The 144,179-nt window shown below is 41.4% G+C and overlaps 4 protein-coding genes and 1 pseudogene across 5 annotated transcripts; 2 read left to right on the top strand and 3 right to left on the bottom strand.

Annotated features, from left to right (window-relative positions):
- Nucleotides 1–5,297: 5,297 nt before the first annotated feature.
- Nucleotides 5,298–27,975, top strand: tmod4 (tropomodulin 4 (muscle)). The gene is made up of 10 exons (XM_071535553.1): nucleotides 5,298–5,417; nucleotides 15,258–15,424; nucleotides 16,012–16,168; nucleotides 19,154–19,276; nucleotides 24,116–24,208; nucleotides 25,072–25,202; nucleotides 25,980–26,087; nucleotides 26,201–26,344; nucleotides 27,139–27,283; nucleotides 27,510–27,975. Exons 2-10 carry the CDS (start codon nucleotides 15,323–15,325, stop codon nucleotides 27,530–27,532), a joined length of 1,026 nt encoding a protein of 341 aa, XP_071391654.1. The 5' UTR covers nucleotides 5,298–5,417; nucleotides 15,258–15,322; the 3' UTR covers nucleotides 27,533–27,975.
- Nucleotides 27,976–31,375: 3,400 nt separating this feature from the next.
- On the bottom strand, nucleotides 31,376–35,105 carry scnm1 (sodium channel modifier 1). Of its 2 annotated transcripts, none has more exons than XM_071535555.1 (8): nucleotides 34,968–35,105; nucleotides 34,739–34,809; nucleotides 34,504–34,526; nucleotides 33,727–33,821; nucleotides 33,517–33,617; nucleotides 33,232–33,380; nucleotides 32,139–32,259; nucleotides 31,376–31,991 (listed from the first exon to the last, which is right to left on the bottom strand). In XM_071535555.1, exons 1-8 carry the CDS (start codon nucleotides 35,016–35,018, stop codon nucleotides 31,880–31,882), a joined length of 723 nt encoding a protein of 240 aa, XP_071391656.1. In that variant the 5' UTR covers nucleotides 35,019–35,105; the 3' UTR covers nucleotides 31,376–31,879. The 2 variants fall into 2 exon arrangements, with proteins under 2 accessions (XP_071391656.1, XP_071391655.1); XM_071535554.1 differs by having other exon boundaries at nucleotides 34,504–34,592.
- Nucleotides 35,106–35,530: 425 nt separating this feature from the next.
- lysmd1 (LysM, putative peptidoglycan-binding, domain containing 1) lies at nucleotides 35,531–38,008 on the top strand. The gene is made up of 3 exons (XM_071535556.1): nucleotides 35,531–35,968; nucleotides 36,121–36,407; nucleotides 37,119–38,008. The coding sequence occupies exons 1-3, from the start codon at nucleotides 35,789–35,791 to the stop codon at nucleotides 37,300–37,302; spliced, it is 651 nt and encodes a 216-aa protein (XP_071391657.1). The 5' UTR covers nucleotides 35,531–35,788; the 3' UTR covers nucleotides 37,303–38,008.
- Nucleotides 38,009–38,331: 323 nt separating this feature from the next.
- tnfaip8l2b (tumor necrosis factor, alpha-induced protein 8-like 2b) lies at nucleotides 38,332–46,803 on the bottom strand. Its single transcript, XM_071535552.1, has 3 exons — nucleotides 46,180–46,803; nucleotides 40,279–40,602; nucleotides 38,332–39,510 (listed from the first exon to the last, which is right to left on the bottom strand). The coding sequence occupies exons 2-3, from the start codon at nucleotides 40,594–40,596 to the stop codon at nucleotides 39,268–39,270; spliced, it is 561 nt and encodes a 186-aa protein (XP_071391653.1). The 5' UTR covers nucleotides 40,597–40,602; nucleotides 46,180–46,803; the 3' UTR covers nucleotides 38,332–39,267.
- A 1,935-nt stretch (nucleotides 46,804–48,738) lies between these two features.
- On the bottom strand, nucleotides 48,739–71,815 carry LOC139657652 (soluble guanylate cyclase 88E-like; annotated as a pseudogene).
- Between the last annotated feature and the right edge of the window lie 72,364 nt (nucleotides 71,816–144,179).

A 144,179-nucleotide genomic window follows, 5' to 3' on the forward strand; every position in this document is an offset into this window, starting at 1 on the left:
CTCATGATAAAATGAGCAGAATGCAGCCAGGCAGCATTAACTAAAATCCTCACTTCAGATGCATTATATGTCAGGTATGTGAACCCGCCTGCTGCGTCTCATAAGGATATAATGTCCCTTTGTTGTAGCCTAAGGTGTGTTAGGAGTTAGTCATGGAAGGAAACAGTCTGCAATGAAGAACACATACTGTACATATTTCAATTGTAAATCCACAATGTCTAAATATTGTATAAATGTTAATAAAAAAAACAGATCAAAATGGGCAGAAATAAAAGATGATAAATGTCTTGCCTGAAAATGTATACAGTAGCCTAGTTAAGATGTACAACAATGTTGGCATCTTTGTTAATGTCAGGCTGTTGATATCTCTTGTTATTATTAATTGTTATTGTGCAAATATATTTAACAAACTTGTGTATTTCATTTTACATGCAAATTTTGTTGTATATTTGTTTGTGTAACTGTACATGATCGAAATAAATCAACAAATCAAAATATAATTTGGTAAAACTAAGTGCATCCTTCAAGTTTGTTTGGAATCTGTTCAACGTTTGTTTGCAAAAAAAATAAATCACACTTCTGTTATGTGCAAAAGTAAAAAAATAAAAAAAAAGTGAAGTAACCATTAAAAAATAGAGGCTTTGTTAATTAATAACAAAAGAAGAGTCCTTGAAGAGACCATGGTTCCTTTTTCGAGTCTATGATTTTTTAAAGATGAGTCATGATGTGTCATGACAGGCCATACCTGACGTGTTTTGATACATGTTGAATATATAAGTGGAATTTTACCAATAACATTTTGGAAATAAAATCATTTTCCGAACAATTTAATTTTGAACATTTTTTCCCCCCCAGTTTGGAGCACATTATTGCTCATAATACGTGTTGTTTTCCTCATGCAGCCCTTTGGCTCATTCTTACCATGGGTGCCAAACTCTGCAGGGCAGAACAGCAGAACACAGAGTTGCCTGTTTCAGAGCAACGATTTCATAAGAAGATCAGAGAGCTGCAGCAGCTTCAGCCTCCATCTGAATCTGATGTGATCTGATGTCTCTCTGCTGCCATCCTGTGGCGGCTGCTGCTCGTTTAGTATAGACATCATACCTCCAACAGCTGGTACCTGTACTTCCACAATAATAATAATAATAATTTTATTCATATAGCACCTTTCTTGCCTTTACAAAGTGCTTCACAACCAGTAAAAAACAATAGACACATAAAATAAAGTACAAAAAAAGTAGGTTATATAGAACAAAGAGCAAAAGAAAAAGATACATAGCAGAATATTAAAAAGTAGGCCTACATAAAACAATGCAGGTTATAAAACAGAGGGCAACGCTTTATTCTCCGGGTCCACAATTTTCTAATAATTTTCTAGAAAAGAACTGTTCACTTCTCAGGAGGTTTTCTGGAAATAACCATGAAATGATGCAGCAGTTCTATAGAAAATGATAAGATGATAAGATGATAAGATACTGAACATTTCTAAAATCATCTCCTGGAAAGAACTGCAAAACTATAAACTATTTATTAGAAACATAATAGGCAGAGGTCAATTATCAGAGGTCATTATTCATATAATTATTTAATATAGTTATTTGCTGAATTCTCAGTTTTAGGTAATTTCTAATTTTCTATATAACTACTACATCATGTCATTGTTCTGTCTTGGAAACAACAGAAGAAATTGGAGGTACTTACCAACTACCAACTACCACTGAACTCTTCCTCTATTCTCAGAAATTAAAACATAAATTCATGGTTCTTTCCAGGAAAGTAGGTAGACCTCATAGCTCTATCAGCTGGTACCTGTACTTCAGTAGGATGCATGAATAAAAATATAGGCTTATAAAGTACGCTTTTTCTTTTCAATGTATGAATGTATATATCTATATACAGTATATGTGTGTGTTTTTGTACAATTTGTACTGTTTTACTAAGTTTTGCTTTTATGTGAAGCACATTGAGTTTCCCTGTGAGGGAAATGTTCTGTATAAATAAACTTTTACTTCCTTACTTACTAACTTACTAACAGCATTCAAACACTGGAGGTGTGGAAGAATAACAAGACAGCGTGGAATGTCCCCAAAATCCTATAAACTTATATTAGAAAACAATCGTCCTTTAAAACAGTCTAGTCAACGGGTTTATTTGGGGGGGGGGGAAACAGGGGAAATCACCGGGGAATCCCAGTGAAGTGTTTGTCCTCTGAGGTCAGGGAGTTATCAACCAGGGATTTATATGAATCATAAAACTATAAAACAAAAAAACAAAAAACAAAAAGGACAGCCCCTCCATGTGTTTTCCGAGAACAAAATAAAGGTTGACAGAATGAATTAGGGGATATTTCTAAAATGATAAGCCTGGGAATTATATATTATTGTAAATCTGACAACAGCTAAACTGAGTTATTTTTGTCATATTGCCACACACACAACTAGATACAAGATACAAGATACAGGGAATTGGACATGGAAATATTACAATAAAAATAATAAACTGTAATAGGTGAATGAGAAGATTGAATTGTGGGAATATCTTCATCACCTTCAGTCTGGAGAGAAGGGAGAGAAGAGAAGGGACATTTTGAAACCAAGGCTGCAGAGAGCAGATTTGGAAAGAAAAGCAGCAGATTGATGTCAAGAAACAGAAAGCAGCTGCAGGTGGAGGAAAAAAAAGAAAGAAAGAACTGATGGAGGAGGAGAAACTGGGAAAGCAAAGAGGAAGGGAGGATTAGAAAGGAGAATACAGCTGGGAATGAATGATGATGTTTTGAATGAGAAAAGACAGGAGCAAAAGAAAGATGAAACTCTTGAAAGGGAAGGAAGTGGTGAAAAGATAAACAGGGTGAAGCGGGGCAGGTGTAGAGAGGTAGAGGTTAGAGGAGGAGAGAGAGAGAGAGAGAGAGAGAGAGAGAGAGAGAGAGAGAGAGAAAGAAAGGAGGTTAAAGTGAAACAGGAAGAGAAGAAGAGTTGTTCTCACACTACATTTCATGCAGCAAACAAAGTGTACTGTGACACACTTTTTGCACTGAATTTAATCACAACAAAAACTCTTAAGAATGTCATTTCAAAAAGAGATACAATATAATAGAAACCACTCGGAAAAAGTGACACCTACAACTCTGATCAAATGACTGCTGGCATGAAAACGAAAACGAATTATGGAAACACATCTGAATACAAATAAGAATACGAAAACATTATTGTCCACAATGGAAATTTGGCTTCACAAGTCAAGTCAAGTCAAGTCATATTTTATTTGTAAAGCACATTTCATTCACAGTAAAACTCAATGTGCTTTACAGGCAAAAACGAATTGCAAAAACATTTTAAAATAGTAGAGATAACAAAAATAAATATATATATAAAATGTAATTAAAAAACACACATATATTTATATATACATGTATACTGTATACACATACATATGATTCTGTGTTTCCTTTAAGGGGGTAAAAATATCTTTCTATTTTACTTGATTTGATTCTTTTAATGCAGTGCATTTTGCTTGTTCTTTTATATGAATTTTATCTTTTTATCTGTCTTTTATCTGCCTTCTATTGATGTAAAGCACTTTGAGCTGCATGTTGTGTATGAAAGGTGCTATACAAATAAAGGTTATTATCATTATTATTATTATTATACATCCACATACAGAAATACAGCCATATATACATGTACACAGGGTTAGTCGAAAGCTTGGAAAAAAAGGAAAATTTTGAGTCCAATTTTAAAAGAGCTTAGAGTTTTGGCACATCTGAGGAAATCTGGCAGCTGTTCCAGTGTCTGGGGGTGTAGTGACTGAAAGCAGCTTCACCGGATTTTGATTTGACTCTAGGAACAGCTAAAAGGCCAGAGCCAGATGTATGGGCAGAAATATGTGTCACTAGAAACTGAAATTGAATTATTTATATTTGAATTTGAATTGCTCAACTTGAATAATTGCATTAAAAACTGAATTTGAATCACATAATTTGAATTTGTATTGTTTATCTTGAATAATTGCATTGGAAAACTGAATCTGAATAGCATAATTTGAAATTGAATTTATTAGTTTGAAACTGACTTCCAATAAACTTGAAACTGAATGTAATATTATGAAATTGAATTGCTCTGAAACTGTATTCAGTTCTCACAATTCAAATTCAGTTCTCGTAATTCAAATTCAGTTCTCGCAATTCAATTTCAGTTTACTGAGACACACATCCCGGTCGTTGAGGAAGAGCAATCGAGTGCAGATTCACAGAACTCCTTTTCACGTTTTTGGCCAGAAAATTCCACATCCCTTCAGTTCTCTGGACATGATACTCCGAGCTGAACACCATCAGTCCCAGCCTCATCCACGATCGAAAGAAACGTTCTTCAACGTGGATCAAGTCCATGGATCAATGGGAATGAAGGAAATGGTCAAAAAACATACAGTAGGTGCTGATTGGCCGAAAAGGAGTTCTGTGAATCTGCACTCGATTGCTCACACATATTTCTGCCCATACAGATGACCTTAGAGGCCTTAGAGTGGTTCATAGGTTTAAAGAAGGTCTAAAATGTATTTGGGAGCTGCCTCATAGACAAGCAGCAGGATCTTGAACAAGACAAGACAGTCAATACAGACCTTGTAAACAACATAAACAATAAAAACAGTAAAAACAGTTGCAGTTTTCTTTCTTGTATACAGCTCATACAGGTCGTACATTTAAGTTCATTGGCTATTAAAAGACCTTGAAGCATTTTTTGTGGGTGGAATCCTCTATCATTTACTGAAATATTGATTTATAAGTTTCAGGCAACTTTTTTTTTTTCGTCTCAAAAATAACTATGCGATGAGGTTTTGAATTAGCGTGAGAGGTGAGGGGAAAAAAACTGTAACTTTTGAAAGAGAAGGAAGGAAAATGGTGAAAAGAGTTTGAGGAATGAAGCAACTGAAGTGAACATTAATGAAGGTGCAAACTAAAACCACTAGATGTCACTCCTGCCCACATGTGACTTCACCCAGTTTTAATTGAGTGACTGACGAACATGAGTTCATGCCCCACTTCTCTCTCCGTCTCTCCCCCTCTCTCTCCCTACATCTCTCTACCCCTCTCTCTCTCTCTCTCTCTCTCTCTCTGCGACTCACTCCAGCAAATCCAAAATAATAAAACGCTGACTTCTCAAAGTGCCGCCAATATCCCTGTCTCAGCAGAGCCGGCCCTAAAGCCTGGCACACCAGGGAGAGAGAGAGGTAGAGAGAGGTAGGGAGAGAGAGAGGAGGGGAGGGGAGAGGAGGGGGACGAGAGAGAGAGAGAGAGAGAGAGAGAGAGAGAGAGAGACCAAACCGGTGAGAGGAGGGGGAAAGAAAAAAGAGAAACAACTTTCTCTGGTTCCAACTGCAGGCTCTGCCTTGCCGAGGGGCTCCAGCACTGCGCCTCTGTGAAGGTAGGTGGGAGGCCGCTTCCCTCTCTCCCTCTCTCCCTCTCTCTCTCTCTCTCAGTTTGGGGGGGATCCTGCCGACTTTGGGGGGTGACCTGCTCTTTAATCTCCCCCTCTGGGTTGCCTGTATGGGGGGCCACATTCCCTCAACTGTGCCTATTGTGAGTGTTTGTGTGTGTGAGGCGGGACAGAGTGAACGAGGACGCGGGTGAATCATTGTTCAGCAGAATAACTTGGCTGCTTTTTTGGTGCAAATTAATCCCAATCAGTGTCAGGCTGATGCTGGACTCATATCTGGTTTGTTTGCTGTCTCTGGCAGACCTGGTACTGAACTCTCAAACTGTTTTTTGTTTTTTGCGGGAGGCTTTTCCCCCCAGCAGCAGAGCCTGCTGAGTGACAGCCTAAACTGAAATGTTGTCACTCAAATGAAGCTATTCGGCTGGTATGTGGAGGGAGTTAAGTCATCTAATCGCTCGTCCATCGCTGTGCAGTTAATTCCTCGCAGGGGATTGTGAGATGTTGTCTCAGAGTTAGGCTGTAGAGTTAGGAAAGCCGGGAGGAGGGAGAGTCTCTTCACCTCCTTCCCTTACTGGTTAAGATACTGGATCGCCTGACATTTGTCTAGCTGTGTCGATGGATCAAGTCGTCTTTTTTGGGGGCCTGATGGCTGATTTGTGGTAAAGAGAAGGATACAGTGCTTGCTCTCGCTCTAAATGTGGATATACTTCAGATGTAGGGCACATTCAGCTGAATCACAGGACATTTGTGAGAATAAATATGCCACCTGTAAACAGTTTGTGTGCATTCGAAAACATTCCCACTTGTTGCTCGTTTTTAACAGTGATTAAAAGTGCCAAAAGAGTCTCAAGAAATTTGAATTAACATCATCACTCATGCACATTTTTTTGATAAACGTCCCTTCTGGCGGGCGACCTGATACTGCCACACAAGTTGTTCTCAGGCCTTGAAAATGGTGGCTGCAGGGTGAAGGCGCAACCCAAGCTGGGGAAGATTTACACGGCTGGAAGTAGCTGACTTGTGAAGCTAAAATTAAGCTGGGGGCTGGTTTGGAATTTTACACTTGGGCGGTAAGAGGTGGAGACGGCGACCTGTGGAGGGCGAGAAATCTTCTGACCTGTCGGTGAGAGGGGAGACTGGCTGCCTGGTCGCTTTGGGCTCCTTCTTTAAAAGCCTCTACACCTGATATTAAAACCCCAAACAACACCCTACAAAACCAAAGAGCTTTACCTGTGTGAGCAGAAATGACAGAAATGAAAGTCTTCTGCTCTGATCAAAAAAATAAATTGTTGGCACAGAAGGGTTAGGGTTAGGGTTAGGGTTCGGTTCTCTCATTTAAGAGCATTTATGAATGTATAACTTGTGTTAATATGAAATCTAAACCTCTGTCATGATCTTTGGCCAATAAAACACACAGTAAGATGTTGCTGTTTGCCTCTGTAGGTCAGAGCTTCTAGTTTTGGACTGGAGTGCAGCTACTGGAGCGGGACAGAGGCACATGGGATTTCTCCATCTATTCATTTTCCTATTGACATTTAATGGATGAGAACAAAGCTGTCATAAGAATAAGAAATTCTGCCACAAGTGCACATATCTTCTACTTTTTCCTTCTTTCGCAGCCCAACATCCATCTCTGCTGCGAAACCAAGTCAAATTACAGTCAGTTTATTCTTCAAATGCCTGACTGGTGCCATGAACAGACACTTAGTGAAACAAACCAAAGCTTGAGCTGAGCAGAGAGAGCAGAAATCTTTGAATACTTTAAGGATTTCCGCTCAACCCATACATGCTTCCTCGTTATCCAGTCCTGCATGCACCTGCTCATAGGAATTCAACAGGTGGTGTGAGATGTAAGGCATCAGGATCACTCACCATATATACAGGAGAGCAGTGAGAGCAGCAGCCTCAGTTCCTATTGGAGCTCCTGCTGACAGGTTCAGTTTGATTGACTGACTTCACTGATTGCAACGTCACATGTGATTTTCGTCGTGCTAATTCTAATTGAGGATGATGCTTGCCCAGTCACATCTGTGTTAATGAACTGAAGCCTTACTCAACTTGTTTGACGCACACTTCAGTTTTAAATTAAATTCAGGCGATTGCTAGAAGTGGATAGTTGTCCAGCATAAACTTGCTTAACGTAAACTTTGTTTGCACAGCCCTTTTCAAAACAATTAAGGCAATGTTCACACTACAAGGCTTCGTGCTCAATTTCAAATTGCTGGTCATATCAAATTTCTTGGATGACTGTTTATATTTTTTCTAGGATGCAACCCATATCCTACAGCAATGTGAACAGAAACAGACCGCGATGTCAAGACACACATGAGCAGAGTAACAATAACAGAAGACATCACATCTGTTTATGTGACTACGCCTCTCCCACTCCCTACTAGCTAGCGTGAAAGGGACTCCAACATTCAATATTTAGTTCACTTGAAATTGTTTTGAACACATTTTGGGTTATACTATGAGCCTGTGAGTTTTGACTGAACTGAGGCATCTCCCTTACCTTGCGAGGCAGCTGGATTCGCGAGATCATGATCACGCGAGAATCCATCTTGCCAGGCTTTAAGTTCTGCGTTTGTGGCCGAACCACAGTGGTGCGGACCAATCAGCGTCCTATGAGGGCAGCTGGGGGCGTGGCTTAGGTGTGAGAAGCTACTGTTCACAACAATGGCGGCTCCTAAAGAGGCTAGTGTAGATGCTGCTATAACATCAGTTACTTCTGAACTGGAGAGTATTTCTTCATTCAAAGAAGAGCAAAGAACGGCACTGAAGGCTTTTCTGGATGGAAAAGATGTTTTCGCTCTTCTCCCGACTGGCTTTGGCAAGAGTTTGTTTATATGGTTCATTGATCTGATTGGTTGAAGTTAGCCTGTGATAGACGGTGATAGACAGATGGTTCATCCAATCACCAAGTATTTTTTGAAAGTGCCTGCCCTTTTTCCAAACAGTTTCCAAGGACGACTTCCAAGATGGTTCTGTGTAACAAACCATCTGGCACGTCAGGTTAGCGTCTCCCTAAATACCAGTCAAGTTGCTGTTTGTCTTTCTTTCCATTGTTGTGTCTCATTTCCTCCCTACTCCAAAGTGATGACATTTGTCTCAGTTGAATGACGTACTGTCATGGCAACACTGACCAATTCCAATTTGACCATTCAAATACAAGAGTTACACGTAGGCTGCATGTCTCAGGGTCTGATTTTGCATCACATATCCATTTGATCCAGATCAGAATCAAAAGAATGCGACTCCATGCAGCTTTTTGTTGTTCACACTGATTAGAAAAAGATCCGAGTCACATGTGAGGGAATACATTTGAATTGGGACAGTTTCAGCTGCAGTGTGAACATATTGTCACAGACAATATATAGCAGCGATCATTAATAAAACCCAATAAAAGATCCAATAAAAGTCAGACATTGATTAAACCAGGCTTAACTAATGTCTGATTAGTGTCAGGTCAGTATTGTGTCAGGCTTGTATCGTGAAGTGTTGAAAAGACTATCTTTCCCCGGGGAATCCCCCCCACACAGAGAGCGGCCCCAGGTGCAGGAGATTGTATCGAAATTTCGGCTGGAAAAAGAGGCGTGCGGCGCCAGCTGGCGGTGGCAGGTGACGGCGTTGTTTTGGTCCATATAGAAACCCCAGTGGGACTTCATGGGGACAGATGCACATTCACATTACGCCCAGTCTGTTTCCAGTGCAGGCCGAAGTTTCCTGGAACATGGGACGCACTAAATGAAATGTCACAACAAATGAAAACACACCGTTTGGTCTTCTTCGTCTGCTTTTTACCTTTCTGCATGTAGTTTGATAGAAGTTCCTTTAGGAAGTTTAGCCTATATTTATTTGGAAATATCACTGTGAAATATTCCAGTATGTGAATTTGCTGCCTTGCCACAGTGCCATGTTTCTACTGATTCTCTATATTGTTTGCATTTATCTATTTTTTTTTTAATCTTTACTATGCTGTATCTTATTATGCTGCTGACAACAACTCAATATTCCCCGTGGGATTTTTAAAATATCTTTGTACAGTCTGGATTTGTGGTCAGGCCTCAATGCTCTGTCTCTCTATACAATAGCAGAATAGGCGATGTGCTGTCACCGGGTCTTGCCACAGCGCTGCCGTATCAACCTCAGCGTAATCCCTTTCTAAAATTGTATTTGTAAAAGTATTATGTTCACCGTGGCTGTTCATTTGCCTTTAATTGACAGGCCGTTGGTACTCAGTCGGCTTAAGCTTACACTCTTAGCCAAAGTGTCGTAAAGCAGCCGTGTATTTATACAAACAATAACCACGGCTCAAAGGCTTGGCTGCAGGCGGATCACAAGAGCCGTGTTTGGACGAAGCCCCGCGTGGCGTCCACATCTTACTCAAGTCTTTTCACAAGCCGCTCTGTGGCATCAGGTACAGGGTTTGCAGCTCTTTAAAGCAGGGCGACCCCCCCCCCCCCACACACTTCAATGGTAGGGAAATTCTGGGATCCATTACTGCCTTCAAATGAAGAAAAACAGGACCTCAGACTTTATTCTGTACTAGTTAAGCTTCTCTTAATCTTTGATTTATGGACTTTATGGGCTCATGTACCCATAAAGGTTATAACTGGTAGTGTGTGTGATAAGTGGTAAATTAAAAGTTTGGTAAACTATGAACCCAAGTTGGAGATCACTGCATGGAAAACAACTGTCAATAGGAACAGAACAATTTGATTTTCTGAGTAGCATCAATTTATCTTTTATTTTCTTGAAAATTAAAAATATTTTAACTTACATCAACCTGATACTGTAATGTGCAGCACATCATCTGTCTCAAGTTATGTGAAAACAGAAGCTTTACAAGGAAATAAAGAATAAATGACTACTATTAATGCATTAATTGATTACTATAAAAATATAACTTTCAGAGAAATTCTCTTTTCGCTCCACTCCACCGGGAGGTCAAAGGTTAGGCTCAGTTTTATCAGGATTATCACTGACACACTGCTTACACTATAAAAATATAAATTGACTTGAAGTATCCATATGCCAAGATTTGAACTCTTTCCTGGATAAATGCTGGTAAAGTGAGTTGAGGTGGGTTTTTTTTATCTCAGCTGCAGCCTCCTTCCCCTTCTCCTTTTAATCTGCTCCATCTTCCTCGACACTCAGCTGTGTGATCCAGTGTTTGTGTCACTGGCTTTACGCATTAGAGCGGCACGGCGTCGCCAGCGGAGCTCAGGCACACACACACCCACACACACACACACACACACCCAGGAGCATGATTTTAACCTGCATTTATCCAGGGAACTTGGTTTAAAACAGTCAGTCTGCTGCTTGAAGTGCAATGGAGCAACTGGGGTTTAAAGGGGCCTATTATAGGAGTTCAAATGATCCTCTGCTTATTTACATATGTGATCAAAGTTTAATGAAGACATTGTTAGAGTTTTTTTTTTTTTCTGGGTGGTTAAATTTAAAATTATCGCATTTTCAAGAATCCATCCTTTTTCCCAGGCATTTTCAATCTAACTACAGGAAACACATCACAGCTGGACTTGCTCCTGATTGACTCCTTCACTAAACAATTACTGGACTCCGTCCAATCAGGCCAGTTTGCGGCATTTGAACTGGAAAAGCCTCCACTCAGCAGGTTTACCTCATCTGAATTAGAGGTGCTGCTGCTGTCGGCCAATCAGGGTCCAGTATTGTGACGACTAAGTCTTCATTCAATAAATATCCTTTAAACTAAACTACATTCATTTGCAAAACACTCACAAAGAGCATTATTCTTATCCTGGGCCACAGTAGATTTGAAATCATGAAACATGCAGTAAGTGCCTTGCTCAAGGGAAACTTGACAGTAGTTTGTGAGGAAAGTGAAAGTGTTTCTCAGTCACTTTCCCCACCTGGATTTCCCCATTTAAATTCTCAGTCACAATGCCACTCATAACGTGCAAACATACTGCAGATTATTATTCACACATACAAACACTCATGTTGAAATGTTGCAGGACGACACATAAACCTGGGATAGAAACTCAGTACAAACCCTGTTTGGGCTTTTTATTTTTATTTTTTTAACACCATTTCTCCTCTATCCAGCATTTTTCTCAGACACGCTGTTTGATTGATTAGACAGTGATGATTCATGCACTATAAAGGCTAAACAAAACATTTCAGGATCAATATTTGGCAGTCTCAGTAGTCATTTTACATTATTGATAAAAATACAAAATTGGACACACACACACACACACACACACACACACACAAAAACAAACACACTTTATGTGCATTATCCGTTCCCTGAAAGACAATACTACTTCCATCAAAATGTATCTGTGATCACAGGGTCAGACATTGTATCAGCAATCATGTGGTGTGTGTGTGTCTGTGTGTGTGTGTGTGTGTGTGTGTGTGTGTGTGTGTCCTCTCTAATAAAGTTTTACAGTGTAACCTGATCGGTGATACGAAGCACACAGGTGTTACCGTGACAGGAACAAGGTTAGGGACACATTGTTTGTGTGTCACTGGAGCAAAGCAACATATGGCACGAAGAACAGAGTAGAATAGAATAGAATAAAATAGAATAGAATAGAATAGAATAGAATAGAATAGAATAGAATAGAATAGAATAGAATGACTTCAAGCCTGACACCATCAATTAATTAACAGGTACTTAGAAGGACCAGCAAGGCCAGAAAGGACTGCGGTCCCGGTGCCATTTCCACCGTAACCGATCTTCTGCACCGTTGTCAAGGAAACTGGATCGTTTGTTTGTGGTTTTCTGAACCTTATAATCTATAAGACCTTGACTTTATACAGGAACAGGAACTTGATCCGTTGACACCACAAACACACACACAACGCTACACAAACAAATGGATGTTGTGTTGATTTCAGTTCTACATTACAGGACATTAAAGGGGCAGTAAGTAAGATTTTTACTGCCCCATAGCAGAAAATAACCATAATGCATCTGTATGGGGGGGTTTAGGGTTGTTGATCAATACCAGTGACTCAGTTACTTCATCAGATGCTGAGATTTCTGGCTTTCAAAACTCACTTTCCAGCCTGTACTCTGTTTTGGAACAAAAACTCCTCATCCATTGTAATTTCTAGACAGGTTGTTTCAGCTAAGAAGGCTAAAAAGCCTCGTTCTCAAGCCAAAAAAACAAATGACAAAGCAGTATTATTATTCCAGTATTTAACATGGTGATATATCACTTCTTCACTAGACGTTTCTGCTGGATCTCTGCTCTAATCAACAGAGGTGGAGACTCGAGTCACATGACTTGGACTCGAGTCAGGCTCAAGTCACGGTTTTAATTGCTGGAGACTTGACTTGACGCATGAAGAGAAGACTTGAGATTTGACTTGACTTGTAAAGGTTTCTAAAGTCTTGACTTGAGATCTTGTGTTTGTGTAAATGACTTAGATTGAAAGTGATGAGATTTGTTCCAGCAGACGACTGAATTTAAATTCTGTTTTCTGAATTTGTATGGAATGATTGAATTTATTGAAGTTGAAACTGATTATAGAAATCAAACTCATGATGCTCTTACCAAGTTTTTATCCTATTAAAACCATATTGCATTGAAAAGTCCTAGATATTTAGTTTTCTTTAAGATATTAAATTGATACTGGACTCTTGATTTGTTTTGACTTGACTTGCTGTTCTACATTTAGACTTGAGACTTGACATTAATGACATGGACTTGACTTAGACTTGACTCAGTAATCTATATTTAGACTTGACACATTATTGTTTGTGTCAATTATAGGCCACCGTAGATAAAGGGGACTTTAAGTAGGAGGAGAACAGTTCTATCAATGTTGTTGTTATTCCTACTAGTCACCAATAAAGGTTGATATGGTCATTGATTACTTAATGCCCCTTTAATTAATTTCAATGCAAAGCTGTATTATACCACCAATGCAGAAAGTTACCTCCTATAAAATGCTTGAACTCTTGTCCCAGTTGCAGAATCATGTAAAAGGTTGCTGACATCATCGGTTGGTTAAATGAAAGTACGTTGCGTGACTTGAATTTTAATGGATTTTCTACACCGGCCAAGTTGGGATGGAATCTGGACTGAATATGAAAATATTTGACCTCAAACCTGATCGCTGCATTACTCATACAGTGAGTCAACAGTTTCGCCCTGAGGTATACATATGCTATCGTTGTGGTATTTCCTAGTTTGTGTGCCCAGGTTTTTGTATAGCAGAGCGCCCCGGGCTTCTGCTGCGTGGTTCAAACTCAGCGGTCTTTGGTGTATCAGAGGCTGTTTTTCTGTGTGTGTGTGTGTGTGTGTGTGTGTGTGTGTGTGTGTGTGTGTGTGTGCCTTCTCATCAGTGGGTGCAGTCAAGTTTCGGGTGGGTCCACGCACTGTTTGAATGTCCGTCAATGATAAATAAGGGATTGCACTTTCCACCCCTCTCCTCTCTTCTCCTCTCCTCTCCTCTCTCTGCTCTGCTATTCTTAGTCGCTGTGTGGTGAGCTAAGGGTTTAGAGTTACAAAGAGCTTGCACACTCTTTCTCTCTCTCTCTCTCTTTCACTTTCTTCACTCCTCTCCCTCGCTCCCCCTCTCCTCCCCGGTCGCCTTTGAACACTGCAGGGCATCAGTGGGCGGTGGTTCACCTGTCTTCTGCTTTAAGGTGAAAACAGAGCTTATATAACAGCAGAACATGTGATCTGGAGATTGATGCGGCGTATTTATACGGACCCCCGCTCTCCTGAGTATTGTGGATTTATTATTGGAAATGCATCTATTATTATCGTCACATTATTGCAGCGCGCTGGATAGGCGAGCCGATAAGCTCAATGAAGATCATCAAACCGGTTTGCAAGGACAGTGGTTCCCCCAGGGGGCCTTCAGATGGCTGCAGGGGGGGTCCCCAGGTAAAATAAGGACTGGTTAGATGTATATTATTTCATTTAGTCAAAGCTAGTCCAAAGAACGCAATGTAAAAATTATTAACAAATGAATATTCTGATCAGAGCTTTCGATCTCCCCAACTGCAATCTAAATTCTAAATTCTAAATCACACCTAACAACAGAAATCTCCTCAGATGGGGCTCCTGGGACACAGTCTTTCCAAACAGGGGTCTGTGGCTTTGTCTGCATATATTTAGGAGTTACTGACATAAAAAAGTATGGGAAGCCCTGTACTACAAGTTAAAATCATGCAGTAGGTCAATCATTGAAGTAGGTCAAAGATTATGTCAGGCAAAGTCGAGTCAAATGTATTTACAGTATTTGCAAATCGATATAAGCGATCAGGTTCATGCTCAAGTGTTTTATAGAGCAACAAAGGACATAAACAGAGACAAAAACAAGAGAGGACAAACGTCATAAATATTAAGCTGTGAAGGAAACTGTGATGATATCAAGGAGGAATCAGTAGATTCAGTTAAATCCAGCAATAGTGAATGTGTTTTGCATTTACTTAAAATGAACTTTCAGTGTTTGTAACTTAATTAGTAGAAGCTCGGTGAGGTTTTGATATTAGCTCATCTTGGGCTTTTTACCTCACCTGCACATGCACATTTCTTTCCCTTTCTTTCTTTGGTAATTCTCTTAATGTATTTTCTTTTCTTTTTTTTTGCTTGTTTGCTTTTTAATATGTGCAAATAAACGAAACTAAAGTAAACTAAAAAATGTCACTGGCTGATTTCACACTGTGGACACGAACAGCTGCCTGTCTGTCCCTCACAAGATGCCATAACAAACCTCACTGCAAGTCATACTGCCTGCCTGGGTCAAACCATTCCAACAAACCCCTCCTCTATCTCTCTCTCTCCCTCTCTCTCTCTCTCTCTCTCTCCCTCACAGTGCCCTCTAGCCCAGGAGTGTGTGTAGCGGTGTGTGTGAGTGAGTGTGTGTGCATGTGAGCAGCCATGTCGGACCCCAGGGACATCGACGAGGATGCCATCCTCAAGGGCCTCAGCGCCGAGGAGCTGGATCAGCTGGAGTATGAGCTGCAGGAGATGGACCCCGAGGTACAGAGGAGCGCTTGATTTGTCTTGCCTTGCAGGTGGTCGACTACTGATCACTTTCGCCAATGTGCTGTGGGTTCACTGTTTAGTGACCAAAAGTTTGTGATACATTTAGTCAGTTCTGGATTAATTATTTAATACAGCTCTACATTATAGACTATTACAAAATGCAAAAACACAAATACACAAAGGTACTTCATGTAAACCACTTTAACCCTTTTATCCCCACTGCAGAACCATGTAAATGCACAGTTTACATGGTTTTAGTTATACAAACATTTCTTGGGGAAGAGCAGCTCTAGAGGCAGAAGTAGTCTTATTGGTTAAACCACAATGGGCAGACTCCACCCGTTTGGTACTCCAAGCAGATTAAAATAAACGTCAATAACTGAAGAGTTAATTTCTAAAATGTTATACATCCATTTGGGAAACAAAGCTTTGCCTGTAGCTGATTATTCAGTCTAAAATATTGAGGATCCAGTCTGTAAAAGTCAATTTGTCCAGGCAGTAAAACAAGAATGATTCAAGTCTCCCTGTTCCCCAGTCTCCATACCCACATCCACATAACCTTTGACCTCCCGTTCTCCCAGAATGCCATGCTGCCAGCTGGCTTCCGGCAGCGTGACCAGACCAAGAAGAGTCCGACGGGGCCGTACGACCGCGACGCCCTGATGGACCACCTGGAGAAGCAGGCGCTGGAGCACGAGGACCGGGAGGACCTGGTGCCCTTCACTGGGGAGAAGAAAGGTGGGTGGGGGGAGGGGGGGGCAGAGCTATCATCACAAGAACATATTCAAGTAATTTCATTATGTATTCGGTCTTAAAGCTGCACTCACCCGTCTTATCAGCCTAAATCACAAAGTGGGGCTGCAACAGAGAAGAGCGTCCCAGTCCCTTTAAGCCTAAGCCAAGGCATTTCTGAAGACAACAGGACACCAAAAACTGAATATTTTACTTTGAACTTTTGCTCAGGCATTCTTGGACATCTAATAAGTCTTGTGCATGTACTGGAATTCAGAAACTCACATTTTCTATAGTGCACAGGGAACAGATTTTGTTTACATCCATGATGACAATAATCGATGAGATTGTCATTTTGAGAAGGCAGACCAAAGATGTGATTACACAAATCCACCACTATTATATACAAATTATGCTTGTCAGAATCTATTTTGACAGACAAAGTTGTTTTTGTTTTTTTTAAATGGTAACCTACAGACAATTTACCAGCCGTTAAAAGACACTTTACAGGATATTGAGACACTGTCGATTCAGCAGTGGTGGAAAGTAACTATAGTAAGTACATTTACTCAAGTACTGTACTTAAGTACAATTCTGAGATACTTGTACTTAACTTGAGTATTTCCATTTGATGCTACTTTATGCTTCCACTCCACTACATTTCAGAGGGAAATATTGTACTTTCTATTCCACTACATTTATTTGAGAGCTTTAGTTACTTTTCAGATGGAGATTTGACACAATGGATAATATAACAAGCTTTTAAAATACAACACATTGTTAAAGATGAAACCAGTGGTTTCCAACCTTTTTGGCTTTTGACGTCTTACAAAAAGCAGTGTGTAGTCGGGGTCACATTTCAGATGTCTATGAGTTGTTAACAGCTCCACCAAATAGTGATTTTTCCCTCTAAACCTCACATGGTTTCATTTCAATAAATGTTCAAATGATCCAATATTTCAGCAAAAATCAAAAATTAGAGAAAAAGTCCAAAAACTGAAAACATGTATCAGAACTTTGTTTTTTCTTTGTTTTTTCTTCTTTCCTCTCCCATTAATCATCTCACGACCCCTCAGATTTATCCGGTGACCCTTTGGAGGGGCCCGACCCCTTGGTTGGGAACCACTGGACTAAACTAGCTAACTGTATATAAAGTAGTTCAAACTAGCTCCACCTCCAGCAGCTACAACAGTAACATGCTGCTTACACACTGATGCTTCAGTATTAATAATATAATGATGTCATATACAGTATAATAAAATATCAGTCAGAGGGACCAAACCACTACTTTTACTTAAATACTTTAACTACATTTTGCTGCTAATACTTATGTACTTTTACTTAAGTAGGATTTTTCATGCAGGACGTTTACTTGTAATGGAGTATTTTTACATTGCTGTATTGGTACTTTTACTTAAGTAAAGGATCAGAGTACTTCTTCCACCACTGTCGATTCATCCTATTTGTCCAAATGAAACTCTGCTGTTGGGTATGGTCTCTTTCATCCAGTGCTCTTTAGGCGTGCTCTCTCAGCCTTGCAAAATGACTGGAAAGAGTCTGAGCTATGCCAGGCTATACAATAGTACTCTGCAATGCACCACTGCACAGCAGCACTTGCTTTTAGCTCCAGGTGTGTGTGGGGTTTCTGCACCTCACTGGGTTTCGGTGCCGTTTCCATTTCCATTACATTCCCAAGGGCAGACAGGTCCGGGCCTGCACCGGGAAATGACTTGGCTCAAGAGTGCGTGTGTGTGTGTGTGTGTGTGTGTGTGTGTGTGTGTGTGTGTGTGTGTGTGCGTGGTTTCCTGAGCAACAAATTTAATAAGTGCAAACCAATAATACAACAGGTATACCTACAATCTGTCTCAAAGATGTTTTTTTCTTTGGGGGGGGTTACAACTGAAACGCTGAAAATGAATGAGCAAAGCACAATAAAAAAAGATGAGAAAGCACAACGTAGGCTACAGTGGAAAATTGAGTTTATTAGAGTTGGTCCACAAATCCGCGATAAGCCCGGGCTTTCTAGTGTTTTGGGAAACATGATCCGAACGGAGCTTTTACCAAAACAGAGACAAATTTACTGTTTGAGATGCAGACTGCAAAAACACCCATTAAGATCCTCCTGTTCTCTGTCAAATGTTACTTTGGGAAAAACACTGAGAAATCTGGTTTGCAGAAAGGGTTTAAAAACATATATAACCAAATGTCACATCATATACTATACATACAAACATCAGCGATGGAGTCAGTAGCTTGATAGAGCACAACAAAGTCATTCATCACTGCAAAATGTTTTTTTATGTTTTATGTTATGTTGCAAAAGAAGCTGCATCATCTCCTGTATAAACTAAGCAGTGCAGTGAGATAAATGAGCTATCAGACGTTAGTAAGGTGATTTTTGATTCATCTCTCTGTTACACACAATCCGTCTTTATTTCTCTTCATCTCTCTCTCTTCCTCTCTCTTGCTAACCCATCCATCTCCTCCCTTTCTCGAAAATCCATTTCTCTCTGTCGCTCTTCTTTCTCTCTCACTCTCTTTGTCTGTCTCTCTCTCCCTGACTCTCCCTTTCTCAACCCTCCGTTTCTCTCTCTCTAGCTTTCTCTCTATGCATCACATTCTCTCCACCATCAATTTTCTCTCTCCATCGCGCTCCATTTCTCTCGCTTCTCTATCTGACTCTTCCTCACTCATCAATCCATTTGTTCTCTCTCTCTCTCTATCTCTCTCTCTCTTCCCCTTCTCCCTTTCTCAATCCATCCATTACTCTCTCACTCTCTCCTTTTCTCACACACCCCTCCATCTCATTCTCCGTTTCTCGGCCATCCGTTTGTGTCTGTCTGTCTCTCACGTTCTCTCTCACTCTTCCTCATCTCATTTTCCCCCCTTTTAACCATCCATCTTGATTCATATCCTTCTATCTATCCATCTTCTCCTTCTCTTTCTCTCTCTCTCTTGACCATCCTTTCCTCTCTGTCTGTCTATCTGTAGGAAAGGCCTTCGTGCCCAAGAACCCCACAGGTCAGATCCCGGCCCATGAGCAGATCACCCTGGAGCCGGAGCTGGAGGAGGCTCTGAAGAACGCCACCGACGCCGAGATGTGTGACATCGCAGGTCAGAGACACACCAAGACACTTTTCATCTGAAACACTAAACCTTTATTTATAATAGTGTCACATTATGAGCTGGACTTCAAGGAACTTATAAAAACATTAAGCATTGTGCACAAATGTGATGGTGTAACAGGACTTAGTAACTTTGTTAAGAGTAGTAGCCTAGTAGTAGCAGTAGTAGTAGTAGTAGTGGTAGCAGTAGTAGTAGTGGTAGCAGTAGTAGTAGTAGTGGTAGCAGCAGTAGTAGTAGTAGTAATAGCAGTAGCAGTAGTAGTAGCAGTAGTAGTAGTAGTAGTGGTAGCAGCAGTAGTAGCAGTAGTAGTAGTAGTAGTAGTAGCAGTAGCAGTAGCAGTAGTAGCAGCAGTAGTAGTAGTAATAGCAGTAGTAGTAGAGGAAACAGAAGCATTAGTATTCATATTAGTATTACTATTAACTTTAGGCTCCATTGTGAAGTTAACCTCTATTGTGACAGAGCCATTCTCCTCTGGTTTATCTACATGCATTCATTGTGATTAAGAGCAATGCACAAAAGAGTTACACAGGTCAAGTTTCAGGGCAACTCATGCAAAATGCCCAACAAGTTGCTACAACATTATTGCTGTAATTACAGTATCAGTACAGTATTAGTAGTTAGAGGTACGAGAACAGGACTTGGTGATTGGAAGTTTCAGTCTGAATCCCCAGGCTGGCTGGCAAATGTGCATTAGCAATTAGTGTCAAGATGCCCCTGAGCAAGGCAGTGAACCGTGACTGAACCCTGGCTGGTCCAGTAGAAGACTGCGGTTGTACTGGGCAGCTCCCAGTGTGAATGTGTGAAACTTTCTCTGGATTAATAAAGGTTACCAAAAAAAACCCCATTGGAATAGTTTGACAGGAAACGTTTGACTAGATTCCCATCCCTCTCTCACTTTGTTGCCCACTGCAGAGAGTGATGGACATCTAATTGGCCAGTACATCATCACACTAATGAGCATCAGCGATTAACACTGGCTGATGTTGTTGTTGTGATGCAGACCAGGTTTCATTGTAACGCATGACTATTCCTCCTATGATGTCAGCAGTGGATTGTCCTCATGCTGTTTCACAGCATATCAGCAGGTGCTTATTAACCCATTATGGCATACCGCAGCATAGTGCGGTCTGACTGTTTCAACACAGTGGCTCTGACCCACATATTTTATTATGCAGACCTAGTTTGTCTCACTGCTGTTAGCTCCATATTGTTTAGCCTGACAGTCCCAGGCGAACAGACATGGTGAGACATGCGATGTGGAGCATGGCAGCGTTGGGGTCCAATTCCCTACGCTCAGCAACACAAAAATAAGCTTGGTCACAGGCCACTAAAGGAAGGGTGGAGTGGACAGGGGGACAGGGGGATGGGGGTCAGGAGGGGGAGGGGGGGGCAGAAATTTGGCTGCTGGGCACAGATACTGTATCTATTTAAGCCAAACAAGAGGAAAGCTGCTGTGTTCGCAGATAGACAAGTCACAGTTTTTCATGCGTGCCCATGTTTCTTGAAGCTTGAAACTTGAGTCTAATCCAGAGCAATTTGCTCTGAGTGCAGTAGCATGAGAAGCTTATGTCCCTAGATCATCAACATTACAAGCAAACAATAGTAAGAAGTGTAAGGGTCAGACTCATAGTGTGCTGTTAACTGAAGTGACACAATATTCCTGGCATGATAGAGAAGTGCAGGGTGGAGAAATAACAGTTAAGGAGTAGTTATTACAACAAAATAATGCCCTTTTCTATCTATTTATTGGGGGTCATCATCTAAATGTTTATATATCTACAGTTACTTGACTTCAAAATGGTTTGAGAACCCCTGCTAAGCTTTTAGTTTGCTCATCTAACCCAGCAGACACCTGAAAACAAGTTGGTGCATCAGTTATGCAGAAAGCCTATTAAATATGGGTTAAATTAAAAAGTTACACTGCAAAAAACGTCCATCTAAACAAGTCATTTAGTCTCATATCCGGCCTTAAAATCGAATTTTTCTTACACCAAGAGAAAAATTCTACTAATGAGGAGAGATAACTCCACTTGTTTCCAATGCAGTTTCACTTCTTTCAGGAATCTTCCAGAAATGAGTGTCAATATCTTGAAATAAGTCAGAAAAAAGGCAGATCACTGCACTACTGTCAAGAAGATAAAACTTGCATTGGAGTGACATTGGCAGATTTTGTCACTTGTTTTAAAATTACAATTTTAGGACTCAATAATAGACTAAATCACTTGTTGAGGGGATGTTTTGCAGTGTAGACTGTAGATTGAAACACATTGTCGTTACTGAGTGTGATCCCAGCCTGAAAGCGCTGCCACACTCCTCCTCTAGCGGGGCGGCCAGGCATCCGGAAAGGCAGAGCGGGGGAGAACTGTTTGTCCGGCTGGATCAGCCTGTCAGAGAGACCACCGTTTTAACCCTGGAGACAGTCCAGATGAGGATTAAACCGCGGTTAGCCTCTGTCAGTCTTTTGTTTGGGCTTTTTGGCAAACGGACTAAGAGGGGATGAGTCCACAATAGCCTGGCTGGCCGGCTCCACAGGGCCAGAGGGAGAGACTGGGGTAGCGGGTCACCGTGGAGACTTAATTGGCACTTTTTATTCATGGTTTTAATACCTTTGCTATTTTGGTCATTTTAGTTATTGGGAGTGTAGTTTGCACTGTAAAGCTACCGTGGGTTATTCTCAGGGCTGAGCTGCATGACGTTAGGGTGTTTATGCCCAGTAACGCCTCCCCTGCCCCCCCCCCCGCCCCCCCCTACCCCCGCACCCCCGAGCCGGCAGCTGTCTCCCCGGCCTTCCTCTCCTCACAAGGCCCTTCCCATGGTTCCCTACACCGGGTCAGGGGGCTGTGTGGGGGCGGGGGGGGGGGGGTTGTTTGCTGTCACAGCAGTTGGCGTGTGACACAGTTTGCAGGGGAGAAAGGCTGGCGGGTTGCAACAGGAGCAGGAAAGGCTTTGTCATTTCTGCCTCCTCCTGGTCATAAACAGGAACAACAAAGAGAAAACTGTCAGCATTACCAGCTCAAATATTCATCTTAACAAGGCATTCAGTCTGGTTTTAAGTGTTAAAATGTTAGTTTTCTTCAAATAAGTGAACAAAGTCTGTGCTTGTGCAGTGAGATAATTTCACTAGATACCAATTTTCTTGAATCAAGTGATATCTTGAAACCTCATTTCAAGACACTGTCATTTTAAGACTTAATATGAATATTTTTTTCAGTGGACCGTATATTTTTAGGGCCCCATTAGGTTTCATGTGGTCATGTAGCACATGCTCAGCTGAACCAACTACACATTGGAATTCAACTTTCACTGTGTGTCTATTCACTGTGTCTATATACTAAGCCCTATAGCTGTCTAGATAGAATGAGAGAGAGAGATAAGACAGTAAACTAGAGACATAAGAGAAGTATTTGGAAATATCATCATCCAGAAAATGTAGAGAAAGACTTCCTGGGTTAGGATTATGGAAAATCTCTCCTAGTCACCTTTGGCATCTTTCCCAGTTCATTCTCTATGGAACATCATTCACATCACAAAATTGAGTCTTAGTTGACTGGTTTCTGGCTTCATAATGAGGTTGTTCATGTTCATAAATATTGATTGGACTGTCCCAGACTCTAGCAGCATTCTTAAATTCTTACATTTTGTGTGGTCTTTAACTCTGGGTCATTATCAACAAGATAATGAGCCAGACCCAGCACTTGTATAAATGTGTGGTATCATTTGGCCCTCGGGGGCCTGGACACAGTGAGATTAAGGCCAGTGACCGAGTTTCCCGCAGAGCGCAGGCAACAATATCCTTATCTGGTCAAGCAGACACACAGTAGACACACAGAGCAAGAGGGGACACACAGCCGGGCCTCTCTTTTGTTTTGCAGTCTAAAGGATCTGCAGAGTCGCTGTATGAAAATATGTGAACTGAAATATGCCTCCGAATCAGAATCTTTTTATTTGACAAGTAGCAATGTACAGGAATTAGTCTTGGTGACACTGGTGCAAGGACATAATAATAACTTAGATAGTAATACAGTATGTACTGATTAAGGGTGGAAGTAACTAATTACATTTACTCAAGATTCTGTCATTGAGTAGCTGTTTTTGTGTACTTGTACGTTTTTGAGTAAGTCACCAATTTTACTTTTACTTAAGTATGTTTTTACTGAAGTATTGTACCTATCTACATATTAAATCACATACATTACAGAGTACAAATTTTGTGTTTCTCCGTCAGCTACAGAAACCGGTTCAATGTAAATTGACAAATGTGGATCCATTCACAGTAAAGAAGAGTAATCTTGCTTCAGTTTGTTTGTGCACTTTATTCACAATTTTCCAATTAAAGAATCTAGTTTGAACTCTGTCCTCACTACCTTTAGAATCACATGGAAAAGATCACAGCTGACAACGTTCTCGTTTCTAAAAAAGTAACTCAGGAACTTTTACTCTGAGGACACTTTTTACTTTTACTGAAGTAGATTTTTACAACAGTACTTTTACTTCTACTTCAGTAAAATATCAGCAAAGTAACAGTACTTATACTTGAGTAGGATATTCTAGTACTCTTTCCACCACTGGTACTGACCAGGGATGGGATGATATATTGAAATTCAATATTTTGCATTCTATTTTATTTATTACCTCGTGTCATGGTTGCATTGAATCCTGAACCCCATATCGCATATCGAATTGTATCGTCCCATCCCTAGCACTGACAAACATGATACAAGCACAGTGCAAGACATACGATCTCACTCAAATATCACAGAGATAATATGTTTGATTGAATTGCCTCCAGGCTTTGTATTCATAGTGATAATTTCCTTGTGCTTGCAGCTATCCTTGGAATGTACACGCTGATGAGCAACAAGCAGTACTACGACGCCCTGGGAACCACGGGCACCATCGCCAACACAGAGGGCATCAACAGTACGTACAACACTCTCACACCAGACTGAAGGCACCAAGCACTGTTCACTTTCATGGTATCAATATTTTAGGAGCAAAATGGAACAATATCAATGAATGATTCGACCAGATTGTCGGTCGAAATGTTGCATTAAACTTTGCTGGGAGCTTTCAGTGTGCAGATATTCTTCCATTTTGCTGTGAGTTTTGACTTTATCCTGCACCTGATTTGCCTGATTTGGGTTGGATGTGCACACTTCTACTTTGACTTTTTAAAAACCACTAAACCAAGTAACACACCTTATAACAAGATAAATTGAAAGGTTTCGTTCCAAAATGAGTTTTCCAGTTGAAAAGATGCAACACCATGAAAGCAAAACTCTATTCATTACTATTTTAAGACTTCTGCGTACAAAATAACATTTTAGATATGATCAGCTGTACTTTTTGAAATACTGAACAGTGAACATTGTATATAATAACAAGATTAGGAACGCTGCCTTGGCTTCAGATGTCTTGGAGACGAGCTCATTATGAGGTTGGGGTATATGAACTATCTAGAAGAAGGAAAAAGGGAAAAAAAAAAAGTCCACGGGACTCTCTCTTGGACAAAGTTTTCAAAAAGTCTTTATTTTAACCGGCTTTTTGCATCCTGAGAAAGGCTGCAATGTGTTAGTGTTTTATTTAAAATCTATGATGCTGTGCATTAGCCAGACAAATAAAGCCTTTTTCCAAGAGAGAGTGTCTTTCATTGTTAACCTCAGCTACAGTCTCTATCTAACTCAAAGTCTGCCAAGTCATTTGTATCCATCAAACACTTCCTCTATATTGACCGTAACATATTCACCACGCCACCATAAGCTGTGATGTTCTGGTTCCTTTAGGCGTAGTAAAACCAGATCCATTCAAGATCTTCCCTGACGAGCCGCCCAACACCACCAACGTGGAGGAAACCCTGGAGAGAATCCACAACAACGACAGCAGCCTGACTGAAGTCAACCTCAACAACATCAAGGTCAGCTCCAGCTCAGTGGGACGCTACAGTGATGTTGAGACGCATGGTGTGGTTTTGGGAAAGATAAAATGACTAGAATCTATTGCTGATTCTCAACAGAAATCCATTGTGATACTTGCATCAAGGTGAACCAATGATGAGCGTAGAAGATGCTTCTTGTATACATGGTGGGAGGGAAGGACCAGCAAAACAAAAGTTACTTCCTGGTCTCAAACATGTTGAAAGAATAGTTTCCTCTTGTACTAGTGTAGTGTAGTTTCCTTTTGTGATAATTTAGTCTTATCGTGTATTTTGCACTTTCACTTTACTCTGGAGGCCTTGTTCCTGTACTACATGTCAGTGTGTACTGAGTTACTGTGTAAATTCAACATGTTTCTGCGACAATGCCATTACAACAAATTCCTGTACATGTATTGTATCTGACAGACTAAGTGATTCTGGTTGGCTGTCAGACTTTTTTTTCCTAATTTCCAAATCTCTTCCTAAAAAAACCACACCTTTACTATGTGCTGTCGACTAGCTCTAAAACAGTGATGCTCAACCATGTGACATCATGATGACACATGAGTCTGCAGGTTTTCATTCCAACCAAACACTATACCGGCTGATTTCCGTTATTAACACACATTCAACCAGAGAGCGGGAACTAATCGGTGAAATCCGCTGGTGTTGTGATTGATTGGAATGAAATCCTGCAGCCTTTTGGGCGTCGATGGCAGCTGGTTGAGAACCGAAGCTGTGAAAGGTGACTTCCCTCCCTCTCTCTCTGTGCTGCAGGACATTCCCATCCCAACGCTGAAAGAGATCTTTGAGGCGATGAAGGGGAACTCTCACGTGGAGTTTCTGAGCATCGCCGCGACCCGAAGCAACGACCCTGTGGCCTATGTCAGTACAATGTCTGTTACGTGAACCAAGCTTCTAAAAAACATGAAAGATAATGTAGATGTAGATAAAATAATTAAAATGTGTACGTGTGTGTGTGTGTGTGTTTTTTCCAGGCATGTGCTGAGATGCTGCAGGAGAACACCAGTCTGCAGAGTCTTAACATTGAGTCTAACTTCATCACTGCAGAGGGCATGATGGCGATCATCAAAGCCATGGCCAACAACGCCACACTGGTGGAGTTCAAGATCGACAACCAGGTCAGAAAGACACGACTGAAACTGTGGATCTCCTGTAGAGCTGCAATGATTAATCGATTAGTTGTCAACTATTAAATTAATCACCAACTATTTTGATGATCGATTAATCGGTTTGAGTAATTTTTTAAGAAAAATAAGTCAAAATTCTCTGATTCCAGCTTCTTAAATGTGATTATTTTCTGGTTTCTTTACTCCTCTGTGACAGTAAACTGAATATCTTTGGGTTGGGGACAAAACAAGACATTTGAGGACGTCATCTTGGGCTTTGGGAAACACTGATCCACATTTTTCACCATTTTCTGACATTTTATAGACCAAACAACTAATCGATTAATCGAGAAAATAATCGACAATGAAAATAATCGTTAGTTGCAGCCCTAATGTACTGTGCATCTCACAGCAGTTACTGACAGCGTGATACAACATTATACGATAAATAGAAGCAGTTGGATTTATTGTATTTTACGTTTTTAGCCTAATTATAATATAGCCAAAGAAAAATGCTTTTAAATGTGCACCATATGTTAGACGGAAATGGATTAAGGCCACGTGTAAAATTGGAGTTCCATTTGAGAATAAAGTCAGAATTCTGAGATTCTGACTTTAATTCAGAATTGTGACTTTTTTGTCAGAATTCTGATATTAATGTTGGTTTTTTAAATGGTTGATACCTTGTATTTGAAACTCTTCAAACACTGATATCAGCCCAAAATCTAAGAAAGAACGAATGAGCAACTTAAATCCGTCTGAAGTGAACGAGCCGCTCACCACCAGCCCCCCTCTCCCCGCTGCAGAGGCAGAAGCTGGGAGACTCTGTGGAGATGGAGATCGCCTCCATGCTGGAGAACAACTCCAGCATCCTCAAGTTCGGCTACCACTTCACCCAGCAGGGCCCCCGAGCCAGAGCCGCCATGGCCATCACCAGAAACAACGACATGCGTGAGTATCAGGGGAACGCCTACCTAAAGTCTCAACCATAAGCCTAGTCCTGACTCAGAATACAAAAATGAAGACTTTGGGTTTTGAGAAACAAGACAGAATTTCTGATGCCAGGACAATTTGAGCAACTCCAACCATCTGTTAACTGTTACTTGTTGTAATGAGCGACAGCTTGTGGATGACAACATTTTCCCATCTGATCTTTTTCTTCTCTCCCTCTCTGCAGTTCGCCAGCAGAGATTAAGATGAAAGGAACAAGGAGCAAGCAGAAGACTCTCTCCCGAGTGAATCGGCTCGGCCCCTCGGAGCTTCCGTCTGCAGAAAGACTGTCACTGACGGCCTCGTGCTAGCTTTGTCATTCGGGCGCAACAAATCTCATGCTACCCCTCCACCCCATGAATCCTCACCAGGCTGGGTCAGCATGCATGGTGGAAACCACATAACGTCCATGTCAAAACATTTCATTTCATTAACCGCGGCCAGCTTTTTGTAGACTGCTGAATTCATCATAAAGGCATGTATAGGTCACAAGCCAAATGTGAAGTGTCTTTTTTGTGCTTCTAGTGTGTGCAACGCCAACATCCTCCCAAACAACTGAACTCTTTTCATTCATGCAAACATTTTTTTCAATGTGGTGCTATACATCGGACGACAAAATCTGTAAATACTTTAAATAAAAACAAATTCAAGTATTTTTTTTTTGTAAATGTTTGGCCAGTTTAAGTTTGTTGTTTCTACACCTCATGTGAACATGAAGATTTTACATTGGATATCTGAATATCTGAAAATAAGATGTTGAAACTTTGGTGCATTTCAACATCAACATTTCAACACAGATTCCAGAGAAATGCTGAGTTGTTTTGTAAAACGCACAACCCAGCACGTATGAACTGATGACTTTGTGTGGAAATAGAGCATTAGTCATTTATTGACCTCAATCAGATCCAGACATACTGGATATACAGGTTCATTCCAAAATGAGATGTTCACCATTTGACAACAGTTACACAAAATGATTGAAAGAACAAAATTCAAACTATTATGGTACTTTTTAGTGGGCAACATTGACAAAATGCTAACATCACTGCAGACTTTTAGAGGCATTGAATGATGATTTTTTTTCAACCCCAAAATGGACATACACTCGAGCACTTTATTAGGAACACCTGTACACCTGCTTACGCATGCAATTATCCAGTCAGCCAATCATGTGGCAGCAGTGCAATGCATAAGATCAAGCAGCTTCAGTTCATGTTCACATCAAACATCAAAATGGGGAAAAAATGTGATCTCAGCGACTTTGACCGTGGTGTGGTTGTTGGTGCCAGACGGGCTGGTTTGAGTATTTCTGAAACTGCTGATCTCCTGGGATTTTCACACACAGCGGTCTCTAGAGTTTACACAGAATGGTGCGAAAAACAAAAAAAACATCCAGTGAGCGGCGGTTCTGCGGACGGAAACGCCTCGTTGATGAGAGAAGTCAGAGGAGAACGGCCAGACTGGTTGGAGCTGACAGAAAGGCTTCAGTAACTCAAATAACCATAATAATAGATAATCTTTAAAACTGTGGTGAGCAGAAAAGCATCTCAGAATGCACAACACGTCCAACCTGGAGGCGGATGTCACTTCGCTAGCTGATACCTAACCAGTATTAGTACTGAGCACTTTATGAGGAACATCATGTTCCTCACAAAGTGCTTGGTGAGTATATGCTGCAGTTTTAGAGTTGAACTCTTCATATAAAGAATCACAACCCTTTAATTCCCCAGAGTCTCTCCTGATCCTCTAACTTCCCGCAAGCACCTGAGCTATTTTTACCCCCTCCCACCCCTCCATCCTGGCCTTGGAGACCGTAACCTAGTCCTCTAGGCTTGAGTTACCTTGCTCCAAATATATGTACCAACTTGGAGAGGGTTGGAAGGGGGCAGTGGGTGGGGGCACCCATGTGCACCCAAGATTTATGAACAGAAACAGCTGCTAACCTCGGAGGATTTCGACAGCATTGACCGGGTTCCTGCGCTCCTTCTGCATGACATTTCTCCATTTCTTCAAAGTGTTCGAATGTAAGTGTATGGTTTAATCTCATTATGGCTTAATGTCAAATTTGACATGAACAAGAACACAGATTTCCTCAAAGGTCACGTTTTTTTAAGCCACACAGGCGTCAGTGTTCGCCACGGTGACATTTGGCACAGGACGCCATGTTACAATGATTTAAAGTCAGTATTGCCATGCCACAGTCTATTCCTGGGGCTTCCTTTCTCTTTGATCGTTGTTCCACAGTAAAACACAGGTGTAAGTTAGGATTGTCATTATATATATATATATATATATATATAAGTATTTTGTGACACACTTATTGACCATATAGTGGTTCCTTCTGTTTGATTTGTTTCAGACAGTTGTGCAAGTTGGCTGGTGAAGACTGAAAGGGCATACATGACATTAAAGATCATCCGACACTGAATTCATCTTCAAAGCATTTTACATTTCTCATACAACAAAGTTTTGTATTACATTACATACTACATTATTAATTTGTTGAATTGCATATTCTCCACAACCCACTAGCAAGATCTTGAACACACTTCGACATTAAGCGTCACCCCATGTGGTCGTCACACACTGAGCCCCAGAATAATGATGGAGCGAGTCTGCTCTCCACAGATATTAGCGTCGTCATCAAAAACTAACCCATGTTAAGTCCCTGCGCTCCCTCTCACTAACCCAGAGGGTGTTATCCAATTCATACCAACTGTGCTGGGAGAGGCCATGAATGAAAACCCTGTGAAGAATGCTAACCGGTGGCTTCACTACCCAGATTAGCACCAATATTGCCCTATCTGCTGCTGATTTATGGCTAAGCTGACAGGGGCTCAGAGGCACGTGATGTTGCTAAATTAACTGGAGTAAGCAAGACAACAAAGGGTGATGAAAATAGTCTCATCCTTTCTATAGGTGACAAGAGTCGTTTTCAGGTGAAAAGTTGAGCATGCATTCAGCCTTTCTGATCCTGAAGTCTCCATGAAGAGTTAAGCTTGATGTTGGTGAGGTTTGCTCGGTCTAGCCTGTGGCGCTCTTTAAAGTTGCAAGGAAACAGCATTTCGATGGTGTCCTCCTTCCATAACTCAATGTATTTCAAGTTGAAACGATGATGTTAGGGCGATACATAATGTGCAGTGGTGGAATGTAATTAAGTGCATTTACTCAAGTACTGTACTTAAGTACAATTTAGAGGTACTTGTACTTTACTTGAGTATTTCCATTTCATGCTACATTATACTTCTACTCCACTACATTTCAGAGGGAAATATTTTACTTTTTACTCCACTACATTTATTTGACAGCTTTAGTTACTAGTTACATTGCAGATTTAGATTATTAATACAAATTATAAATCAACTAATAAATTATGATATATAAAGTAATTAAAATTTGCTCCACCTTTACCAGCTGCAATATTAAAGTGATGAACACATTAATGAATCAATAATTATAGTCCAATAACATGATATATATGATTCTGAAATGGGCCATTCTGCATAATAACTACTTTTACTTTTGCTACTTTAAGTATATTTTGATGCTAATACTTTTGTACTTTGACTTAAGTAAGATTTTGAATGCAGGACTTTTACTTGTAACAAAGTATTTTTACACTGTGGTATTGCTACTTTTAATTAAGTCAAAGATCTGAATACTTCTTCTACCACTGATAATGTGTTGGGGGAAACTGTTCGAGAGCAGGCAAGTTGGACCAGAACAAACAAGGAAACTGTGAAATGCTTTGCACTAAATCTTGAGCTATCACAAACTCTGGATTTTTCAAAATGAATAAATTCCAGTCACCAGGATGCAACCGTGGTGTCTTCGGAAAAAGGAACAGTTTTTGGGGGGGGTGGACACCCAAAAATGCCCTGTCACTGAGGGGTAACAGGTTCAAAAACCTGTTATGGTATTATTGGTTGGAAGTTTCATGTATGCCTAGTACTGATATGCCATGAAGTCACCACATAAAATATGTTGTTTTTCAGGAAGTAATGGGACTTTGATATAAAAATACAAGAAACGTTTCATAAATCTTTTGGCATTTATTGTAAAATAGGTGTACCTTATGATATGGAGTCATTTTTCATTTATAAAACAGGTACAGGTGTCCTTCCTCACAAAAGTCTACTTTGCAGCTGGGTGCTGGACTTCAATGAACAGAATTCAAAGTGAAAAAAGCAGCACACCAATATTATAATGAAAAACCATGAAAAAAAGACATCACCTCATTTTCACCAATTTATTTTTTGGCCTTGATGCTCTGATGAATACCGAAAAGCGTTACCAGCCACAGCCAAAAAATAAATTGGTGAAAATGAGATGATGAGGTGTCTTTTTTCATGTTTTTGTCATGGAATCAATAGATGTAACTGATGATCACTGGTCACTCGCCCTTGAAAAAGATCCAACTGAAGTGGCGAAGCAGGAGTATTGTCTATTAAGGACGGTCCTTCCTCATGGAGCTCAGGCCGAGCTGAAAAACAACACCGTGGCATCTGATGGCACCGTTGTGGTGAAGGCTGATGCTGCGTCACAGCTGTCAGCCTCTCAGTCAGCGGGAGGCAGAGGGCCGAGCGGAGGAGGCTCCTCCTCATCCGAGTCAAACTCCACATTCTCGTCTTTAACCCACTGGCCGCTCCTGTCCTGCAGCCACCCGGCACTGAGAAAAAGACAAAGTTGAGACAGAGTGCATAGAGAACCATGAGGTTGCTAAAGTCACAGATACTGTACTGACATCTAGTGGTGAGAATGCACAACTTCAGCCATCTTTACTGACTCCAACGTCGACTAACAAGCAGCGCTGTACCTTTTCAGTTTGAGGTAGTGCTCCAGCTCTCTCCTCCTCTGGGCTGTTAGAGGCTCTGACTCCTGCATCACTGTTGGCTCAGATCCCTTTATATGTTTGGATGGATGTGACTCTTTACTGGCTACAGAAGACAAAACATGGCCGTTGTTAAAACATGATTTTGTTTTAGGCTCTCCTTAAGCAGCAGAAACTGGACCAATGTAAACTGACAAATTGTGGATCCACAGTGAGAAGAGCAATCTGGCTTTACTTTGTTTGTGCACTATATTTTGTAATTTCCAAATTTTCCAACTGAAAGAATCCAGTTTGAATTCTGTCCTCTCTCCTTTTAGAATCACGTGGGAAAGATCACAGCTAACAACGTTCTCTTTCTTAAAAAGTAACTCAGTAACTTTTACTACATTTTAAATGAGACACTTTTTACTTTTACTTAAACAGATTTTTACACCAGTGCTTTTACTTCTACTTGAGTAAAATATCAGCAAAGTAACATACTTCTACTTGAGAAAGACAAGTTAGTTCTCTTCCCACCACTGGCTATCAGGGTGATACAGAGGAAACATAATTACTTCCTTATATGCATCTATACAGGGTCATAGGTCACATAGTACAACACAGTACATTTCTGTCTATGTTAGCATTACATTTTTAACTTTGAATTGTAATTGATAATAATGGGACAAATTATTTTATTTTATATATATATATATATACACACATTGGTAACATGAGACTAAAGACTTGCTACAATGAAAGGCTTTTTCTACTTGATGACTTGACACGCTGTGACAAAAGGATTGTGATAAATTGTTATATCACAGAATGGTTGTACTGTGCGACCTATGACCTGGTACAGGTATATATAAGGAGGCAATTCTATTTCCTCTGCATCACCTTGACGACGGCCATGCAGCTGAAAATATCTGGTGGAATAAAGAAAGCACAAAACTAAATGAAACTGAGTGTGCAACTTGAATTTGAATGGAAGTGTTGCAAAAGCCTCATGTCTTCCACTGAAGTTAAGACACAGTCAAAACACAATCAGGCCGTGACTTTCTTCAACACAATCTATGAATAAAAGATTATGTTGTACCTGCTGTGCATCCACTAGAACTGCTTGGTGGTAACTTGTCTCCATCTCTGGTCTTCCCACAAGCTTTCTGCTGTTCAGGTACCATCATGTTGGAAGAGCTGTCACTGGGGTCCGAACCGGTACTCACTGGTCCTTTCTCAGACTTTGTGCTTGAAATTAATAACAATAGCGCGTTTAAAATGGGAGTTGAAATCATTGTGGTTTTTCTTTGTTCCTTTTCTGACATGTAACTACCTAAATATGCTTGAGAAATTTGCAGGAATGTCAAATAACCATCTCTCCAACCTGGTCTTTCTGTGGCAGCTGTTGTATGGCACAGTCTTCAGTAAAGCATGATGGGTGAGCTTCCGTGTCTGTTCCAGTAAAGGAGCTGAACTGGAGGAATCCTACAAACACATCAAAGAGCCGAATGCATCAAGAAGCTTACAGAGCCAACACAACAACAACCTGATAGAGTAATTACGCCTAATGTTCATAACTGTTATGGTAACCAACCTGTCTGCTATCTTCAGCCTGGACATAGTTTTCATGTTTCCTTTTTGTAATTTCATTCTTCAACTGTGTTTTCTTGCCATAGAACCTCTTTAATCCTGAAAAAAAAAGAAAAAAAAAAGGGTAACTTAGGGCTGGGTGATATGGTTGAAATCAATATCATGATAATCATAAGAACTTTTCTCGATATCAATATATATCACGATATGGTTCATGTATGCAAAATCACGTTAAATAATCAAATTAATGTTCATCTCATTGAACTGAATGGTGATATCAGGTGTGGTGTCAAACAAAACTGAAATATTCAAATAATATTCCTACCATACCTCATTTTATCAGAGTTTTTAAAGTAAAATTTGCTTGTCATCATCAATTTAGACAGCAGAAATGTGTATCACGATATCAAAATATCTTCATATCATCACGATATGATTCCACTGAAAGACGATAAACGATAATATTGAATTATCGCCCAGCCCTAGGGTAACTGATATATAATTACATATAGATCTGCGTTTTGAGTAAAGGTCATTTTGGGAAACACTGGAAATCACTAACTGAAGTAGAAACTAGATGAGGCAGGCTGAGGGAAATGAAGAAAGTAAATTACAACACTTCATCACAAAATAACTCCTGGAATGCACTGAACATCACAAATTGATGATATAACAGTGTGTCCAACGGTGGATATTTCCTTTAACCTAACTGTGACTAGTGGCAGACTGGCCTGCTTCTGCTGGTTTCTCCTGAACATCCACTCTGGTCGAGCAGTCTCACCTTCTAGATGCTTTTTCCCCTTTCTGTGGACTGTCAGCATGTCAACAGTGTCGAACACAGGCCGGTAGGAACACACAAGGCAAGTGTATCTGAAAAGTGAACGACCAGAGGTTGCAGGTCAACTGAACATCATCAATTATCACATTCCCCTTTTTTCACCACCTCCAAACACTTAAATTGGCCTACATTGTAAGCAAACATTAGCTAACGTTAGACCTGTTTATGTCAAATTCACCTTCCATTTTTCATCAGAGCTGCTTCGTCTTCCGGAATAAAATTAGACAGAAGGTCTGCAACACGCCGTTTCTGTCATACCAAAAACAAAACACAACATTTAGCCAACAGCTGGCTGCAGTTTGAAAGAAACATTACAGGTGGGTAGCTAGATAGCTGCTAACACAAACACGCTACATAATCTCAGCTAAACTCTCGTTGGAAAAGATAAAACACATATGGTTGGTTACCTTTAGAATATTCAGCTGACTCTGGTCATCACCTTCCCTTTTAAAAGACATTATTATTATTATTATTACTGATAATGTGAAAATAGATGTCACCAACAGGCTAGCTAGCTACTGCACGACAACAATCTTGCTGGTGTGGGATACTTCCTGAGTACAATGCTGCGTTCAAGTTCTGTGAGAAAGACGGGAGATCCTTTTTGAAAATACCGTTCACCTCAGGTTTCAGGTGGTAACATGGACTCCATATGTCGCTCACTGACAGCATGTGTGTTACGTGTGATAAAGCTGATCAGAAGTAACACAAATCTATAGACAACCTCAATCGTAGCGCAGTGACAGCTTCAAACGAGTCCAAACGCGTTCCCTGTTGTTTCCTCTACAGTCAAGTCGTTGCTACTGTTATTCCCATTTCACCTGAATGCAGCGTATGCAAGGAATCATGGGACTAGTCACACTACACGGCAGCCATGGCAACAAACGGCAGCTGACAGCTGACTGCCTGAGGAGTAGATTAATGTTAGCTGCAACTTTCACAGACCGCAACTTTCCTGAGGTTTGGTTGAGAGATAAGGTGGGTAAACTCATAGCGAAGTAACGCACTATTATCCATTGCGACACACGTTTGACGGTTAGCAAGCTACAGTTATGATTTGTCAGTCAAACAACGACAAACGTTAATTTATCTGTTAACTTAGCAAGCTAAGCTGCTAAGCTATGGTTTCAGGCTCGCCAAAGGATGTGACAATATTGACTTTAGCTGGTAACTTAAGCTTGCCGTTGTGTGCTAACTTTACTTAGCTAACGTTAAGTGGTTCACGACTATGTCCGGTGAGCGCGCGCCTTTGCCAGCCGGTGGAAACAGTTTGCTCCGTGGGAACCGCACGAGGTCTTACGGTAGTTTGGTCCAGTCTTCGCTGTCTCCGGTACTACAGAGACGAATTGAGCACCAAGTTCAGCCTGGAGAGACACTGCAAGGCCTGGCGCTGAAATATGGAGTGTCTGTAAGTATGAACCAACCTTTCAGAATGAAGTGAGACTAGTCCAACTATCAACAAGTTGACCAGTCAACTAGCAACAAGTTGACTAGTCTCAACTTTCCACTGTCAGCAGGTTTACAAAAGGCTGCATTGACTGAGTGAGTCTCTTCTTACAGATGGAGCAAATCAAAAGAGCAAACAGACTGTACACCAATGACTCCATATTCCTGAAGAAGTCCCTGTCCATCCCGGTGCTGTCAGACTCTGATGCCTTCACTAACAGGGCGGCTGTGGCCGGGGAGGACTCAGAAGAAGACGGTACCGGCTGTGAAGAGATGCAAGGCAATGGCAAAGAAGAAGGGCCGCCGGAGCTTTCTCCAGTGGATTTCTTGAAAAGGATGGATGGCTTGATAAGCCAGTCCAAGCAGGCCGCTGTCAGAGGATGCCAGGAAGGGGAGAAACGGTATAACAGTGCATCATGACACACTGCATGCTAGTTATTCATGTTTTTTTTTCAGACATAATTCATCCTCCATGCTTATGCCTGTAAAATTAAATCCATGTTACTTAGAAAAAGGAGCTCAACTGCAGTTTTCGATTCAATGAGGATGAATGTTTATATTCAGTGATTTTCACAGATAATGTTCTCACCTTTCTTCTTAAAATGTCACTCTGTATCTCATTAGGGCTGCAACTAACGATTATTTTCTTTGTCGATTAATCTGTCGATTATTTTCTCAATTAATTGATTAGTTGTTTGGTCTATAAAATGTCAGAAAATGGTGAAAAATGTCGATCAGTGTTTCCCAAAGCCCAAGGTGACGTCCTCAAATGTCTTGTTTTGTCCACAACCCAAAGATATTTAGTTTACTGTTATAGAGGAGTAAAGAAACCAGAAAATATTCACATTTAAGAAGCTGGAATCAGAGAATTTTGACTTATTTTTCCTAAAAAATTACTCAAATCGATTATCACAATAGTTGGTGATTAATTTAATAGTTGACAACTAATCGATTAATCGTTGCAGCTCTATATCTCATTCACTTGTAGCAAGAAACACACTTTCAAAATGTCACTAAACGCAGCCAAAGTTTAGGCTAATCGATTTGTTCATCACAGATTAGGTGTGTCACTCTTCACACTTCTTGTCTCATCCGTTTCCACTTCCGCGCAGGTTTGCCGCTCTAGAAGCAGCTTGCACCAGCAGGACACCAGACCGGCGGCGGCTTACCAGGTCGCAGAGCGCCGTTTCCTCTCCCAGAATGCACCAGCAGGCCCCGCACGTGGCAGTGCCCCTCACCATCACCAGGCGCACCAAGAAACTGAGGGAGAGGGAGGATGAGATCTTCGAGCTGTAAGATTTCGATTCTGCTATATCTCACTCCGATCATGAAACAGACTTTATGAATAAACCAAGTCGAAGGGATTGACCTCCAAGATAATCTGGCGTTACAGATTAAGGAATAGATGTTATTCAGACTCCCTGCTGACTCACCTGCTGCTCTGTGGACTTGAAAGTTAAAAAATAAAAGTCTATTCGTACTGCCACTTAACATAGACCTTATGGGAAGTTACAAAGTCTTTTAAATTTTAACTTTTCTCAAGCAAATGCTGCACTTCTAGCTATTTATTTGTTTAGACCTAGATTATAAAGAGTGTGAAATGACCCATAGTTCTGACCCTTAGTGTTTTTTCATGCTTCCACACGCATGGCGTATGAGCATAACACTTTTATTTGATATGGTCATATGACGGCTCATATGGTCAACTCAACAAGGGGTTTGTGTGTATTGCTACCTCACAGCCAGAATATGCAATATTGCTAATGTTTTTTCACTACAACTTTTAGCCATGGACCGCCTTCTTTTAGTATAGCTGTTTTTCCTTTATAGTCGTGCTGGGTAAATGCACTTCACTGTAAAATTAAGAGCGCCAAATTGCCTACAAGTGGGGCTCCGTCTGTTACTGCTGGTGAATTTTAGCACTGATTTAGCCAAAGCTGAAAGGAGAGACTTGGGTTTTTTTTTTAGAGTACAGTTTGACAGCGATCTTTTTATGTTTGTTATAGGCATATTTTTGCTTTCACTGTAAATCATTTTAGTTTTGTTTAGTTGATTTGATAAAAAAAAAAAGGGTACAAAATAAAAAATAAAATTGTAATCCCATTTTCAGTTGTGTTTGGACACTTATTTTAATTGGTCTGTATGTCCGCACTTGTAATGTTGACCTCTTTTGGCCGTCACAAAACAACTTCATGGTTAATAGAAGTCATCCAGAAGCTGTTGAGTTTGGAAACCACATGATCTGTAAGGGACAACCTTTTGTAACTTAATGGGTTAGCTGACACTGACTTTGTCCCCACATTATTGCCTACAAGAGGAAGAAAACATCGAAGCATAGACAGAATTTTATAATTGACTTTTTTTTTTAATATGAGGTGGAGTGTAAAGTCAGGATTTCACTTTCCCTCGTCTGTTGATGTTTAATCATGTCTCATATTGCAAAACCAAAGCAGAACACTTCTCTTCTCATCTCATCTCATCTCATCTCATCTCATCTCAGCCAATCACTGTGACACAGTCCTCAGAAAACATGAATTTTACACTCAACATACAAACTGGTGCAGTCAAAGCAATTGTAGATTCAAAGTCATTTTAATAATGCATCTAAACATGTTTTGGGGCTGAGGGTACAAAGTTAAGGGAAAAAAAGTTTGTCCAACTTTGGATCTTCTGCATTATTTTCTTCTGGACGCCTCGGTAGATACAGAGTGGGGACGCTGATGCATCAGTTTGACCACCAGGTGGCAGTGCTGTATTACTTTACATTGTCCCTCTCTGTTTTCTCTATGGATTCTGTCCAGCTGTTTTAGTTCCTCCTCCCCTGAATACATAACATCAGTAGTTCTAAGTGACACATTTCAAGGTCTCAAATATGAAACGTCGGACGGCAATTCCACTATTTATGAAACAGGTGATACAGCATAAACCAGTTTATGTTCAAGGCTGGTTTTCACAAACTCCACCCTAATAGACAGTTTGGTAATTATACAGGAGTTTCACCTCAAAACACTTATAACATGAGAACAACTCAAGCAACTTTTTAAAAAATCCCCACTTTTTGATGTGTTCTTTCAGAATGACAGGGAACCAGTGTTGTATTGAGTTCACAATTCAATTCTCTATGTTGCCAGTCCTCAGCAGTAGTAAGACCGATTCTGTCCACCAGTTCTGAGAAGTCAGTCAGACTTCTGCCTGTGGATCTCCCAGTGTCTGTTTCTGTCTCAGGGGCATTTTACTCTATTCTCTCTCTCTCTCTCTCTCTCATATTGTCCCGTCCTCCAGCAGTTTGTTGAGTCCAGTGCAGATCTTGGTGAGGTTGGGCCGGAAGGGTCCGTCCGGGTCGTACAGTTTGGTCAGGAGCTCGGGGTCAGCGTAATGGTTGAAGACGTGGCTGATGCGACCGTGGGATTTAGGGGTGAGGTGGGTGTTGACCAGCTTCAGCAGTAGATCCCTGCAGCCGGTCAGGAGCTCAGACATCACCGCCTTGTCGAAGGTAAACTCCACCTGCATCAGTCGGGGGGGGGGGGGGGGGGGGGAGTGATTTCACAATATTGTTACTCTGACCTTTCATTTTGTTTCCTTTATGCATTTGTTTATCCTTAATATTTGTGTTCTGCAAAAGTCATCATCTTGCTGTACAAGAAGAGTTGAGACTCCCTTCACGAGTTTATATACAGTAGCAAACTCATAGATTGTGGACTAATCAAGTCCTATATCAGGATATCTGTGGGTCCTTAAAAAGTCTGAAAATGCCCCAAATTTTCTAAATTTATGGCCTTAAAAAGTATCAAAAAATTTCATACAGTTTTTAGAAGTTAGTCTTAGTCTTAATTGTTTCACCATGTAATGACAGGTTTATTATTAATTAAGTCTCATGTCGATGCAAATATGAAATCGGAGAGCGGTGTAGACCTATTTTTCACATTCCATGATATCTAGTCAAATTAGTGTTAGACTGGCAGTAGTGTTGTTTTTATTTACTTATGTTTTATTACATTACTTTAATTTACACTTCATAGTAAGTCTAATCCACATGCATGTTGACTCTTATGAATACAGAACATTCAATATGCTAGTCATGTTTTATTTTCATGGCATCAGCTTTAATTAGCATAATTGGACATTGTCTCCCTAAACAATTAGTTTCCAGGTGTTTTTTTATTGTGGTTGTTAAATTGGTCTTAAATTTAATTGCATGTAGTCGTAAAGTCTTAAATTTGGCTCTCTGAGGGAACAAGTGGAAACTCCACTCCATCGTGCTGCCAAGCTAACCTCATAGAAGCTGATAGCTGTCATGGCCCCCTGGTGCAGCTTCTTCTTGAAGTCCTGGGCCAGCCCCAGCTCCTCGGTGTTGAAACGGTTGTGTCTGAACAGCACGCCGATCTTCACCGCTATCTTGATCAGGTTTTTGACCACTTTCTGGGCCTCAGTTCGATTACCCGAGTACTCTTTGGAGACGCGGTACAGTTCGTCCAGGATCTCGCTGGTGGTGTCGTCGATGAACATCTGGACAGAGGATTTGGTGGCCATGCTGCTGAGGATCTTCTTCTGGGCCTTCATAGCCATGTCCTTGGAGCTGAAGGCCTCCATGGTTACCTGAATGGTCAGAGGAAATGGAAGAAAAATACTTGTTGGTATTGATGAGGAAAGGCCCAGGAACTAACTAGGGCCATATGGTGTCGTACTTAAGTCATTTTGAGAATCATCAAGTAGTGCCAAAAGACAGCTGAGTGTTAAAGCTACACTAGGCAACTTTGCATGTTGGCGGTTACAAACAACAACTATTTGAACTTAATTACCCAGAAATCCTACAAGGTGACGTCAGTAAACTGCCCACAGCTCGCTCATGTTTACCAACCCAGCCGGTCTGTGATGCTTTATACCAAAAGGAAACCAAAGAGACGAGAGAAGAAAAGATCTAATGTTGGTGAGTCCAGCTTTCTCTGGAGGGAGCGCTGCTCACTGTTGTTTAGGACAATTTGGATTTTGAGTTTTGATTTGTCACTTCATGTCGGTGAAGAAAATTTCTCACCAGTGTCCATACCTGACACCAGAATTCCAGTTTGGCAAATAGGGCGATGGGAGGGTTAGTGTTAGGGTTAGGTTGGTTGTGTGTAGTTGTTTACCCAGAGCTCTGACCGCAACTGTTTCACAGAACAGAGAGGCTTTTCATCAGAGCTATCCAGGTGAGGCACTGGCCATCCACCGTAAATAGATTGCATCTCGCTCCAGCTGCTTTGGAAGTAGGAAGTAGTAGTAGGAGTAGTAGTAGGCATATGTATGGAAAATTCAGGGCTGGTTGTTTCAGTCTTATGGACAAAAGCTAGTGTTATTTATTTTATTAACACTCAAGGGAGTGGAGCCCTTCGAGAAGCTCCACTTAGTGATTTAGGTTGATAAGACAGGTGTATTTTTACAAAATTAAAAAAACTAGACAAAGTTACATCTGTGCATTGGCTCTTATAAATCCCCGGATCTTTTTGGCAATGTACAGCTCAGTTTTAGACCAAGCAGTAAATACATTATTATATATTTAAACAATGCATAAACAGCTGTAAATGTCAAAAATATGCACCAGAGAAGTACAAGATAATGCTTTATATTTGTTATTTACCCCAGAAAACTATGGTCTATAACCATTTAGATTTTAAATGGCTAATGGCTAATTTTAAATGGCTAAAAATTTCTCAGTGGGTCGTGTGTTCCCCTCCTCTCCCCCCTGTCTTCCTTGCCTTTTTCTCCGCTGCCTAAACAAAGTGTAAAAATACTGAATGAGAGTGGATTACCTCCTCTTCTAAAAAATAATCAAGAATACATTCTTATTTACAGTAGCAGCCTTACGGGAGGAGGAAGGATTACACACATGCAGACGCTCCCACCTGGTAGCCACTCAGTCTTTTACTGCCGGCCAATGAACATCTCCAATGGAGTAGTTGGAGGTTAAGTGCCTTGTTCAAGGGCAAATCGTTTGTTGTTATTGAGGCAGGGGAGAGCAACACATGTTCACCTCTCCTATCCAGATTCCCCAGCTGGTCTGGGGATTTGAACTGGCGACCTTCCAGGCATCACTTTGACTCTCTAACCTTCAGACTGCCACCCACCCTGAGACTTCTTCATGCACGCTGTTGAGGGGCATTTAAGCTTCGCAATTAACAAATGCACATTTTCTTCTCTCTCGGCCAAATTTAGTTCGGTTATCTGGACATGAATAAAAATAGAAGCAAAGTGATAAACACGCAGCGGCAAAATATAAGGATAAAAACAGAACCGAACAGACAAGATGTAATGCAAACAATTGCTCTTTACCTAATTTCTGGAAATGTTTATTCCTTGTAAATGTTTTCTTTTTAAATGGCTCATATCATTTTAAATTCAAAGCCCTGCTGTTCTGTAATGTTTGTTGTAGTCTTTGTTTTTGTGTCTGACATACACGTATGATGCCAAAAGGGAAAAAGTACCATGGAAGAGGCTCCATAGAGGCTGTTAATTTTCCCACTGAGGTTTTAACCACACCTAGCATCCATCACAGAGAAACCCCCTGGGAGGTCATCAGCATGCACACAGACAACTATTGCACACAGAACAACAAATCCACTGTTTGTGTTTGAGTGTCAGCATGACTTGGATTTGCCTCAATCTCTAATGTGAAGCTGGCATATTTAGAGTCATTAAGCTGATGTGCTTATTCAGAGCAATTTACAATGACAGTGGAATAAGGTTAAATTCCCAAATCACCAAAATAACAACCAATAACAAAGACAGCAAGGGTCAAAGTAGATGGAGAAAATATTGTGTCCATATTTGTGTGATAATCGTGATAGATAAGTGTTATAGTTAAAAGCCCAATTTACCTTTCAGTTCACCTTAATTTGTAATGAGCAGAATAGAATGGACACAACATACATTTTTTTCAAATGCAGAAAATGTATTGAATCTACTGTAGTATGCATCTATGCCACTGAGAGCATAGTGTATTCTCTCATATTTTCCATGTTATTTGGCCTTCTGTTTAGACACTGAGCTTGCAAAAAGGCACAACATTTTGAGAACAGCTAGTAAGCATCTTGTAGTGATATTGTCAGCGCCGGATCCCACTTGTGGCCTGTGTGGACAAGTATGTGAGAGAAGCGGGGAAGCTGCATAGCTGAGGCAGGTCCGTGCCTGCCGTTTCCAGATTGCATCAGTACCAGGGCCAGCACAGAAAGTTAGCACCCTGAAGCCATGGCTACCTTAATTATCGGTCTGGAATCTGCCTTTGGGTAAAATAACACCTACTCTGTTATTGAAACATCCTGTGCATTAGCAACAGCAGCTGATATATTGTTAGTTGGCTGTCAGTTGAGTCCATCCAACATGTGCTGATGTGTCATTTGACTCCCTGGTGGTGGATTAATGTACTTTTTCACGCCTGGTGTTTTGCCTGTGTGCCTCTTGGACACCGTTGTTCAAATGACAACGTTCTTGCTCTCTGACTCCAGTGATGCACAGTCAGCACTGCAAGCAAACGACCTCACGGCTCACTAATAAAAGAAAAAGTGATCCAGTCGCATTAACGATCATATCATGCAAATAGGCAGCACTAGCTGTGCCTCTCTCCATCCCTGGCGTGCCGCCCACCCCAGCTGCAACATCCATAATAAGCAAACAGTCATTTTACAGGACATCTCTCTAGGTTCCTTATTACACGCACAACCATTCATTTTGAACAAGTGTCACATTTCTAATAGCTTGCTTCGATACAAAAGCTTTGGATTCCCTGCGGGGAATTAAAGAACATTCATTAGATTAATTTCCCTTAACGGTGATAATGGAAGTGGAGCAGCATGATAGCTATTTCAGATTCGTGTTCCAATCTCATTTATTTGCTAAAAAGACTTCTGGGATTTGAGGGACGTGCACACTGTGCAGCCGTCAGCCAGTATATTCCACACAGTGAAATGTGACTCCACAGCTGGAGACAGCTTGGTGCTTGGCTCGTGCCGAACGGCGGAGCCGATGCTGTTTATTTTATGCAGACCTATCAAGGTTGAAGTTGTTTGGAGAGCGGTGAAACATTTCTGTGTTATAGAAGCGCAATGCCATGAAACCACTTTTCTGTAATGGACGGCGTTCAGTCAGTCAAATTGAGGATGCTTTCAATGTTGAGCATCAATTTTCTGGTACAGATGCATTGACGAGTGCCTTTAAGCATCAGTGTGGTGTTGACATCCACCAGGGAGGAAGTACATTACATTTGAAGGGTTTGTTTCCCTCCTGAAAGACTGCTGGACTAGACAAGCACCTGTATACTGTGTGGGATGTAACACTGCCACCAACACTGAGGAGAACTAAATGAAAAATAACAGTAGAAATGGTACCACTGCAGGAGAGATGGCAGCATTTTGTTTCAGAGTTACTCTAACCTCATTTCCAACGGACAGGCAGTGAGGGTTCTTTAAAAGTTAGTTCTGACGGACAGTCAAACAGTGCTGAGTGCTGATTGGTGGAGCCATCCAGGCAGGCTGGCGAGGTAAATATTTAGCATTCCTCAGATGACTTCAGCGTGTAGCCTCAGGCTGTGTGTGTGTGTGTGTGTGTGTGTGTGTGTTTGTGTTTACGTGTGTGTGCACGTACACGCTTGTGTGCAAGTGGACGTGTATTTTTCAGCGGAAGTCTTTCTTGAGAAATTTTTGTGTGTCTGTGTGTGCAGGTGAATGAAAGAGTGTTTTTGATCTTGTGTGTGTGTGTGTGCTTGTGTCCATGCTCATCCCTGTGTGTGTGTGTGTGTGTGTGTGTGTGAAGGTAAATCCTCTGGACTCTCACAGGGCTTAGCAGGGGGAAGCGGGGAGTCCCTTTAGACTTGGCCAGTCAGAATGCGCCTTGTACTGCTGTTATTACAGGGCAGCGGGGCCTTGTTAAGACAAGCTCCATAGATGGACATCCTCAGCTTTATGTCACTGACTTCCATCACCAGACCTGGAGGTTGGGGGTGGGGGGAGGTAGAGGGGTGGAGGGGTTTTCAGGTCCTGCTTGGCTCACTACAGCCTTTGCTCAGATGGAACAATGAGAAAGTTCCAGAGAAAAAACACATAGAAAAGCCATAACAGTCCAAATGAAAAGGAGGAGGTTGTTCTAGACAGTGAGCTGGAAGGATGGATGTTCTGGACTCAAGAGAAAGTGCACAAAAGTGTGAAACATTGTCCAGGCAATGCACTGTGGCAGGGGCTAAATAACCAGAAAGAATTAAATGAACAAAAACATAAACAACCCTCACAAAATGGCCTTGTATGCAGGATGGGTATTGTTCCAGGATGCAGTGTCACTTCAGCTGTGGCTTTGTAGCAGGAGACAGTGCTGTAAACTGAGATTATTGAAACAGCCTTTTCTCTTTATCTTGATATCTTACTGTCAGTGACTTGTTGAATTCTTTATGCAAGTTTGAATGAATTCAGTAGGTTTTGTTTTCCTCCGTTTGACAACTGTATCATTTGTTTGCACAAAAGATGCCCGTGCAAACCTTTTTGTTAACAGGCACGAATGCATTTTGAAATGTGCACAAAACACACATATTGCAGTTTGCCTTTCAGCGTTGCGCAACACCTCTGAATAGCTGTTGCTCAAGCCCGCCACCCATCTGCGGCGGCTCAAAAGGGAAGTGAAACAGACAGCAGTTGGGCTTCGCGGCGGGGGGGACTCGTCAGCCGAGGCCGAGACAGCTTGTGCTCGTCCCTCGTATGTGTATCTGTACGGCACCGCGTGTCATATCGCGACCTTTCGCCGTCTTTGGCTGCGCTTGGAATCAAACTAGGCCAGCGAAGGAGGGAAAGTCCACTGCCTTGAGGATTTTTCAGAGTTGAGCAATTCCCAGCAGGCGCAAACAGTGTGAGCCGTACAGCTGTGCGTGTCACTGTACTTGTTCCAGCATGACTGTGAGCGTACATGCATGGCTCCCAGCCCGCGCTCAAGATGGGGAAGTGGAAAGAAGTCACACATATTCATTTGTTCCAATCATCCCTCTGCTCAGTCTATCTCTGCTGGGCCTCAACAATGAATACTCTTCTTTTTTCTTTTTTTTTTATAAGAACAAAAATACAGACATACGCTTTCAACACAGCAGTCGGATAGATCCTAGAAATATCCGGGCCTAGAAGAGTTTTTTACTGCCACGTGAAAACAGCAGGAGAAGTGTCTTACCTGTGTGTGTTGAGTCCCCCTCCCGCCTCTTCTGTGTCAGATATCTCTTTCTCTCTCTCTCTCTCCCTCTGCACCGTGTCTCAGGTTGACAGCATGGGCCAGTTGTTTTTTTTTAATGAGATCCCTTCATCTTCACCACGAGGAAAACCAAAACCTAAAAAAAAAAAAAAAAAACACCCAGCCCTCCCGTGGCGCTTCTATCAGTGCTTGCCACCCTGTCTCAAGATAATGTTGAGTTGTACTTCCTTGAGGAACTAAATTGCTATGACACACCCCTCAGCGTGTTTCTCTCTCTCTCTCTCTCTCTCTCTCTCTCGCTCTCTCCCTCTCTGTCTGTCTAGCCTATCTTGTGTTTCCCTCTGAAATTCAAATTGAAAACTCTTCAAAACCACTGTATTTCTCTCTCTTGTCCTTACCCCTCATACTTTGGCACTCCCTCTGTTCCTCTCTTGCTCTCTCTCTCTCTCTCTCTCTCTCTCTGCTTCTCTCTCCCTATATGCTGACGCTGTGCCTCTGCTTGTTCTGACAAGTGAAAACCCCAGAAAGAATTTAGCAATAATCCAGTGATGCAGCCATTTGAAAGGGGAGCGGCTTAACCCTTTTTTTGTGTTCACCTTCGCTGGAATGCGGCTCCTGTCAGCGCTAAACACAACTTCCCTCCCCGTGTCTCTGTTGCAAGATAGACTCACAACAAAAATACATAAGAGTCTAGGCGTTCATCTTTGCACTCTCTCAGTCTCGTGCACACACACACACACGTGCACACACACACACACACACACACACACACGTGCACACACACATACACACTTTCTCTGAATCACAGCTCTCCGACCAGCTGTAAAATACCAATGTCTTTAAACTAATCTTAACATGTTTATTATATATATGTATATGTGTACACTACCAGTCAAAAGTTTGGACACATCTGACTGAATGTTCTATGTTTTTCATTCTCTTAAAGCCATTTTGATCTAAAGGCTTCTGCTTAAATGCTTGAAATGTGTTTCTTAGACTAATATAAATAGTGAAGTTGATCCTATGTATGAATTTCTTTAAAAAGCCTTTGTCTTTCCATCAGGGCAAAGGGCGGCTACTTTAAAAAAAAATCTAAAATATGAGCTACTTTGGATTTGTTTAGCACTTTTTTGGTCACTGCATAATTCATAGCGTTATTTCATAGTTTTGATGTCTATAGAAAAATGCGTGTCTTTTGACTTTTGACTAGCAGTGTATATAAATGCAATGTAAATGTAAATACTGGGCTTTATAATAGTCAGCATAGAGGCTAAAGACCAATACATTATTAGGATATCACTCCTGTGTATGAATCCATGTTTGCACTGGTTGCTATAGAAGTTATCGCCCTTCTAATTTCTTATCTTATTTGAGGGAGTGAAATATAAATAGACACATGAGGGCAATATTGGATGTTTTCCAGAGTAACCGATAGGGAGCCCGGTGTTGCCGACGCCGGGACGATCATCATTCTCAGAAACTTGAGTCGCGAATCCCCCGATCACAAGTCATGAATACACCGATTCATTTATCCGCGGCCAGTCCCCCTGATCCCAAAGCACTGGTGTTTATCTGTAGTTTTATCTGAATGGCAACCAGCTGTGCCGAGGGGCAGTCGGCCGAGGCTCAGGCCGTTCGGAAAGACCCGTCCAATGAGCGCTCCGAGCCGGTAATTGTTGTCAGATGCCGGGGGTCAAAGGTGAGGCGGAGACCCAGCTGGACGGAGAGCGGTGCCTGGACAGGATACCAGCCCACCAGTGTGCGGTGGAGGCTGGAAGACACCTGCCTCTTTGTTTTGCCTCCCACACCCTCCTCCTCCTCCTGCAACAAATTAACTCGAGTAAAGAGACGGTAAACTTTGCAACTGCAAAATGAGGTCTGTCACCACGGCAACAGACAGGAAGTAGTGCTTAAGCGGTTTCCTGATGGCTTCCTCTTTATCGTGTAATGACATCTCACAAGGAAATATCGGCAGGGAGAGCTCGACTGTATATGCGTGTGTGTGTGTGTGTGTGTTTGTGTGTGAAGGTCCACTCTCACCCTGGAATGAGCTCTTACCTGTTCCAGCCTCACACAGTACACAGCATACGCACTTGCCCATTTTTGGTTATGAGATAATAAAGAGGAGCATCAATTATATCACTTATCTTTCATTAAAAGATCACAAGGTTTTTACTAACCTCCAACCTGACACACACACAGTCAAACATAATGGCACTGTGTTATCACCAAATGAGTAAGACAGGAATCAGCGACCTCATAACCACCGAGGTCAGTGAATAGCGCCTGAAGATTTGGGGCCTGAATTGGATGGAGGATTTGGTGAGCTTAGGTGCTTTCTGTGCTCGCGCTGTCTTTCCGCTCGCTGTGTTATAAGATAGATGGCGAGCGCGGATCTAGATGAACGAGCGCCGGTTCAGAGATTTAATCTGATCAGTCTGCAGCTGACTGGGATTCACTCTCTCTCCCCATAGCATGAGCGGATATAAAAAGCCTTCCATCCCGCTTGTTCTTGAATGACGTTTTCTTAATTTTCACACAGTGTCAAAACTCCTGAACTTCTTGAAGCATTTTTCAGAAGTAGGATGGGAAATGAACACCGGACCACCAAGTAAATTTTTGTTGCAGCTTGTAAATTTGCCTATTCTACCAGATGCTTGGTAGAACAACCAGTCTGTTGAAATTGGACATTTTTTGAATCTACCAACCGCTGACCAGTGGATGAGAAAGTTAGTTTCCTGACCTGCTTGCAATACCAAAATAAACAAAGACAGGAAGACGCAGAATCTGTTTTGGTGGCTGTACATACAGTTTTATATAAATAAACGCTAGCATACATTGGAACAGATGTAGCCATTCATATACAGCAATTAGAAACAGAACTCTTTATGAAGATTAAGACAATGTTTTGAATATCTAGCCAAATGCCTATCAAAATACCATGAGCCTAGTTTACACAAAATAAAATACAACTTCTGATAACATCTAATCTCAGGTACTGAATCAAATGAATTATATATATATATATAGAATTAAAAATCACTGCCTCACCTGAAAACCCCATAAGCCCTGTCACAAAAAATGGCTTACTTTAATTTTCCAGGACATTACTGTAATTTGTTGTCATTATACAGTCTAACATACTCCCACAGTAATAATAGCAGTGACTTCATACACGGCTTAAAAAACCTGTACAATAATACAGCGGATATAGCATAAACAAATCCAGAAATATCAACTCATTGTTATTATGATCAACGTCATTGTCATTACTGACCTTACCTGTTCTCTGTTTCTCTATGCATGTGTTGTTTGTGTGAAGAGGATTCTGTGCTTTCTGTTTTTTTTACAGTCAAAATAAGGAAGACATGATGTGAAAGCTGTGCATTCTCAGCACTCATGGTGGTAATGTTTGAAAAGAAAAAGAAAAAAAAAAGCACTTTACTAATTTTAGGTGTATGAAACCAATGAAGCATCAAGAAAAAATGTTCTGCACTCACAGGAGCAACATTCAGGCTTAGTTAAAAAAAATGGTGAAATGAAGTAAACCTGAAAGTTGCTCCTTTGAGTACGGGCCATTTTTTTCTTCTGACAAGAGTAATTAAGATCAAGATAAGAGTATCCAGTTTAAACACATCAAGGGCTTAGAGCCAGAAGAAGGTTAAAATGTTGCAAAAAAACTTTACTTAACTTTGCTTTAGGCAAACCAAAGTACTTACAAGTGGACTTTAATTTCTTTTTTACATTTTCTTGCTTAATTCAGTATTGGTCTTGAGGTCTTTAAAACTCATTTTCCCCCAAAATGTCACTTAAACTGCTCACTGTCCTTGACATTACATATCATTCAAAATGTGTCGTGTAGATTGCCAGTAACCATGAATGTTGAAAATGTTGAAATGTCTCACCCTGTCTTGCCTTTTGACTAAACTTCCGCGATCTTTTCGACCTTTTCAGACCCTCATCACATGTTAAGGGTGTCTTGTAATCTCGGACTACAATCTGCCCCGCATCCTGTGGGCGCCGGGCCAAGCCTCTCACAGGATGGAGCAGGAAGCGCTGCGTATGGGCAGGTTGGCGGGCAGCTTGGCGTACTGCTGCCGGAAGCTGTTCCTCTTGTTGTTGAGCAGCGGGCCCGGGTTCTCCGGCCCGTCGGCGGGCGACGCCGCCTCCGGCACCGCGTTCCCCTGGGGCACCTCCAGCCTGGCCCCCTTGTTGTTCTTAGTCTTTTGGCTTTCTCCTTCTCCTGAGGCTCGGCGGAAACGGTGCGGAGCTCGCTGGCGCCCTCTGGCGGCAGCAGCGTGTCCAGGGGGAGGTCGCTGGGGCTCGGCTTCCCCTCCGCCTGCTCCTCGCTGGGGATGTTGAGGTTGGAGGCCGAGCGCTTGGTGTTGGTGCAGGTGGAGCTAGTGCAACCACACAGTTTCATAGTGATTTACAACAGAAATCAATAAGCAGATTTGAGAAAGCATTATTACAGGTGTACCGTTTCTAAAGAGACTTTTTTTTACAATAGATGCCCAGAGATGATAGTTAAGACCACATGAACCACTGTTGGCCTGTTGGCAGTGGGGCCACTTGCTACACAAGACAAAGGTTTGTGGGTTCAAGTACCAAAATAACATTTATTTAGAAAAGTATGAATGTAAAGCTATTTCTAACCAAAAAAGAACAATTTGGATAGTGAAGACATGCCCCGACCAGGCATTCCTGACAAAGGTCCCTTCCCTGAGCACAGAGTTTCACTAAACCATTCACATTTATTATCATCTTATAGCTGACTCTTGCTTTCATGTGTCACAATGTGTAATTATTGTATTCCTTTATAAGAAAAAAAAGAAAGAAAAACACTAAGATCTTCATTATTTACTTTCAGATATCAAAAAATGTGTTTATGTTTAGATCGTTTTGACTTGTTGCAACATACTGTAAACATTTGTGTAATTGGACTTTTGGCTCTAAAATATTTCGTTTCAGAAATAAGGACTGAGGCAACTTACCCTTGTGACAACCAGCCCCGCTCTCCCCTACTCTTGCATATAATTTCTTTATTAGTTGACTTTTCGGTCCTTCATCCTTCCCTTCATCCTTCAACCTTCATCAAACCTTCATGTAATCCTGCCAGAACCTTCTCTCCAGTGTGTCGCCTACTCTGTCTCACTCTCAGCTTTCCTACCATCTTAATAAAAGGGAAAAAAAAACCTGAGGGGAATTAACTGCTTCTTCTCAGTGATAGTGTTGTTTTTGGCGGCTGCGTGATTCCCTCAGACAAACACACATAGAACAGCCTTGCAGCCTTTGCTCACTGTCTCATGCAACACCATAATGGAAAAATACTTCATTAAAAGTAAAAGCTCTGCATTCAATAATTTACTTGAGTAAAAGTATAGAAGCAGTAAAATGTACTTAAGTATCAAAAGTAAAAGTACTCTATTCTATTCTTATTGATGCATTAACCTGTAAGAAGCATTTGTAGGTCTAACTGCTCCAGATACTGATGGGGAGTTTAAACTCTAACAGTGCAACATATTTTATGAGCTTATTGTATGTTTTGCATGTAAAACCTTATTCTGCAGAGTAACTAGTAACTCCAGCCATCAGATAAATGTAGTGGAGGAAAAAGGACAAGATTTCCCTCTGAAATGTAGTGGAGGAAAAAGGACAAGATTTCCCTCTGAAATGTAGTGGAGGAAAAGTAGAAAGTCTCACAAAATGGAAATAAGTAAAGTGCCAGTACTTGAGTAAATGTACTTAGTTACTTTCCACCTCTGTGCCGAGTTCATCTACTCACCCGTTGGAGCTCCTGTCCTCGGAGTCTTTCTGTTCGCTGCTGTAGCGCAGCTCCGCCGGGGTTTTGAACGACAGATCCTTCTTCCCCTTCAGCCAGTACGTCTTCATGTAGCCTTTACCCTGCGAGGTGATCGCAAAATAAATGAAGGGTTTTGTTCCGAAATGCTATATATTCATGCCGGAGAGAAAATATTCCCTGATGTTTATTTCTCAATCTTTAAAAAAAATAAAAAATAAAATAAGTGACTGCATCCTCTAAAATGTTACATTTTGGAAGTAATTGGCTCAAGATGATGACTGTCTTTAATAATATTCAGCAGTGAGTTTTCCTTTCATGCAAGCAATCATTTTGTCAGGGTAGGCATCACATTTTTCAGATGGTATATATCTCATCTTGAAATGAAGCGCGTCAAATATTATTGCTGCGACACTGACAAAACCTGACATGTAATGCATTAATCATAATATCCATTCCAGTGAGAGGATGGTAGATGAGCAAACCATAATTTGCAGAAAAGATGACAGATATTTGACACCTATTTGGAATTGAATATGACCCCCCAAATAATGGTTAGTTACATGACTAAATTGGCTGGTAGATTACTTACCACAGACAAAATCTATCTGCACTCTGCTGGGGTTAATTTTGCACCCTGGATACCACTCACCTTTACAAAGATCTTGCCTCTCTCCTCAATGATATAAGGTTCATGTTCCAGATGGTCTTTGGTGGTCTGACTAATGTGGATCTGCATTCCCTGTACAGACAGACACACACACACACACAGAAAGTTAGGACTAGGGCTGAATATTAAAAAAACAAACCCCATCGGTACTGCACCGACTTTAAGGCATCAAAGGGAATCGAAAACTTTCAAAATATTTGATTCTTAAAATGAGAGTTTTAGTTTTTCTTTGTTTATGGGAATTCGTAGTGAGGAAATTAATAAATGTTCCGTTCCCACAGAAAGCGCTGTTAACTCCTACTGTTACCACAAGTAATGGGAAACAAATGAAGTGATTAGCATGTTGCATTAACTAAAAAGCAGCATGCTCAGTGGTCTCATTAAGTAGGAAATGTTTCTCCACCCTTATCTGCATGTTTTAGTCTGAGGGAAATCATTAATGTTATTGGAGTAATTTACTACCAACGCCATGGGCTATTTAGCACACTTTGCCAGGCTATGGGTTATTTAGTATGTTAACGTACTCACCACTCCGTTGCTCTCCATCCTGGAGGCGGTGTTCACAGTGTCACCAAACAGACAGTAGCGAGGCATCTTCAGACCCACCACACCGGCCACCACCATACCTGAGTGAATACCTGAGGGAGAGAGAGGGGAGGGGGGGGATTAAAAACAAAGTTCACTGTGATCCGACTCATTCATGAGCTTAGCTGAAGTCCATGATTTATTCCAGTTGTTGTAAAGTATTCCTTAAGGCCAAAACATTATTTACATTTTAGGCATTTGGCTGACGCTCTTCTCCAGAGAGACTTACAACAGTACAATGAACTTAAATTCCTGGATCACCAACATTACAAGCAACCAATAGTGAGGAATGCCAGGGTCAAAACCACAGCACCCGGTGTGAAATGTGACAAATCTCCCTGTGCCCCCCGAAAGCTCGAATAGAATATAGAATTGAAACTGGACTCATGAGCTCAAGTTCCTATTTTCTGCCCTCTGCGCTTGGAAGAGAATGCTTTAAAGGTGCAATAAGTATGATAAGATTTTTACTATCCCATAACATAAAATCACCATATTTTTAGGGGGTTGATAGGGTTGTTGATGAATACCAATGATGCAACATTTACTCTGCCAGGTGCTGTGATTTCTGGCTTTTAAAATTCACTTTCAGGCCCATACTCTGTTTTGGAACAAAAGCTTCTCATCCATTGGATCCCCACCCCCTACACGCACTTTTAACTGTAGCAAAATGCATGCAGGATACTGCAATGAGTGAGCGACTTGCATCACAGGACATTTTGTTCCCAAGTCAAAAAAGCAAATGACAAAGCAGTATTATTATTGCAGTATTTTGCATGATGATGTAGCTCTTCACTAGATGTTTCTTTTGGATCTCTTTTGGGGGGACTTTGTATTGATTAGTTTTTCCGCTCACCGACTCTGATCTGGATGTTATCTCCGGTGGAGGGGTCTTTGAGGTGGTCGATGGAGCTCAGCATGTCCAGGGCCATGTCACAGATGTGGTGGGCGTGGAAGGTGGTCTTGTTGGGAACGCCCGCCACCACCATGTAGGCGTCACGGATCGTCTCCACCTGAGCAGAGGGGAGAGCATAAGCATTCCCAACCATGTAGAGAATCCCTTGGAATGTAGTGATATTGGGGAAAACACTCATAAGTTAAATGAGCATATTATGAACAATCATTGACTGTTTTCTGTCACTCTAATAACCTTCAGCAACACAGTTATTGACAAATTTGATGAATTCAAGTCTAGTCATTCAAGAGAGGATTTGCTGAAGTTGGCCTGTAACGTTCTGCTATATTGCTGAAGTCCGATAGAGTTTGAATAGAACTGGCTGACTAGTTTTCCTCGGGGTGACTGTCGCTCCAGATGCCCATCAACAGTCAGTAATAATGGCACACACAAGCTCACACTTTTGATAGATGTATTTCCCAGGTGTGTGTGTGTGTGTGTGTGTGTGTGTGTAACCCTCCATTCTTCTGCAACTTGTCCCTCAGGCCAAAACATACCAGAATGTGTTTTCAGTCAACCTGTGTTTTTAAATAAGAATAGAATAGAATAGAATGATCTTTATTGTCATTATACTCAGGTACAATGAAATTTCGCCTGGCTTCTCTCAATGTAGTTAAAATAAAACAAATGAATAAAAGCAGTAGTAAAAGCAGTAATAGCAGCATACTGTTACGAAAACTTTTGATAGATAAGGGTTAAAATTCAGTCTAATATGGCTGCACATACATTTAGACCTAAGGATTAGACTGACATATTGTTTTGCCAGCATTGGCCTTTTATTAAGTATCAGATATCAGCCAGTGATGAAGGTTGCTCCCTGACCAAAGCTACATAAAACCTGACATGAAATTTTATTTATGTTTATTTAAGTTCTTGTAAATGTATTCTTTATTTAAACTTGGTTTCCTCTACCATTGAACAGGTGTGGTGGGTCTCCCTGCCTTAAAGAGCTGCTAACCCTGAAACAATTTAATTAGTCTGGGTTTCAATGGAGAGTTTTAGTGTCCCATGATGCTCTAAATACTGTTTCAGAACAGAAGAATAAAATCAAGAATAAAAATCCTTGGGGAAACATTTGAAAGATTTGACCGGAAATGGTCAAATTTAAAGACAAAATTTCAGCTATCAGTGACTTCAGTATAAAAAATATCTGTATCAGCCTTCAAAACCCCATATTGGTCGAACCCTAATAGGCCAGCATGCAATTTCTTCATAAAAAAAAAATATGTCAAGGAGTGTAGTGCTATACTGCTCCAATGTATTTCTCACTATGTTGCAGAGTAGGAAACCAGCTTCTATTTACACAGGCGATAGTAGCTGCTACACCTCAAAATTCACCAGACAGCTGCCAGATTGACTGATATAGTGGAAAACCCAGCAGCTGTGGCGGGCGGACGGTGTTAACTTCCCACCCAGATCTCAAACGGATATCTGCGAGTAACTTTGAATCATACATAAACATCGCAGCCTGTGCTGCTGTTCGGGGCCGACCTTGTAGACGTTGTGCTTCTCGCTGAGCGTGTCGAAGACGATGTAGATCTCGTTGAGCATGTCCACCACCTGCATGGGCGTGATGTGGATGCAGATCTCATTAAACTTCACCACATCGCTGAACAGGATGGTCACATCTGGGAAGACCTGGGACACACACACACACACACACACACACACACACACACACACACACACACACACACACACAGACAGATAGATAGATGTATAGTCTCAGAAATGTTGTGTTTCTGAGTTTCTGTGGTTCAGGTTTCATTCCAAAACACTATATATGCATTGTGGAAAATTTTGCTACTTGAAATTCATCAGCCAATATTTCAAAAACTGGCAATTCTATCCTCAGAATAAAACTATTTATTTAGCAAAAGTCGTAAGATGACTGATAACTTTAATAGTAGCCCATATTCTGTTTTATTTTCATGCCAGCAAACATTTTGTCACAGCAGGTGTCAGTTTTTTCAAATGGTGGATATCTCATTTTGGAACGAAACCCGTCAAATAAAAAGTGTGTTCTATTGCCAGAGGCCCCAAAGGTGGACAGTTAAATTGCAAAATAACAAGACAGCGCCTTGTGTTTTTTTTTCTCCCAACAGTTTCAAATGTATTCAGCTGCTGTTTTGCACACGTCAGAAGAAAACTATTTCAATACTGTGGCCATTTAAAAATACTGGATATTTTGTCCATCTTAATGACAATGACAATGTTTTTCAATATCATGTCAGAGTAGTAGAGAAGATAAATTTGTATCTTTTATTCCAATGTCTAAACTATATTTCAAAAGGATGCAAACTTCTGCTTTGCTGTCTGTTACATAAAGAGATAAAAAATATCATGGCAGTCGGGTGAAACCCTCGTTTCTCCAAAATGTAAACTTTTCAGGAACTAAGATATACAGCCGTTTTTAGCTTGATGACAAAGCATTTTTGACGTTATCTAATGGATTTTGAAAGGGTTTCATAAGCCCAAGAGGAGAAGAGGATTTTCTCAACCAATAGAAGAGCATGTAAACATTCAACTGAGGTACAAAACATGAAAATCACCCAAATTGGAGTTATGGAGACTGTCCTTCAACCGTAGAACCAGGGGCCAGTTGCATAAAGCTAGTTTAAGACTAGTCTAAGCCTTAGACTGGTCTCAGATTCTCCGGTTGGAATAGTCTAATTAAGACTGAATTAAATATTACAACTGACTTATTTTGAGGTAGGAATGTTAGCCTCCTCCCCCTTGGCTAATCTTGAGTTAAGAACTTTGTTGTTATGGCAACAAGTCGGCCTAACTGTCAGAGTGTGACATTTAAATACTGAAGCTGTTTCGTACAAGATGCCAAATCTTTGGTTTTTGGGAAGAGTCTGAAGAAGAGAGCGAGTCTTTAGAGACAGAAACAACCCATTAGAGATCTACAACAACCAAGAAGTAGTAGAAACAGGTAAATATAAATGTCTATAGCAAGTTTGACTTAAAGTCACATTTAAGTCTAAGACCAGGTCTATCTTTATGCAACTGGCCCCTGGGTTCAAGCTCCTGTGTCAGCAAGCATCCTCCCTGCTGAAGTGTCCATGAGCAAGACACTGAATCCCTACCAACTCTCTACAAAAGCTACAAAACGGTCTGGTGTACCAAGCTATATTGTTGCCAAAGGAACAGAAAAGTGTTGCCAGGTTGTCGCTGACAGTTCATGTCGTCGTCACATTGGGTGCACCAACTAAAACTGTCATAGCTTTCCGTTTGTTGGCAAATGATGATTCTTGTTAATTGCAATAATTCATCAAGTAAATAATAATAACGTAAATATAAATAGTAGTTTTGTGTCGCCGGCTTCCATTGAAAATGAATGACTTCCTGATGCTTTGTAGCCTGTAATCTGAATGTACCATAAGGCTGCTGTTCTGTAGCTGACCTCTGACCTCTGACTGGGGGCAACAGAAATGAGAATTTCCTACAGGGATCAATCACAGTGTGTGAGTTTCTCCACACTGCCTGTTAGTTTGCCTAACCATCCCAAAGCCCATCATATAGCATCTGCTGACACGGCTCTGTGTTACCTGGCAGGTCTCCAGAGCGGTGATGCCCTTCCTCAGGCGGTCTGCCACAGCTTTAGGGATCATGGCGTACAGCAGGGAATCTCCTCTCTTCTTCTCCTCGTCCAGCTTCTTGATGATTTCCTGCAGCTGAGCATACTTTTGTTGCTCCTAGAGAATCAGAGTCAGATATGACAACTGAGGACTTTATAGGATACAGTGGAATAGAATAAAAATTTCTATCACTGCGTTGCACCCAGTTCTGTACAGTCTCAACTGTCTCAAAGCTCAAAAATCCTTCTTCACCCTCTCTAATCCCCTTAATCCACATCTCCCCTTCATGACTTGAAGTGGATTTAATGGTGAAATCACCGGGGGAACACAGCTCCACCTGGGCTCACCTGGTCAGGATGTTTCATCTTTCACTTTGTGCACTCAGTGTATCATGAGCTGTGATTTCTGCTTTGTACCATACTAGTCTGAGTTGTATGGTGCATGTTAGAGCGTAGTAGCATGGTGTTGTTATGATATATTTTCTTATCTGATATGAACCCGTACTATTGTCTAATACAGTGGTTCTCAATCTTGGGTTCGGGACCCGCCAGGCGGTCGCAAGATGATGTTGGGGGGTCGTGAGATGATTTATGGGACAGGAAAAAAGCATATTTCTACTATACAAATTTGTTATGTCTGTTTTTTCTGATTTTTCTCTAATTTTTGCTTTTTTCAACCTCTCTGCCTCATCTGATAATGAATCAAGTGAAAAAACCTGAAAATGGAAAATCTTTCTTTGGTTGAACTCTGCATGCTTGTGACAGGGGATTATGACTAGACATTGCTTTGTTTTAAGGGGTCAGGAGCCAAAAAGACTGAGAATCACTGGTCTAATACATAATAACATTTCTGATATATACCTTTTGATGGACTTTTATTCAAAACGCCCTCCTGTATACATTTTAATATGAGTTATCCCTCAAAACCCCAAATCCTGGCTCTGTCAGTGCGATGCTCTGGCCATGAAGATAAAGGATTCACCTGATCCAGGGCCAGCTGCAGCTCAGCTGACTGCTGCGTCCCGGCCAAGATCAGCTCTCTGCTGGAGTCATGCAGGTTCAGATCGTTCACATACACACCCATCTTAATCATGTCCTCCACCGTCTCTATACTGCAAGAACAAAGAGAAGAGAGGAAGACGAGGAAACAGACTAATATAAATGAAAAGCAAGAGGATGTATTTTCCCAATTGACATACTCCAAACTGCAATGTTTGAACTTGTTTTTTGTTCCAAAATGATGCATTGGCTATTTGGGGTAAAAGCAGTCTCTACTTTCACAAAATGATTAATAGCACAAAATTTGATATTGAATAAATAGGCTACATTCTCAAGAGACACTGATGAACGCCAGGAGGCTGAAAACATTTTGTGTGCCATGGGAATAAAGTGATCTGCCATATAAAACTATTTCTGTCGAGTGTGTCCCTGTGCAATACTAAATTCCACTGACTACTGAAAACTTTTTTTCCACCTTTTTAGCACATTCTATCATACCATACACCTATTTGACAATTTATACCCCAAAAATGACAACATTTTATTCTATTGTATTTTTATATCAAAATCTTATTGCTTTTACTTGCTGGAAAACAAAATCTTTGGTGGTGGCATCATCGTGTACCAGGAGGCGTAAATAGAAATTCCAACCAATAAAACCATCATTGATTGATCTTGCCTCTCCACCCCCCCCATCAAATAAAACTCTTTCTCTCCCTAACTGATCTCCCATTGGTCTACACTTTTGAATGCTCCCTCCCTGTGTTATGTCCCGCCCCAACATCCTAGCAGGAAAAACATTGCATTAAGGAAGCAAGATGCTCTCAAAATGGATGTGTAGCATTATGGAAATTAATTCTTTAACTGGAAAATCACTTGTTTTGCCCCGAGTCAACCCCATCAAACCGAGTGCCGGCACAGGCTGTGCTCTTACATGGGCGTCCCGAGGAAGATGAGCGAGTCCCACTGGGGGACGTACTTCATCTGGCCCTTCAGGTGGAGAGGCTTCTTAGGAGGCTCCCTCATGTCCTCGAAGATGGTCTCACTGCATTTCCCTGACAAGAGCCATGAAGGACAGATTAGCAGGACCGTGACGGCTCTGGGACACACTAATGAGAGCTGGAAATTGACTAATCTTTTCAGCTTTACAACGCAATTATGAAATGTTGTTGGAAGGTGGTGCAGGCATTGTGCCAAAGATGGATATTGGCAAGAGTGAGAAGAGTCAAAAAGTCAAAAAGCTCTCGATCTTTCTCCATTAAGCGGCAGCCACACTGATCCATCAGAATGCAGACAGAATTATTGACGTATAGATTTCTGTCTGTTAGTTTGTTTTGGAACGTCAACATGGTGGAGATGCAGACCAACAGGTGATGCAGACCTTAGTCAAATTTGATTTGGGCTTACGTGAGAACGACACACAAAGGGCTTCCTCCCTTTGACGGTGATTACCTGCCACTTGAACAATTTTTTGTTGCCTGGCAACAGGATGAAAGGAGGATGAAATGTAGCTTAATGTATGGCCTAATGTTTTTCTTTTCTTCATTAATGTAATTTTGGTGTTAAAATGTCAACTAGCTATCTAATCTCTGTTTAATCTCTGTTTCTCTTTTTCCCCACTTCAAACAGTATAGGCTAAATTATAGAAAATAATCATTATGATGCCAAAATAATATCCTCAAGGTGTCATAGCCGCGTTGCAGGTTTTGCTGTGCCATCAACCAATAAAAAAACATGCATCGTATCAATGCAGGTGCGTGTGACCCCCCGCCCTCGGATTTGTTGTAAACTCCAGATGTGCTATATTCTCTAAAATGATTAAATATCAATAATAAGTGGCTTACACATTTCTTGATTAAATTATATCTTTGTGCCATAAAGAGGGATGAAAGGGGGATGACAGTTTTACAAAGGGGATCGTTTTTGACAATTTTCATTTCAAGGGGGATGGCATCCCCTCGCATCCCTCCTCAAATCGACTACTGGGGACAGACACTGATCCGTTGTGTTTGTCCCTCTACGCCTCTTAGGTGCCATTTGGAGTCAACTGTGACCTTTGACCTTGAATATAACACCCTGTCTTAAACAGTAGGCCCTTTGCACAGAATGAGTATCGGCGGGGACAGATATGCAAAATAACAGGTTGTCTACAAAACACATGAAGACACAACGTCTGTGCCATACAAAGACAAAAGTGTTGTAAGAAAAACGAAGAGATCGGAAGCAAGTTTTGTTGCACTGCCTGTCACTCTGCCAGAGAAAGTGAAAGTGAAAACTCTTCTGACCGGTGACAGTCTGGAAGGCCAGCAGCTCGATGTCTTCCCCTCCGGAGTTGGCGGAGCTGTTGTACTGGGTGAGAGAGCTGCTGTACTCCTGGTCCGACCCCTTCATCTCCTCCACTGATTTAGCCTCTGACAGAGGGAGCAGAGCAGACAGAGCAGACACACTGAGTGAGTGGATGAATGAATGAATGAATGAATGAGGAAAGGTTGCTGTAAGTGAGTTAATGAATGTGTAAATGAGTTGTTGCTTTCGTGCACAAACACTAACCTCAGACTATCTACGACAAAAATGCAAAAGTTACTTCACTTAGTGTAGACTTTTACTGCTGAGGTTGGCTGATGTTTCTGCCTTCCTCAAAGCCTAAAGTAACTTGGTAACACTTTACAATAAGGGTCACTAAGTTAATAATAATAATACAACTAAGTTAAGGGTTAGTTAATGCTTAATAAGCATTAACTAACCCTTAATTAACAGTTAACTAATGTGTCTGGTAATCATTTACTAATGGTGTTCATGTTAACTAAGGTATTAATTTATACATTATTTACTAGTCATCTTTATAAACTATTAAATAATGTATAAATTAATACCTTAGTTAACATGAACACATTAGTAAATTACACATTAGTTAACTGTTAATTAAGGGTTAGTTAATGCTTATTAAGCATTAACTAACCTTTATTGTAAAATGTTACCAGTAACTTTTGCATTTTTTTCATATATTAAGAGTGCTCCAACTATCACCAGTGAATAGCAGGGATGGGACAATACATATAGAAATTAAACATATCGCAATACAAAAATGAAAAAATAGAAAAATGAATCGCGATATTAGCTACTATTAGCTAATATTAGCAGAAATTAACAAAATTCTGCACAGTCACACTTTGTTGTCATTGAACTTTTATTTATTACATCGTATCGTGGTTGTATCGAATCGTGAACCCCATATCTCATATCGAATCATATCATGAGATAAACACATCGTCCCATCCCTAGTGAATAGTCCTAGAAAGTTTACATTGATATACTGGAATGCATAAATCAGTGATTCTCAACCTTTTTCATATGAAGGACCCCTAATGTAGTACAAATTAGGCCCACGGACCCCCATTTGACCCAAATCTGAGAATATTTTTATTGTGAGATATGATTTTGTCTACATTTCTTCTACATTTTCCAATTGTATTAACTTCTTGTAAATTAAATAATGGTGAAGTTTAACAATTCTGAATTTTGCTGGGGACCCCCTGTAACCCCTTCAAGGACCCCTGGTGGTCCCGGGACCCCATGTTAAGAACCACTGGCATAAATGACAAAGACTGCATGTCTGGGGAGTGAGGGTTTAGTGAATTCTGATCACTTGATAGGGGATGCAAAATGTTCACCATCATATGATAACTTCTGTGTGTTCTATAAAGTTTTTTACACAAGACAAAGAGCTCTGCCTTGGGCGTGTTGAATATACAGTACACCCATGAAGGATGTAGGGAACCAGGGTGATCACTAGCACTGAAACACTACAATTTAAAATTAAACTTTGTGAGTGTGTAAGGCCGCTTTTACACCTTGCATGTGTCTTATATCCAGATTACACTTGACATGAAAATGCAGATTCCCATGCTTGTCATTTCCTCTTGTACTATTTACTTCCTTAAAAATTTACAGTAACCAGCTTGCCTCACCTCTTCCTCCTCCACTCGTATCCTGGCAATCAGTGTTTGACAAAGATGTTGTTGTCCAAGCTGCCTGACACTTGTTTGGTTTGCATTCACTTCCTGGTTGCATCCACATGCAAAACTGTAATTTCCATTTGTGTACTTAAATATAGCTGCATGCAGTTTTGAAACGCATCGCATTTAACTTTGTTGTTACTGTGGACAAAGTCACTCTTCAGTGAGTCTGTGCATTTCCACCTGGGTTTTATGCATTTTTGCTATCCGGATACGATCACCCAGGACGGGAATGGGCGAGTAAATTGATGGGCATATTGTGATCTCATCCATTTGAAATGCACCTTATTTCATACATTATGCATATGAAATTCAAAAACGGATTAAAATGGAAAGGAATGGTTAGAAGGGGCTGGTACCTCTCTCTTCTTCTCTCTGTGGCTTTTCGCTCTCCTCCTTCTCCTCCGGCTCCTCCTTGCTCAGTTTGGGGATGTTGACCTTCTGCTTGCTTTCCACCACCGCTTTGGACAGCAGCTCAAACACATTGTTCAGATGGGTGTAGATCTGAGGAGAGCGAGCACAGAGTGCTGGTGTTGAGCAGTGATGACGAGTAAAACATGGGGGGATTGTCTGTGTGAGTCAGTCAGTAGCTGCGTTTACATGAAGCCTTTTATTCCACTAATAATCAGAAGAGTAGCTCAATCAAGAATAAAAACGCCTCATGTAACCATCTCAGTCAGAATAAACCGGCCTGTTCCAAATGAAATTTCATTCCGCTTGAGACGGCTGGTGTAACCGTTTCATAATCTGTTTGGTGGATAAAATTTTGTCATGTAATCGTTCATTCTAATCACTTTCTTTGGTTGGAATATCTCATCTCTGTCTGCACAAGCACGCCCATTTGACGTAAGTGACGTCAATGACGTTTACTTTTTTCTGGGAGAATTTGAATCATTTTTCATCATTTTTAATGTCAGACAGGACATTTTAACAGCAGTATACCGGTCACTCACTGAATCAGTCCTCACATTCAACATTTCATCCTGGTACAACTTCCTCACAGAGAAAAGTGAGAAAAAACTCACAAGAATCATTAAGCATACGACTAAAATCACCGGCACCACTCAAACCCAACTCTCTGACCTTTACAGTCACGCAGGAAAAAGAAAGGCAGACTCCATCACTCTTTCACACCCCCTTCACCAATCCTTTCAGCTGCTCCCATCAGGCAGACGCTTCAGAGCACCTCTGGCCAGAAAGAGAACTTACAAAAACTCTTTCATTCCCACTGCAATATCCTTTTTAACCAAGGCCAAATAGACTGTCAGTACTTTTTAATGCAGCTTTGCACACCTGCTCCTATTTATGTATGGAATTGTTTGTGTTTTTAAATGTAATTTTTATATATCTTTCATCCCACTGAGCAAAAGATGTGATTTCAACGTCGCGTCTATGCTTTAGCTCTCATATAGCCCAGGATCATTACGGCTATGTATAGACCTATTTTAGACCAAGCAGTAAATACATTATTACAATGAATAAACATCTGTAAGTCCAAGCTAAGACGCAGACATCTAATAAACTTTCACGTTTCAACCCCATTTAAACTTAATTTAGCCTAGACAGCTATGGGCCATTTAGACGTGTTTTAAACGTCTAATCAATGTAAAATTGCTCAGTGGGATGGGTGTATGTTTTTATGTGGTTTGTGAGCTCCTAACCTAAGACAATTTTCTATCATTATGTGATAGACAGAGTTTTTTGAGTCTTGAATCTTGAATCAGATGCAATACGAAACGTCTGTTGCTGACACTTTTGGAGTTGTATTTTCTGATAAAACTGTTGCTTCATCAGAAAGAAGAGCAGTAAAGCGCCCAACACAGGCCCATCTTTTAAGCTCATGTTACAGTGCTGGATTCTGTGTTTTGCGCATGTCAGAAACTTTTATTCTGATTACATACTGTGGAGCATGTAAACACACACCATGCGATCCTTTTATTTAGCACTCATGTAAACACTAGTGGGGGAATCTTCTATCTGAATGATTTAATTCAGAATGAAAAAAATATGGTTCATGCAACCGCAGCTAGTGAGTCAAGTCGGTGATCAAGCAAAAGAGCGAATGGACAAATTCACAAATGAGCTAATAAAATGGGAGTGCCGCCCCCCAACCCCGGCTCACATTGTCCCAGCTGAACTCCAGCATGGGCCGGACCAGAGTGAACTCCTCGTTGACCTTCTTGCCCTGCAGGTCGGAGAAGACCTCTTTGAGGCCGTCTCCGATGCGGTACATGGTCATGTCGCGGCGGAAGATGACGCTGAAGGGGAACATGTCGAAGAAGATGCCTCGCTTCATGGGCAGCTTCTCGTAGCCCGGCGCCGTCTTCTGCTGCGGCATGCGGTGCTTGAAGGCGGCGTTGTCGAAGTTCATCTTGTAGACCTGGACGGGGAGAGAAAAGGTCTGGAAGCTTCCGAGGTACAAGGCTGTTGATGGAAATAATTTGGTTGTTTTTCTTACTTCAGCTGAAAGTTTATACGGTAATTTATTGGAATCCTGTTATAAGAAATAAGATACAACGCGCTCAATTCACGATAATACCATGACAACTGGGTGCTGGATCCTTAAAGTAGTAGATAATGAAAAAGAAAAACTAGGACAGCACTCCTAATTGACTTTTTATTTGCCGCACGGACGTTTCGGGCAAGACGCCCTTCTTCAGCGTGTGTATTGGCAATTTCACAATGAATGAGTGAATGAAATTGAAATTGTCAATACACGCGCTGAAGAAGGGCGTCTTGCCCGAAACGTCCGTGTGGCAAATAGAAAGTCGATTTGGAGTGCTGTCCTAATCCTATTATAAATCCATGTGTATAATTCTAAAAATAAAAGGGTGTCAGAGAGAAAACAACTATTCTTTTCGTCCTCCCGGGAAAAAAAACAAAAACGTCATATATATTTTTCTGGCAACAGCAACTTTTCCTTAAAGGGAAAACTTGGCATTGAATATTAGTTTCATTTACCTCACCATGCACTTGTCACATTATGTCTGTATTGGCTTGTTTGCAATGTTAGCATTCCTCATCAGAACAACAGAGAGAACATGAGAATGAGGAACAATGGAAGGAACAAGGAATAATGCTAAGATGCAGTTTATCTGGTTAATCAAACTGACAGTAAAGACACACCTCTCCTACATCCTGACTAGTGTCTTCTAAAGGAAATCAATAGAGTCAAACTCAAAATACTAAGGCACCCCTTTAATTTGCCTGGTCAAAATCAAAATAAAAGGAGACTGAGGTGACTAAAAAATGTGGGTCTTATTTTAATTTTGTAGCACATCAGCTGCTGTATTATAATCAACGTAATTTGGACTTTGTTTCTTCACAGTAGAATAGATAAGGTTTCAGTGTCTTGATCAAGGACAACTGACTATGTTTACATGGACAGCAATAATCCGACTGTTGGGCTTTTTCTAAATAAGACAATATTCTGATCAAGTTGTTTACATGGGTTGCTTATAGATTTATTCCACTTATATTTCTGTTTACATGCTGCGAGGAAAAGTCCAATTAACAGGACAAAGGAAAATCATTGGAGATACGGACAGTTTAAGACTTTATTGAAAACTTCATGATATCCATTTTCATCAAAAATGCCCTTCAATAATGAGACTAAAATCAGAATACTCCACATGTCCGACTACAACCTTATTCAGGCTATGGTAAAATGCAGAAAATGCAGTTTACATGGCAATTTCTTATTAAATTTCTTATTATGTTGTCTTAACCGGGTTAATATCAGATTATAGCTGTCCATGTAAACATAGTTGATGACTTCCCGGTTATGGGGCGTCGATCAATAAAACCACCAGGCGTGACACTGAGGTCAGTTGATGCTACAGCCGATGATAGCATGACAGCAGGCCAAGCTGCACATTTCGAATTTACTCAGCCTGCAAACTCCGAGTTTACCCAAAGCCCCATCCCAATAAACACTTATCTCCATCCAATAAACACTTGCCGTCTGAGTGTAAACAAGAACTCCGCCTGGCGTCTCATTGAGGGAAATGGAGTCATTATCATACTGATAGAGCCGATACGGGGTCAAGGTCAGAGGCTTGGCGACTCGGCGACCGATACTCCACCTAAGCCCCGGTACCTACCACGTATGTCATTTTCTCCGTTTCCTCTTTGGACAGGATTTCCACCTCGATGTCTGTGTTGTAGAATTGCCGTCCCACTTGAGAGAGCTGACCTGCAGGAGTCAATGGAGATACATCGGTTATGAACGGGCAGAGGTGAACTTGGCTTATGGAGGGATTCAGTGAAGACGGGCTTGTGCGAGCTTTCCGAACGGCTGACCATGAAATAACCCCCGGTTGTGAGAATACAGCGATACCTCAGATCCTTAATAAAATGGGGTAATAATTCCAGAACGAGCCACAGAGACGACCTGGCTGGAATCACATTTTAATATTGAGTCAATTACTTTGCTGGGATAGATTAATCTTGTCTGACAGAGTGACAACTGCTTTGTCCCAACAAAGTAGTAGTAGATGACAGTTCTTTAAAAAAGAACTGTCATCTACTACTACTACTACTACTACTACTGTTACTGCTACTGCTTCTACTTAGCCTGGTATCCAGCCCCTATGAATCGCAGTTTTCAGCACTCTTCGAGTTTGCATGGCGATTCATAAGGTCCTTCATTCTTCATTCATAAGATCCTTATGAATCGCCATGCAAATTCGAAGAGTGCTGAAAACTGCGATTCATAGGGGCTAGACACCAGGCTAGCTACTACTACTACTATTACTACTACTACTACTACTACTATTACCGCTACTATTACTGCTACTGCTACTACTACTACTACTACTGCTACTATTACTGCTACTGCTACTACTACTACTACTACTACTGCTACTATTACTGCTACTGCTATTACTACTATTACTGCTACTACTACTACTGCTACTATTACTGCTACTACTACTACTACTACTATTACTGCTACTGCTACTACTACTATTACTGCTACTGCTGCTACTACTACTACTGCTGCTGCTACTACTACTACTACTGCTACTACTATTACTGCTACTGCTACTGCTACTACTACTACTACTGCTACTACTACTACTGCTACTACTACTACTACTGCTACTATTACTGCTACTGCTACTACTACTACTACTACTACTATTACTGCTACTACTACTATTACTGCTACTGCTACTACTACTACTGCTGCTGCTACTACTACTGCTACTACTGCTACTATTACTGCTAGTGCTACTACTACTGCTACTAATAATTATAATAATATTAACAATAATTATTATTATTATTTATATAGCATTTATATTTCGAAACACAGTTACAAAGTGCTTTACAGTCAAACTAAAAGAATGTCCACAGACAATAATAACTACTAAAAGAGAAAAAGTAAAATAACAACCATATGAAGGCAAAAACAGCATAAAAAACATAAAACAAGGCAAAACAAAAAAGTAGTAAGCAAGGATCCTAAACAGGATTAAAAACAGGAGACATAAACGCAGAACAGACTGTAAAAAGGACTTCTTAAACAAGTGGGTTGTGAGAAGGGCTTTAAGAGATGATACTGAGTTCCTCCAGCATTTACATTAACAGCAGTATATGCTGTGCCTGTTTGTTGCTTTGAAAAGTAACAAACGTCTGTTGTCCCAAACTAGACACACTGATGTTAATGGAAATGACACAGCCTTTTTGAGAGGGCAGTTTTCCCAGTTCTTCTTCTCATTCCTTTTGTTTAATTAATGGTCTGCATTGATATTCAACTGCCCGGTCCTAAATTTTCCAAGTTGTACACCACCTATCTTGTACACCAAGACAAGCCAAAAAAACACTCAAAGTAATAGTTCATTTATATTCTTTACATGCTTCTAAAGTTCTGTTCAGGATCACAGGGTGCTAGAGCATATCCCAGCATGCATTGGGCAGCAGGCAGGAAAAGTCTGTCACAAGGCTAACCCTAACCCTAACAGACAATCACATTCATACCTATGGGCAATGTAGAGTCTCTAGACTGACATGACCAGGAAGTTGACTGAGGAAACCCACGCAAACACAGGAACAACATGCAAACTCTACCCAGAAAGCACCGGGGGTTGGGGATCGAACCCGGTTCCCTCTCCCCCTCCTCGGTGTTTCCCACCCCGTGGTTCCCGGTACCTTTGACGAACTGGGTGAAGCCCTTGCGGGTGCTGCGGTAGTGCAGGGTGAGGCTGGTCTCGCACTCCTCCTCCACGCAGAAGCTGGGCGGCTGCACCTTGGGGAAGGAGAAGCGGAAATACTCGTGCAGGTTGTCCAGCTCGTTGATGAAGTCGCGCACATTACGCCCCAACACCTGGGAAACATGGAGGAGGAGGATATTGAACTGTTTTCTTGTAAACATGAACAATAGTTGATGAGGCTATACTGTAGATAATTTTTCATGTCTTCAGTGTGTTTAAAGTGGTAATTGCGGCTCGTTTGGATTTCAAATTATAGCTAAATCCATGGTGCTCAGCGCTCATTGCTGTGGTGTTTCTGCACTGCACTTCCCACAGATTACCTGTCAATCAAACAGTGTGGGCGGAGCTTGGATTTTCTGTTGATGAAGTTTCTGTAGGTGGCGCTCTTTTCTTTGTCGGCTCCGCCATTGTGACTAACGCTGCTCATGCTAACTACCCAGTTAGCATGGTGGCTATCGCTGCTCATGCTAACTACCCAGTTAGCATGGTGGCTATCGCTGCTCATGCTAACTACCCAGTTAGCATGGTGGCTATCGCTGCTCATGCTAACCCAGTTGTTTTTCTATTTATTCCAAACTGCTGATGAAAGAGAATAGCAAGATGGACATTAATTTATATGAAAATGTCACAAATCATTACTTAACTATAAAAAAAAATGTAACTGAGAAATTTAATGTAGCCTAGATTTGTATTCACAACTTATAATGCAATTTGTTTTAAAAGGTACACAAGCATAGAGAATCTTAAATCTCAGTAGGCGACGCTGACATTTTGGTTAATTTTTTAATTTGTCATCAAGTGATGATCACTAAGTTTAGACAACCAAGCGTCACCTTCAGGATCCTCTCGTAGCCGTAGTTCCCGATCCTCTTGACCATGTAAACCCCGAAGGCGTACATCAGCTCATCGTGAGTCTTCCCCAGAACCTCGCCTGCCGCCTTGGCCAACCGCAGGATCAGGTTGTCACTGTAATAATAATAATAAAGTACAATAATAAAGGTTACAAAGTGCTTCACAACAAGAATTAGAAATGAAAAGTGTCAAATATATAATCAGGATGATAAAACAGAAACAAACGTTAAAATACAAGATAATAAAACAGCACACTGCGCAGAAACCAAAGTACAAGTAGACGAGGAGGAGATCTACATGTATTTATTCATTTTCTTATTTAATCTTTATTTTTAACCAGAAAGACCCTCTGAGATTTAAAATCCACTTTTAAATAGACCAAGAAAGAAGCATTATGACAAACCTAAAAGCTGCAGACAAACTATGGAGCCTCTAGAGTGCCAACCTAATTATTATACACCAGTTAAGTGCAATATCAAAGTTAACTATGTGACAATAGTCCAGTGGCAGACCAAGAAGATTAGGGTCTAAACTTAAAAAGATCCTTGCCAAACAAAGCATAAACAGATAACGAAGCATAAACAGTTCCTTAATGTGTCTTCCTCAAGGTAATTCATAATCATAAATATCAACATTTGAGATAAATGGAAAATATAAAAAAATTAAGAAGCGTTGTCCTCCACTGGTTTGGTATCAGGACCCAAATTTTTCATTCATCACAAAGTTGTGATCCAGTTTAATTGATATTATTATGTATTACACCCCTATAATGGTGGGAATGAGTGTTATTATTTGGTGTTTGGGTCTTAATAATGATTTGGAACTATATTGTCTATGGTTTTTATTTTTTAAGTTAAGTTGAATTGTGCTATAGTAGGGCTGGGTGATATGGTTGAAATCAATATCCCGATATTTTTTCCATATTGATATACATCACAATATGGATCACATATGCAAAATCACATGTTAAATAAGGCTGGGTATTGGCAAGGACCTCACGATACGATACGTATCACGTTACATGGGTCATGATACGATTGTATCATTGCGATACATTGCGATACGATACATATTGCAATATATTGCAATACATAATTTACTGAAAATATTAAAATAGAGCTGAAAATACAACTTGCTGTGTACCACCTGGGTAGTCTAATATGTACATCACATTATATTGATAACTCAGCGGACAAATTGAGTCAAAACTATTTAATTCAAAGGGATTTGAGGGAAATTTAAGGACATTTTAAATCCGTTTAAAACATGAATCATTTTTTTTTTATGTATCGATACGAGGGGCTGGAAAATCGATACAGTATCATGGAAAAAAATATTGCAATACTCAGCTGTATCGATGTTTTTGCACAGCCCTAATGTTAAATAATCAAATTCATGTTCATCCCATTGAACCGAATGGTAACGTTGGGGTGTGACATCAAACAAAACTGAAATTTTCAAATAATATTTGTGTAAAATTTGCTTGTTATCATGAATTTAGACAGCAGAATTGTGTGTCACGATATCCCAAAATCACCATATCATTACGATACGATTCCACTGAAAGACGATAAACGATAATATTGAATTATCGCCCAGCCGTACTTTAGTCTAAGCACTGTGTAAACCAAGCTGCTGTGTTCTGCTGTTTACACTATGATAGTTCTGATTAAGTCTGCGGGGGGTTTCTTGCTAATAAATACAGTCTGTTCATTGTTGTCCAAGCGATTACAAGCAAGATGTTCTGAGTTTCCCAAAATCTTCCAATCACCACGGCATAATGGGAAATACGATAAACAAAAAAAAAATTCGTACTTGTACATCTGATGCCTGACAAACTTGAGGTGGGGTATCTCCGCTCGGGCCTCGATCAGTCTCCATACATCCTCCCCGTAGGATTCGTTGATGTAATCATTGACCGCTTCCAAGTACAGGCCGTACATCTTGAGTGGGTTTGAAACCTCCAGACTTATGCCCTGGTGAACTGCTTATATGAAGAAAGATGAGGTGAGGAGTTACGCATCCGCAGAGCAGGCTGGAGCGAGCTTCGTTGGGGTCATCTGTGGAAAGAAAGAGTTGAAGAAGATATGTTGTATCTCATAACATCATCAAAGAATTATTTGACAGTACCAACATAGGGCTGGGCGATATGGTTGAAATCAATATCATGATAATCATTTTTCTTGATATCAATATATATCACGATATGGTTCATGTATGCAAAATCGCGTTAAATAATCAAATTAATGTTCATCTCATTGAACCGAATGGTAATGTTCGGTGTGATGTCAAACAAAACAGAAACATTCAAATAATATTCCTACCATACCTCATTATATGAGAGTTTTTAAGTAAAATTTGCTTGTCATCATCAATTTAGACAGCAGAAATGTGTGTCCCGATATCAAAATATCTTCATATCATCACGATATGATTCCACTGAAACACGATAAACGATAATATTGAATTATCGCCCAGCCCTATACCAACATACTAATACTATTCTGTACTATTCTATCCGCCTGCATGCAAGATGAAGAAACATCCTCTTACCTGTCGCACACAACCTCATGAAACCTCAGGCACACTTTCCTCAAATACACAGATGTAGTTGGTATCTGTGTATGGGATAGAGAGCAAAAATCTACACATGAGGGTGTTGCCTTTCAGAAAAAAAAAAAAAACAGGCTGCAGGCTGCATGTGCTGTAAGATCTCAACCCCCCCGTGGCAAACACAAGCTACTGAAAAACATCACAGGGAAATCAAGCAGCAGCACGTTCCGCTCGCTGTCACATCCCATCAGTTAACTACGCTCAAAACGCACGAGATAAACCCGTTACCGTGATGCCGAAAAGGCGTGCGGGGAGGTGAAAAAGAGAAGTCCCCCCTTACCTGCGAGTCCCTCGGTGTGTTATCCTGCGGTCCGACTGCGGCGGGCGGGCTGCGGCTGCGGCGCTGCTCTCCCCCCCGCTGAGGGCCGCCACCTGCAGCTGACATGCCCGCTCTCTCCTGACACTTGCCTGTCAGGTCAATGGGTGGCCCGGGCCAAAAACAGCAGCGCCGAGGCGTGTTTCTGGCAGGTACCAAAGAGAAGGTGATAGCAATTAGTTTTTGAAACACTCAGCTGTGTGGAAAGGGAAGGCATGCTGGGCTTAATTTGTACTTTGTGCTGCTTGTGTTTGTGTCTTTTTGCCGGTCTGTATGGCAGAGATAAGAGTCTGTGGGTGGCTGGTGTGTGGGACTCCCTTAAAAAGACATTTGCCTTTTGTGTGATGTAAACCTGAGCGCACAATGTGAGGTTCATTACCCCAAATCGGCCTTTATTCTTTTGCAACAACTCATTAGGGCGACCAGGTTTCTTTGCTAATTACTTCAGATTTGCATAATGACAGTCAGGTGCACTTAAAACTGACAAGCTTTTGTGTTCTTAAGATTGGCATCTGAAAGGTTTTTTTGTATTGTTTGTTGCCTTTTATGAAGTGAAGATGAATAAATCCTTTCACAACATCCAGGCCTCGTGTTCAGGCTGTCACCGGCTGATCGGTAAAGGTTTTCACTGTAATTGAAACACAAAATGTGACAGGAATTAGCATTTTTGACTCAATCCATTAATGTTTCAGCAGTCAGGCTTTTTAAACAGGCACGTGCTTTTCCAGCTTCTGTGTGATCTCTGTTTTGACCCGCTCAGCTGCGGGATACAAACCACTTCTGCCTTTGAAAAGTTGATTTTGTCACCACACACACAGCCACCTTGGTAACAGGTGTGTATTGTCAAATAAGAGGTGAAGCCTTTAATGACAGCTGACAGCCAAGGCCATGAGCAGTGGTGAGTGTCATTGAGTCTTAGAGGTGGCTGACAGGAACTGTTATATGAGAATAGACTGTAACTTTACCATAACTGTAAACCCATGCGACTGTTTCTCCATCTACAGGTGAGGTGGGAAGGTAGATGATCCACCACTTTTCTCATAATCTCCACTAGGGGGCACTGTTATAACACCCTCAATTCAATATTGGATTATCAAACGCTTCCACCAAGGGAAGTGAGCTTGAAAATTGCACCAAAAAAACAAACAAAAAAAAAAAAACATCTCTGTGACTCTGGCTTTTTTTTTTTTTTTTGATTAGTCCACATGAGAATGATCAGGCATTCTGTTATTTCATGACATTCGTGGCCTTTCATTTCTGTCCTCTGGCAAAACAGACAGCCCTGATTCAAAAAATTCATTTTCTTTCATAAATACACATGATTGGGTCATGAACGGAATCAGAAATGACCCAACTTTCAGGTTTGTTTTTCTATTTAAATTCTGGACCCGGAAGGTTAGGAGGCTCACACAAGCCAGACAGAGGCCTAACTAAACTCTGTATCAAGAATTACAGCGTTACCCAACCACCACTTTATCCCCCTACACCTACACTACACCCAGAACGTTAGGTGTGCCGACAGCGAGCCTGTAGTAGAGGCTCTGAGCGATAATGAGCACTCTCTGTTCCATTTCTTGTGTGGGTTTTCGCTTCTTTTCCCTCCATTTCCTCTGTCTCCGCAGCGTTCCCCTATTTGCCAGGTGCTGCTGTCTACTTTAATGGCCTCTAGTGCAACTGTGCCACATGGCGGCCTGGGAGGTCCGCCGCTGCCTCTTAGCCGGGAAACAGAGGGAGATAACAATGTGCTGATGGTGCCAACCACGACTCCACACGGACGCCTCGGGCGCTTTCATTAAAGACGACATGACTCATCTTCTTTCACTCCACCTATATTATACCCTTCCTTCCTTCCCTCCTTCGCAGACAGAGAGAGGGGCTGCTGTTTCAAAAGGTGTCCATTCATGTGATATTTCAAACACTAACAGGCAGCCAGAGAGAACTCCTCCCTCCTCCATCTTTTCATGTGAACACCCACACATACTGCACCCATAAACACACACACACACACACACACACACACACATATACGCAGGCAGTGGAACATACACAAAGCACATAAATACTTACAGATACAAACACACACACACGTGCACAAACAGACACACAGCGCTGTTTTCCTCGACCCTCCGCCGCACTCACAGGTGGGATCTTTTTCATCCTATATGTACACCCACATACTCATATACAGTGCGTCTCCTTTCTATCCCCGGCTTGTTATCTTCCAGGGGAGTTATCAGGCTTAGCCAGCCTAACGGTGGGATGATCCAATCTCCGGGGAGAACCAGGGTCGGCGGAGGAGACCGTGCGTAGTCTGGCCTATTCAGCTCCAGCGAAAAGTGAGGGGTTTACCACAATGTAGCTCATATCGTTTCTACATCTGCAACGCCGGGAAAAGGGGCTTGCCATTCAAACGCGGGGGACGCACGTTTCGATTAAAGCGTCAGCGCGAAGCACAAACAAGTTATTCAAACATTTCCACGGTGTCATACTGGGAAGTAATCGGGTGCCGAAAACCATACCGCAAAACCCGCATCTTATTCTTTACAGCCAGCAGCCCCTCCAGATAAAAATTGTAAATCCCTTGGGTGTAACAGGACCGTGACTGCACAAAAGCTATAGGGATGAATCCTGGGATGGAGCAAAATGGAAATCTCAGACTCTGTGTAGGAGCTGTAACTGTTGTGGCCCCATGGTTGAATACTTAATGGGAGTCTATCTATATCCCAGCCAACCTATCTCTCAATCCTCCCTCTCAGCGCCTCCCCCCCCTCCCTGCACAACAATGTGCCATATTTCTCTGGCACAGTCCCATGATACCTCCCTCTTATTGGTTTTACAGTAGACACAGCGGGAGCCGGGCTATAACGCTACGCTAGCTGAATGCTAACGACATCGGGGCGACTTATTGTGGCTTTATGCAGCTAAGAAGGGCCCTCTCTCGCTGTATTTATAGCTCCTCTGTGAGTTCCCCCCCCCCCCCCCCCCTCTCTCTCTCCCTCTCCATTTCCCCTAACTCTGTTTCTATTCAGCCTCACCTGTCAGCATCTCTATCTTTCCCTCAACATCCTTTACTCCACCTCCTATTTTTCTCTCTTTCGCTTACTCTAAGCAGACCCGGTTTCCATCTCTTCAGCTTCAGCATTTACATCCTCCCTCACTTCGTTCTTTAATGCAGCACTTTGCCCATATCGGCCCGGGTTATTGTTGGAGGTTACGGTTCCTTGCGGGCCCGTACAGCCTCGCCCCCCCCCCCTCGCTCTCTCTCTCTCCCCCTGCATTAGCTTAATTGAATCTTCCGCCCGCCGTTTGAAAGCGCGTGATGGCGGGGTGGTCTGTTGTTCCTCCTTTCGCATTGATTTCTGCGTGGCGCGGTGCGGCGAAGCTAATAGCACCTGACCAAAGGCAGCTCTCATTCATTCCCTCTCCGCAGGCCCTTTCAACTGCAGCCGATGGAAATACAGTGCTCTTAGAGGTGTAAAAATAGTGTCAAATCCTAACAAAGGCAATTCTAGAGCGAAAGATAGGAGGGAGGGAGGGGGTGCACACTGTTCTGAAAAGAAAGGGAATTCTGGGTTCCACAGTCTGCATATAAATATTCCATTAACTTCAGCCGGCTCCATAACGGTATGGCAGTACGGTTATGCATTCAGTGCCTGGAATTTGAAATGAAATTATTGCGGGGGGGGGGAGAGAGAGAGAGAGAGGGGGTGGTGCTGGTGAAATAGCCGTTTCCTTTCTTCCAATTTTCTCCTCTTCCCTTTTTTGCCCTTCGCCTTATCATGGATGACACTAATCCAATTTCAGCTCTGCTTGTGACAGCTCTAACGTGGTTTTGTGTACTGATTCCACCCCCTGTGTGCGCTCTCTCTCACACACACACACACACACACAGACAGACACATGCACACCCAAAAGGTCACGCATCCACCCGCATGCGAGCTGGCAGACACACATGCACACACACACACAAGCCCAAACGCACATACAGTACAAACACACACACACACAAACATACAGTATGTATGTATATGCTGTAGTTCATATACACACACGCAGACACATGCATAGAAAAAAACTCACACATCCATACATTAGTGCACATATACACACATAAGCAGACACAGACAATCTTCCCGCCTAATAGTAATTTTGCCATCACCAAGTGACAAATGATACATCAGCTGCATGATGGGTAATTTTACAGTCAAACCTCGTCTGAAGCCGGACAGGATGCTACAGATCTGCAGGGTTGCAGGAGATTCAGATTCTAATCCTCGCTCCGTCTGCTGGAGGCTCAATTTAGAAATGAACCTCCAATTCCCCACCAGGAATTAATGAAGTATCTATCTGTCTACCTAAAGTAAAATGACACTTTATTGATCCCAGTGGGGAATTTGTCTTTTTTGCTTGCCATCTTCCAGGGAGGTCAGAGCGCAGAACGGCATCCCTGTATCCATCTATCTGCCCACAATTCATTAAAGGTGTATGCATCATCAATCTGTGATGTTCGATGCATTCCAGGAGCTACTTTGTGACAAAGTGAACCCACTTTCCCTCAACCTGTCTCCTCTACTTCTACTTCAGTTCAGTATATTTCCCAGAATGCCTTCTGACAACCCCCAGAGCCTGAACTTGTTGCGTTCAGCTGTGGGTTTTACTTGTAGGTGGAGAGAGTGATAGCATTAGCATAATAAGAGCGAGAGAGTTTCCAGTCTAGAAAATGTGAGTCCCCCTCTTATTCAAAGCGCAGCATGTCTTGTGGCTGCATTGCATTCTGGTCTATTGAGGCTATACTGTTGGTGGAGAAATTGGTTTGGTGACATCACACTGTATATGTTTGGCCATGGAAATACAAAAAACCACACCACACCACACCAGAAATGCAAAGTAAATCATCAACAGCTGTTTTTTAACAGTGTTAAAGTGTTTTAGGGTGGATCAAGAAACCCACTGTGTGCATAGAACTGCAGGATATTGACTTATAATACCTAAAAGTACTGTTGTTTCTTTAGCTCACTTGGTAGGGCAATGGATTTTAATGAGGGGTCATGGGTTCTACTCCCAGGGTGGCACATGATTCAAACAGTTTGAACCCAGCAAGCACACAATGTTTACATAATACTGTTGGTCAAGATACCAAGATAAAATTTTCACCCCACACCAAAATGTATGTTTTAGTTTGATAACACTGATTTATGTTGCATACAGTCAAGAATCACTCAAACCCCTTGATGCTGTTTACCACACTGCTCTTAGATTTATAACCGGTGACATGCTTAGAACACATCATTGTATTCTCTATGAGAAAGTAGGATGGCCATCTCTTACCACTCGAAGAGAACAACACTGCCTTTTGTTTATTTACAAAGCCTTACGTGGCGAGCTACCACTGTATTTGTCTTCGCTTTTAAGTTTCAGTGCTACAGGACATCAGACACGTTCACAGGCATACGTTAGATTGGACATTCCACGTATGAACACAGAGTCAGAGAAGACCGCTTTCACCTTTTACGCTCCTAATAGATGGAACAGGCTTCAGGACTCACTCAAATTGGACCGACTTGTCTCCATAGAGATGTTTAGGGTGCTGCTGGATGATGCATTATATAGGGATTGCTCTTGTTTCTCTTAGTTTTCTTATTTTGTCTGCATGTGGACTGTCTGGAAATAACTTGTCGTGAATTTTGTTTGTTTTGTTTTCTTGTTGTTGTGTACACAGGTCTCTCTTGAAAACGAGATCTCGATCTCAATGGGACTTATCTGTTTAAATAAAGGAATTTAAGAATAGATCCAAATAACAGGTCATTGATTATGCTTATTCTTAATGCACAATCTAGTGCAGGCCGACTTCAGGCTACCACATGTTACAACGGCCCCAATAAGGTAACCTGCACCAATCAGGTCACAGCTTATCACCAATTACATGCTTGCCCTTTAAATTAGTCGATAATGCATTGATGCTAGCTACCTGATAAGCAGAGGAGTCTTTTTTTTTTTAACATACTTTGAACCGACTCTGCATCCACAAAGCTCCAGTGGCCACCAAAGTATTGTCCTTCCAACCAAGAGTGTGCTTACTTCAGGCTGGCTCTGATGTGACAGGCTGCTAGCGGTTGCTGCAGCTCTGTCTGTGCCTCTACATGTTGCTTTCACACTTTCATCTTGATATTAGCAGGCGAGGGACGCTGCATCACTGCAGTGGGTGCAGCGAGGACACAGAGGGCGGTCGCATAAGTGATAAATGAATTGTGATAACAACGATCGGCGCTTTACTCAATAGCCCCTTTGAGCTGCTTTCTGTTTGTGGCTTTCAATATTAACTCTCTTTGCTGCTTTTGATATGTAATTTACCAGTCTACCATCTGCTGGAAGGGATTTTTCAAGGGGAATTGAGCCAGAGGAATCCCACATCAGACTGAATGAAACCAGAAAGATGATAATTGTTCCCACTGTTTGTAATGGCAACAATCTAGTTGTGATTCTTTTTTGCTAAAATTAGGATGTACCATCACTATTAATCTCCCGGCAATACATAAATGATAAAATTCAGCTTACAACATATTAAATACTTTCATATGAATCAATTCATAACCCTCTAGATTTGTAAATTCACTTTTTCTTTTAGGTTCCAATATGGAAATAGACCCAGTTCCAGTCGTGGAAGCGTCTCAGCCGCTGTGAGGCGGCAGGCACAGAACCGAGAATCTACTGAGAGTTTCTGTGAAGTGCGGCAAAGTTTTGTGCTGTGTTTTAGCAACTTGAACAAGTGCTGAAGGAAGCAGTTCTCTGGTGGCTTTTTCTCCCGATGTGCCAATTTTACAATGACCATGCAACACAGTGAGTTGAAAAGACAACAAAAAGATGTTCAACAATAGACGCTCCCGCCTCTTCTTCTTCTCTTGTAGTCGGCTACTGGCACGCATATGCTCACGCTTGTATTTGTGCACGATTACACACCTACCCACACACATACACACATACACACTTCTTCCCCTATACACACACAAATGCTGCCTCCCCTATGTACACACACACACACACACACACACCCCCTTCAGCACATCAGTGAACATCTCATCTCCCGTTCTTATTCCCCAGTTTCCGTTGGGAATCGCTTCTCCAATTGTGCGTTTTCCCCGCCGGGGGGAGCGGCTGTGGTTTTTGCATGGCGGGGCAGCGGTGTCTAAATGCGAGGCAAGGTCAGGGAGTCTTTGTCGGGATGCTCCAGAGAGAACGCCGAAAGAAAACAAATGGTGGTGAAACAAAAAGCCAACATCACCCCCCCCCCACACACACACACACACACACACACACCCTAGCAGCAAGGGAGGTAATTCCATCAGAAAGTGGTAATCTAAAACAGGGTCATGGCCAAGCTGTAGTAGGTAGTGGGGGTGTGTGTGTGTGTGTGCGTAAGTGTGTGTGTGTGGTATCTGATCAGCTCTATCTGTCTCACTGGATAGGCTCATCACTGTGTGAGGGCAGACCACTATGCTTGTGTGTGTGTGTGTGTGTGTGTGTGTGTGTCTATGCATGAAAAAGAGAGAGAATGAGGGTTTGAGTATGTGTTTGCATGTGTGTGTTTCTGTCTGTAAGTGTGTGCAATATCTACACAACGTTCCACTGCTAAATCAGTTCAATCAACATTGTGTGTGTGTGTGTGTGTGTGTGTGTGTATGTGTGGTGCATATCTCCTTGCCTGTGTGTGTGTATGTGTGTGTGAGTTTGTCGTCTGTCATAAATCATTCACACAATGACGCCGCGCTGCCATGTCTTTGATATCATGGGTGAAGTATTGTTTACAGTGAGATAATGGATGAACTTCATTCACAATTTTAGCCACATTATTCACAAATTGTCATCTAGAGCAGCATATCTGAAACCCAAGAGTTCATACTGGCGGGTCGATGATGGCAGTAATGAAATGCTTCATGGGTAATGGGCTGCGCTCGGTCCTCAGCCGCTCCCTCTTGCTTTTGAAGATACCATCAGCAATGTATTGGAACATCTACAGTACATTTGGGGTATTTTCACATGCGTGGTTGAAGGGTTTTATTTGTAGATAGTGAATATGCTGATTGGAACTTTCTGAATCCATCAAGACTCGGTACAGGTGTATTTTTTCTCCAGAGTGCACAAACTTTACAGAATGGTGTAAACAAACTTTTTAACTCACTTAAAGGTCCCAGTTTTCTTGATTTTGGTTTCAAATATACTGTTGCTCAGAATAATGTTCCTTATTATGTTTTGGAAATAAATACAGTTTAATTAGAATTTATTGAATGAATTCGATCAACAATTCTTTAGTGAGGTGAGATGTATGTATGTGAGTTGTATGTGTGTATATGTGTATATACGTATGTGTATATGTGTGTATATGTACAGTATATATGTATATATATGAATGTATTTCATTTTATATTATCACTATTATTATATATACAGTATGTATGTTTTTTATATATGCATATGTTTATGTATGTATATGTGCGTATATATGTATGTATGTGTGTGCATATGTGTATATATTATTATTATTACTGTTATTATTGTTATTATAATTTATTTTTATTGTTTTTTTTATTATTTTTTATAATTATTATTATTTATTTATTTATTTTTGAATAATTAATGTCATTGTCAATGTACCTGCATCCCTCACATTGGGAAAAACAACAACAAAAAACCCTTCTTTACTGAGGGAGCCAATCAGGAGCAAGTCCAGTTGTGATGCGTTTCCTGGAGATAGTCTGAAACAGACTGTTAAAAAGCATGGATATGAACTGAAACAAAATCAGATTTTAACAGTTCCTACATTCAACATTCTTGATCATAAATGTAGATACATACAGGAATGTTTAAATTCCTATAACAGGGCCCCTTTAAAATACATGTAAAACCCAAGTATCACAGCTTTCAACTCTATAAATCACTATGTAAACAAAGCCAAAATTGGGGTGTACCAATAAGTGATTCCACATTGCAGTCATGCATTGGGGGCTTTAAAGAGTAACTAAACCCCACCTAAATCTGTGGTGAAGCCTGACACCTAAAGGTGAAAACTAGAGTACTGCACTGGTCATCTGCTATTGGCTGGTCTCTGTGTCCAGTGATGTCACCCTCTATAGAGTACAACAGGTGGTGACATCACCTGGCACAAAGACCAGCCAATAGGAGAAGGCCAAATATTTTCAAGCATTTCTCTAAATATATTCTCAAATATACAGTATGTGAAATGTATTTTTTGTAACTTATAGCTCTGATGTCACTGAACTGCATCTGATCCCAGCAATCATGAGCAAACCTGAGAATTGCATCTTGACTTGATTTCTTATCAGTACTGATTTGACAGTTTGAAATATTTATCATTCTCAGGGAGGCTGCAGGCAAAACTCTCCTGGAAACAAATCACTTAAATTCCAAACTACAATCTTCCATGTAACCTGAGAATTCATAAATAGTTTCAATTAACTGTACAAAGGACTAACAAGTGCTGAGATGAGCATCCATAACACTTCAATCATCTGCATTAATTTAAGCATCTACATAGCAACAAACATATGGGACATATAGGCTACATCAGTGATTCTCAACCTTTTTCATATCAAGGACCCCTAATTTAGTCCACATTAGCCCCCTTTCCACCGAGGGCCAAACTTGGTGCTTGAACTTAGTTCCAGAGTTCCTGACCCCTTTCCACTGGGTTGGCCTGGGCCAAAACAGGGCTAGTCCAGGGACTCAAGCCCCCCCTCTTGGCCCTTCCAGATCCTCAGGGCCAAAGCTGTTATCCCTGATGCTTATACTTCATCACATTCTATATTTTTTCAAATAGGGGGTGTTGCTTTGTAACGTCTGTAACTGAGTGCAGTCATTCCTACATTAATGAGCATCTACCTGTTAGAAACTAGGTATGTTAATTCTTAAATCTGCATTACTTTCAGCTGCTATCTTAGAAAAAAATAAAATAAAATACATCTTGCTGCTACACATAGAAAAATAAGACTGTAACGAGTTGGAAACAGCTTTTTAGCCGGATACCGTATATTAACACCAACATTGGCCTTATTTAGCTGTCTAGAAATTACCACAATTACTATCACTCACATTCCAAGTTTGACACACACAGTAGTAAAGGACTAATGATAAAGGGGAAAAAAACAGTTTTTCTTTTACTTTAACACCTTCAGTAGGCGTTTATATCACTGCCCAGTGATGACACTTCGTTATTTCATGTGAGTGATGTTAGCCTCATCCTGCAACCTTCTTCTATTTTAAAACTTTCCACAAAGTAATTAAAACTAATGTTAACGATTATACAGTACATTTGACAGCAGCGTTGTCTGCCATGCTTGATGACCAGCAGTTGTGTAAGTTAGTTGTCATGGTTACGCAGGGACCAAGTTTAGCCCAGTGCTTAAGTTCCAGGCTAGAGTTCCTGGGCCAAAGTTCTTGGTCTTTTGGCCTTCAGTGGAAAGGGGGCTATTAGAGCCACGGACCGCCATTTGATAATATTTTTTTCTAGCGGACCCAAATCTGAGAATATTTTTAATGTTAGATATGATTTTGTCCAGAATTCCTTGACAATCTGTATCGTAGGCAGAGAGATAACAGTAAATCTATGACCAAAACAGTCATTCTTCTACATTCTCTAATTGTGTTAACTGCTTGTAAATGAAATAATGTTGAAGTTTAACAATTGATCAATTTGCTGAGTACCCCCTGGAACCCCCTCATGGACCAATGAGAACCACTGACTTAATTCACTGGAGAGCTTTCACATCTCCAGATAGCCGGGAACGCTGCGGTCCAATAGGTAGACTATACAAACACACGGGGCAAACACAATCTCCCAACAGCTGAATCCAAAAAGTGCTTAAAAAAATGTCCTTTCAACACCCACACAGCAGTGGGACCTGCCTACATCCTTCCTAAATGCCACACACAGTGCCACCCTGCATTGAGTCTGTGCCCCACCTCAGCCACCCCAGTCATAAATGTCTCCACCCACAGGAGCAGGAGATAGACCAGAATGCAATGCAGATACAAGACTATGGGTGCATCCCAAGTCTCTTAAATTGCATCCACGTTTCCCTCACTTGCGTCTTTTCCTTGCGTCTTAGTCCCTCCCACCGAGGATGCATGGAGAGACACAAGGAAACCATGCGAGGAGAGAGGAAATGAGGAAATACGTTTTTAGAGAAATGAGATGTCCTTTCCTCTGAAGCGTCATGTGAAGCGACGTCATGACTTAATTAACATCATGGCGTTCAGCTGAAAGTCTTCCGGGAAGGCTGGTCTCATGTCTCCTCGCTCCTCGCTCCTCAGAGATCCCTCCTCTCTCCTCGATCCTCGAGGAAATATCAAATAAGAGACTTGGGATGCACCAAATGTTGCATTTTGACTACGGGAAACGCTCTCTTGCGCTTACTATCGCTATCATTATCATCATTGCTCTCTCCATCTAAACATATAACCCACAGCTGAATGCAACAAGTCCAGTAGTAGAAGCGGACGGGGCGGGTTGAGGGAAAGTGGGTACACCAGAAAAGACAAAATTACAGCACTGCCATCACAAAATAACCCCTGGAAAGCACTGAACATCCCAGACTGAACAGTGTAAAAGTATCTGAGGCTGGGATCTTGCGGTCATCTGGCAGCCCAGCAGTGCTCCTGGGTGTGATGAGTTAATTAGACCCCCCTCTGCTGGATGAGCCACTGCATTACGTCCTCTCTGAGCATTAAGTCCTGCTCCCTCTGCACAGCCCCCTCCTCCCAGCAGAGAGAGCCCAGCAGCGTCGGATGGGCCTGGATCCATAATCCTCCGTCGGGTTGCTCCCTCCCAGCAGACACTTCTGGAGAGCAGATGATACAAAAAAGTGTGAACTTGACTCTCGTCCCTTTCCACTGAATGTGAGGTCCTGGAGTTCTTCTATCACGTGTGCCAGCATGTATCAGTATCTACTGGAAACTGTCAGCTGGCGACGGGTCTCTGCAGCAATGTCACCCAGACAAAGTCCTTTATATTTATTGTGCTTGGCGATCAAAGTGAGTCTGACTCTAATTTGGGAAGTTTGATGTTTTTAGGACAAGGCAGTTAAACATGGAACATTACTTTTATGGAAAAAAAGAATGATGACAGAAGAACAGGAAAACCACACTGCAAAACTCTCAATATGTTTCTGCACCAATGTCACCAAGACCAATTCATGTACATTTATGGTATATAATTATTCTGTGTATAGTGTGATAAAAGTTGTTCTGATTTTATTTCCTTACAAGTTTGATTCTGTTTGGTTGTCTGATTGTTCGCAGCTCAGGTGGTTTTGCAGAAAAGCTTTGGCTCTGTAGTTCTGTGTTCAGTCTGTGTGTCTCATGGTTTTATGGTATAAACCTTCAGGTAAGTTTATTTTGAAATCTGAAAAACGTAAAATTTACTCCTACAAATTCATTGAGCTCAAAGTGAAAACATGTCATGATCGCTTTTAAAGAAAAGTTGGTAACGTAAGTCCTTGACTGACAAAATTATAACATTTTTTACCTTAATTGTGTGATGAAGTTCAAGCAGAGTTGGGGACTCGAGTCACATGACTTGGACTTGATTCAAGGCTCAATTTGAGTCCCAATTTGAATCGCTTGAGACTTGACTTGATGCCTGAAGAGGATACTTGAGACTTGACTTGACTTGGGTTCTGGTGACTTGGGACTGACTTGTACTTTGATGACTTGAAAAGGTTTCTAAAGTCTTGACTTGAGATCTTGTGTTTGTGTAAATGACTCAGATTGAAAGTGATGAGATTTGTTCCAGCAGACGACTGAATTTAAATTCTGTTTTCTGAATTTGTATGGAATGATTGAATTTATTGAAGTTGAAACTGATTATAGAAATCAAACTCATGATGCTCTTAACAAGTTTTTTATCCTATTAAAACCATATTGCATTGAAAAGTCCTAGATATTTAGTTTTCTCTAAGATATTAAATTGATACTGGACTCTTGATTTGTTCTGACTTGACTTGCTGTTCTACATTTAGACTTGAGACTTGACATTAATGACATTGACTTGACTTGGTAATCTACAGTGAGACTTGGGACTTGACTTGAGTCTTGTGCCACAAGACTTGAGACTGAATTGGGACTCGAGCAAAGTTGACTCAGTCACACCTCTGAGTTCAAATCATGATTTTTCTTTCTTTTTCAAAGTGGATACATGGTGTTTTGTAGTACAACTCCTCAAATTTGAACATGGTACAGTGTTAAAAACAGCCATATGCGCTAGATTGACTAGAAAACTAATCCAGCCAGGATGTTTTGCCTGTGTAATGCGTGGATCTGTTTGCGTGTCAGAGTTATCAGCGCTGTTGTGTGTTTGGCCGGTGTTTTGCTGAACATGTGTCTGTGCGTGGCTGCTTTGGATGCTGGAAGGGCCGGTCTGTGCCAAGTGATTGGGTCTTAGCAGGAATCTCCACATAGGGGGGTAAATGGATACCAGATTGTTGGTCTCATATCTAAAACTGGTTAATGAGACACCAACCACAGTGCCAACACGCTCGTCTGTGTGGAAGCTCTAGCCTTAAAACCTTCAATAGCGTTTCTGTTTGGCCTTTAGGAGTTTTATTTTATTTTCCCTTGCCAAGGCACCGCTATAAATATGTTTTACTGCCGCTTACATTTATTAATACTATATTTTTTACTGCTATTAGTGAACATAACGATAAATACCCTGGATGTACAAAATATTTGAGGCACTGACTCTTTTCATGAAGCACAATGATGAGGTGAATCCAGGTTCAAGCCATTATCCCTTATTGATTTCCCTTATTAAATCTATACTGATCACAAAGCAGGAGATGGAGATAAAGAGAAGCAGATGAGAAGGATTTTTGAGCTTTGAGATCATCTAACGATTATTAATAGGCACATATGTCAAAAATAATTGTTTAAAATTGAATGTTTAAATTTAATTTTGTAATGTATTTGAACACATGCAGGTAATAACAAACACTACATTTCGTAGGTGCAAACATGCAAACTGAGCCACTTCATTTTGACTAAAGCACACAGTGAAAGGTGAGATTTGTTTAATAACACGCTACGTTTGGTAATTGTAGGTAGGAAACATTTCGGGTCGGTACACATTGCCTTTGCAGTCAGCCTGGGTAGTAATGAGTTTTGTTGCAGTGGGAAAAGAATACCACAGACACATGGGAGGACAAGAGCACAGAGCAGCACTGTGTGTGTGTGTGTGTGTGTGTGTGTGTGTGTGTGTGTGTGTGTGTGTGTGTGTGTGTGTCGGTGAGTCGGAATGACTCATGCTTCCCACTCGTTGCTTTTCCATGTCTTCTGTGCATAGCTGTGAGTTATACTATTGTGGTAGAATAGACCTCTATCTATCTATCTATCTATCTATCTATCTATCTATCTATTTATCTATCCATCTATCTATTTATCTATCTATCTATCTAAATTATCTATCTATCTACAGCACTGTGCAAAGGCACCAAAGAGTTTTTATATAAAGTGTGTCTTAGATGTTTATTCATTTTTTTTCTGCATTAGTGTGTCAGTGGACTGCTCTTTATAGTAAATTTTTTGATATTTAGAAACTTTTCATTTAATTATTTTTGAAAGCATCTTCGCTTTACTTTTTTTTCTTTTACATGTGCCTAAGACTTTTGCACAGTACTGTATCTATCTATCTATCTATCTATCTATCTATCTATCTATCTGTCTATCTATCTATCCATCTTCCTCATTCCCATGTGGATCAGTCAGTTGTCGGCCTTGTTGTCAGTACTCTTGCAGATCCATTGCAAAGACCCAAAATTTGGAGCTTGTAGAGACCTTGTGTTAATTTGCTTTCTGCCTTTCTTTTCTTTGATACTGGACACTTACGAGGGGGCAGCCGTCTTCTCAAGGTCTGCAATTGAAAACAGGAATCCATGTATGTAATTACACTCATTACTCCCTGGGAGGCCTCCAAGCTCATGACGATCCACAAAGCCTGTGTGGGTTTGCAGTCTGAAGGCCTCCGCTGGAGAGCTGATTGCACACAACTCCTCATTCATTCAGGAGAGAGCTGTGCTGCAGGGACCCGGGTGTCCGTCTCGTCATAGAAAACCTCTCATTCACTGCAGCTACAGCTCTCCTCCCTCGCTCTCTCTCTCTCTGTTCCCTGTGACCACCCCGGCCCCGCGAAACCGCCGCCGGGCCGCCGAATGAGATTACCGCGCTAAAGCTTGAGCCCCCGTGCTCATTCACAGCGGCAGCCGAGGCCCCCGCAGCGAGGGGGACGCACAGGCTGGATTTCCACAACCCCCATTGTCTTCCCGGATGCTGGGTGGCGAGATAAACCGAATATGGAAGGGAGGAGGTGGCGTTGTCGTCGTCTGCAGCGAGGGTGGCAGCGGTGACGGGGGGGGGGGGGGGGGCGGGTTTTTCTGTGCCACCCGCGCCAGATGCTCGTGGCGTGCCAAAGACAGCCACGTGCCACCCTACGCCAACTCCCCCCCCACCACCAACCACCACCACCACCTACCATCGGTTGCCAGCTTGACACAACCATCTGCGTGTTCGCTTGGCAGCTTCTCCTTCCAGTCAATTTACATTATTGCACGATTCTCCTTCCTTCCTGTTTCGGCCCCCGGGGGGAACGTGTCAAGGTGTTGGAGTCCAAGAAGTCCCTTGAGGACCCCAACGAATGAGCTCAGCAATTTGTAATTCCTAAACTCCACCCCGAGCGCTCTGTATTCTATTAACATTTATTAAAGCGTATCAAATGCCTGAGAGGAAGCACTGAGAAAAGTACTTTGTTGATGCCGTGCACAGACGGTGCTGAGACTTCTGGGAGCTCCGGGGCTCTGTCTATCTCCCTTCACCCTGACTTCAGCGTCACCCGGAGCCAAGGTGGACCACTTTTTTTTTCCTGAAGTGTGATTACGTTTTTTTCTGTGAGAGCCGCAGATAGACTCATTCCATTCTGAGCGGGGACAAACTGTATCTGTGTAGAAAAAAAAGGCCCTTTTGTTCATTTCATTTTTTTTCATCTCTGTTGAGATTGAGGTACGGTTACACAATCTTGGCCGCGACAAGAGCGAGGCGCAACATGAGAGAAGAATTCAGAGTCAGAAAAAAAAAAAAACAGATGGCGAGACGTATGGAGCGGGAGGAGAGATACGGCGGCGCATCGTCGTTTAAGATAAAATCAGGAGGTGATAAAGAAAATATAATGCAAACTAATCCGTGAGCACGTTATCGCTCTTCTGCTCTTAATTTACTCCGCGTGTTTCCCCTCCTGTCATGGCTCTCTGTCTTACTCGTATCCCAATTACTGCTGTTTCAAATTGTTCAAGTGGTTTTTATTGCAAATCAGATAGCCGTCGTGCCCTGGAGGTCTCTGTTTAATATTTCATCCGCAGCTGTGTGGATATCATCAGAAGAGATTTCCCATTCCCCTCATTTCACTTTAAGCTTTCATTTAAACCCCACCGCTCAGAATAGAGGTATCAAAACCCAGTCTAAATAACGATGACATTTACATGACTAATTGATGCTATGGTACCATCCCAATTTGTTCTTTCGAAAACACACAAGCGATGGAGAGCGCTAATCCAAGCTGATGCACGGATCAGAATTGCACAAATTTGGAACAGTGGTATTAGCCGGGGGGGATGTAATATTAATAAATATTCTGAGGCGGTACTTTGTCAGTCGCTCCAGCCAATCAGTTCAACAACTTGTGTGCTTGTTCAGCACACAAGCAATGGTGTGCAATTTTGAGATACTGGCACTTTACTTGAGTAATTCCATTTTGTAAGATTTTTTACTCCACTACATTTCAGAGGGAAATCTTGTACGTTTTCCTCCACTACATTTATCTGACGGCTGGAGTTACTAGTTACTTTGCAGAATAAGGTTTTACACGCAAAACATACGATAAACTTATAAAATATGTTGCATTGTTAGAGTTTAAACTCCCCAACAGTATATGGAGCAGTTAGACCGACAACATTAAAATACTTCTTACAGGTTAATGCATCAATAATTTAACTGTTCTTCAGAATGAGTACTACTTTTGATACTTACATTTTACTGCTAATACTTCTATACATTTACTTTTTGAATGCAGGACTTTTAATGGGAGTATGGTATTGCTGCTTTTACTTAAGTAAAGGATTTGAGTACATTTCTCACCACAGGTAAGGGATCAATCTTGCTCAAGAACACTTCAGCAGGACACTCTGCTGTTAATGGACACGCTGGCTTTCGCAGCGATTGAACCTGTGACCTTTCGTTAACGGAGTGGTCTCTCTAACCACAAGGCCACGCTGTCACCCTCTAAACAGAAAACAGAAGAGCTGACGAGTGAAAATCGGTGAGCCGAGCCAACTTCCCACTCTTGCCAACTTCCTTAACATTTTGCTCTCTTGGATAGCTGAGCTGCAGATGTTGTCGCCGAGCCTCACAGTTTTGCTGCATGCCTGCTGCACTGTTGCTGCATCTCTTACCTCTTCAGCCACCAGGAGGTGCAATGACTGGTCTGACAAGTAGCCTAGCAGTTTGAAAAACTGGAGTTGAGTGTTTCAATATGCCTGTTCAGTTCCATCTACAGCATTTTAGAGGCATTAGGCAGCAGTGGCTGCTGCAGTGCAAGAGGAGGATAGATACAGGATGGGAGTTTTTTGATGGCTACAAGTGTAAATGGAAATGTAACATGGTGCAATACATTACATCAGTACTATTATATTAGAATGGCATTATCTCATTAAATCTGCACAAGGTAACTTTGCATGTTGGTGGCTCCAAACGGTAGGAAAAGGTAGCTGTTTGGAAACTGTTTTAATTTCAATACTCAGAAATCCTGTGCAGTGAGGTCAGTAAACTGCTCACAGCTCGCTCATGTTTACCAACCAGCCGGTCTGTGATGCTTCATACCAAAAGATACCAAAGAGATGAAAGAGTCCAGCTTTCTCTGGACGGATTGCTGCTCACTGTTGTTTGGACAGTGACCTTACCCACAGTTTGAGTAAACAGGGCGAATCTCTGGTGTCTCAATTAGTGGGCGGGACGCTCTTCTGTGTTGCAGCCTCACGTTGTGATTTAGGCTGATAAGACGGGTGTATTTTTACATAACAACCTTGCCTAGTGCAGCTTTAAAACTATAATAGCGTGATTACTTGACACAGTCTGCTTGACCTTTACTTTCAAAGACGTAGCAGCAGTAGCGTAGTGGTGGGCAGAGTGGGCTTGCAACTGGAAGGTCACCAGTTCAAATCCCTGAACTGTGAATGAGTAACACTCCCCCTCCATCAGCAGCTACTGCTTCGCTGCCCTTAAGCAAGGCACTTCACTCCCAATTGCTCCAATTAAGCCGCTCATTGACCAAGAGTAGAAAACTGTGGTTGCATAGTGCAGCCCCCATGTGTGAATGTGTGTGTAACTGCATGAATATGAAACAGGGATGAAAAAGAGCATGTGTGCTCAGCAAACCCTTCCTTGAATAAATAAAAGTGAGAAAAAGCACGGCTTGTAATTCTGTTTTCTCCCTGGATGACAGCGCACTGAAAGCCATCGTTACCTAGAGTTATTGTACCATTTTCTAAGACCTGCAGAGGTTCTTGTTGATGTTTTTGGCGCTTAATTAGAGAAGTCGATGTCGCCTCTGAAATTTAGTGATAAAAAGTTGATGGCTTTTATTCACATAAAGCTTTCTCACAAACCCATATCTATTGCATTTCTTTTCCTCTCCCCCCACCTCGCTCTGTCATCCAGCTCACCGGGCGCTGTGTTGTTTTATGTGTTCAAAGTTATCTTAAATCACATCGCAAAGCATTTAGGCTGCCAAAGAGCACAATGTTCTCTCTCTCTACCTATCTATATCTATACATATATCTACACATATATACAGTATATCCTCCTCCCTTTCTCTGTCCTCCTTTAACCATTCACATCCATGACCCTCTCTTCCCGCTGTGACCTGGTGGACGTTTCTCACTATTTAGACTTGTAACGCTATTGATTCCCGTGTAAACAGGACATGGCTCGCGTTTTCCCATGGTGCAATTTCAGCTTAACTCGTACATCAATACATCAATGGTCTCCTCCCAGGCTTCTTCCGGACACACTCACAAATTGATATCCAGTGTGGGCTAAATGAACAACCATAAAAACCCATATACTACACACACACACACACAAATATGCATACAGTCTGTCTCTGTCTCCTTCTCTTGTCTCTCTCCCTGTCTGTTTACCCCCCCCTCCTTTCATTGGGATTTATTTCTTCAACAGTCTTTTCAGACATTGCTGGACGATGCCTGAGTGTCGGCAGACAAATTTCCCGTTCCAGTTAATCTGTTGTGTTGCAGCGGTTCATGTGCTGTATAGGTCAACACACTCCTCCCAAGTTCTCTGCTGTTCTTGCGTCCCTCTTCCCAACCAAGCGGCCAAAACCACAGGTGAACAGACGGGGCCAATAGCAGGCGGCTCTGTGGCTCTGTGGCTCTGCGGACGACCCTCGGCCTCGCTCTGGCTGCTCTGGCTCCAAAACATGTCAACATGGCGGCGACCGTAAACCCAATCTTTTGGCTTCAAAACGGCCCTTCAGAAGCCTGTGGGTGATGTCACACTCACTACGTCCATCTTTTTTTTTTTTTTTACAGTCCCAACACAGGCTCAAAATTTTATGAAATGACCACAAACTCTGAAACGCAGATTACGATGTGGACGCAAGTTATGTGAAGATTACGTTCCTTCACCACAAAAGCATTATGTGAGAGTAGCACAAGTTGGACACGCCATTTTCACATTAAAAGGTTAGCTAACGTTTAAAGTGGAGCGTATCTATGTCCCCAGGGTCCTGAGTTCCTAAGGTCCTATGTTCCTAAGGTCCTATGTTCCTAAGGTCCTATGTTCCCAGGGTCCTAAGTTCCTAAGGTCCTATGTGCCTAAGGTCCTATGTTCCCAGGGTCCTAAGTTCCTATGTGCCTAAGGTCCTAAGTTCCTAAGGTCCTATGTGCCTAAGGTCCTATGTTCCCAGGGTCCTAAGTTCCTAAGGTCCTATGTTCCTCAGGTCGTATGTTCCCAGGGTCCTAAGTTCCTAAGGTCCTATGTTCCCCAGTTCAATATTCTGTTAACACACGTTAACCCTCTTATTGTGTTTGGGTCAAATTTGACCCGTTTCAAGTTACAAATATTTCATAAATATTATCCAGTTTTTTTTTATTGGAAAAAGGCTTCAAAACAGCTATATAAACACAACAAAACCAATGGTTATCATTTTATTTGATTTTGAAGGTCTCTAAAACAAATTGTTACATCTGTGGTGTTCCGGGTCAAATCTGATCCGGCAGAGAATATTAAAGAGTCTGGGTGGTTCTGTGGATAAGATTTTACTCAAACTTGACACAAACTCTTGGGGGAACATCTTTTTCAGGTTCCCATTATGTGGTATATAGAGCTGGGGAACATAGGACCCTGGGAACATAGGAATGACTCCGTTTAGGGCTATATGTGATGACTTCTTTTTTTGTGGTAAAACATTCACTTTTTATTACTATTAGTGTTGGAATTTGCCTTTCCAACCTCCAACGAAACCATCAACGTAACATGAGAGACTCTGGAACAGCCAACAGCCGAGACCGCTTACGTAACATCTGGGTATGATGTTAGTAGGCGCTAATGCTAACTACCACGGCCGCGTTAGCATCTTAGCTATATATTAGCCTGTTAGCTTTTGTGAGCAGTATTCTACAACGGCAGACACAGCGTTTTATCCCGAGCATCTTACAGTATTGCGAGTGTTTCTGTGTACACACAGTTTGATCCCAAGCAACTTTTAGTGTCAGGAGTGTTAGTAGTACAACAACTTGGTTAAGATTAGTGTTACAATTTATTTATTTTTTATTTATTATTATTATGTTATAATAAATAAATGTAATAAATAAATAAATAAATAAATAAATAATTATATTATATTATAGGTTATTATTATTATTTATTATTATTATTTTATTATTTTATTTTTTTGTTTTAGTGTTTTATTTTAGTGTTAAGGTCAACTTTGGTTAAGGTTAAGCAACTAAAGCAAAGTGGTTAAGGTTTTGGTCTTGGCTAAATAAGAAAAGCTTTCACTAAAATTAAAACTTCACTCACGGTAGTAAACTTGTTGTCATGAACATGAATTGCTCCCTGATGAAGGCCAATACCGAAACACATTGGAGTGTTGTAAGTGTTTTTAAATGTCTTTAGATGAGCCCATAAAATAAAGGCTTTTTTTAAAAAGTTTTTTCAGAGAAGAGTGCCTTGGACTTTCGTTTCATTCAGTTACACACTCCAAACCAAAGAGTATCTTCTTTTGAGGTTTTTTTTGCACCATTTTTGTAGCACTCTCCGTTTTTATTACTTGTTGGCATGAGTGGGGAATTGAACCTGGGTTGTTGGAGTTGAAGGTAAATGTCTCCGCCCATCCGCCTCCCCACCTCTACATCCTTTCTTTCCACATGTGCTACTTCAATGTCAAACTACTTCTGTCTCTAGTTGTGTCTCATTCACATAATCCTTTCCTGGAGGGGGAAAGTATTTCTCTCCCTTCTCGTGCACGTAGCATGTATTTGCATTTTAAGACACCGTGCTCATTTCATGAAATTTCAGCTTCCCATACTGTTCTTAGGATGTAGCAGTCCTCCTCGACTCGGTGTAAATCATTCTCTGCATGTTTTAACGCAGCCAAACAGCTTCATGTCTCTACTCACAGACCACTCAGACCGCCATCGCTCTGCTGCGGCGGAATATGCTCTGCAATTCTGATGCTTATCATCGATTTCAGTTTGTGGGAAGGGGGGTTTTCACGGCCCGGTCTTATTTCGCGCTGAATAGGTGGATTATATGCATTATTCACGTTCTAATATTGTGGCGCTATTACAGAATCCCCCGCCCCACACACACACACACACACACACACACACACTCACCTCGCCAGAAATATGTGCATACTGTTTACAGCCTCATGAAAAAAGAAACGAGGATGCAGACTCAGACATAAAAAAAAAAACCCACAAAAATTACATAAAGCAATTCCTTGTGGTTGTTTTTCTCGCTTCATTTTCCTCACATGGAAATGAACTGAAGATTTTTTTTTTTTTCCTCTGCGAGTTCTCCCGGTGTGACTGCGCGAACCTCCGACTCGCCTTGCCGAGCCGCAGCGCTGAACTATTACAAACAGGAAAGCAAAGCGAGGAGCCGTGGGCAGGGAAGAAGCGTTTTCCCCCTGCACTGTGTAAAGATAGGTGCGGTACAGTAGCCTTGTAACTGGGCCTCGGAGGCCCCCTAAAGCGAGGAGGAAGGAGTAACTAGCTGACCGCAATCTATTATTAAGCACCGGATCAAAGCCGAGGGAAGATGGGGGCATCCGCGGGACTGGAAGGGGGGGGGGGCGGGGTGCCGGGTTCACCGTGCTGCGCTGGAGGTGTTGAGGGTGTAAGAGCGGCGAGCGGGGAATCCAGTCATTTCACATTCCCATCATCCGGTGCCGAGTTTTAGTTAACCTTGAGGATGTATGGTAGTTTTGTCGCAGGAAAAACTGCAACTTTCCTGACCTACCGACTCGGTCAAAAGAGCACAAGGCAGAGGAGGAGGGTTTTTTTTTTTTTTTTTTTTCTTCAAAGCCAAAGTGTCGTGCTGACTCAAAAAAAAAACAAAAAAAAACAAACCTCTTCACGTTTTCTATTCTTCTAGCCTTAAGCCGAGGGAGAGGTGAAATTCCCCCACGTTGCGTGTATGTTTGCATGTTTGCTGTGAGAAAGAAGCCCCGGTACATTTCAGCAGAGGATCTTAGCGTTCACAGTTTGTTATTCAAAATTTTTTTTTCGTCTGTGCTTACACCCACCTTCAAATAGGAAAAGGCTGTGTGTACCAGTGCAATAGTGCCATAACCTGCGCAATATTAAGCTGTTGCATAAATTCAACAACCAAACACAATACACAACAGCTCAGCTCCAAATTTAAGCATTGGCTGAGAGTGCAGAAAAAAAAAACTGCTCTATTTAAAGAGCCGCAGGCAACAGATTGAGGTTTTCCTGATTTGCATTCCAGTCTGAATAACAGATTTGTGGTGTCATCCACACTTAAGGCGAGGGAACTACAGGATATTGTATGGAAATCATCCCAGCTGTGACACCTTGCTGTAAAACTATGCAAAATAGGCTGGAATACATAAAGCCTGCTGTATGGGTAGAAACAAGCTGAAGTGTGAGGAGTTTGTCATTGGCTTGATCTTGAAAGAATTGTTATTTTGTGTGAAAAAGTAAGTTTTATTCAAGAGTTCTATATTGAGTAGGGGTAGGGTTAAGGTTAGGGTTGCTGATGTCCTGGAAAAAAACATAACTGCAATTTTGGTGGCTTTTACCATGTACTACTACTACTACTACTACTACTACAACTACTACTACTGCTGCTGCTACTTCTACTGCTACTACAACCTGAAGCAACAACAATCAAATCAATTAATCAATCACTGTCAAAATGAAGCATATAAATACAGTATTAATTTAAAAAACAGTTACATTTGACTTCTAATTTGCACTTTAAATTTATGTCTTGGCTGATTTTTGTGAGCTTTGGGCCCTTGAAACCTGATAAAACACATTAAAGAATTGCCAAAATACATGGGCATCATTGACAAATAGACAACAGCATTATACACAGCTCTCTCCATGAACATCTGGCCAACACCTGCAACTGCCTCACCACATTTCTCCATTGCGGTATTTCACAGAGCAAAGTCTTCCTCTCAGGTTACAGTAAGTCAGAAGTCACGTTGGAAAGTGGTAAGCAGCGGTGCCGTGTTTTGTGACTTGCCAACAAAAAGACTGATCCCCATTTTGATCTTTTATTGCGGTGTTTAGCATTCCTGTCCTCTCAGAGGGAACATATCCATCTTTGGAATGAATCTGAGAAACACTTGCACCTTTCAGATTATTTCTTTTAGGAATTCTGCCAGTATTCCATTATAGAAAGGATACTGTGAGGTTTGTTTATGGACATTTTTTCCCAGTTAAATATTAGTTTTGGCTCCTTGGAAAGCCAGGCATAATATTTCCATCCAAGCTGCATGATTAATAAGGCAGACGTGCGGAGATCGTGTGCTTGGCTGTAACCTTTATGCTTCCCAGGATGACGCAACTGGATCGATAAGTTAATAGCAAGCGCTGGAAATATAAGGGCAAGAAGTCACAGTCCACCTGCCTGTGACCTTTTGAAAAAACCCAGGACTGCTGGCTCTGAACACACCTCAACCTCACGCTGCCTCACAACGCTACATGACGGATTAAGCTTTGCTGCAGTGCTACAGGAAGAGCCGCTCAGAGCCAGAACCTGAAAGGAAGGATCAGGCTGAAGTGGAAATGACAACAAAGTGTTGCATCACTGTCCTTATGGCTTCTTAAGACGCCTCCTTTGCTAAATGGACTTGTTTGTCTGCTGGGGGGCCTGTCAGCGGGTTTGATGTCATTAATATTTGATGGAGCACAATGGAGGTAACCTTTAAGGCATCCCACTGCTGAATACTCCCAGGTGACCTTTTCTTTTTAGCCGGACTTCTTCCTTCAGTAACTAAGTTGTCCTGATTCTGGCTGGACAAGGTGTGCGCAATATGAATCACACACACACACACAGACTTTCTTAAAATGTAAACACTCATTCCAGACATCCATCCTACATTTTAGCTGATGCTGTTATCCAGAATGAGAGTGAGTGAGTATGTAGGAGCTCATATCACGTTCACGTCATAATCGGATTTACCGTAAATACAAGCTGTTGATTGGGAAAAAAAGTTCACGTCTTTTAGTGGTGATCACAAGTTGGACATGTGGGATTTTATTTTTGTGGGCTTCAATATCTCTAATACAGGTGGAAAATATGGCAGTGAATCCACCAATGTCTGCAGTCCATGGTGATAAAAATCAAAATGACTCAGTAACACAGTCAACTCATGAAAAGTGAGCAACATCTGTTGCAGTGCTTTAATGGATGAAACTTGTTAACAACAACAACAATCTCAGAACCCATCGTCTATCAGGCTGACGACGATTAGACTCTGGGGGCGACGGCCAACATTTCGGGGTTTCCAGTGTAACCAGTGGACATCCGGGCCAAGACTCTTCCGTGCGCCGGTCATTGTTTACAGTCCGATTAGCAACTCGAGAAGGGAGAATGGAGTTGGAGTTGAGTACAATACACAAACATCGATACTTTTTGTAGGTGTTTTAGGTCCAGACGACATTTCGGCTAATCTCTATAAACAGATATCTGCATATGAGACGTCGTCTCTCAACTCCAACTCCATTCTCGCGTCTCAAGTTGCTAATTGGACTGTAAACAATGACCGGCGCACGGAAGAGGAAGTCTTGGCCCGGATGTCTGCTGGCTATACCGGAAACCCCAAAATATTGGCCGTCGCCCCCAGAGTCTAATCGTCGTCAGACCGATAGATGATGGGTTCCAAGATTGCAACAACAGCTGACCAACTGACAAAAAGTGAGTTAAAAACATGAATGTTTCCAAGTTGTAGAAATGAGATCTTGGGGGCGTCTCAGTGGTTTAAGGTGCGTACAAATGCAACCTCCTGGGTTTGAATCCAAGGACCCAGGACTTTTGTTGTATGTCATCCCCCTCTCTCTCCCAATCTGACAGACAGGAAAGATCCCAATCTGGTGCAGTACTTTCAACTGCTGGATAAAGGCGAAAATGGCCCAAAAAATAATCTAAAAAGAAATGAGATCTTGTCATGTTCTTCCACTGCTTGCGATACGAAGTGAACACAGCATCAACAGGACAGTTGACGGACACAGTGGCTGCTGCATGGAGGGAACCTGTGACTTTTTGGTTACAGAATGGTCGCTCCACCAGTGTTTTGTGAAATTGAGCACAACCTCTGAGTCTCTGGTTAAGGTTTGGGAAAGGCTTTCATCATGGTTAAATGAGAACAAGACTAGGTCAAAAGCTAGTATATGGCTGGACCGTGTATGGGTGTGCCACGTGCCACAGCCGACCATTGGTGTAACTAACTCCGCTGTATACTGTTAATATACAGAATAATAGTCCATACATCCATACTGATCTCCGTTCCAGCGCGTCCCGTCTCCTCTCTCCGCCGCTGTCCTCTCCACTGCGCCCACGGCCCGCATTGATCCTCCCGATCCAAGCCCCGGTCGCTATGGTACCCATCGGTGCCGAAAACGCCGTTCACTGGACACCCGGTGACGCATCAGCATCGGGACCCCCGCCGAAATCTCAGCCGGATCACCGGGAACAAATCGGCACCCGGCTATCAGCACTGGCCGGCACCGTGGCCCTCCAGGAAGCGTCGGCAGGAAGCCCTTGGAGTGCCGAAACCTCCAGGCTTGTCTGTGTCTCTCTCTCCGCCGACAGAACAGAGGGCTTCAGGTGGACTGAGCTCGCGCATATGCATCAAAATAAACGGCGATATGATTACTGTGTGGGAGAAACAGGCTCCCGATCTCAGCGGAGAAACAAGATGGTAGAGAAAACGAAACTTAAATTTCTGGCTCTGTGATCCCATGATGTGCCACGTGCCATGGCCGACCAATGGTGTAACTTCATCAGTCAGTCAGTCAGTCATTGAGTGACTGACATTCGCTTTTATAGGGCTGGCCCCGCTGTTGCGGTCCAGCCAAAAACTTAAGCTACAAATTGAAATTTCACTCACAGTAGAAATCTTCTCGGTATGCGTTGGGAATCAAACCCTTACTTTCCTCCGCATTATTTCAATGTCAGTCTGATGTTGTGTAAAGCAGTGATTCTCAACCTTTTCATATCAAGAACCCCTAATTTAGTCCATTAGGGCCATGGACCTCAATTTAATGAGATTTTGTCCCTTGGACCCAAATCTGAGTATACATTTATTGTTAGATACGATTTGGTTCAGAATCCCATGACTATCTGTATTAGAGAGATAACAGTGAAACTATGATCAAAATAGTCTTTCTTCTACATTCTCTAATTGTGTTAACTTGTAAATTCAATAATGGTGAGGTTTAAGCATTCATCAATTTGCTGGGGACCCTCTGGAACCCCCTCAAGGACCCCTGGTGGTCCCCGGACCCCACGTTGAGAACCACTGGTGTAAAGCGATCATGATAGTCACAACACCACAGAAACCCCAGTCCATCACTGGATAACATAGTAAGGCTTCCCCTCTTGTCACCCAACTACTGGCTTTGTTTACGTTGATATTTATTGGGATGATGTAATTTCTTTAACTCTGATATTACTGACTGAGCTTTAATACTGAGAGTAGGCTACAATATGTGGAAAATATGTGTTTTACATATATTTTGAGACTGTAAAAAGTTTGTTTGAAAATGTAAAACATTTGTTATGTTTGTACAGACTGGAGTGAAAACAGGCCTGCTTTTTGAGTTATGATTTGTTACCAAGGTTCTCAAAAGTTCATTTCCATCTACAAGTCAATGACACAGCAGTCTCTGGTTTGCTTGAGCGGAGTCAGAACGTCCCTCTTTGATTTCCCAAGAGAGACTGAGCCCCTCACCAACTGGTGTGAACACAATTACCTCCAGATTAATGTCAAGAAAACAAAGGGCGTGATCATAGTTTTCTAACTGAGACGATACCAGCTCTCCATACTCTGTGAAAGGCTCTGTCATTGAGAGTGTGTCCACCTATAAATATCTTGGTGTTGACATTGACGACGTACTAAAGTTTGATGTATTTGCAGCATTAAGGGTTAGGAAAACAGTTTCATTTACTCAGAAAGACTTGGGTCCTTCAATGCTGATCAGGTCGCACTGTCACTGTTCCACCAGACTGTTGTGTGAAGTGCTCCCAGCTTCTGCCTTGTGTGTATATTTGGACGCATACGACGTCAGGATCAACACAGATTAGAGACAGCAGTCCAGTATACTGGTGTTAGTCAACAGTCAGCTGTATACAACGAACATGAGCAACAAACTGTGACAGATAATGAAGGACAGTCACTCTCTTCACTGGAGGTAGAGCAGAGCGCAATACACACACTGAGCATTCGGGCTGCCGTTAGACTCCACAAGAAGTCTTTCATAGATTAAATGCACTTTTCAGCAACTATAACACTTAGTAACTGAGTGTGTGTGTGTGTGTGTGTGTGTGTGGTTAGGGGTGGGTACTGTAGACTGTACTTGGGGTAGACTGTACTTGACTCAGTGTTGGGCTCGTAATCCATTACTCATTTCAAAATGAATAATATTAATGTGCTTAATTGCTCTGTGAGAGCTGTACCTCGTTTCCCATACTTTTTTGTATTGGCATATAGCCTGCATGTAAATTCAAAGAAAAATGTAATTTCAAAACTACTTTTTCTGGTGATTTGGTTGATATACAGTACTGTGCATAAGTCTTAGGCACCCAAGAGTTTTTATATGAATTGTTTCTTAGATGTTTATTCATGTTTTGTCTGCATTAGTGTGTCAGTAGACTGCTCTTTATAGTAAATTTTTTGATATTTAATAACTTTTCATTTAATTATTTTTGAAAGCATCTTTGCTTTAACTTTTTTTCTTTTACATGTGCCTAAGACTTCTGCACAGTACTGTAAAATAAATTGATATCCACCCAACAGCCAAGCACAGTATACGTCTAGTATTTTCAGTTTTTTGGTAACTAACTAGTTAAATGTTATATAACCTGTTGCCCAGATTATGATAATTTACACTGGATGCATTATTAACAATATTACTTGCTCATAATGTGTCGGTAATAGCCAATGTAGCCAGTAGCCAATATAATCAGAGCTGGTGTGTGTGCAGCAGGTAGAGCAACACGACTCCCTTTGCTGCAGCTTCTCTGTTACACTCTCTAAACAGGTAATTGCCTCTTTTTAGACTCCAAAATTTGGGATAACTCAATTCGCTCCCCATGTGCTTCTGTGTGAATGATCCAAGTAACCGAATACTGCAGCACATTTGCACTCTCTAGTACTTTTCTCTCTGTAGCGTGTAACTGTTGTTGGCTGCTTTCTGCTTGTCCTTGTAGGTCCAAATTTGCTTTGTTGTTTTTTTTCACCCGAGTTTGGTGCTGTGATGCTGTTTCAGCAGGTGCTTCAGGAGATCTGATGTTGTGTTATTTGTAATGAAAACATTTTATTGTATATTTTTATATATCTATTGTATTTTATTGTCAGTTGCTTGACAAAATCAAAGCAGTGGTAATATTTCCACCTGGAGAAAGTACATTTTGTCATTTTGCATCTAGGTTCTCTCAGTGTTGAGGATGATGACTATATGAAATCAAGGATGGTGGTTGAATATCGTTTTTGGACATTTCAGCATCAGTCTGATATTTACAGGGACTGACAAAAAGTAATGACTTGTGTTTTTTGACTGGTAACTGTGATATTATATTGAAATTGAAATAATATTTTCTTTTACACTACTCGTTACTAGGAAAAGTAATACATGCATTGCCACCAAACACTCACATCTAGAACATACTGTGTCAGCGCACCAAAACTTTTGATCATCAAATTCATTCCCAGCTGTATCTTTGAAAGACGATTCTCTTTTATTCCGGTGTCGTAAGTGTCATCATGTTTTCAAGTTTGCAATTGTCTCCCAGCAACAAGAATATCAGTCTTCTTAAACAGGTCAATAGAGGTTTGCTCCTTATGCTATGTGAGGTTTAGAAGAAGAATGAGTATGAAATGCCTCTGGGAGCCGCTGGATAATGATTTTATTTCATTCTCTGCGCAGTGTCCAGCAATACTGTGGGAGATTGTTCGGGGAGCGGATGTGTTTGTGCCATTGATCTTGGCCATCTGATAAGGAAGCCCAGCGACAGGCTGTTAACCTCAGACGGTGGGAGCATTAATCCATTTCAAAACATCCCGCTGCTTCCCGCTCCGCTCTGCTCCAGTTCTCCCAGGCAGCTTCACCAAGGACAGCGCTAAACCGCTGCCGTCTCTGCCTCAGCTCGTAACTCCTTCTTCTTAACTCCGTTTTTCCTTCAATGTAACGTTTACATGGTCCTTTGTAGGCGGAGCGAGTTTCATTCAACTCAATTTCAAGTTCATTCCCTTGATGAACTTTCAAAAGATGTATGATCGCCAGTCTTAAAATAAGGAATAAGGCTGTTTGTCCGCAATCTTGAAAACTTGATTTTTTATTTTTTTTTAAGGCTGCAAGGTTTCATGGGACTGCAGCTGTACAGTGGCAGCAGATTGAATACAGAGAGTTTTATTGGCCTACAGCAGTTTACAGGCTTTTGGGTTAACAGGTCATGCTGTTTCAAATATTTACTACTGTGATGAGGAACGGTGGCTTCGAAAACCGTTTAGCTTGGGGCGTGCCTGAAGAAATATACGGGATTGGGCACTAATAGATTTTGTTATTGGTAGTTGCATTGAGGGAATTTTATCATTAATGGGTGTGTTTCAAAAAGAGCTGAAGGTTAATGGAAAGTGCCTCAAGGCAAAACACCGGATCGCTTAACACCGAGGGATGGTTGCTAATGAATTTTGTAATTGATAGCTGCTTTGAGATTATTGCATGTCATTATGAGTGTATGTCATGTTCCAGCACACGGGATCTGATGTAACTATCTCTTATTAAACAAAAGTCAGTGTAAAGTCAATGGGATGACAGTCCAGATGAGAATTGCGTGATTCCCCAGATGAACGAGCAACAGAGAGCGAAAACAATAATCTGTTACGGTCTGAAATAACACTTGGTTGTTGAAAACACAGCAGCTTGCCTGATATGGAGCTTGTAATTCCTACATTTGGATTTGACTCGTGTATCCATCCACCTCAGCCAATCTCCCTCTGAAGACAAGATATCTGACTATCTAACAGCTGTTGTTCAAGCACAGAACAGTCATAATTTTGTTACTGAAAAAGAAAAAAGAAAAAAAAAGTCAGTCTGTGTATCCAGGAATATCTCTGTTTTTTATATAATACTAATTAATGTTCTTAAGTAGGACTGAACAATTAATCAAAATTTTATCGAAATCACAATATGGCCTACTGCAATTTTCAAATCGCAGGAGGCTCAATATTTGTTAAAGGCGAAATGTGTGTCAAAATACCATTGCAGAGATGTCCTGGCCTACACATCATATTCTACAGACTTAAGAAAACATCTTTGTTTGGTACAGATCCCCGCAAAAATCACACCATAATCATTTTAATACGTTTTTCAATGACAATGAGAATAATGATGTAAAAATGATCATTCCCTCTAATATCGCAAATCATATCGCAATTGCAATATCAGTCAAAATAATTGCAATTAGATATTTTTTCAAAATCGTTCAGCCCTATTCTTAAGTTGTTAATGACATATGTCTTCAATATGTTTTCATATATCTTTGTTTGTTTCAAACAAAGACACATGAAGGAGTTTGGAAACCACTGAAACATTTAAAAGAAACGTGTTGCTGTAAGATTCAGTGGCTTCAGATCTGGCTGCATTGAAAACAATGTACACAAAGCCAGTTTGCGGCTCATTCTCCATGTTGTTTGCCGGTAGCCGGCTCTGACAGCCATGCAGTAATTATCTTACACAGCATATGTACATCCTCCCTTATCCTCTCCGTTCGACTAACGGGCTTTTCTGGTTTTCAGTAAACCAGCGTCAGTAAGCAGGTTTACCTGTAAACATTTGGAGACTCAGGAGCAAACCGGCCAGCAGTGCACTCCTCATGTCTTCAAGGCCTGGCAGGACTTCAAACACATCCTTCACTTCTGTCAAACACCATGTTTGCTCCTTACATGCTCTTCGTCTTCGGCTCATTGTGAAGCCGGACATTCAAACTGTTGTTTGAGGAGAAAATAAGGCTTGCCTTTCTCCGAGCGGCGAAGCTATGCATGTTTGAGTGAAGTCTAGTTTGCTTTCCGCTGACACCTATTTCCTGTGTGCTGTAGACGCGTCGGGATGTTTGGCCATAACGATAGGGCCGTCTGAGCATAATGCAGTTTGACCCGTTGCTAATGATGTCCTGACACTTGTTTAGCAGAGCTCCACGGCTGGATGGCCGGGGTCTAATTGGAAGTGACAGGACAGCACCTGTAGCTCGCCCGGCGCAGGGTTTACAGGGAAATGTTATGGGTGAGTGTGGGGAGAGAGAACTGAAGGAATCTTCTCTTAACCTCCTTTATCTAGGGAAATTTAACTGCACTGCTTAGAGGACCACACCAGTGTTTTTGTGTGTTTTAGCCCATTTACTGCACTGCAGGCATACTTTACATTACTACCAACCATTTTCCAAAGCAGACCATATACCTTTTTATATATATTTTTTTTTAAATATTAACATTCAGGTGATAATTCCACCTTAAAATGATCTGCTGCTCCAGCTAACATTCGTGCCCGGGTTTAGAAGTCATGGCCGTTTGAATTTAGTTCGTAAAACACTTTTTCCATCAGGGACTATTTTCTGGCGGAGTCGTACATTCTGTCGTACATTTGAATTTTCCTTAGTTAGCCAGACTATCGTAACTTTAAAGAGAAGAAGAAGCCAAATCAACATCATCATTTTCACAATGCCAATGTTTATTGTTTCTCTTTCCGGCCAAATTGCACATGAATGCAATGCTGTTTAGCAGCTTTGAAGTCCCGGATGTCAGAGCTTCCCACCAGCGTGTGAATGCATCAGAAATCAATGCTGGCATTAAAATAAATTACCACACAACAAAAAAGGCAAATTTGACAAAAATAAACCCAGGCAGGATGCTCAGTGTGATGGATTACCTATCTCGAGCAAGTTTCAAGCCTCTGCAAGTTGATTTTCGTTCTTTACTGAAGCGAATGGAAATGAATGGCTGCCTGGAAGGAAGGAAAAACACATTAAAACATCTAAAAAAGTATGGTTTATGCTTTGGAAAACTGTTGGTAGTAATGTAAAGTATATGTGAATTGTAGTAAATGGGCTAAAACGTAGAAAACAGCAGTATGGTCCTTTTAAGCAATGCTCTGTTTCATGCTCACAGTTACACCCATCCACACTTAAGAGCTGTTGAGTAGTAGCTGTTGAGGGAAGGCAGAGTATTTCTCGGTCATTTTCTCTAGCAGATTTCCCCGCCAGCCATTCCTGGATTCAAACCAGCAATATTCTGGTCACAAGCCCACTTCTGTAACCTTCAGCTTAAAGCTACTCCAGTCTCTCATTATTAGGTTGTGGAAAGTCAATTTTGTGTGTTGTTTTGGTCAGTCGTGATCCTCAGTGTCTTACTGTGTTTTTTTGTCGTTATTTGATAAGTGCTCACTCAGCCATCTGTGTTTTGTCTTAACAAGAGCTGAAAGAGGACAAATATAAAGATGAATGCTCAGTTCTGTTTTGCCCTGCAGGTAGTAAATAGTGTTATCGCAGTGTTATCATCATACATCCCCACGTCTCTGCACAAAGACACTGGCTGTTATTCAAAAATACTGATCATACCATCAGTGTTTTCTTATTCATAAACATGAATTACTGGGTGAGTTTTACTGTTTGAATTTTGCGACCCGATTTTGATCATTTGCATGGCCTGTAAACAATTCATAAAAGCTCACCGCAGCTCAAAAATAACACCTGCTAATCAGACAGTATATTTAGAGTGACCTGGTAGTTTGCTTTTATGAATAATTTTGTTATGGCAACATGTGGCACTTGCCATACCATCTAATTGAGTTGATCTTGTGTTTTTTTTATCATTATAATGGAAAGCAAGGACCAAGGAAACATTTCCAGAGGTTTATTTAGAAACCATATCTAAAAAAAAGGAGTTAGGGAACCAATGATCCCTCTAAACTGATTAATTTAGTGACCTACTTTTTACACCTATTTTTAACATTGATCAAATAGTAATATCTTGTCAGTTGTCAGTCGTTGCTCCACTTTGTCCCCAGAAATGTCGTTTTAAGAGGGTTTAGAAGTTTTGTTGGCAAATGACATTAGATGCAGGGACTTTGCCATAGTTCAGAGTTTAGTGAACTGACGCCCCTGGGTCTCTGTCCATAACATCACGCTAATCATGTTTTTCTGAACAATTCTGCATTTTGTGCTACTTTTTCTTCTCTGTGTTAAAGCTGATCTGAGGACTGCTATCCTTGGTGCTGACCAGGTTACTGTTTGTGGTCTGACAGGTGGAGCAGTGGATCCCTCACTAGTGACTTGTGACTTTTGCAACTGTCTGCAAGCTGGTAGTGTACACGTGTGTGCATGTGGGGAAGGAACCAACAACAACATCTGCACTGGGACTCACTATCATGTTACACCACTGCTTGTACGGGAGCGTATCTATGTTCCCAGGGTCCTATGTCCCCAAGGTCCTATGTTCCCAGGGTCCTATGTTCCCAGGGTCCTAAGTTCCCAAGGTCCTATGTTCCCAGGGTCCTATGTTCCCAGGGTCCTATGTTCCCCAGTTCAATATTCTGTTAACACACATTAACCCTCCTATTGTGTTCGGGTATTGTGTAAATTAGACACTTAAGTCATGATGTCATGTTTTTTTTATATCAGTTAGAAGACAGATGTGAAGTATGAGAGTTAGATTCAAAAACATGTATACTAGGCTAGTTTTCACCTAAGGAAGCAGTAAGCTATGACCTTTGGTGATCCCATGACTCCAACCATTTGATAAGTTTCCTCAAGTGTAGGCCTATTATACTGAAAGCCATACGGCAGTGCTGGGGAACAGAAAACCCCTTTGACGAGTTCCCACAGTAGCCCATGTCATATTAAGCGAATACAGAGCTGGGGAACATCTTTTTCAGGTTCCCATTGTGTGCTATATAGAGCTGGGGAACATAGGACCCTGGTAACATAGGACCCTGGGAGAGCACATGTAGAACTGGGGAACATAGGACCCTTTGTCATGTTCTCATTATGTGCTATATAAATCTGGGGACCGTAGGACCCTGGGAACATAGGATTGACATAATGTACTGTAAAACTCTGAGTCGTCACCATGTCTCAGCAAGTGTCACCAGGACAAATTCCTCTACTCTGCAATTAAATTGATTCAGATTTTGAAGTCTGTAGGTTTAGGACAGAGCAGCTGGGGCAACATTTATCTACAACAAAAAAAAAAAAGAATCATGACAAAGGAAGAGGAAAAGTAGGAGGGAGGTGAAAGGCAAATCACTGTGAGAAAATGAAGTGGCGAGCTCTCCGACAAAGTTAGGCGGAAAGTTTTCCTCGATAAATAACAGCAATGAAGCGGTTGAAGGTGGTTCAGACACATTTGTCCATCAGCGCGGGTGACGGCACCTTTAAACTTTTTTTCTATTTCTGGAAGCCTCCATCTCTGCTGCAGCCAGCTCCATAAAAAGAGCTCTTTCTTTCCCCCCTCTCTCTCTTTATCGGCCCTGCCCAGGCATCTCAAGGAGCTCAGAAGGAAAAGAAAAGGCCCCATATTTTTTCTTATCCTCATTAGGCGTGAGCAAAGAGCCCGTTTTTTTTTCTCGCGGCCCTCCCGCCTGCCTTTGTCTCTTAAATCTGTCTCCTGACCAGGCAGTGGGGGTGGTGATGGAGCGGGTGCCATGCAGGGTGTGATCTCCTCCGCTGATATTGATGCTCTGAAAAAGCCACTTCAGTGTAATGCAGAGGAGCGGCCTAACCCTAACCCGCGGTTTCAGCTCACAGTCGTCTTCATTTGGCAGAAATATCAAAAGGTGTCATTGTCAACGTGTCATTTCACATTTTTAAGCTCATTTTTCAATTATTGTTTTTTTTTTTTTCCCCATTTCAAAATGTCAGCACTGTGGTTTGTTTGAATTCACTGTACAGTCACAGCCATCTTGATACAGCAGAGTTTGGCGACGTATCAAAAGGTTAAAGTTGGAGGCGTTCATCATGTTTTAAAGCTGCAGTAGGCAAGATTTTAATCTAAAAAAACACCCATCTTATCAGCCTGAACCACAATCTAATCGAAACTTAAGAGCGAAACACAGAACTGTCTCCTAAGCATCATTTAAGTCAGAGGAGTGTGCAGTTCACTGATGTCATGTTACAGGATTTCTGGGTATCGAAGTCTCACAGTTTCAACAGTTTCCTCTTGCTGCCACTTGGGGCCACCAAGATGGGATATTGCCTAGTGTCTAGCATTAACTTTTTCCCACGTTGCAGCCGAGGGCATCATGAGCCAAATTCAGGTCAGGCAGTCAGTCAGTCAGGTAACGCTTAGTGAGATGATGCGCTTCGTCAGATGGCCTCTAGAGGGAGTTTTTGACCGTGAGATGCAGTGTTTCCCATACAGAGGCACAGTTCAAAATTTGGTCAGTGTATATAAATGGATCTAAATTGATCTCTAATGCGCCTGATGTCGCATCAGGTCATGTCTGTAATGTGGAGATGTACAGACAGCAGACCAGCAGCAGTGAACTCAATCCACAGAGTCTCCCGCTGTGAAAACTAAAGTGAAACTTAATATTCCACAGTCAGTAACGTTGATTTGCAGACAGTAACTCGTCTTCGCTGCCCTACAAACTTTAACGATAGGTGCCTCAACGTCATCTTGTGGTATTTAACATTAGTGGAATTAGGCAATTTAACCGTATCACAATGCTTCAGTGCATAGAATTGAACACACGTGCCGTGGGTCTGTAAAGGATCTGTGCTTGTTTATGCTCATTTTGATATTTTTCAAGGCTATTGCTTTTAATTAAAAAATATTTATCCATCCATCCATCCATCTTCAACTTCCCTTTCCCTGGCCACATTAACCAGCTCTGACTGGGGGATCCCAAGGCGTTCCCAGGCCAGCGTGGAGATGTAATCCCTCCACCTGGTCCTCGGTCTGCCCCGCGGCCTCCTCCCAGCTGGACGTGCCTGGAAAACCTCCCTAGGGAGGCGACCAGGAGGCATCCTCACTAGATGCCCGAACCACCTCAACTGGCTCCTTTCTATGCGAAGGAGCAGCGGCTCTACTCTGAGTCCCTCACGGGTGACCAAGGTTCTCTTCTCACCTTATCCCTAAGAGAGATGCCAGCCACCCTCCTGAGGAAACCCATTTCGGCCGCTTGTATCCGCGATCTTGTCCTTTCCGTCATGACCCATAGTTCATGACCATAGGTGAGGGTTGGGATGAAGATTGCCTGGTAGATCAAGAGCTTTGCCTTCCGGCTCAGCTCTCTTTTCGTCACAACGGTGCGGTAAAGCGAACGCAGTACCGCTCCCGCTGCTCCGATTCTCCGGCCCATCTCCCGCTCCATGGTCCCCTCACTCGAGAACAAGACCCCGAGATACTTGAACTCCCTCACTTGGGGTTCTTCATTTGTGTATTTATGTCAAAACAGCTTTTATGCCAGCATTACGCTGTTTGTAAGGCTCGCTATTTACATTCACAGCCACAGCCACATATCTAAAGTGGAAGGTCAAGGTGTCAAAGGTCACTGAGTAGCAATTTTTTCTTCTTTTATTTGCGTTTGTATATTTCTTTTTATGTGAATGTTGGCCTTGTGAAATAAATCTTTTGGGTCGTTTTATTGAATGATCGCAAAGCGGTTTGTTGACATGCGACTGACTGTAGAACACATGAGGAACAGGCTGCGTTCACAGTCGTGTTCTGTTGAGACTGTCGTCAATACTGTAGATTAATGCATGGAGATAATTGGTGTGGGAGTGTGTGTGTGTGTTTGTGTGTGTGTGTGTGTGTGTGTGAATGTGTGAGGAGTTGGTGTTTTTTCCATTACAGCCTATGGTGTGGATGGTACCCATCCATCAGTTCAAAGAGCAGAATAACCAAGAGTGACATTCAATTACGGTATGCTAATTTGTGTTCTTTATTTATTTATTTGTGCTTCACCATTCATTTACTTAATTAACTATTTTGGACGCGAGCGATCATGAGCAGATTGCAATATTCTTTCCAATAACGGACCATAATGAAATATATTATTAGCAATAAAGTTAATGGAACAAGCGAAGTGAGACTCCTCATCACTGCTGGATGGATGGCATATTAAGGACAATAAACGGAACAAACAAAGGACACCGGCTCAGGAAAATGGCTCCTGTAAATGATTGTTTAAGATTTTCTTGAGACGTGTGTTGTGATGTACACTTGCGTTGTGTTGTTCTGATGCATATTATTGCTCATATTGTGCGCCTGTCACTGGAAGGCCTAAAGAGAGCCCTTTCCCCTCGCTGTTATTGCAAATGGAACCTTGTTCTCAATTAAAATGCAATTAAGAATTTAATTAACAGGTCTAAAAGAAAGAGCTGCCTACTTTGACAGGAGCCACTGAACTCGAGACCTGTGAAGGTAATTAAAAATATTTAGCCGGACCGGGCAGCGTCTGGCAGACATTTGGAGATTCTCATTTGCGGTTAAATGGAGTTTGTGATCTGGTGCTTTTGTTGTGCTTTACCGACTCAAAAGTCAACGTCTTCCACAGGAAATATTCACTTTTTTTTTTTAGATGAAACAGCTAAATCATGAGTTCAGAGGTTTCATGAAAAATATGAAGGATCCATCTGAAATGAACAAGGCAACTTACAGAGTAGCACTGTCAAAGCACTGTGCTGTCAATAATTCAAATAACTAGTTTTATCATTTATTCATTTTGTTCTGATTTAACTCTCAATTATATTGTGATGTTGAGGCCCTGTTTTGAAGGTTTCCAATAACATGACTTCATGTATGTGCATGAGCTGGGAGCATGATCGGAGTGTGCTCTCTCATGGCTTTGTGCCAATTGGTTGAAAGTATTTGAAAAAATATGCACTGACCATTCTTTGTCTCTTAGAAAACTATATAAGATCAAGTATTCTGTTTTTGAGCTGAGACATACTGATGTAAGCTTTGGGTGTGAGTTTATGTCTCCTTATTATTGATCAATAATAATCTCATCAATCTTCAAATCCGTCAGTGCCTGTGCCTTTATTTTGTGTGAGTGTCCAGTGTTTTGACAGATTTCCACGACAACGTCTTCGCAAACAATGCCACCAACACAAATTCCTGCACACGTTCTATACTTTTATTATGCTGGACAAATAAAATGACTCTGATGCTTCACTGTCTGCCTCATTATACTGCAGTCTCATTATTTTGAAGCTTAGCCTTCTTCTGAAACCACCCAGCAACCATTTGAAGGACGCCGACATGCAGCAGGAGGCGGAGTTCAACATCGTCCAAAACAAGCACAAAATTTTCACATTAAGATATTATGGCAGTGTAAAACTTCATATTAAAACAGCTTTGGAAAGATATTTAGGTCTTGGTTTCACACAACGGTTATTTTGGCGCTTTATTTAGTTGGGTTTTCAGCGTTGGTGCAGACCTTCAAATCGTTATCATCTATTAAACGTCAAAATGTTTGCTTGGCGGTCCGGATTGCCAACAATATGACTTTATTCTATTATACTACAGTAAATCCATAATGTTTTAGCTCTCAAAACAGAGTGAGGGAAAAGACTTTGCTGAACGGGGAAGGGGTTCTCTCAGCGTCGGGTCCACTCCTCCCTCTGGCTCCGTCTCCTCCTCGCTGTACAGTTCATCTGTTCCCGCACTAATTGGACCGTAACAAACTGCAGCGGTGGATCTCCTGACCTCTGCAGCCAAGGCCGGACAAGAAGAAGAAGAAGTTGTTTTTTATGTCGAGGTCCGTCAGGGTGTGTGGAGCTGACTGTGGTTCGATCAGAGCCTGGGGCGAGGGTTTTGTTTTGTTTTCTGTTGTGCGTTTTTTGTTATTATAGGTATGAACTTAGGGAAGTAAGTGAGGCATCATTGACTGTACGCACAGTGGTTTCCTGAGAATGGATTGGTTCAGAGGAAACTGGTGTTTTATTCCATCGACCTGGGACAGGGCATATCAAGACTTAGGATATCAAGATTTAGGAGAAACAGGAAATTAATTCTGAAACTGGTAATTTTGCATCATAAGATGGCATGATAGCCATTATGTATGATGTATCATGTTTATGTGCAGTACATTAAAGGTGCAATAACTAAGCATTTTACTGTCCCATAACACAAAATGACATATCTGCATGGGTTTGATAGGGTTATTGATCCATCAGTGACTCAACCATTATCAGATTTCTGGCTTTCAAAACTCACTTTCTGGCTCATACTCTGTTTTGGAACAAAATCTCTCCTCCCATTGTAGTTTCAAGACACTCCCAATCCCAATCCCACTGATTGTGTCTCCTCCACATGAAGTGCAGGAGTTGCAACGCATGTCATACAATCTACGAAGCTGCAAATGGATCCTGAGGCACTGGGAAAAATCATCAGAGAAACAGTTAGGCACGAAATCTCAGCTGCCCTTGATGTGAAACTTTGATCGATTCATGAAAAACCGGGGAGAGTCGAAAGTGTGGTGATGGAATCGCAGGAATTGGCAGCTAATCACCGATGGGCCGAGGGATTCGGTTGGAAAAAAGAACACAACAATATCTTATCTGAAAACCTTCTCCTGAAGGAGAAAACACAGGCAGCAGAGGATCATAGCAGGAAAATCGATCTATGAATTTATGGCATGAAAGCAGGAGTGGAGGCTTGAAAGCTAACCAAATGTGCCAGTGATTTGCTTTATGAACTGTAAAGCCAGGACAAACTTGGCCCTCCTCCTCTGCTTAATACAGTGCTTTATTCAAATAATTTGATTGATAAACTTCAATCATTTCCCCAATTTGAGCTCCTGTTTTAGTGTCCCTAAGCTGGAGCGGTACAGCATGAATAAAGAAAGCGCTGATCTCCAAGTCTGCTCTCCTGCCGGCTCCCAGGCAGCGGCCGGCACCGGCTCCATTAAAGAATGAAAAGGCTGGGCTCCTTTGTCGCTCCCAGATCTCCCCATTGTTGAAGAATCCCATTAAACGACAGGAGAAGGTGACTTTCCTTTTCAGCGCGATGACACATGCAGGCGTGCGGAAAGAGGCCCCTGTCAGGTCAGAGATGGGGGGGGGGGGCGGGCGAGGGGGCCGGGTGAGGGGGTTCGGCCCGGGAGGGAAAGCAGTTATTGATTGACTGAGCAGGCGCTGCGTCTCCCTCCCTCTGTCAATCACCTGCGGACTCCTTTTTCTCCCTCGCTCCCTTTTCTTTTCCGGCCGCCGGTGATCAGCCGTTTCCAGATCGTTCTCCGCCGAGCCTCTGCCCTCATTTAACTTCATTACTGCAGGGCTGACAGCCAGCAAGGGGGACAAACAACACCCTGCGACCCTGGCCTCCATCTCCTGGAGACACCTTTCCTGCCGCCATCCATCCTTAACCCCCCCCCCCCCCCCCCTTTCTTCCTTTCTTCTTCTCTACTTCTGCCTGGTTATTCTGTCACTGTCTCTGCCCTCCCACTCCTCCTCCTTCGCACCCACTGATGCAGCTCAGTGGCATTGATAACAGTCTGACAGACCACAGTGGAGAGGCTGGCATCAATTCCTCACCCCCCCCCCCCCCCCCTTCTCTCCTTCCCCCTCCTTCCCCTTCCTCTTCCCCCGACGCCTTCACTTTCTCATCAAGGTCAGCCGGTCGCCGGTCGCTGGCCCCTCCCACCGGCAGAGAGCGGCAGAACGACAGGCTCTCACCTGCCACTGCTTGTTTCCTGTCACAGGTTTCTTCCGCTCACCAAGACGATGACGGCCGTGGTTTGATTTGGCACTGAGCAGCAGGACCGGCAGCAGTGTATAACAGCTGGAATATCTATAAAGCTGTAGCAGTATATAAAGTGTTTGATCAATATGGTTTTTGTGATACTGATAGCCAATATTCAATATCTTGGGTGGGAGTGTGTCATGTGTTTTTGTCATGTATTTTATCACGTGTCTTTTATGTTATATTATGCTTGAGGTCCTTGTTGTTAATGTTGTTCTGTTATGAGCACACTGAGACAAATTCCTAACAACTTAATTGGTATGGTAATAAAGTATTCAATCTTGAATATTGAATCTTCAGATTTGACTGTTTTTATGTTGGAAACTGTCATGTGTTCAGTGTTTTCCCTCAGAATTTTATTCTTGTCAGGGTGGAAAAGCCTCTGAAACAACATTTAGACCAGTGGTTCTCAACGTGGGGTCCCGGGGACCACCAGGGATCCTTGAGCGGACAAAAATGGCATGCGGAGTTCCCCAAGGCTCCATTCTGGGGCCTCTTCTATTCAACATCTACATGCTTCCACTGGCTCAGATTATGGAAAACAACATAATATGTTACCATAATTATGCAGACGACACACAAATCTACATAACCATATCACCAGGGGACTATAATCCCATACAAACGCTGAGTAAGTGCATTGAACAAATCAATGACTGGATGTGTCAGAATTTTCTTCAATTAAACAAAGATAAAACTGAAGTAATTGTCTTTGGAGCCAAGGAGGAACGATTAAAAGTCAGTGCACAGCTTCAGTCGGTAATGTTAAAAACCACAAACCAAGCCAGAAATCTTGGAGTAGTCATGGACTCAGACTTGAATTTCATCAGCCACATTAAGACAATTACTAAGTCAGCCTACTATCACCTTAAGAATATATCAAGGATTAAAGGACTTAAGTCTCAGCAGGATTTGGAAAAACTTGTCCATGCATTTATCTTCAGTAGACTCGACTAATGTAACGGAGTCTTTACAGGTCTCCCTAAAAAATCAATCAGACAGCTGCAGCTGATTCAGAACGCTGCTGCTCGAATCCTCACTAAGACCAGGAAAGTGGATCACATCACTCCAGTTCTGAAGTCTTTATACTGGCTTCCTGTCTGTCAAAGAATTGATTTCAAAATACTACTGTTGGTTTATAAAGCACTGAATGGTTTAGGGCCAAAATACATTTCTGATCTTCTGCTACATTATGAACCATCCAGACCTCTCAGGTGGTCTGGGACAGGTCTGCTTTCTGTCCCCAGAGTCAAAACTAAACATGGAGAAGCAGCGTTCAGTTTTTATGCTCCACATATCTGGAACAAACTCCCAGAAAACTGCAGGTCTGCTGCAACTCTCAGTTCTTTTAAATCAAGGCTGAAGACTTTTCTGTTTGCCGCTGCCTTTTATGACATCAAATAACTATTCATCTCTCACACTGCACTGTAACCTTTATTCTTGTATTTTACACCTGTCCTATTCTTTTTTAGCCTTTTTTTTTTTGGTTTTTATTCTCTTAGCTCTTTAATTAACTTTATTTTTCTTGGTCTTTTATTTGAATTTTATCCTTTTCATTTTGTCTTGATGCTTTTAATGTTTTATGTAAAACACTTTGAATTGCCCTGTTGCTGAAATGTGCTATATAAATAAACTTGCCTTGCCTTGCCTTGAGGGGGTTCCCAGCAAATTGACGAATTATTCAACTTCACCATTATTTAATTTACAAGAAGTTAACGCAATTAGAGAATGTAAAGGAATGACTATTTTGATCATAGTTTCACTGTTATCTCTCTAGCTACAATACAGACAGTCATGGAGTTCTGGACAAAATCATACCGAAATATTCTCAGATTTGGGTCCGAGAGACAAAAACTCATTAAATGGGGGTCCGTGGCTCTAATGTGGACTAAATTAAGGTCCTTGATATCAAAAAGGTTGAGAATCACTGATTTAGACCATCACGGGACAGTAAAACTCTCCACTGTAGCTGGTCAGTGGCAGGAGAAAAGGAGATATATTAGGCCTTTAAATAAATGATTAATTGGCAGAAACAAAATGGAACTATTAAATGAAGAAATAAAATTCCATTACAGGTTTTACAAAGTGTTTTTATGAAGCTGTGGTCAGGGAGGAACCTCCATCATATCGAGAGAGGACAACATGACTGGCCGACGTCCAGCGCATTATAAATAATTTTATATACTCGGGTAAATATTTTTCACTGCAACAATGCACTCCAGTAGAGTGACAATAATAACCTATTTGATTCTGATGCATGATCAACCTTCCCCTAGTCGGTGAGTGGATTTGTTGAAATTTCCTTTCCACAAATAAAAAAAAACAAACTTGGAATCATTAAGCCTCTGTTGGCTCAGATAGAAGTTATGCTTGATGCAAAAGAATAAAATTAGCACTGGCAGGTTTACATGCACATAAATATCCTCATATTATTCAGGAGACTCTTCAGCTTTATTTATATGGCACTTTTCGAAACACAGTAACAAAGTGCGTTACAGTCAAAATTAAAGAAAGTCCAACTACTAAAAGAGGAAAAAGTAAAATAACAACAATAAGATCAAGTATAGTTTTCAGTTTCTGCATGTAAACTCCATATCCTACATACAGTAACCCATACAGTGGGTTTTTGCAGTCTGCATATGCTCTGTTCCCATAATAATATCCCTCTTTCTTCATGTGCTCTGTGATATTTATCATGAGGAAATCAAAACATCCCAAGCACGACCTTAAATAGGATATGTGCCAGGAATATATGCCAGTCCCAGGAATACTCTGTGTTGTGTTAGCTTCAGTCGATGCTGTGCTCCACGCTCTCTAGAGTATCCGCTCTGCTGGCATATATTTAGCACCTAACTTCAAACCTCTGCGTCTTGCACCTTTGGTTGTGACTGGCAAAGGCAACGCAACACTTGAGGCAATGTGCAAATTCTGTCCGTCTCGTTTGTGGCTGGTGGTATGCGGTGTAGTTCAGTGCAGCTCGGTGATGATGAATCGCTCCATACACAACAGATCTATATGCATACAGAACTGTAATTGGAAACTTATTTCAGAATCCTATATGTCCTTTCCGGAAAAAAGAAAACTTGCCTCAAAGTTCTTTCAATGTGAATCTAATATTCTCATTGTGTTAAGCAGAGTGTTTTGGTGAGATACTGGAGGGTCAAAATATCTCAAGACCAATGTGAGTGGAGAGGCAGCAGAGGCTTTTAAACTAAAATCTTTACAAATAATTGGTGTTGAATTCGAGGGACAAAGGCACCTACAGGTTAGAGAAGCCAAGCAAGGTGAAATCTGTTGATAGGTTGGGAAAAGTCTCGATGTGGACATGAAGCAGGCTGCTCCACCTTCCAGGCTGCACTTCACCACATCGCTCAAACCTGCTGATGTTCCTCTAAGCGAAGGCACATGGAGGTGTGTGAACCATCTTGATCCAAGGACACGTTTTGGAAACTGTCCATTAAAGCTTCACAAGGAAACTTTGCACGCTGGCAGCTCCACATAGCAGTGAGAGGTGGCTGTTAGAAAAATATGACCTTCAATGCTTAAAGGAATAGTTCACCCAAAAATGAAAATTCTGTCATCATCTACTCACCCTCATGCCAGTTGAAACACAGGTGAAGTTTGTCCATATAACACACAGGGAGGCTGCCAGCACAACTCCATAGCAGCCTTCTCCAAAACAACTGAAGTCAGTGGGGACCAGTTCTTCAGAGTTCCAAAAAGACCTACAGTATATTTAAACCATAATTTAGTGCAAATCTTAACTACAGCTGATTGATTTGCGACAAATAATGGTGTATAGGTCTTTCTATTCACAGTGTGATTGTTTGGCTGTTTTTGTTTTGGAACTCTAAAGAACTGGTCCCCATTGACTTCAGTTGTTTTGGAGAAGGCTGCTACCAAGTTGTGCTGGCAGCCTCCCTGTGTGTTATATGGACTAACACATTTCACCTGTGTTTCATTTGGCATGAGGGTGAGTAGATGATGACAGAATTTTCATTTTTGGGTGAACTATTCCTTTAAATAATTTGAGAGAGCTTGAGCTATTCTGCAAAGGAGAATCGGAGAAAATTCCTAATCTTAAATTCGTGGAGACTCTTCCGAACAAACTTACTGCTGTTATCAAGGTTCAGCACCTTTAGTATTGATTGAATACTGTGTACATTTCCACATCAAGGTGTTTTATTGTTCCAATTTTAATACATTGACAGAATTTGTCAGAATCATTGCCAGAATTTTACCTTGATTTTGCTGGTTACTATTCATAGTTTTCTGTTCCATCACCACACGGCCATCTTGGTAGGAAAATAACAGGTGATTGTAATAAATTAACAGGTGATTACAATCAAATGACAGCAACAGCCAATGAGCTGTGTGTATTGTAAAGCACCATATTGGTAGGAAATGCATGTGACATCATGGGAATACTATGAATATTTAAATTAAATTGAAAAAGTCAGATTTAATGGGTACTAGGCCTCAAGGCAATACAAACTAAAATTTTAAATGGTGTGTGGAGTGTTGATATCCACTGTAGTGACTCTCAATGGTCTTTAACAGCAAATACCTCAATGGAATTACATAACTAGAATGTTTTGTCATTTTTACATGCAATGTTATGTTAGTTAATTATAATATTGATATGCATGTACGTATATTCCCCTCGCAATCAGTCTGTCAAACCAGTCAGACAGATTTATAACGCTGTTTCAGTATCGCTAAAATTTAAGAAAACACTTATTTCTTGTGCTTTTAGAGTCATAAAATCATTGAGTTACACTCTCTGGAGTGTAACATGATGAATATTTAGTTCTATTTGAGCTTTTTTTGACTAAAGTGGCCCATTAAAGATTATAGCATGATTTTAGAATCTATTAGCTAAATGAGAGAAAAGTTTCCTTCCCTCCAGACTTAATTTCTAATTTTCACTCGAGTTCTGTCTTTCTCTCTCATTAGCAAGCTTCATATGGCTCGGCACATATTGCTCCCCATCATTTTTTAGTCAGAGATGACTCAGAAATATCATAGTGATTCATATGTTAATATGTTCCTGAGAATACCCCCCGTGGCTTGCAGACAGCTTGTGATATTCTTACTTGCTCCACACTCAGTATTTGTCTCCTCCTTTCACAGCGACCAAACTCACCGTGAAACTGAGCTTTATCAGTCCTCCCACCCACTGGATTCTGTTGACCTATCTTGTTTTTCCTGCAGTGGAAAAGGCATTTCTAGGATAAACAATCCATTGAAATGTCACTAGATTCCATGGAGTCTCGGAGAGCTGTGTACCCGAGCCAGAGGGACTGGCATGTTGACATTAGACATTAAGCAGCATTTCATATCATATTATGGTGTGACAACAGCATCGCACAAACCTCCTGCTTTCAGAAATGCCATTCTCAAAGGGTGGGCTATGAAGCGTGTCATACTGATATTATATATCACAGCCTGGCTCAAAGAGAAGCTACAAAACACCCAATATAGGCCACTACAGGCATTGTTATGTGTTTCATGACAGCTGCATGAGTTTAAATCATTATCTGTGTGTTACAATGATGCTGAGACAAAGGCTCTTGCCGCTGCTGTGTGCTCCTGATTTACAGCTAAGCCTTTTCATGCAAGCGAATTTACTTGCACATTAAATGGGACCATGACAAAGAGAAAATTCTGACTTTTATTCTCTTTTATATTGTGTTTTGAGTGCGTTCCCTCTGCCAATATGCAGGATAATCTAAGCACAGGTTGCTCACAAACAAAAGCTCTGTTTGCTTCTAGCTGCTGCATTTCCAATGCGGGAATGAATTTTCCTCATAGAATTGTTTCCATATTGGCTTATGTATGATGTACAATTTCCTCTTCCTTCTCACTTTTAATAGTCGGAGTTAATAATTACCATGTTGGCGGAGCGACAACAAAAGGGATAAACAGCCTTTTACAGTCACTCTAAGTACTAGGAATAATAAATTACCAAGAAATTAAACCTCGAACTTAATGGGTAGAGGTCCAGCTCTACACCCTATTACTATTAGGATAATAATTTCTTTCCCCTGTATTAGCAGTAACTCACTGCTCAGTCTAATAGCTGGTGGATTCATCTTTTTCCCATTTTTTTGCTGGCAGTTCTGTCTGTGGACTGGACACCACAGGAATATTCTGTTTTATGGCAAAGCGGACACTCAATCTCGATATCAAAAGGTTTATATAAACACCTTAATCCAAATAAAACCTTAACTAATAGTCGGGTTCCCCTGTGCATGTAAATGTCAGGAAGGGAGAGTTGCAGCTTTTGTAATGCGGTTGTTGTACAGAGTTCTTCATTTGTCAACTTATTGACATTTTCTTCCTGTATCAGAAATTTGAAATACTTTCTCCTCTCGTTAAGAGAGATTGTTGGCAACTTTGCATCTGCCAGTTGTCAAGCAGACATGAATTGGAATTACTCACTTGAAAATGCAAAGTCGTCTCATTATTTTCAAGCACGGACTCCTGCCAGGGACAGAGAATACAAAATATGCAAACCCATACAGAGGAATCTGAAAGAAAGAAAATCAAATGTTCTTCCTTACTCACTGTATTTAAGACAGTAGTACAGTGCCCGTTCGCGCCGCTGCTGCACAGAGCGCTGTTCGCTTGTTTATTCAAAGTGTATTAATACTGAAGGTGTCCAAATTGCACCGAATCCAACACTGCACTTCCTTCGGTCCCCAGCAATACACCCGCCAAGTGTGAAGTCAATCGGACAAACGGTTCTCGAGATATGTGACAGCCACACAGACAGACAGACAGACAGACAGACAGATAGACAGAGATTCCTTGCTTTATAGTATGATGATAGTATGATGAATGCATATACAGTGTGGCAGATCAGTCAATTTGTGGATTAGTTAGACAGTATATAGGTTAATTTTAGAATTTGTAGCATCTTTTTATGGTGGATAATTCCTTTAAGTAGCCTATGATGTAGTCAGACTTTATTGCAGCTGTTCCAGAAAAATCTTATAACCAACTTGTGAAAACCTCAGAATTTTGGTGTTTTTCAGTGTTTTTCATTCTCTTAGTATGTCTAGTGAGTGTCATGGTCATTGGCCCCTGTAACCTGTTCTAACCCCATTATATAACAACTAGACGTTAATGAGAGTTAATGAGAAAATAACCAACACCAGCGCTGTGTAGCAGCCTGATTCCTTCAGCAGCGAGTTTCTCTGACTTCTGTGCACTTTGTCTGTGTTGTCCTTGAAGTTGGTTCCCATTTCTGTACCATCTCTGCCTGGCTGCAGTTTCAGCGCCCTGAGCGAGTCTAAGTGGTTGGAGGTTGAACTAGTTTCATCTGAGGTCACCTACCCTCCATCCCAGGCTTCTGTTCCTCAGAGAAACGATTGGATCCTGCAAAGAGCTGCCCTGCAGTTTTGATTAGCGCTGGCTCCGCCTCCACACCGCGTCCCGGAGGGGAGAGAACAAACCGTCGGGATAAAAGCACCATCATCCGACGCTGGCAACAATGAATATCATCAGAGAAACACGAACGGGTGGGACAGAGGAATGAGAAGGGGAGAAAAAAAACCGGAGTGAATTGGTTCTCCGCGACAACCCTGAAGCTACAACCCTGATCGAAGCGGTGACCTTAATGGACAGACAGTCCATAATGCCGAGGAGCACAGTGGGTGGATTTTAAGCTGCGGGGCCATTTCTAAATGCCTTGCTAGGGTGCCAATCATACTTAAAGCTTTGAAAATCGGCTGAATTGCTATTTGTAGAAGATAATAAACTGTCATCACCCAGTGCTTTGCTGTATTTCCGTGGTTTTGGATAGTGGAAAACTAGTTTGGACAGCCAAAAATCAGTAATACAGTGGAAAACTTTTTGTTATAAATGCCTTAAAGGCCTTTCTGCAGAGTGAGCAAAGAACAGGCTCACTAGCAGACTCTGCTCTCTACATGTCATTATCATCACATAACATGAAGAACCTGCCACCAATAGCAAGGACAGCTGCTTTTACAGTAGAATTTAGTGGAGATAGGGCTTGAAACCACAACCACTGGAAGGGGTGGGGTACCTAGTGGTTAGTGAAACTGTCCCGTAACTGAAAGGTCACACGTTTTATTCAGTTAGCAGGTCCTAATAGGATCAATACAGTTCTCCTCATCAAAGAAGGGCGTGTCCTCTCTCATTCAGTTTCCTCACAGCACCACCTGCTCTCCAGCAGCCCTTCACACCGTCCCACCTCTGATACTTTTAGCCAGAATAGGATTCAAACCCAGGACCTCATGCTCGAGGTTGCAGGGTGGACTAGTGGTTAGAGAGATGGTCACATGACTGAAAGGCCACAAGCAGCCAGCGTGTCTAACAGCCATGTGTCCTGTGTCTTTGGGTGAGACACTGAACCTCCTACCTGCTCATGCATTGAAATTTGTTCTGGATTAGAGCAGCTACAGTGTGCCCCATTGTCTCAACAGGGACATCCCATTTAGTGGGGCATTTGGCAGGACCCATCAGTGTTTTTGTTACAATATCTTTCTAAAATCAAAGTGGATAAATCACAAATGAGTTCTGTTACCCAATAAGAGAAGCCACCATTTCAACAAACTAACATCCGATTGACAAAATGAGCGATAGCAGACATGATAGAACACAATTTTAACAAACTGTTGTACTTCTATAGGATACAAAATAACTGAAGGGTTAGTTTTTAGATCTTCTACATTTTAGAGATATTTTAGAATGACATCTTTTCTCAGAATATCTCATAATTCTGAGAAAAAATGACATTCATTTGAAAAAAAAAAACTGGCAATTTTTTTGTTTGTTTGTTTGTTTTCAGGTGAAAGCAATATGTTTCCGTACTATTGAACCAAATTTAGGTACAGATTTTTTTCTTCAAAAAGGATATATATTGTTTTGAAATAGAACTCTTCAAATCTTTCAAACTGTAGCTTTAGCCTGCAAGCAGCGAAAGGAAATCTTTGCATGAAGGATGCATCATGAAAACAAGCAAGACAGCCATTTTGAAATTTTCCCTTCTCTTTCTGGTGTCAGCCCACTGTGAGTCTGAGTGTGTTCTGCGGGAGCGCTCGATGCTGCAGGACGGCTGCAGGTGAACAGATTAGGCCGGTGAGTGACTTGGATCTAACTGAGAGTTCCTCTGATGGAAGAAAGCAGCCCAATAAATGTCAAGCCACACACAGGGAAGTCGTGTTCTCTCGCTCCGCAGCGGTCCGTCCACGCTCTGATGTGCCGGTGTGGTCTTTTCTCTCTCTGTCTCTAAATATTCATGACATTTACAATGTGTTATCAGGGTGAGCTGCTCAAGGTCTCCCCTTGAGCGCCCGCATTCTTACAGGAGTGACTTTTATGATTATGAAGTCTGGAGGATGAGCGCTATCCCAATTCTTAACGTTTTGTATTCTTTTGGAGAAGAGAACTACCTTAACTAGGTGTTTCTGTAGCTAAACGGGTATAGCTTGGTGCAATTCCCACTGAGGGAATTTTACAATGCTAAAAATGTACGTATTCCTCTGTGCAATGTGTACACTGATTGGCATATAGTATGTCTATTGTTAAACTTATTCTTCCTCCCTGCCGGTCTCACTGGTGGCTCCATCATTACAAATGCATGTTTCTCAGCCAAGCTTTGTTCAAACCCACAGAACTTTATTTTATATTCTAGTCAAGATCCCAGGGTTTCCAAGAATACCAAACATGTCTGTCATGGCTAAATTACAGGGAAATGTGTAGAAAATGATGCATTGGAACAAGATACAGAACATGTTTGTGACACTGTCGTACAGTATGGAAAAAAAAAAAGTATGGGTTAAAATATAGAGGATCCAAGGACATACAGGACATTGAACCAACTACTATCCTTTTACAGAGTATCATTTGTTTCAGTTTTGGGCTAACAAGCATTTTCTTGGAGTGTCACTTTTTTTCAAATAGTGGCGATCTGATGATGTAATGAAACACCTCAGCTGTAAAACAGTACGACATTACCCTTACAGGTCCTCTATCACAGAACTTGAATGGATAGAATGTTTTTTTCCCATTCAAATCAACATTCCTGAATGGTTGGAGCAGTAACCATTTTTATGTGAACCGTTGGATTAGCTTCCGTATAAACCGATTTACGGCAAGTTGCTGAGAGGAGAGGTTTTACAGCAAGGACCAGTGGAAAACAGCAACTGAACTAGGATGCTGTCGGGGGCCGACAGCAAGGGTATATCCCCAAAATTCCCCAATCCTCGAAGAACCCATTAAGTCAAATATAATAAAAAGTCATTCAATAATCACACATTAAGACTCAAGGGTTAATCAAAATGATATTGGTTGTATGTCCCAACTATTTTTATTTCTCCAAATAATACAATTTTTCCTTCTGGGCTAATCTTAATAATAATATAGCTTGCATATGGTAACTATTTTTATATTACAAATTAATAAAGTTAACCCATTAATGATATTATTATTACTCCTAAACACTCCAAAATGAATGGATATAATCCTCTAGGGATTGTCTCCCCAAAAATACAGGGTATGTACCTTAACTATTTTAGTTAACACTCAATAATAAACGTAACTAATTAAATATAGCTGCTAGCAGCGATGGCGGGGTTCATGCCAGTACAGCAGCCAGAGCTGAAACGTGGAAGTTTGCATTAAAATTACTGTCAGTTTTGTCATATTACGCTGTTGAGCCATCAGGCACCAAGCTATCAAGTTCTGATACTGAACAGTGTAATAGCAAGTTAGAAGGTGTCAATATCCAACTTCGTATTGGCTTTACTGTGTCAAGCTGTACATTCAAAATGCTGCTGTTGGGCAAAATCTGGTCAGATCTGTATGGAAATCACCAAGTTTCAGAGCAATTGGTGTAATTCTGTTTGAGTTATAAGACAAAATGTCATAGGCCACACCCACTTTCACAAATGATGACCAAACTTCAGATTTTGAATAGGATATGGTGCTAGAATGTGTAGCGAATTGCGTGCAATTTCACTAATTGGATTAGGAGATACAGTTTTCTGGCCTTTGTGGTGCCCCCTATTGGTAAATATTTTAATGGCTTTCCACACATGTTCATTGATTATCTGTGAACATGTTGTCCAAGTTTCATGATGATTGGACCATCTATCACAAAGTTACAACAATTTAGCTTATAGGCCATGCTTCCTTCACAACTTTAAGAGTTAATATCTTCAAAACTACAGTAGATATCAACAATCTATGAGCAAAATTTAAAGAAAGGTAGGACCATAGATGCTACTGACTGATTTTGGTGGTAATCGGTCAAACGGTGTAGGAGGAGATGTTAAAAATGTGTTTTTCAAATAATTCAAAATATTTCAAAAACATTCCAGGCGGACCTTGAGGGTCCTTTGGCAAATTTGTAGAGTACGGTTAGCTGGACATGTGTACCAAGTTTCATGTATATCGGACAAACGGCGTGGGAGATACAGCCCTTTTTATTTTATTTTTGACCTTTAATTATAGGGCCACCATCAGGCCGAATATAAACATAAACACATTAAAAGTCAAGTCAAGTCAATTTATATATCCCTTTATCATAAGCATGTCTCAGAGGACTTTACAGAGAATGTATCTAGCTAAACACAATCAATGGTGAACAAACAGCGAAAAACACAAGGTAGGCAATAGAGTTCAATAGAGTTCTTCTTCAATAGAGTTCTTCCTCTAGGGGTCATCAATGTCCATACCAAATTTTAAAAGATTCTTATAAAAACTGTTCAAGTTATCACATTCAAACGAAGGATCTTGTGGCAGACGAGATAACGGACGCGGTGGCGGACGCAGCGGCGGGTGGGGTGAATCCATAATATCCCAAAACTCATTTCGGGGATATAATTAAGTTGCCAGTTATGCCTCCACTTGGTGGTCATCTTTTACAAGTTTCTGCTGTCTTTCTAAATTGGTCAAAAGTTTTGACACCTGTGCATAGTTAGTTGAGTTAATCTCAATTTTAGCTGAGATTAACTTTTCTTCTCCACTAAAGGTAGGCTAAGCTACGTTAGTTTATAGCATTTAAGGGGCTATATTAAGTTAAAAGTACCTGTTTGATTATGCTAATATGCCGATTTTGACAAGAAGAGCTAGTGAGAGAAGTACAATCTTTGATAATGCTTTATTAGCCTCATCGCTAAGGTTAGCTTTCAGTTGAGTTCTGACAGTTTGCTAACAGACTCATCTGCACAGTTCTCAAGGGAGTGTGACAGACTTTATGGCCTTAATGCCCAGACTTGTGTTGTCACCATAGCAACTAACCCTTAAAAATCCATAGTTGCCATTTTATGCTGTGCTAGCCAAACTACCATGACAAACAGTGGAAGGACTGTCCTATCCATTCAGGTTCGGTGTCCTCTATTTTCTGCACTGTGTGAGGTCCTGTTGTCCCCGTACCATGTGTCAGTTTGTTGTTACTCATTAGGTTGTCACTATGTCTGTGCATGTCACCGAGACAAATACCTGTCAGTTTATCAGATTTGCCAAATAACTTGACTCTCGTTCTTTGCCTGCCATGTCTGCTGTTTCTTTCCCTCTACCTTATGATGAACTGGCCGTCACATGTTACCTGCCATCACTGGTTTGACTCCTCTCTGACTGATGGAGTTACTAACAATGATTTCACTGACATCTGCTGTTGCTGAAGGAGTCAATTAATTGAAATCAGTTTGAAAATGAGAGTGCTGTATTGGAAAAAAACAGCCACTTCCAGTTCTTCACGCACTGTAAGTCCATGCCGCAGCTTCCAGAGCTTCGTTTCCATAGCTTATCTATTAAGTAAATTAGATGCCAATGGTAAATAGTTTTAGTTTACAAATGACAAATGACCTCAGTTGTGCAGCCCCTTTACAAAGCCACTGCACTGGGTAACGTTAGATGATAAAGTAGTCTGTTCTTGAACGCTACCCAGCTTCTAAATGGCCAGCCTGGTCGAGTGCATCATGCCCGTGTCAGGGAACAAACAAATAAGATGAAGTGCTCTCTCAAAGTCAGTGGAAAGGACGCCACACTGGCTCCCAACAAACAATGATAGATGAGCAATACATGATGGTGCGGGCAGAGAAAGGGGGAGTGTTCAATTAGTACAAGGAGAAATGGCACTTTAACGGTGGGGAGAAAGAAGCTGGCAGGCATTAAGAGACGCCAAATTGAAAACGCATACATCTCAGATCCCTGACAATCTCATTCCCTTTACCAAATTGGTCACAAATTTATGATTTTCCATAATTGTTCATGTGTTGACACCCCATATTTCACTCTATCTTGAAAATGAATGAGAGAATTGGGGGGATTTTTTTAGTTTAGCGTGTTCCCATGTTAGAAACTTACTCTAAATGCTAAAAGGGTGATTTCAAGCACAGGGTCTCCACACCTTCGCTCTCGCTCACCTCTCAACTTTACCACTCCTCCAGGATTTGTGACACACTGGAGGCTTTGTGCCAAGCTATTGTGAAGAGTTACACCTTCAAAAGCACTCTGAGCCGGACTCATGAATATTTATACGCTGATTAGGAGCCCTGATTTATCAGGCTGCGACAGAAAGGAATGATGGGTCTTAAGGACTTGCGGTACGCATAGAGACAGAGGTATGGCTCTGTTTAATGCAGTGCCGATCTCACACTCCACATAATGGGCCATCCATTACACTATAATGTTGCATGTGCAGGAACACCAACTTCAGTTTTGGTGGTTTAGTTTAGTTGCACAGTGATAAAACCTAAAAGCAAATTGATAATACATTTTTTTTTATAAAAAATACAATGATGAAATGCTGTTATTGTTCTTTTCACTTGAATTGAAAGTTTGCATTATAATTTATGTGTTTAGACAGTTTCAACACCCTTGGGACTTTGAAACCTGCTGAAATCCCCTTGCATACTTTAAAAAATACATGAGCATCAATGACAATATAATCATTCTTGCAATATGGTATATGGAAGGGGTCGTACCTATAGCTATGGAAAGGCTAGGGAAGCTTTCATTAAGACGACAGCTGTGCACCTTTTGCTCCTCAGAACAACACATACTGCTCAGACCATCTGCCATACACTGCAAAAAATCTCCATCTTAACAAGTAATTTAGAGTCTTTGTCAATGTGCGCTCTCGTGTCGTGTTTGATGCGTCTGACGTGAAATCTAACAGCCAAAGTAAAGGTGACTTGGCTGACAAAAACTGATGGGAAGCCCCAACATTAATTTTAAGAACGATGCATCCAAACAGCGCTATGGTCCTTCCAGTATAGTATAGTCATCTACAGCAGTGGCTCTCATGTATCACTTATTTAATTACTTCTATTACTATTTAAAAACTTTTGTGTCGCTGCAGTTAAAAAAATAACATGCATTTGGATCAAGATACTTTTGAAAGCAGTATTTTTGTATTTCAAAGTACTCAAGCTAGAATACTTTCTATAATAGATCAGATTTCTATAAATTTAAATGTGAAACTGTCAAATTCAGATTTTGTCTTTGTTTAGGCCACAGCACAGTGATCCCCGCTCCCTCCTGTCTCTCCACAGTGAACGATCTAAAAAGACCGGGAAGGCTGCAAATTAAACCGAAAAATTTATAAATTTTCCACTTTTCTTTTGAAGGCGGTGTGGCCCAACTTCGGGTATTATTCTTGCTATCTCTGTCTGGCTTGATGCAGCTACAGATGGTAGAGGCAGATGGGAAAATGAAGACCTGTGGGCCTTTATTGAGCGCCCATCTCAAACTAAAGATGTGTTCTCTGTGCTCAGATTTCTAGAGAAGTCTGTACCTAATATCGACTTGATGTTCTTGGATTTGATAAACACCTAGAGGTAAGCCACCATGTATCATGAAGGGACAAGAGTCTGTAGGGTTATAATTCCAACCAAAGACTACAGCAGGTGAGTTTCACTGATCAGCACATCTTCAACCAGAGAGGAGGAACTAATAAGTGAAATCACCTGGTGTAGCAGCAGAGAGAGAGATAGGATTGGTCCAGCTGGTCAACAAGGTGCCAAAGGTGTCAAATTAACCTGTGCTTAATTAATGTGTGTATCTGTGTGTATGTCTAGGTGCAGAGAGACAAGTCTGGGACTGATGCCTTGTCCACACTTATCCAGGTAAATTTGAAGTTTGCGTTTCCATCCACACTAGCGTTTCCATGCTGTTTTCTAAAAGTTTCAGTGAAATCTATCCTGTTCGGCATGCACAAGCCTCCGACCCATGACAACTTATGTCATTACCCCCATGGTTACCAGTGTTTACAGAAGTGTTGTCATGGCTGCAGTAGCAGAGCCTTAAGCGCCAAACAAGATGTCCAAATCACCACAAAAGACGGACAAAAGCGAGCCAGGCTTCTTTGTCTGGACAGACGATGAAGTCGAGCTGCTTTTGAAAGTAACAAACAACTACAAGACCGCCGGAGAATATAGACTGGGAGTCTTTTGGGAGTGTGAGTACCACCTGAGATCACATGACGATCCCATGTCACATTTTTGAAAAGCTCTGTTTTCCCCGTCCGCACTACAACATGAAACTGGAGTTTTCAAATTAATCCACTTTGGAGAGCGTTTTCAGAAAGCTTGGTTTTCGGCGGTCGAAAACACCGTCCCAGTGTGGATGGAAGGCCAAAACTGCAAAACAAAGATGCGTTTTCAAATTTACCCGGCTTAGTGTGGACAAGACCTGAAACACACGGACACTCAGACACACCTGTGTGTCCAGAAGCCTGAAAATGCTGTTTATTCTTCTGCAAAAGAAGAAAATATTGGAGACAAAATTACCTTTTCTTTTACAAAACAGTCAACACTTCAGAATTATTTGCCTGGAAACGCTCAAATCAGCTCTCGGTTTGCTTTCAAATCTCGAGGTTCAGGTCTTAGATCCAAACTTCCATTGATATTGCATTGTATTAGAATCCAATGTAGCATCCCAGCCATGTAAGCTGCTCATGGTACCTGACCCAGCTGGTCTGGCAGTTCTGGCTCTGGAACCGATACAAACTTTCTGCCTGTGATCACAGCTCTTCCCGAAGGGCAGAGAAAGACATATTGTACTACTGAAAATGGGTGGCAGGTTTTTAAATGAGCTGAATCTTTTAAGACATAGATTAAGTCCCAGTCAGGAGGGGAGATCTGGAGTCTTATAGTTTTGGTAAACATGACCGAGAACTCCTCACACTGCTCTGTGGAGGGTTAACAGTGGAGTCTTTAACATCCAGCAGTAACCTCGAGTTGTGACAACGATTAGATATCAAGTTTGAAGTTTTCTTCCAATTTTGCATTCAGCTTTTCTACATTCTCTTAATAGGGACAGAGTTGCGTCAATAAGCCATGGAGATGGATTAACTATGTGAACTCATCTGGTTTTCAATGATGCTGTACAATCCGAGGTTTATAGGTCATTAAAGCAGCTTACCAGATAATTTGTGTGTCCAGAATAAGCCACATGCTCTAGGTCTGCTTTGATTCAAGTCAGCGAAAGCCAAATAAACTTTAATAGCTGATTGTCCATTAAGATGTGGATTTTATGGTGTCAAATATCAACTATAAAAGAAACATTAAAAGTAATACACTTGTGATCAGTAACAAAGATATCCTCAATGCACAGAGCATTTACATCTGAGTAAAAACTAAATTATGAAGCTGTCTAAAAGCATCTTCATCATTCTTTGATCTGTCATCGAAAATCTTTGATTTTTGTCTGCAGGCTTAATTACAGTAGAGTTTTTTTTTTCTCCAGTTCACTCAGGCACACTTGCTGTTCTTCTGACATATTTGCTTTTAGGGAAAAAGGTCTGTTTTTCAGGTGATTTTCAAATCCCTGTTCTCTGAGCCAACAGTAGGTCTCAATCAAATTGTTCATTTTTTTCAAGGTGGATAAATTAACTTTTACCTCAAAAATGTTTCAGTTTGAGTTAGACAGTGTAATATTGGAGTTAATTAAAAAGCTAGATCTAAAAAGAGTTCCAGATGGCTCACTGGAGGTAGGAACAAAAGATAAGCCTAACGGCCAAAACACATGTGACACAGACACAACGCGTCACACAGGCGGGGCGGAGCGGGGTTTTTACCTGCTACACAGACTCTGTCTTTGTAGCGTGTGGTTGCGTGCCACATAGATGATCGGCTTCACTGTGTGCATATTGAGTTTTGCCAAGTGGTAATGCAGTTGGTTATGCAGGGTTTGGAAGTGTAGGCTATATTAACTGGTACTGAATTAATTAACTAGATCGTTTTAACTACAGAATCACCGTAATTGTGCATTCATGTGTTGTTGGATATATCGGAAAAACAAATGTCCTACTTGAAAATTTCACATGAACGCTTTCCAAAGTCAGATGATTAAGTCAGAAACTCAGAGAAAATTTATGCTACCCGAGTTTACGATTTATGACTCAACGGTGACCTTTAACCTTCCCAACAAGGCGAAAAGTAAAGTTTTGTGTCAGTCAACACATAGATGCTCCTTTATTGCATTTACAGGCATAATTAGATTCCAAAACCGTTCCCCACCCCTCCCAGCTGTGGCACCATGTGTTGCTTATATCACAATTGTGCTTTTTAACTTATAAAACCTACAAAAATAATCATAATGGTAGTGAATAATTTGTGTTTTTACTTCAAGTGTGTTCCCTTTTCCACAATTCCTGGAGATAGCAGGAGCCCCCCCGGTGATCATATCGTATATCGCGATATTTTGGTGGGACAGTATCACGATATCACATTTTGGATATCGCCCACACCTATTTTGGATGTCATGTTTTCCACTGTGCATGCGATCCTGTAACCGTGACGAACGCAATTGCAGTCAGAACACGTTTGGATATGATATGATGGATAGAGGACAGTGGATCCAGAGAGATAAGTAATCGAAGCCCTCTGGCTCACCTCGCCGTTCAGCTATCCCTCACACTTTTAGCCACCATTTTGTTCTTCATTCATGTCGGCCTTCCTTTCCAAGCCTTTTGAGTGGCAGCTGAGATTAAGCACCCTTTGAACTCCATCTGGTTATTGGAGGAGCAGTCTAAATTGAAGCAGTGTTATTTCATGCGGCCTTGCTGAGTCAGTGGGAAAGTGGGAGCAGGGGGTGGCACTTCTCTGAATGAATAAAGAGCTTTTCAGAGGAAAAGGTGTTGAGCCGGATCTCAAATGCATTATACAACAATAATGAGAACCGTAAGGGAAGAGTGGGGGAAAAAATTAGATTAAATATGTTTTGAACAGCAGTGCTATTTTCATTTAATCTCTTATAGAAAAGAATTATGACCTAGAAAATTATTATTTTTTTCCTGGGGAATTGCAAAAAAAAAAAAAAGACAACATCAACAAATTGGTTTTCTCCATCCACAATTGAATCAAATAAGAGGCTTGCAGAATAAAAGATGATTCGGGGAAGAAAGATTACCCGATAACACTTATTAATTCTGACTCAGAAGTCTGAATCTGAAGATGCCGTATTACCAAGTGCACCGTTAGATCTTACCAATATTCACTGACCTTGACTGCCTTTTGTTACTGCAGCAGCTGGATTTTAGGTTTTTGTACAATAGAGTATAGTAAGCTTTAACTTCCATATGACATTCTTTCATTTGAAACAAAATAACTGATTAGAATGGCAGTTCTCATCAGTGTTTCTCAGTAGGTTTTATCTGCCCAGATACAGATACAGCTGTTGTAAAAATCCAACATGTATTGCATGCTTGCTGCACTGTTGCTCCGCCTCTGAAAGGAATTGTTGAGATGATTTAAGTTTTGTTCCCTTTTCAGCAATCAGAAGGTGTTAAAATGCTCTGGCTAGCAGTACAATATTCTTATTAAAGGGAAATTTGTATGGAAAGAGATTAGTGCCAGAGATTGTTTTTGAATTGCACACATTTGAATTTGTCATGCTCATACTGATCCACTGATTTCTAAAATGTGGATTTGTTGAATAAACTAGAAGGGCACTCGGAGAGCGCAGACCTCCGCCAAGGTTCATGGTATTATTGCTTGTTCGTGAGTCGGATCCGGATCCGCTACAAAATTTATTGGGTTCTTCCTTGGCCCATGCTACACCCTTCCACGAAGTTTCATGAAAATCGGGCCAGTAGTTTTTCCGTAATCCTGCTAACAGGCAAACAAACAGACAAACAAACAAACAAACGGCACCAAAAACATAACCTCCTTGGCGGAGGTAATAACTTGAAAAATGTAATTTGTAAGCCACAAGTTGAAATTGAATTCAATGACTTGAAACTGAATGTGATTGTTGATTTTAACTTTTAACTATAATGTCAAATTTGGTTTTCCCAATTATATGCAGTGTACCGACGTGGCTGCATTGCATTCTGGTCTCTCTCCTGCTCCTGTGGGTGGAGAAATTGGTCTCTCTCCTCTTCTACGATGGATCTCTCCCTGTATGATTGTTGAATGTCTCTTGGTGCAAAATGGCGGCTCTAGAAAGAAGCCCTCGCTCTTTGATTCTGAGGGACTGACACCAAAACCTGACGTTTACTGCTGATGTTTTACATCCTGAAACATTTTCTGCTGTCAGACTCCATTGTAGCTGCTGTTTTCCAAATGAATTGTGATGGTAACTAACAGTGCAGCATCCTTATTTGTATGTTTGTTTGTTGCCTTACATTAACCCAAGATAGGTTCCCTCTCCATACATGCTCTCTTTCAGTAGCGCACTGCTATACACACACACACACACACACACACACACACAAACAGCTACCTACATTAACACCTGGGATTTTCCCGGAGCGAATTCTGTATTCTACAGCTGAACAGTTCCACCACGACAAAATCGGGTCTTGAGTGTCTTGTTCAAGGACACATCGCTGGTAATTTCTGAGGGATTGAGGGATGATAATGATACTTCCTCCACCTGCATTTTCTCAGCCGGTCCTGGGAGTCGAAGCATTGACCATTCAGGCGCAGGCTTGCTCCTTCACCCTTCAGACAGCCACTCTCTTCCTCTGTGGTCCGTCAGACTTTCAGTCTTCGATCTGCAGATTTCATTATTTCCCCCCTCTGCTGCATTTGAAATGTCACCTGCAGCTCCAGAGGAAAAGAAATTCAGGTAGATGACACAACAAATATGACCTTAAAACCCTCCAATTTAACATTTAACATTTTAAAGTCACAATGGAATAAAAAAAAATAAAAAAAAGACTTTTTCACCTCGTTAGCTAATTCTCTAAATCATAAAATAGGTTTTGAAGACATCCCACCTCCACCTCCACCTCCACCCGGCCCCTCCCATCATCTAAAACCTGCAACTTCACAACATTAAAGCAATATTCCACTTAGGTTTAACACGGGGGATATTCAGCACTTGACCGCCGTGAAAACCAGAATATAAACTACTCACCAAGATCAGATGCAGCTGGATGAGTTTGTAGCGTTCAGACTTTTACTTCTCATTATTTTGAATGAGCCACGAAAAATATCCTGAAAACTGACATTTAACACGTTGGTGAACAGATGCTGCTACTGTGACTTTCAATCCACGGCGTTTTAGAACATAATATATATGTTCTAAAATAGTTAATAGTTAATAGTATTTTTATTGATAGAAGAGAACATAGCGGAGGGATACCATTTAGGAGAGACAGTTCCTGTTTGGGAGACCGGATCTACTTTTATTTTTAAACATTAATTTTAGTGTAAACCAAGAATAGAAATGCAAAATGAGGATTAACCGATTACTACTTTATTGTCATAAAAGCAGGATCTTTTGTTGATTTTGTTCATAAACGTGTTAAATGTCAGTTTTCAGGATATTTTCTTGGCCTCATTCAAATGCCACAAACTCGTCCAGCTGCATCCGATCTTGGTGAGTAATTGATATTCTGGTTTTCATGGCGGTCAAGTGCCGAATAACGCCCATGTTAAAACAAAATGGAATATTGCTTTAAAAGACAAAAGACAACATGGAACAGTGAGGCATTTTTGGGTCTTCATCCCCGAACATCCCGTTTCAACCGGACATACATCGAATTACAGAGGCAAGACGCCATCAAAATTCTCTTAAATTTTTCTTTAATCTTTAGACATTTAGCTAGGGCTGCAACTAACAATTATTTTGATTGTCGATTTATTTTCTTGATTAATCGATTAGTTGTTTGGTCTATAAAATGTCAGAAAATGGTGGAAAATGCCAATCAGTGTTTCCCAAAGCCCAAGATGACGTCCTCAAATGTCTTGTTTTGTCCACAACCCAAAGATATTCAGTTTACTGTCATAGAGGAGTAAAGAAACCAGAAAATATTCACATTTAAGAAGCTGGAATCAGAGAATTTTGACTTATTTTTCTTAAAAAAGTACTCAAGCCGATTAATCGATTATCAAAATAGTTGGCGATTAATTTAATAGTTGACAACTAATCGATGAATCATTGCAGCTCTACATTTAGCTGACACTCTTAGCAACTTACAGTGAGTGCAGTGGTAGAGGAAGCTTACAGAAGCAGCCATTGTGCCACATTTTGCTGCATGCCTTGTTGCACTGCTGCAGCACTGCTGCTCCACCGCTGAGCTCCGAGGGGAACAGTTCATATAATTTTGTTCCACTTTGAGCCATCAGAAAGAGCACCAGAGTGATCTGACGAGTTTGAAAGGTTACAGCTGAGTGTTTTAATTTTCCAATTCAGCTCTGTATCTGCAGCATTTAAGAGAAAATAGGCTGCAGTAGCTGCTGCAGTGCTGGTGGAGGATAACTGCAGAATAGATGAGGATGGAGGGACTTTATATTTTTTGATGACTACCGCTGTATACCAGCAGTAAAAAGTGTCCCATATGTGACCATGAGGCAGATCGCAGGAGCAGCTATTTGTGACCGGCTACCTGCGAAACATAGCTTCCCTTTCCTCTCCATTCTTAACATGGAGTTGAGCCTGGAGAGCAGAAACCATACAGGCACAGCGGAGACATATGTTTCTGTCAGACGGTGTTAGGTTTGATTCTCACGGAACGCAGATGCCATTAGAAATAGATGTCATAACATTCCTGGATGAATTGGTTAAGGCTGCAACAATCTGCTGACTTCCATCCATCACTGGCCTGCGGAAATGGGGTTCAGTATGGATCCGCTGCACGCCTGGGTTCATGTCTCTAGGCTTTTGGTTGGAGGTCTTTGTTTTGCCTTTTTTTTGTCCTGCTGTATTTGCCTGATTTATTCCTTTTAACCCTGCTTTTAGCTCATGTCTGGCTTCTTTATTATTTACTGTGTCTTTTTATCATTTATGGTTGGAGGACGAGGAGGAGGAGGAGGAGAGGTAGTAGTCTTAAATATTATCTGTAAAGAGGCTGCTGCAGAGTGTGAAATAAAGAATCTGACAAGGACTACTGTTGCGAAAGGACAGAGTAATTGCTACACATTTTATGCCGCGTTGCTGTAACTTGTGTTTCTCAACATAGGGGGCAAGATTTGCCCTGCATGTGTTTACATTTTCTGCATTTGACTGACGTTTTTATCAAGGAGTAACTTACAACGGGTGCAGCAGCGGAATAAGGTTTATTCGAACTCTGGGGCATTTCCTCCTTTAGTTAGTGGTTCATTTGTCCAGGTGAAAGTGATACCGTTTGAACTCTGGTGGCACCAAATAACAGCACAGAGAGTCTCAGTCCTCTAACAAGAGAACTGCGGTGCGGTTCGTTAGGAGTGAGAACATAATCCGACCGAACAACAGGAGGGTTTATAGGTAGAAGGGGATGGATGCAGTTCCTCATGCTTGGAAAACCTAGCAGAACAAAATGAAGTCTGGACTGATGCTCATACTCAGCTGTTTTCTTCATCTGTTTTTAACTGGTTTGAACACCAGGGAAGAAGAGACAGACATGCTTCGCTAAAGTTACAGGGACTGGAATCAGATTTGTTTTGACTCCACCGTACCACCAAAATCTCTAATCTCACACAATTATATTATTATTATTCTAAGTTATATTATATACTCTGCCTATAATAATCCAGCTACTTGTGAGTCCCTGGTTCACGGGGCAGTGTGAAACTAAACAAACCAAATACAAAAATGCAACAAAGTCAACTTTTGAGAGAACTGTAGGTGTGATCGCAGCTGAAGATTGAATTCCCAGGTCGCCAACATCAGAATTAGAATCAGAATCAGCTTTATTGGCCAAGTATGTACACATACAAGGAATTTGACTCTGGTTTTTCGTTGCTCTCAATGTACTTACACAGAATAAATATACAGCTAAAAACAAGGACAACAAGATGAACAGAGGTAAACCTAAACATTTAACGACTATGTACAAATATGCATATACAGTATATATATAAAAAAAATATATATATATATACAGCTCTGGAAAAAACCACTGCAAAATCATCAGTCTCTCTGGTTTTACTATTTATAGCTATGTGTAAAATGAGTAAAATGAACATTTTTGTTTTATTCTATAAACTACAAGGAAATGATAGTAAGCAGTTCAAAAGCCAAAGCCACAGTTCCCAGACAGTCTCTCCTCACTGCATGATGCCTATTACGTCTTGTCTAGGTATATTCAAAGCTGAAAAAGATATTTTTAACCATCAATGTTCGTGCTTGGTTTCATAAAAAAAATAATACCCTCATGAGTCAACAGTAAGATGGCACAGATACGCCATACCACCATCTGTTTTGTCTAATTGGAAATTCCAGTCTCACTCTTGGAGAAATTGTCTGTGCTCTACTAAGAAAACTCCCACAAACCTGAGAAAAGATAATTAATTGAGAACTGTTCAAATGCAATCAGTACCTGTCAGAAAATGTGTGGATTGTTTGCAGTTACAGATCAGGCGGCCACATCAAAGAGGAGGGAAAAAAAACAAAAAAGTTTCAGAGTTCATAACAGACATTCACAACGTGTGTTGAATATTCTGTTGCATCTTTACAAAAATACAGCACATATGTGGAGGTTTATATAACAATAGTCTCTGTGAATTCTAATTTTTCAGAAGCATGAATCCCTTTTAAAGGAGCGGAAAATAATATATACATTTCAGAGAACTCCTAAAGAGAACTCCTAAAAATTACACTTTAAACTCGGGATGGGACGATATATTGAAATTCAATATATTGCGATACAACAATGTGACAATACGTATCGTGGAACAGAAAAATTAACGGTGATATTAGCTCCATTTTATTCTGCTGCAGTAATCACAAATGAGATGCTTGACCATCACAATTTCACAAACTCTATCCAAATTATATTATTTGCACTTTATAATGACATTTTTAAATTGTTGTTTACATTCTAGCAGCCAATGGCATCGCAAGTCTCAGAAATAAACATAATTCTGCAGAGTCAGACTTTGTTGTCATTGAACTTTTATTTATTAGATCGTATCGTGAATCCTGAACCCCCGTATCGCGTATCGTATCCTGAGAGAAGCAGATTTGTTTATTTGTTTATTTAAAGGATCCCCATTAGCTGATACCATGGCAATCAGCTAATCTTCCTGGGGTCCACACCTGACATACTGTACATAACACATTACATGATAAACATTAAATTACATTAATATACACTAAATTATATCAATATACATTAATATAAAAAAATGCAAGCTAACCCTTGATATGAAATAAAAAAAAATACATTAATATACAATTCAAAGCCAGTCAACACTGAACGTACATTTGGATAGAATACTAATTAAAAATCAATATATAGATAATATTTAAAAAGAATGAGAATTATACAACCCATATGAAGCGGAACACGAATATTGAAAACTGGTACAGAGTTATACCTCCTCCTATCGTAGATCGTCCCATCCCTACTTTCAACACATCTGTATCCAGTGTGAGACAACACACATTTGTCTCACTTGTCTCACTCTCTTTCAGTGTAGCATGTGTTCACACATGTGTCTTGTGTCAGTGTGTGTTGTTATGTGTGGTGCCAGTCTAGACACACAGACTTCTCCTTATGGATTTTATTCAGCCTCATCTTCCAGCGTGGGCCGTCCAGCAGTCAAGAAGATTCTGAAATTCAATGACTATGGTGCCACTTTTACTATCAAAATTGAATCAGTGCCCCAGTCCTTTACTTTTACCTTAATTTGATGCTGAGGAGAGTGCATGGACAGCTACTTCAGCCTCCAACAAAAACAGCAGGAAATAAGTTGGATGCACTCCCCTGATTGTATTTGAACAGTTTGGGTTGCTGCCTTCTCCCTGATCCGTAAACAGAGCTGCTGGAAAGGATACATCAAAGAAATTACAAGGAACTTTTAATGCATCGGTGTAAAGACATTTTTATAGGTCAGTGTCAGACAAATTACCGTATCGGTTTCATCCCCCAGCACAACTCTAAACGTGTCTGCTCACACCTAACGCTCCCCATTAAATGAGGAATACTCAAGTTTAATAGCGGTTGCAGGGATTTATGTAACATAGGGAAAGAAGGATTCTTTCCCAATCAAAAGTCTCCTTGTGTTAATTCACTCAAACACATAAAGGAGCTCCAAAGGCAGAGGAGTAAATAATGACTTCATGAGAATCTCTTCTAAAGACATGACATGCCGTTCCACCAATCTTGGCCTGACACATGTATATCTGACAGGCTGCTCGCTCGGAAGAAGAGGACTTGGACTTGTTTTCATCGGCAGCACTGCCGCTCGTCTCCCCATGGGAAGATGTCCGACCTTGAGTAAAATACTTGTAAGAGATGTAAATGAGGAAAGCAGCTTTTTAAGTCGCAAACATCCTGTCAGCGCTGTATGCACTCATCTTTGTGGACTTTGCGGAGGCGTAGCGCCTCAGGTATTTGTTGTCCTCTTTAAGGATTACAGAGGAGACTTTGGATAGGTGCATAATCCTTTCAAGTTTCTATCTGCCTCGGACCAGCGGCAAAAACAAACAATCATCCTGGCCGCCGCCGCCGCCGCTCGCATCTCCAGCGCCTCATCCTGACTGCTCTGACAAATTCCAACTTGTCTGTGTCCGTGAGAGCGTGTCCCCCTCTGAACTGCTGATCTCAGTTTTTTTTTTTTTTTTTTTGTTTTGTTCCCGCTGTGTCCAGGGTTGCTCATATAATAAACGGGCAGGCTGGTGTGTGTGTGATCTTGACACATGACCCCGGCGAGTGTGTTGAAGGCGGGCGCCGCGGTTATTCATCTCCTCTGGAGCGGCGCGGCTCGTCTCAGACGGATTAGAGGACAGAGGGGGAGACCTCCGGGGGGACGCGCCTGGTTATTACCTCTGTGTTTGGCTGTGCTGAGATCAGCGGCAGGTGGACACACCGTATCAATCTCCCTGTTTTTGTGTTTGCTTTTAATAAAATGCTGATTGAATCCGTGTTGTATTTTCATCCAGATCTCGCCATACGGCCACACAGTCATATATATGATACCGCAGCTTCTACTGTGTGCTGCTGGTGATCTGCAGCAAGAAGTCACCCAAGGCCATGTTGGTCCTATGCAGTATTGATATCCAGTTAAACAACTTGCTGTCCCATAATCCACTGCGGTCTCTCTTGCTGCTTTACAAAACCAGCTTTACATCAGTATGTCAGAGCCTTAACGTGAAAACACCTTCAGCGTCTCATGGGACAGAACAAAGGACAGTCATATGTGGAGTCGCATAAATAGAAAGTCATGGGGATGGGAAGCTGTTACAGTGTAGCAGGAATAATTATAATAATTATGGTTTGGCCGACAACACTGTTTGAAGGCAGATAGCGATATTTTTAGACTGAAGCCGCTGAAAGCCATTATTTTGTGCAGATTTTTTAAATTTACTGTTTTCATGCCAAAAAATTAGAAGAATTCAGTGTTTCTTCCAGGATTGTATTCTTGTCAGGGTAGAAAAACCTCTGAAACAGCATGTAGATCATCATGGGACACTAAAACTCTTCATTTAAGCCCAAATTGATGAAGGGATATATAGCAATTCTTAACATAATAACTGCACCATTAGGGCTTTAAATTAATCTATGTAGACAAAACTATAACATTTAAATGAATAAATAAAAGGTGCAAAGAAAATAAAATTGCACTGCATGTTTTACAGACTGTTTTTACAGTTTTTATGTAGCTGTGGTCAGGGAGGAACCTCCATCATAGCAGAGGTGAACAAGATGGCTGGTTGATAACCAATATTTAATTAATGGAATAGGGCTTTAGCTGTGTGTGTGCTCAATGTCTATGTGTGTGTGTGTATGAGTATGCATGAGAGAGAAAAGCCCTATTGGCACGGGACTGATATCACCTGGGGACATCCACTGATTTGTAATAACTGTGGAGATCGTCAGTGATTTTAATCCCGTGTGAATCAGCTTCAATCTGCAAAGTAAACATCCCAGCCCAAATTATCTCCCATATTCTGGTGAACACAGAAGTCTCCTGATAATACTAATCCCACGCAAATCGAACTCAGTAATTTCAGGCGTAATTTGTTTTGGGCCTTCTTTTAGCCGCCGCCTTCTTCTTCTCCTTCTACAGACACGATTTCTCTCCTCCTGTCACGGAGGCAGCAGCAGAATCTATAGAGGAAGGTTTTGAAGGCATTTTTGGGAAAAACTTCCAAGTTCTGCTTTGCTAAATCAGGAAGTGACAAAATGTAAAATTTCATACAATTTTATCCAGGACACTGGTAATTTAAGTGATTTTCATTATCCAGTATGAATGTGTTTCACAAAACTCAGAGGTCGGGGGGGAATGATTCATTAATTACATGATGTCCCCATATAATACTAGTCCCGTGTGAATAGGGATAACGATGGAGTCTGTGTGTGTGTGTGTGTGTGTGTGTGTGTGTGTGTGTGTGTGTGTCAGTGCGTTTAGAAAAATTAGTATTCTGCACCTTGGCCCAGACCACCAGAAAGCGTCAGTGGGAGAGATGACACAGTGACAGTAGCTAAGCCTAACACCCTCCATTTGTCTGTCAGTGTCGCTTCTGCCTCCCAAACGCTCTTCCTCCCTCCTCCTCCTCCCTCTTCCTCCCTCCCCTCCTCCTCCTCCTCCTCCTCCTCCCTCTTCTTCCCTCCTCCTCCCTCTTCCTCCTTTTCCTCCTCCTCCTCCTTCCTCCTCCCTCTTCCTCCTTCCTCCCTCTTCCTCCCTCCTCCTCCCTCCTCCTTCTCCCTCTTCCTCCCTCTTCCTCCCTCCTCCTCTCCCTCCATTTGGTCTTCAAACCGGGTCGCATTTCAACATGGCAGCCTTGGCAATCACCACTTAATTGCGTCCTCCATGCAAGGCAGGGGACACTCACACAGCTGCTGCAACGGCCGCATCTTTCAATTAATTCCTCACTCACAAATTATTAATTAAACCCAATTCTTCACATTGCTGTGAAAGCAAATAAATGGCAAATCATTATGATGGTAATTGCACGTTGCAGTAATAGGGAACTAGTCATTAGCACTCATATTTTATGTATGCATGAAATTCTGTTCTGGAGACCTTGAAGCACTGATAAGTAATGGGAGAGACAGAAGGTGATATGGTAGCAGTGACTGGCTGTTTGTGTTTGCTCCCGCTGTGTGGCTCACACAAGACTGCCAGGCCACTGATGGTGTGTGTGTGTGTGTGTGTGGGTGTGTGGGTGTGTGGGTGTGTGGGTGTGTGCGTGCGTGTGTGTGTGTAATACCAGTTCCATAAGATGAAAAGAAATTATATTAATGGCCATTTTGTTTCATATCTTCTATCATACATTTGCATTTTAGGCATATCAGTATGCAGAACTATACTTTAAAGTGGTAATCTGTGAAATCCTTGTTTTTTTTTTGCCTTTCATTTAGTCTCCATCTTTGTTGCTCAGCCTCATTGCTGTGGTGTTTCTGCACTGCATTTCCCAGAGATCACCTGTCACCGGCTGTTTAGAACAGCAAATGGAAAAGCTTTCATGAACTGGATATAGGTTGAGTCACTGTTGTGTTACACAGGATGAATCGGAGACAGTTACAAAATGGAGATTTATCTACAGCAAAACACAGTGAGTGAGGAAGGAGCTCAGCGTCTTGCTCAAGGACACTTCAACAACTGCAATGGACTGAATTGCTGTTGGTGTTTCATCCTGAGACTCTAACTGCTCTCTAACAGCTAGTCTACCCCCCCACCCCACCACCCCCCTCCACCCCTCCCCAGTCCCCATACAGTACTTCCATAAGATGTGTGTTCATTTGTTTATTCAGCTCTCCATTAGCATGCACAGAGGTGGCAGCCACTTCTCCCTGGGGTCCACATAAAAACGCAATACAGTCCAAATGTATTCTATGTGATTTGAATAAATGCAATATTGCGGCAAACGTCTTCTATTCCACATTGTGAATTAGCTTGTCTGAAGAGTTTTCTTGAATCAATTCCCATTTTCTTGATATAGTGGAGCGCTGCCTTATACTGTAAGATATTATAACGCATGTAAAGAATATTCTCAAAACACACAAAACTGCATTGGAAAAGAGTTAAAGTATATCATGACACTGGCAGATTTGTTTTCACTTGTTTTAAGGAAGAATTTAAAGTCAATATAAGGGAAACAAAATTAGAGGCATTTCCAGTTGAAACAGGATGTTGGGGCGGGACATAATGTGGACAGAGACTGTTCAAAAGTGGGCAAGTTGGACCAGAACAAAGAAAGACAACCCACTGAGTACTTGGTGTAGATGGTAAAGGAATCTACTGAAATATTTTGCACATAATCTTGAACTGTCACAAATTGTGGATCCTTCAAAATTGATAAATTCCACGCCACCGGGACGAAACCATGGTGTGAAAAGGAAACAGGGTTTTTGGGGGTGAAGTCCCAAAAATGCCCCACTGTACCATGTTGCCACTCATGACACTTTGAAAGTTGTGAAGTTGCAGGTTTTATATGATAGGAGGGG

The sequence above is a fragment of the Centroberyx affinis genome, unplaced genomic scaffold, assembly GCF_046629955.1.
Source record: "Centroberyx affinis isolate AG114_WGS23_722 - 3 ecotype Tasmania unplaced genomic scaffold, CSIRO-AGI_Caff_v1 ptg002730l_1, whole genome shotgun sequence".
NCBI lineage: Eukaryota > Metazoa > Chordata > Actinopteri > Beryciformes > Berycidae > Centroberyx > Centroberyx affinis.

Excerpts from the sequence above, each read along its gene's own strand:
- scnm1 (XM_071535554.1), bottom strand. The coding sequence starts at position 35,018 with ATGTCTTTTAAAAGGGAAGGTGATGACCAGAGTCAGCTGAATATTCTA. Across the intron at positions 34,810-34,967 it reads GTCAGCTGAATATTCTAAAG|AAACGGCGTGTTGCAGACCT; the intron begins GTAACCAACCAT and ends TTGGTATGACAG. Across the intron at positions 33,381-33,516 it reads AGCTGCCACAGAAAGACCAG|CACAAAGTCTGAGAAAGGAC; the intron begins GTTGGAGAGATG and ends ATTAATTTCAAG.
- tnfaip8l2b (XM_071535552.1), bottom strand. The coding sequence starts at position 40,596 with ATGGAGGCCTTCAGCTCCAAGGACATGGCTATGAAGGCCCAGAAGAAG. Across the intron at positions 39,511-40,278 it reads CAGCTATCAGCTTCTATGAG|GTGGAGTTTACCTTCGACAA; the intron begins GTTAGCTTGGCA and ends CGACTGATGCAG.
- tmod4 (XM_071535553.1), top strand. The coding sequence starts at position 15,323 with ATGTCGGACCCCAGGGACATCGACGAGGATGCCATCCTCAAGGGCCTC. Across the intron at positions 16,169-19,153 it reads CTTCACTGGGGAGAAGAAAG|GAAAGGCCTTCGTGCCCAAG; the intron begins GTGGGTGGGGGG and ends GTCTATCTGTAG. Across the intron at positions 24,209-25,071 it reads CAACACAGAGGGCATCAACA|GCGTAGTAAAACCAGATCCA; the intron begins GTACGTACAACA and ends TGGTTCCTTTAG.
- lysmd1 (XM_071535556.1), top strand. The coding sequence starts at position 35,789 with ATGTCCGGTGAGCGCGCGCCTTTGCCAGCCGGTGGAAACAGTTTGCTC. Across the intron at positions 35,969-36,120 it reads CGCTGAAATATGGAGTGTCT|ATGGAGCAAATCAAAAGAGC; the intron begins GTAAGTATGAAC and ends CTCTTCTTACAG. Across the intron at positions 36,408-37,118 it reads TGCCAGGAAGGGGAGAAACG|GTTTGCCGCTCTAGAAGCAG; the intron begins GTATAACAGTGC and ends ACTTCCGCGCAG.